This window comes from Lactuca sativa, chromosome 3 (genome assembly GCF_002870075.4).
Source record: "Lactuca sativa cultivar Salinas chromosome 3, Lsat_Salinas_v11, whole genome shotgun sequence".
In the NCBI taxonomy this organism is placed as follows: domain Eukaryota; kingdom Viridiplantae; phylum Streptophyta; class Magnoliopsida; order Asterales; family Asteraceae; genus Lactuca; species Lactuca sativa.
The window spans coordinates 77135862-77280040 of NC_056625.2; the positions used below are offsets into that span (position 1 = coordinate 77135862).

General features: G+C 35.7%; 13 protein-coding genes across 16 annotated transcripts; 6 read left to right on the forward strand and 7 right to left on the reverse strand.

The window, feature by feature from the left end:
- Positions 1-2506: 2506 nt before the first annotated feature.
- On the forward strand, positions 2507-7765 carry LOC111912586 (uncharacterized). 2 transcript variants are annotated; one of them, XM_023908328.3, is made up of 9 exons: positions 2507-2911; positions 4884-5074; positions 5159-5337; positions 5414-5698; positions 5788-5846; positions 5954-5990; positions 6074-6145; positions 6269-6593; positions 7077-7765. In XM_023908328.3, exons 1-9 carry the CDS (start codon positions 2812-2814, stop codon positions 7497-7499), a joined length of 1671 nt encoding a protein of 556 aa, XP_023764096.1. In that variant the 5' UTR covers positions 2507-2811; the 3' UTR covers positions 7500-7765. The 2 variants fall into 2 exon arrangements, with proteins under 2 accessions (XP_023764096.1, XP_023764095.1); XM_023908327.3 differs by lacking the exon at positions 2507-2911 and adding an exon at positions 2940-4156.
- A 40384-nt stretch (positions 7766-48149) lies between these two features.
- On the reverse strand, positions 48150-51559 carry LOC111912587 (sulfhydryl oxidase 2). Of its 2 annotated transcripts, XM_023908330.3 has the most exons (11): positions 51152-51559; positions 50495-50519; positions 50331-50423; positions 50049-50230; positions 49877-49949; positions 49640-49782; positions 49404-49551; positions 49293-49333; positions 49073-49219; positions 48566-49000; positions 48150-48389 (listed from the first exon to the last, which is right to left on the reverse strand). In XM_023908330.3, the coding sequence occupies exons 1-11, from the start codon at positions 51388-51390 to the stop codon at positions 48368-48370; spliced, it is 1548 nt and encodes a 515-aa protein (XP_023764098.1). In that variant the 5' UTR covers positions 51391-51559; the 3' UTR covers positions 48150-48367. The 2 variants fall into 2 exon arrangements, with proteins under 2 accessions (XP_023764098.1, XP_023764097.1); XM_023908329.3 differs by lacking the exon at positions 48150-48389 and having other exon boundaries at positions 48415-49000; positions 51152-51556.
- A 2780-nt stretch (positions 51560-54339) lies between these two features.
- On the reverse strand, positions 54340-57072 carry LOC111912588 (uncharacterized). The gene is made up of 9 exons (XM_023908331.3): positions 56827-57072; positions 56690-56736; positions 55800-56075; positions 55638-55709; positions 55441-55508; positions 55110-55263; positions 54956-55036; positions 54781-54870; positions 54340-54634 (listed from the first exon to the last, which is right to left on the reverse strand). The coding sequence occupies exons 3-9, from the start codon at positions 56037-56039 to the stop codon at positions 54533-54535; spliced, it is 807 nt and encodes a 268-aa protein (XP_023764099.1). The 5' UTR covers positions 56040-56075; positions 56690-56736; positions 56827-57072; the 3' UTR covers positions 54340-54532.
- Positions 57073-59732: 2660 nt separating this feature from the next.
- Positions 59733-60233, reverse strand: LOC111912611 (uncharacterized). Its single transcript, XM_023908356.1, has one exon. It carries the CDS (start codon positions 60231-60233, stop codon positions 59733-59735), a length of 501 nt encoding a protein of 166 aa, XP_023764124.1.
- A 17101-nt stretch (positions 60234-77334) lies between these two features.
- Positions 77335-80591, forward strand: LOC111912589 (uncharacterized). Its single transcript, XM_023908332.2, has 12 exons — positions 77335-77774; positions 78130-78239; positions 78330-78440; positions 78535-78592; positions 78683-78772; positions 78853-78947; positions 79035-79226; positions 79377-79434; positions 79531-79645; positions 79920-79989; positions 80117-80188; positions 80296-80591. Exons 1-12 carry the CDS (start codon positions 77573-77575, stop codon positions 80410-80412), a joined length of 1290 nt encoding a protein of 429 aa, XP_023764100.1. The 5' UTR covers positions 77335-77572; the 3' UTR covers positions 80413-80591.
- Positions 80592-83809: 3218 nt separating this feature from the next.
- On the forward strand, positions 83810-86730 carry LOC111912590 (shikimate kinase, chloroplastic). Of its 2 annotated transcripts, none has more exons than XM_023908334.1 (11): positions 83810-83904; positions 84704-85038; positions 85145-85197; positions 85282-85336; positions 85454-85526; positions 85612-85699; positions 85775-85857; positions 85943-86072; positions 86173-86251; positions 86343-86407; positions 86488-86730. In XM_023908334.1, the coding sequence occupies exons 2-11, from the start codon at positions 84813-84815 to the stop codon at positions 86521-86523; spliced, it is 888 nt and encodes a 295-aa protein (XP_023764102.1). In that variant the 5' UTR covers positions 83810-83904; positions 84704-84812; the 3' UTR covers positions 86524-86730. The 2 variants fall into 2 exon arrangements, with proteins under 2 accessions (XP_023764102.1, XP_023764101.1); XM_023908333.1 differs by having other exon boundaries at positions 83816-83963.
- A 348-nt stretch (positions 86731-87078) lies between these two features.
- Positions 87079-88232, reverse strand: LOC111912591 (transcription termination factor MTEF1, chloroplastic). The gene has a single exon (XM_023908335.3). The coding sequence runs from the start codon at positions 88161-88163 to the stop codon at positions 87225-87227; it is 939 nt and encodes a 312-aa protein (XP_023764103.1). The 5' UTR covers positions 88164-88232; the 3' UTR covers positions 87079-87224.
- A 641-nt stretch (positions 88233-88873) lies between these two features.
- LOC111912592 (uncharacterized) lies at positions 88874-90465 on the reverse strand. The gene is made up of 4 exons (XM_023908336.3): positions 90269-90465; positions 90074-90167; positions 89769-89978; positions 88874-89691 (listed from the first exon to the last, which is right to left on the reverse strand). Exons 1-4 carry the CDS (start codon positions 90341-90343, stop codon positions 88973-88975), a joined length of 1098 nt encoding a protein of 365 aa, XP_023764104.1. The 5' UTR covers positions 90344-90465; the 3' UTR covers positions 88874-88972.
- Positions 90466-91642: 1177 nt separating this feature from the next.
- Positions 91643-92985, forward strand: LOC111912594 (probable histone chaperone ASF1A). The gene is made up of 3 exons (XM_042900196.2): positions 91643-92002; positions 92252-92367; positions 92432-92985. Exons 1-3 carry the CDS (start codon positions 91894-91896, stop codon positions 92873-92875), a joined length of 669 nt encoding a protein of 222 aa, XP_042756130.1. The 5' UTR covers positions 91643-91893; the 3' UTR covers positions 92876-92985.
- Positions 92986-93228: 243 nt separating this feature from the next.
- LOC111912593 (sec-independent protein translocase protein TATC, chloroplastic) lies at positions 93229-95242 on the reverse strand. The gene is made up of 4 exons (XM_023908337.3): positions 94920-95242; positions 94050-94354; positions 93677-93967; positions 93229-93583 (listed from the first exon to the last, which is right to left on the reverse strand). Exons 1-4 carry the CDS (start codon positions 95149-95151, stop codon positions 93374-93376), a joined length of 1038 nt encoding a protein of 345 aa, XP_023764105.1. The 5' UTR covers positions 95152-95242; the 3' UTR covers positions 93229-93373.
- Positions 95243-103052: 7810 nt separating this feature from the next.
- LOC111912595 (calcium-binding allergen Ole e 8) lies at positions 103053-103793 on the reverse strand. The gene has a single exon (XM_023908339.2). It carries the CDS (start codon positions 103715-103717, stop codon positions 103250-103252), a length of 468 nt encoding a protein of 155 aa, XP_023764107.1. The 5' UTR covers positions 103718-103793; the 3' UTR covers positions 103053-103249.
- A 1783-nt stretch (positions 103794-105576) lies between these two features.
- LOC111912612 (uncharacterized) lies at positions 105577-106653 on the forward strand. The gene has a single exon (XM_023908357.1). The coding sequence runs from the start codon at positions 105577-105579 to the stop codon at positions 106651-106653; it is 1077 nt and encodes a 358-aa protein (XP_023764125.1).
- Positions 106654-110312: 3659 nt separating this feature from the next.
- On the forward strand, positions 110313-111200 carry LOC122197122 (uncharacterized). Its single transcript, XM_042900601.1, has one exon. It carries the CDS (start codon positions 110313-110315, stop codon positions 111198-111200), a length of 888 nt encoding a protein of 295 aa, XP_042756535.1.
- The last annotated feature ends 32979 nt before the right edge of the window (positions 111201-144179 follow it).

A 144179-nucleotide genomic window follows, 5' to 3' on the forward strand; every position in this document is an offset into this window, starting at 1 on the left:
CGAATAAATTTAGTATATATAAAAAAATCATTAGAAAAGTCCTTAACCTTTGACATTATTAACGAAAAGTAATCCATGATTTTTTATTATTTATTTATTTATTATTGTTATTATTATTATTATTTTGCAATTTAACCCTTAAAAGTAGCATTAAACCAGTTACAAGGGTTGTTTTTTATTTTTTAATTTAACCCTTAAAACTGATACTAAATCGATTTCAGGGGTTAAATTGTAAAAAAATAACCAAGAATGACTTTTTTGTCAATAGAGCCAAAATATAAAGATTTTTTTTTATATATTTCATTTAAACTAATAAGTAATATATTACATATAAACCATATATTGATGAATTTACAATCGTCAACTATTCCATTTGACATATTTACATGTCCAATATCACCATGTCATAAATAATTCACCAATTCATCATGGTAGACTACTTCTCAAACCATTTTGCTATAGTTACATAAAACTTATAAGTTTCCATAACGCCATCACATTGGTTTCTTACGTTATGATCACGAGTTTTTCAAAGTCATGGAGCAGTTCATACATAGCTTTTGTTCAAGTTTTTTTTTATTTCATATCTGATTGATCAACATTATAGTCTTTTTAGACCACACTTTATAACGTTTAATCTTGTACCACGTATATAATATGGTTGCTACCCACCACCCCATGACGACCAAGGAATGTATGCCATCTCTAACCTTGTTGTGGACTCATCTCCGTAGCTTGATACAATTTGCTTCCGTTTGTTTCTTTAGTTTGTTTTTCAAGGAAATTTCCTTAACGAGGGTTTTCGTGTTAACTTTTGTGCACCGACTAATCCCTTTCTGCGAATATAAGAATATGTCTTATGTGCTAGAGTCAGTGCAGATGAACTGAGTAATGTTAGGATTTGACTACTAGTCAATAAATTATCACTATATCTTCCGTATATTTTACCAAATCACTATAACCCAAAGGTTAGTTTCTTTCACGCTCTCATCAATCTGAGTCTGGGTTTGGATTTTGTTATGATTAGTTTACATTTAATTGTTGAGATTTTCGTTGAAAGTATTATATTTAGAGTTTATTGAGAAGGGAGAAGAAAAATATCATAGAGACAATGACAAACCTGTCACAAACATACTTTTTGCAATTTTATAAGAAAAAACCAATAATAATAATAGTAACAATAATAAGAATAATAAAATAAGGGAACATTTTTACAGATTACTCAATTGAATAATATAGTTATGAGACAAATAAACTATGGGAAAAATGGTCTTTTAGCGGCGAAACAAAAGAGTGATTAGTGGTAAATTAGGCAACATGTGGTGGTCATGTGGGACCTATTAAAGCATTAAAAAGAGGAAAGCACTAAGATCCGGGAAGGCCCACATGTAAAACGAACCCGATATAAATGTTGCACCTAAATGTTGTTTTTCTGTATCATGGTAGTATGATCTATGTATATTTAGTCTTTAAAATTGCGAACTTTAATGTAAAAGTTTTTTATTTAGATCATGAAAATTTCTCATTTTTAATGTACTCATTGGAAAAGAATTATTAAACTTGGGTAATTTATCAAAGAAACATTGAGGACAAGGTGCCTAACTCCTTTTTTCGTTAAAGCAAGTATCCATCCTTACTATGCTTTCGTTTTCCATGTTTGTTATTTGTTCATTTGTTATCTTGCAAGAGAAGAAATGTTACAACTAATGTTATTTTATATTTTATTAATTTTAGGGTTAACATTGCTTTTAAAAAAAAATAGAAACAAACTATTTCGATGGCTTTTGTTGACCAAGTTGTCAACAAACTGATTCCATTAAATATAAACATTTTTTTTTGTTTTTTTTACCTGTTCCTAAAAACTTTAACTAGTTCTAACTTCTATAACTTTAAACAAATTTGGCTCGATAAGAATCAATCTCGGTTTTACTTGTTAACATCCCTGCATGAGTGTATGTGTTGAACATTAATCTACAATCGATTATATAATTATGTATTTTAAAAATATTATACACAATAATAGAAAGTTAACACGGAAATAAAAATACACTCCGGAAATAAAAACACATTATTATATTATGTTTTACCATGTTTAAAAGACAAGAAGTCGGTCTCATAATATAAACAAAACTTACATCACCGAAACAACTAAAATCCCACTTTCGTATTTTCTATATATTTTTTTAGGTTTCTTTTCGGCTTTTTTGACCAAGTTTTACTATGGATTAGACGCATTTTCTTCTGTTTCAAAAAGTAATATTTGTTTATAAATGGTCATTAAAAATCGGGGATAGTTGTTTAATTTTATGATTTATTATAATATACTTTGAATTTAATTTTATTATTTTATTTAATAAAATATATATTTTTATGTATTGAACTATTGATTATTGATCATAAAGATCGCTATTTTTTATTACGCATTTATACATTAAAAGTTGATGATATTATTTTAGAAAAGACAAATAAAACCCATAAATCTTCTTATATACCTTTCTTCTCTGTAATCTGTACACTCCTGCATTCACACAGCCTCCCTTACCCGCCTTTTCGCTTCTTCGCCTCCATCACCCATGTGCGATCACACCCTCATCTCATCCCGATCTCTCACTCTCTCTATATATACACAATTTCTATACGTATACGTCGGCTTAGAAGACTAATGTGAAAGACGAGCTTTCGTCATGTTTCGTGTTTTCTTTCCGTAATTCAATCATACAAATGGATTTCAAGACTATCAAGAATTTGGGGTTCCTTTGATTTCTTCACTGAAATTTTCAACTTCAAACATCATCAGCACCTGAAGGAAGAATGGTGAAGAACCCCTTGTCTTTATTGTTCTTCATCGTCTTCATCACCTCTGTTTCACCTCTCTCCGTACAATCAGAAGATCAATCCAAGTTTATATTAGGTTTGCTCCCTTTATATGATCTTTTTAATGCTTATTGATATGTCGGTTCTGGGTTTTTTTTCGTGTTTGCGGAATTCAACATGTTTCACCAACAAAGAAATCATCTTTAATCGAATTTCTGAATTTTCTAAAAATGGGGTTAAGGATTCAAGGTTCTTGTTGAATTTTTCTTCGAAATTGAGAATGTTTCGTAAACTGATAGGTCACTTTCTGGTCATACTTTACTTCCTGTTCATGTTTTCCATCATTAAAGTTCATTAATATGATTTATGAAGATTATAAATTTTGGTGAGTTTTGGAATTGGGGTTTTTCATTTTTGCTGTTTTGTTGTTTGGAGTTTGGTGATTATGTCTGTTTCTAATTGGATGAATGTAATGTAGACACATTGGGTCAATTTCTGTTAGTGTATATATAGTTAGGCCCTTAAAAGTTAAAACCAGTCTAACTAGTAGCACCACCCTAAATGGCACACCACCCACCCGGCGGCGCTGCTCCTAACTCCCGTCGCAGTCGTAGCCCACTCGGCCTAATTCCGGCTGCTCTATCTGTCGCAGTCACCGGTATTCCTGTTTTGCTCGACGGAGCTACAGATTATCCGATGCATACCATCAACCGTCGTTCTCCAAACTTGTTCATCCCTGACAGCCAGATGATGTTCAATATGCTGAGTGTTTGTGATCATATGATGATATCTACTGAAGAATTCTTAAATTCTAACCCTGGGTGGATACCAATTGTCTCACAGCTCTACGTCTCTGTTTTATGGGTCGTTCATATTCTCAGAGTCTTTGCTAAATATGGATATGGAGGAGCTATCATCCATAACTCAATTCGTGATTACTTTGTCGGATACGAGGAGTGTATGATTCCGGGTCCTCTCGTTCCTTTCTTTCAATCCATCGCCGCCGTCAAGGGCCCTTTTGACTGGATCGGCGATATCCTCCCTTGTTTTCCAAGCTTTCATGAATTCTGGGATAACACCACCAGATCCCCATCTCACAACTACGCAAGACAGATACCTTTTCCTGCTCTCATGCTCGATCAACTCGCCAGATTCGGAGCTTCTGTTCCTGAAACCGATCAAGACTCTAATTACACCACATTTCAATGGTATTCAAACGTCTTCAACATCGATTTTAAAGATGCTGAAAACCTCTACTTTGTCGGACCTCAAACCTGTGGTTCTCTGTATGTAACTCAGTCACAATACGACAATGCTCGCAGATTCTGGGCTTCAAGACTTGGTAATTTTACACGACTCAACTTTAATCCTAACCAACCCAACTTGACAAACTTCGAACAAGTTTTGGGTTTTACCATACAAAATGGAACCAATCAATTTTCATGGTTCCCAGTAGTAGCCATGGTCATGGGAAACTACACCCGCTACTTTAAAGAGTCTGTTCCCCTAAAGTCCATCGACATCGCCGGAATCGGTTCCACAGCCATCCATGGCCACCCAAAACGATCTGCAACCGTGTCACAGTGGCTGTACCCGCCTGATAACCATATCACTCCTTTTACCTCCACTCGATTCGAACCACTGCGACCAATTCCGTATGACTTAGATGTTACTTTCTCCCATGCCCACCATGGGATTGAAAAACTAGCTGAACGATATGCCAACATCGCCTTTACGAATATCAATTGGTCCAAAATTGACAACGACAATGACAAGTTTATCGGCGTTGAAGAGAACGCCCCCTTTTACACCGGAGATTATTGGAAGATGCTTCCTCATCGATCAACCTGCCCTGTTTCAGCCTTTTCAGTCTCTTCTCTTTATACTAATGTCGTTGCTTCCAGATATCACGTTAACTATCTTTAGCTTTAGGTCGTTAGTTTCCAGTCATTTCGTTTCTTGTACTGAAATCAACATTAACAACGAATATGATGCTTTTGTTGAATTTTAACATTTCTGCATTATGTTAATACGCAATTCCTATGCGAAATTAAATCTTTTAATCATAGGGAAAGATAACTTCGGCCATTGGAGAAACGGGATCTTAAGCTCAACGCCTGCAACTGAAGCTCCTTCTCCCTCCAACTATCCATCCAACACACTTGTATTAGCAGGATCAAGAACAAAAAGACCCGACATTCTTAACCATTTCAAACATTATCAAGCTGGATGGGACATTACCAATAAACATTACTGGGCTGTAAGTTTAAAGATTCATAAATTTAGTCTCAATTCATACATTCAAATATCCAAATTTTCAAGCTTTTAGTGAAATTATCAACAGTCTGTTGGATTTACAGGCGTTGCTGCTTTCATTCTTGCAATATTATGGTTCGTGTCCTTTGGATTGGCCATGATCATACACCATTGTTGTGGATGGAGAATAGACATTAAAGGCCAACAATCACACAGCTCTCAAAGGCTTTGCTTGATTCTACTTCTTGTTTTCACATGTGCTTCAGCGTAAGTTTTTTATATTATGTCAACTTTATTATTGATTTTTATTGTGAATTTTGGTAACAATCATGTTGCTACACAGGATTGGTTGCATACTTCTTTCAGTGGGACAAGATCAATTTCATGGGAAAGCCATGGACACGTTGAATTATGTTGTAAACCAATCAGATTACACTGTTCAAACACTTGTAAATGTCACGGGGTATTTGTCATTAGCAAAAACTGTAAATGTTGCCCAAGTTTTTCTTCCTTCAGATGTGAAAGATGATATTGACCACTTGAATGTTGACTTAAACAATGCTGCAAATACATTGAGGCTGAAAACGAATCAAAACTCACATACGATTAAAACCGTTTTTGATACAGTGTATGATTCCATTTCCTCCTATGAGTACAAGATTATTATCCGATTTATGTTAAATTTTGAAAAAGTTTCTGATTCTTTGTGTGTTTCAGGCGATTATCAATGATTGCTGTTGCTGTAGTGATGCTTCTTGTTTCACTTTTAGGCCTTTGTAAGTATGCATTAAAAGCATGAATCTACTTACTTCCATTCATAACATGATTGTTTTTTGGCTTGTGTTTTATGATTTTCATTGTGTTTTCCCTCGTTTTATTGCAGTTTTGTCTATCCTTGGTCACAAGAACACAATCTACATGTAAAGTTACTTTCTTTTTTCGTTTTATGGACTTGTTTTTTAAGGGTATAATTGTAATTAACTCATCGTATCTCTTTATGCAGATTCATTATCAGTGGATGGCTACTTGTTGCAGTTGCCTTCATTCTATGTGGAGCCTTTGTGATTATCAACAAGTAAGACGGATATCAGTTTAAAATTACATAAAGTTCCAAACTTTCTTGTTTCGGCGATGTGTTAAGTTAAAATTACGAAATTGCCCATTACCAAACTAATGCGCTAATGTGTTTTTTTTTCAGTGCAATCACGGACACTTGTATGGCAATGGGTCAATGGGTGGATAATCCACATGCCGAAACTGCCCTTAGCAACATCCTTCCTTGTGTCGATCAAGCAACTACTAATGACACATTGTATAAGAGCAAATTAGTGGTTAATGATATTACAAATATCATCAATGGATTCATAGGTTCTTTTGCCAATTCAAATGCGCCACCTGGAGGGAACTCTAATTACTATAACCAATCTGGACCTTTGATGCCATATCTTTGCTATCCGTATGACTCTCAACTGCACGAACTGGAATGTCCCCCCCAATTGGTTTCAATGGCAAACGCTTCTGTGGTACGTGAATTTGACCTTTTAAGGTCAATTTTGACCAACTTTCATCTTCCGAATTTGTGTGAATTTTGTTATGAATTGAATCCCTAAAAATATCGAGGTGTTTCTTTTGTTATAGTGTTTAATTTGGTTATGGTTACGAACCTTAGTATTATGTAACTTTGTACCTTTGAAAAACACCCAATTTTGTATTTGAAGTTCTAGTACATCCCGCAAGTTTTATTCCTGGAAGTAATTCTATAGGGACTTGTATCTCATGCATTGGGCTTTGTACATTTCTCAAGATTCAACCTTTTTAGCTCCCTATTCAACTTGGATACCTTTGTACATTTATCAAGATTTGAAACACCCATTTTTGCATTTGGGGTTCTAAATAGATAGGCAAAATCTTTTTCCTGGAAGTGTGATCGTGTAGTGACTTGTACCTCGTGCATCGATAGTTGTACATTTTCCAGATTTTGACTAACTTGACTTATGGATTTACAGGTGTGGCAGAACTACATTTGCAGTGTGTCAGAATCAGGTTATTGCAGGAGCACAGGAAGATTGACACCAGAGATGTATCAGGAACTGGTTGGAGCAGTGAACATAAGCTATGCCCTGCAACACTATGCACCACCATTGCTCAGCCTTCAAGACTGCAATTTTGTACGTGAAACATTCAGAATCATCACCTCCGATCATTGTCCTCCATTAGAAGATCGTCTTCGAATGGTGAATGCAGGGTTGGCTCTTGTTTCTGTAGGAGTGATGCTTAGTCTTGCACTTTGGATTATGTATGCAAACCGGCCTCAAAGGGAGGAAGTGTTTGGAAAGATCTCGTGTAAAATGATGGGCAAATGCAATGGTAGTAATATGAGCATTGGTGTAGAATCCAGAAGTATGAAAATGGCAAGAGGTGAAGTTTAAGATGTTAGGAAAGTTGGGTTATGATGGTATTAGGTTTTATATATATACATATATAGAGTAATGTGATACGGGGTTTTTCGTTTTGATCTTCCCCTTTCCCTGCCAGATTCAATATGGAGCGAAGCACCATTTTGGATTTTGAGCTGGCGTATAATGTGTAATCATATATGGTTCTTGTTTGAATTCGTTGTCATAAATCATAAATTTCCATATTTAGAGGTTGTTAACTAAATTTGTTAATGAATTGACATAAATGTTTGTTTTTATTTTGTTATACCTTTTAGCTACTAAGTGAGCCTTATATACTTCTCAATAGTACCATTAGGTCCAAACTTCTTCTAGAATATCCATTAATATCTAACTGGTGTTTGTCTAGGAGGCAAATATATCAATTTCCAAGTGTTTTTCAAAAATATGGAGTCGATTCCACTTTTGATTGCCTCATTCTAATAAAAAGCTTTAAATGAATTCATAAATTCCTTATGTGTTTGGAGTTCGTTATTTATTATGATTGTCATGTAATTTGGATCCAAAAATTTTGGTTGGAGTTCGTTATTTATTATGATTGTCATGTAATTTGGATCCAAAAATTTTGGCTATTTTGTCATGTTTGCTTCTATTCTCTTCTTAAACCTTATAATAGCTTTTTTCTTTATTTGAATGTAAACTTTTATTAAGATTGGTCGGTCATCCTTCTAGAGGTTTTTTTTTCTTTAAATAGGAAATATTTTTCCTTTATCCTTGTAAGGAAAATTATTTTCAAAGAACTTAACTTATGTTGAATCTATGACGATGTTATACACTAATACGTAAAAATTATGGACTAAGTAAAAGTGCTCAACCTAAGACTTAGTCTCACACATGCATACCAATATGCCTTTTTTTTATTTCCTTATTCCATGTATTTTCCGTAACTTATCTTTTGTATAAATTGAGTTGCACACTCCTTGATTGAACAAGCAGAATACAAATTCGTTTTATGGTATCAGAGCATCGGCTCTTCCTTTTCCCTTTTTTTTCCTTTCATTGCTTCACATAAATGGCAGGAATACTGTCACTAACAAACTCCAATTCTCTTCTCAATTTTCAAATACCATCTATCCGTGTGAAACTCGATAGAGATAATTACGTCTTGTGGAAGACAGATATTGTGTCAACCCTAGAAACTTTTGATCTTGAATCACATATCATCAACCCTAAACCTCCACCAGAAACGCAAGTTGTTCCGGCCACAGAAACCACTCCCACTTCAACCGAACCTAATCCTGAGTTCACTACATGGAAGAAACGGGATCGGTATGTGTTGCTTTGGCTGAAGTCTAGGTTATCAGAGCGTTCCTTGGCTCTTGTTTCGAGATCTACCACGTCACAAATGGCGTGGGTTGTCATTGAGAAAACATTCAAATCACAAACTGGAGCCCGCAGAATGGCTATGCAGACCCAATTACAACCCCTCCCAAAGGGCTCCCTTTCGATGATGGAATACATCGAGAAAAAGCGGCCCATCTCCGATTCTTTGGCAAAGGACCTTAACCCAATTTATGATGGACCTTAATTCTTACATTCTCGAAGGTTTAGACTCATCATACGGCCCGTTCACTACAACTTTTATGATAAAGAATGATGATGTTACTGTTGATGACCTCGTGAATTTGCTTCTGCAAGAGGAGGCACGTCTTGAAGAAGAACACTCTCACATCTCCACCACTGTTTCAGAATCCAACAGTTCCACAATCTTGGTTGCCAATCGTTGCTTGCCCCGCTCTTCTCCAGTGAAGACTGCTTTTTCTCCTTCCTCACATAATCGGTATCAAGATTCTAGGCGCAAGCTTCAATGCCAACTATGTTCCAAACCTGGCCATGAAGCAATTGACTGTTGGCATCGTACAAACCAAACTACTTTCTGTCTCGACACCCTCCTCCCAAACGATCGATCAACTATGTTGCATACAACACCCCATCCACTATTGTTGATCCGTCTTGGTATTTCGACTCAGGCACCACCGATCATGCTTCTCCGGATCTAAATCATCTTACTGTTGCAGAAAATTATCAAGGCTCGGATAAACTTCAAGTTGGTAATGGTAATAAAATGTCAATTTCTCATATTGGATCATGTTTTCTAAATCATATCAAGTTGTCTAATGTCCTTATAGACTTACCAATGACAACCAAGTCTATCTTGAGTTTTGGCCTCACTCTTGTCTTGTTAAGAATTTTCAGGGCAAGACACTACTTCATGGGGATGTTAAAGATGGTCTTTATCGGCTACCCTATCTCTCCTATACTCAGCCTAAACTTGCTCTCACCGGTGTACGCACCTCCCTCCATGGGTGGCACAAGAGACTAGCCCATCCACATGAACCGTTATTGCGTCATTTGGTTTCTTCGTTCAAGCTTCTGCTCACCTCAAATAAATATCCAGTTGTGTGTGACTCTTGCCCTCTTGTAAAGAGTCATTGTTTCCATCTATCTAGTTCACATGTTGTTTCACATAAACCATTTGCATTAATGTACTCTGATGTATGGGGTCCTTCCCCCATTTTATCTATGAATGGACATCGTTACTTTTTGCTTTTTATAGATGATTGCACAAAATATGTTTGGATTTATTTTCTCTCTAAAAAATCACAAGTTTTACCTACATTTCTTCACTTTCGCAAAATGATCCATACACAATTTAATTGTGACATCAAATGTCTTCGGACTGATTGGGGTGGAGAATTTCACAATGTCTCCACCTTCCTCCACACACATGGCATTGACCATTGCCTTTCTTGCCCACACACCCCCGCACAAAACGGGGTTGTTGAACGTGGCAATCGTATTATAGTAAAAAAAAAAGGTCTCACTCTTCTAGCACAATTGTAACACCCCAAAATACGAGCCAAAAATTTCATTTTTAAAACATATACTTTGCAAAACATTATAAATAAAACATTCACCGATCATATCATTTCATAAAAGATGTCGTGTGTCTGGAAACCATTTTATAAAACATAATAATGTCAGAGTACAAATCTCCAGGAAGATCTCATAGTGCGGAATACAAAGCATGGATGTGATGTGCCGCTACCACGCCAGCTCCTTCCCTTTCGAAGAAGAGGTACCTGAAATCAAAACTGTAAACTGTAAGCACGAAGCTTAGTGAGTTCCCCCATCGTACCACATACCAAACAATCACATATCATACATACTGCCAGGCAATTTTGGGGTGCCCGACCTACCCGGTATGGCCATTTTGGGGTGCCGACCTACCTGTGTCAAGCCATTCTTGGGTGCTGACTACTCATGTCCAGCCATTCTGGGGTGCTGACTACCCTTCGTTCCTAATGACCGATCCTCAGGGACTATTTCACCCCCTACTGCTACTATCACATATATCATAATATAACAGATTATCAGACATATCTGGGGTGTCCGATCTACCCTTCGGTCCTAACGACCGAACTTGGGGACTATTCCCCTTCTACTACCACTATCACTTATAACATATCATGCCAGCATATAAACATATCATCACATACTGTCAGGCATATCTTGGGTGTCTGACCTACCCTTCGGTCCTGACAACCGAACTCTACTACTATCACATATTCATATCATGCCAGCATATAACATATCAGGTAATAGCAAACCTAGATAATATCACAAAGACAATCATCTAACATACAACTCCTACTAGTAGGCCGACATTGTGGCCGTAGACCCACCGCTACTGGAAGGTAACTCACCTCGTAGTAGCTGCTGATCTGCATGGGAACTATCTGTCTGCTGTCGCTGCTGCTCCGGAAATCCTCCGGCTGAAATTCCCACAAAACTCTCAATCAAATACTGCTAACCGTCCTTAGGGTAAAATGACCTTTTACCCCTAACCAAGCCAAGAGTCAAAGTCAAAGTCAACTTCCAGTTGACCCGACTCACCGAGTTGGCTCGCCAACTCGTCGAGTCCCTATCCGTTCGATTGACCATAATCCCGTCTTTACTCGTCGAGTTAGGCATCGACTCGACGAGTTTTCCTTCTAAACTGATGCCCAGTAGTCCTTCATCCTACTCGCCGAGTTGTATGAACAACTCGTCGAGTTCATCTTCATCCGAAGAACACTCTATGCTGAGACTCGCCGAGTTGTATGAACACTCGTCGAGTCTGTTCTTGAGGCAAGAAGATTGCCTTGGACTCGCCAAGTCAGGGAATTGACTCGCCGAGTTCCTTCGTGGGTGAGTCTGGCTTCCGACTCACTGAGTCACCCCCCCCCCCCCCATGACCCACGACTCCACTCAGCAAACACGAAAAGGGGGAAAACTCGGGGACTCGCGACTAGACTCGCCGAGTCTTTCACATGCAATTACTATATACTCGATTTTGCTTGAATCCAGCTCATGCCATACATAGATCTGGGTTCTTAGGGCTTGATTAACACGTAAAGTTTTCAACTTTACGTGTAAATCAACACCAATGAAGGTTTTAGGGCTCAAAATGCTAAAAGAGTAGATCTAGGGCTTTCATGCAATATGGATCCATAAAGGAAGTAGATTTCGAGCTCCTGGAGCTCAATCATGCCTAGATCTAAAGGTTAATCAACTTATCACAAACCCTAATTCGCAATCAAGCTTGGAAATGGCTCAAGAAGGACTTTAATGGAGCTCTAAGGGACTCTTAGCATGAAAACAGAAGGAAACTGAGTTATACCTCAAGGAATCTTTGAAATAACATCCAGATGTCTGGCCTCCTTCTTCTCCTCTTGATCCACCCTCCTTTTTCTCTCAAAATCTTCAAGAAATCACACCAAAGCACTTCAATCTCACAAGGAACGAGGTTAGGACGATATAGGGAGCTCTGAGGGTGAAGGAGTCGGGCTTGGGGCGCATAAGGTTGGTTTAAATAGGGTGCAAACCCTTGAAATTAGGGTTTCATCAGACAGCGGGGACTCACCGGTCCAAAATATGGACTCGCCGAGTCGCCAACTTAAACGTGCTCAATATCCTGGCTCTACTCGGCGAGTCAGGCCTACAACTCGCCGAGTCCAAGGATAAAATGCAAAATACTTAGATAAATTTTACGTACCAGGAACCAGGTGCCACAACAATCATCCTTACCTCAAAATTTTTGGGAACATGCTTTTCACACTACAACCTTCCTTCACAACCGCACCATTACTCCTACCCTTGCTTACAAATCTCCATATCAACTTCTTTACAAACGCGACCCCGACAATGCTTTTCTTAAAACTTTCGGTTGCCTTTTCTACCCATTCTTACGACCATATACCCAACACAAACTCGATTTTCGTTCACTTCCTTGTCTTTTTCTAGGCTACAGCTCTTCTCACAAGGGGTATATTTGTTACCATAAACCAATCTCTTGCATTTATATTGCTCGACATGTTCTCTTTAATGAAGATGCTTTTCCATACCAACAAAACATTCCCAATACCGTATCATCTCCTCCGATACTTGACCCACCTATTTATCCTCATCTCTTATCTCACGTTGCTTCCATTCCCATCTCAACACCCTCACAAACCCCATGCATCTTCCTCTACTCAGGTTCCTTCATCTCCTTCTACACCACCTTCACCTGATCTTCCCTTACCACCCACACACCCTCCTACCTCATCCTCCCCTCATTACCGAACACCTACAATCAGCTCCACTGCCAAAACAAAACTCACTGCCCCCTCTTATTTTCGACCCGCTGCTACATCCACCCACTCCATGCTTACTCGTGCTCGCACTCACTCTCTTCAACCCAAATAGTTTTTAGTCTCTCTCTCCCCTTCTCCAACCATTGAACCTCGTACCTTCTCCCAAGCTATCAAACAACCCCATGGGCAACTTGCTATGAAAATAGAATACGATGCTCTAATGAGAAATAAGATATGGTTTCTTATTACCCGTCCTACTAATGTTAATTTGGTTGGTTGATGGATTTACAGGATCAAGAGGCATTCTGATGGTTCCGTTGATAGATACAAAGCTCAACTATTGGCTCAAGGATTTAGTTAAGAGGAGGGAATTGACTATTTCGAGACCTTTAGTCCAGTTATCAAACCGACTGCAATTCGTGTAGTTCTCACAATTGCTCTCTCAAAAGGTTGGTGTCGACGCCAAATTGACATCAACAACGCATTCTTAAACGGTGATCTTTTGGAAGAAGTATATATGGCTCAACCCCGTGGTTTTGAAGACCCCTCCAAACCTCATCATGTGTAACATCCCAAAAATCAAGGGTAAAAATTTCACTTTTATTATAATCAAAACACTAATGTAACTTTATCCAAACATTTAAAAGCATCTCAAAATAAAACAATTATCAGAGTTCGTTCCCAAAATCACGTATTGTGGAAAACACAGGTGTATGCATTGTGATCAAGTCGGGCCCTTCCCTTTCGAACCGGAAGTACCTGAAACCATAAACTACAAACTGTAAGCACAAAGCTTAGTGAGTTCCCCAAATACCACATACCATACATATTATATGATCCGTACATGCCATACATGTCCAATCAATCAATAAAAATGATATGTGCCAACCATAATCTTGCCATTATGCCACGAGCCACCTCGTGGTCTTCCTTCTCGGGTCGGGGGCCAAAACCTTGGGTCTTACAGACAAGTGCTAGGAGCCACCTCCTGGTCTTCCATGCAAGCATCAAAAAGACAACTAGCATAAAATCTACAACTACTTAACTATTAAATTCCAGAGTTCAGACTCTGGTCTTGCATACAGATTGCCAGGAGCCGCCTCCTGGTCTTTCATACAAAATGTCAAGGGTTACCCCAGGGTCTTCCTACGATACATAAACCAAATGGGCCAACATTGGTGCCTTCGACCCATAGAACAGTGAGGAGACTCACCTCGAATGCAGAAGCTCACTGAAAGAAATCCTTAGTTGCTGCCCTGACGTCTTCCCGAGCTACCAATCCCAAAATAACACCGAATTAGCAATTGGATTCCAAAGTATGATCCATAATCCATACTTGGGGTCAAATGACCATTTTACCCCTGGCCCAACTTGAACCAAATGGAGGCCCAAAACTAATAACCAAAAAGGTCTGAAACAAAAGATCCACAAAGGCCCACTAATGGCCCAATTTTCCAAATTTGGCCCAACCCCCATATGGGCCTCATCCTAAGCCCAATAATGCAAACCCAATAAATTAATTTAATGAAAAACTCCACTTCACGAAATAAGTCCAAACTCAGCCCAAAGATGCAAGGCCCAAAAACACAAGTTCAAAGCCCACGTCGAACGCGGGGCGTACGCTCAACTTACGTTAGGAGTACCCGATGAATCCAGTTCGCGATTTCAAATTAGTACATTGGGCGTACGGCCAATTATGCGGGGCTTAACCTCGCTTAATCCAAAACTCGACTTTATGGCTTAACCACTTAAGCACTTTGCACCCAAACTTCAGAGGACCTTAAAATAAAGCTCTTGATGCATAAAGTCGACACCTTTATGCATTTGCAAGACTCAATAGGACCCAACAACCATCTTAAACCATTAAGACCCATTCTAATCCAACTAGAACATGCTTGGACCATTCTTAAACATCAAGCAAGCCTTTTTATGAACTAGAAACATCAGAAGAGGCAAGATTTATCACTCCAAGCTCCTAAAGTGGCTCAAACTCAGAAGGAGAACTTAATACACCATAAAAACCCTTAATTTTTCCCAAAACTCAAACTAGCATAAGAAGAATTCAAGATAAGAACTTTTTACCTCCTGAAGCTTCCCAAGTGTGTGAAGATTCTGGATCTATAACCCCAAAGCTACACCAAGCTTGATCACCAAGACCCACTTCCTTGAAATTACACTGAGAACCTTCAAAATCACCTCCAAGCTCAAGAATGCACCACTAAGGGATTAAGGTTCAAAATGAGGCTTAAAGACAATGGAGGCTGAGAAATGAAAGATCCTTGAGCTCATAAAGATGTTTAAATACTGCTCAAACACTAAAAATTAGGGTTTAACACTCTGCTCGCTACGTAGGACGTACCACCAGCTTACGTTGGGCATACTTACCTAGGCACGTGCCATCCTCCATGCACGCATGGGACCAGCTTACCAACTTTTTCCACCAAGAGCCATTTCTGCCATTATTTGAAACTACTCTAACTTCCTAAACTTAGGTCTGTTTCCAACGAACCTTATATCCATGGAAAGGTGGAGAGAAGCCCTGCGCTCCTAACAAAACACCATAGCCTTAAAACTTCTCGAACAAAACCCAAAATCCATAAAAGATCGAGTTATCAAATTACAATTATATTCTTGGCCTCCGAAGACATAATCGAACACCTGGATCACTTAAACCATAACACCCACATCCAAAAAGACCAAAACCTTTCTTCCCCAATGTAACACCTTGTTCCGAATCACTTTCCTAATTCGATATTGTGGTCTGAAGTTGGGTTATCATAAGGCTTAGGGCCTTTGGAAAAGAGAGATCTAGACCTATTTAGGTACGGATAATGTAATTGAGGTGATAAGGGAGTTTGGGATGTGTCTTGGATCCAAGGGGTATATCGGTAAAGTGGCAGTTCGAGCTCTTTATGATATTTGGATTTTTGTTCGGAATGTTTTGAGGTGATTATAAGTTGAAATATGTGTAGAGCTTCTCTCTACCTTTCCGTGGATATAAAGAACGTCAAAAACGGAGTTGAAACGAAGAAGTTATGGCCGTTTGAAGTTGGAGTGGTTCGGGTGAGTAATTGTTGACTTGTTGACCAAGCTCATTTAAGGCTCACGATGTGAGCATGAAGTGCTCACGATGTGAGCATGAAGTGCTCACAATGTGAGAAGCCTATGATGCACCAAAAACCTAATTTTTAGGTATTTAAAGGTATGAGATGATTAGGATTACTTCTCCTCGGCCTCTTTCACTCCCAAGACCTCTGAAAACCCTAATCTCAGCCCCCATTGCAGTCTTTGGTCATTCTTGGTGTTATTCAAGATATTTTGAAGATTTGAAGCCCTTTAAGGAAGAAGAAGATCATTGGTGGTGTGTTTTTTAGCATCTTGGCTTCATCATCAGCTAGTTGAAGAGCTTTTGGACCTTTGTAAGTCCTCAAGCTCATGCCTTTCCTTTCCTTACTTACTAGATCTAAGTTTCCATGCATTTCATGGCTTGTAATGTTGGTTATAATGCATGGGATCCATAAAGTTGGCAACTTTATGGATCATAGTGGTATCTTAAGTCCTATATGTTCTAGATCTGGACTTTGGTCATGGTTTTGGACTCCAAGTTTGAGTCTTGGACCTTTTTCTTTCATTTTGATCTAAGTTGGTGTTTAAGTCATGTATTGGACATATGTGACTGGAAAGCTTCAATTTTTATGGTCCTTGGGGTCAAGGAAGACCCTTTAGATTGTCCCATGTTAAGGCTTAATAGATTAGGAGCTTAATGCTCATTTTTGGTCAAATCCGGACTCACGACGTGAGGAATGAAGCCTCACGACGTGAGAGCGTGTTCGAGGAAGTTTCCGGGCCAAAGTCACGACCTCACGACGTGAGCATCAGTTGTGCAAGTTTTGGGCTCTTTGATTGAGGGCTAGCTTGGTATTGGACTTATCCTTTGGTTTGGGCTCACAATGGACTAAGGATTTTAGAGTAATGGACTTCTGGTTGGGCTTGCCTTACTGGGCTTTCCCTAATGGGCCTTGGATGATGAATTGGCCTTAGTGGGCCCAATATATTTTGGCCTTGATTGGGCACAATGGGCTTGGACCTTTGGGCCATCGGTAAATCATTGGTTCAGAAAAGTAAATGGGCTTTAGGGAAAATCCTATGTAAGGGTTTGGGCCCAATTTGGAAAATTGGGCCATTGATGGGTTTTTATGGATTTTATAGTTTTGGGCCTTGGTTGTGAATCTTGTTGGTCCAGGGTTGAAACGGTCATTTCATCCTAAGTAAGGATTATGGAACATGGTTTGGAACCTAATTGCTAATTGGGTGACATTTTGGTATTGATAGCTCGGGGAGTCGGCAGGGTTGTAGCCAAGGATTTCTTACAGTGAGCTTCATCATTTGAGGTGAGTTTCATCCTGTTTGAACGGGTCAAAGGCACTAAAGCCAGACAATATTTATGTTTATATGTTTATGGATTACGATCCGATGTCGGACGGTGCCCAAGGAATGTTGGTATGCTTGATGTCTTCGTGATTCTTGCATGTGTATGTATTTGTATGTTTCCGAATTACGGTCCGATGTCGGGCGATGCCCGAGGAATGTCTGTATGCTTTCCGGATTACGATCCGATGTTGGGCGGGGCCTGAGAAATGTTTATATGACTTGTTGTCTATGTGATACTTGTATGTGCTTGGTAGGGAGGTGAGTGTGGGTGGGGTCCCGTATCTCATCACTAGCTGAGTGTGGACGAGGTTCCATATCTCATCATTAGCAGAGTAGGGGAGGGGCCCATGATAGGCGAGGCGTTAGGACAAGAACATATAGTACTGTGTATAACTCTTTATGTGCTAGCATAATTATATGATATTGTTTGCATGTGTACAGCGGGCGTGGCCCAATGACAAGCGGGGCCTGGGAGAAACATATATGTATACCGAGCGGGGCTAGATGCCAGGCGGGGCCTGATGTCGAATATTGTATGATGCCAGGTGGGGCCTGATGAAGGGGTGAGGGGCCAGTATATGTGATTATTTGTATGGTATGTGGTAGTATGGGGAACTCACTAAGCTTCTTGCTTATAGTTTTCAATTTTGGTTTCAAGTACATCTAGTAGCAAAGGGAAGAGCTCGGGATGACTGCATTGCACACATCATGATGTTCAGCCTAGGATTTTTACTATGATGTTGTGATTTGGAAAATCTGATAATAATGTTTTGAAATACTTTGACTAATGTTTTAATGGAATGGTTTGATAGCTAAGGTTTTATTTAATAATTAAAAATGAAATTTTGGTCATCAATTTTCGGGATGTTTCACCCAAGGCCCTAAGCCTCAAGAAAGTTGAAGATTGGGCCACAACCCTGAATAATGAAGCAAATCCGAAACCGAGTGTTACATCATGTTTGTCGGTTACACAAAGCTCTATATGGCTTAAAACAAGCCCCACGAGCTTGGTTCACTAAGCTCAAACAGTTCTTGGTTTAAAATGGGTATCATACTTGCCAATCCGATACTTCATTGTTTGTTTACCATTCAGCAACTGTCACCATTTACATTGAAACATCCCAAAAATACAACCCAACAATTTTGTTTTTAAATAATTATTAAAACCATAATATCAGCGCCATAGTATAAAATCATAAACCATGTGTCTCAAAATATCATAATATCTATCAACATATCATAATCTCATGTCAAATATTAGAGTAAATCTCTCAGGCTAAAGACTGTGGTGTGTGTCATGCGATCATCCGGAGCCCTTCCCTTTGATAGTGGAAGTACTTGAAACCACAACTGAAAACCGTAAGCACGAAGCTTAGTGAGCTCCCCCAAACTACCACATACCATACAAATAACATACAACTAGGAGATACGGGCCCCGCCCACTCTCATGGAGATTCGGCCCCCGCCCACACTGCGCTGTCTAGGAGATTCGGGCCCCGCCCACACTCCGCTGTCTAGGATATTCGGGCCCCGCCTACACTTCGCTGTCTAGGAGATTCGGGCCCCGCCCACACGCCGCTACTAACATGCATACAAGTATCACACAGACAACAAGTATATCTATCAAGCAATCACATAACTATACTCAAATAATACTATAAGATTCGAGCCCCGCCCACACTCGACTGCTAGGAGATTCGGGCCCCACCCATACTCAGCCACTAACATATCACATATATGGGTCGGCCATGGTGCCTTTGACCCGTTCCTAATGAAAGGGAACTCACCTCGCAAGACTGACTGTTGAAAACTCGAGTGAGGAATCCTTGCCAGCTGCTCCGGCGACTCTCCGGTTATCAATTCCATACAACACTTAATCAAAATCTGATAATCCGTCTTAGGCGATTCTATGGTTATTTTACCCCTGGTCAAAGTCAACATCCTGGTCAAACTCAACCTTCCAGGTTAACCTACTCGCCGAGTCAGCCTATTGACTCGTCGAGTTCTATAACTCAGAAACCCTAAAATCGCGACTCGGCTCGTCGAGTCACCCTATGACTCGTCGAGTTCCCAGGCTACCCATTTTCGCGACTAGACGAACTAACTCGTCGATTCATCCTCAGACTCGCCGACTCCTAGCATAGTCAGAAAAGAGACAATATGATCCAATTCGTTGAGTTCCTTGACAACTCGTCGATTTTCATGAACATCATCGAGGATCCTTGATCGGACTCGCCGAGTTCCCATATGAACTCGTCAAGTCCCTTGCATATCTAACCTAAACAACTGATTTCACACTTCTAAGGCTCCAAAATACAGATCCAGATCATTTCCATGGTCCATTTCTATAAAGTTGGAGACTTGATGACTTTGCACACCTCAAATGGACCCAAACTCAAGTTATAGCAACCTACTTCCATGAACATGACCATTGCTTGGACAAAAACGGGTTCAAGACCTCTTTTATGGTTCTAGAGGCTAAATTGTTGGGTTTTGGTATACTACAACATCCTATGGTGCACATACAACCCTAAATACCTTGGATCTATGTTTTCACTAATTATACATGCAAATGGTTTCCAAGGTATTAATCTTACAACTAGCATGCATTTAACATAAAAATATAATATACTAGTTAGTAGGACATACCTTTTGATGGAGCTTGAATTCTTGGTGTATTTGGTCTTAAAGAGCTTAGCCCCAATAGTGTGGAAGCCTCAAATGGAATCACAACACACCATAGACAAAGGATGAACTTGAGAGAGAATTCCATGCACACAAAAGACACCATGAACTCTAAAAAGATATAAGTGGCGATTTGGGCAATGAAGTATCTATTTATATGTGAGATTTCTAGGGTCATGGATATAACCCAAATCCATAACCATGGGTTTTATGATCCATGGTTCATGTGGCCCAACTCTTTATGTATCCATACATAAACTTGGTCCAACATGGATCATAAGCCCAACACATATAAATATAACTAATTATCATAATTAGTCTCCATAGATTTAATTAGTCTCTTTCGACCACTAAATTAATTCCAAATTAATTCTTGATCAATACTAATTAAATCATATGATTTCATATTAATAAATTATTACTTATAATATATTAATAAACCATAAATAACCTTATCTCAAAAGTCCATCCTAAATGGACCATGCTACTCTCGGGTCGAATACATACCAATAATAGTTATGAGCTTAGACACCTAATCCAACAGTCTCCCACTTGGATAAGTCTAAAACTATTATTCAAGTATGACTCCAAGATCCCAACTAGCAATCGTAGCTCTTAAAGCCGCTGTCAAACTCTAAACAAATCAAATGACATGTCCATTAGATAAGGGATCATATATTCCTCCATTCTAGATATCATATGGACTGAGATATGGATTATAATCATTCTCTCTGTCCATTTGTTGTTTCCCGATTTCCGATTTATGACGACTGACTAATTGAACAAATCAAATCAGTCCAGGCCCGGCCGAGCACATACGTTTGTCATCACCAAATCATCTAGGGGCCCACATATATCGCTTTTATGTCAAAGGTAAAAGGAATGGATAAACTTTGACTCATATGGCTTGTTCTACTACTTGTTGAATCATACACAAAGGCACGTTTTATAACATCAAGTTACCAATGCGTTTTCGTGCAATCAATGTATAACCAACTCATAGTAACAATTCATATCTCTAGGTTTGAAGAATATAAGATATTATCGTCTCATGATCACTCGTGATAAAATCCATGAAGTGATTCCAATGAGCGTGGGTTGAATCCAATACTCATAACTTATGAGCACTCATGAGTGTTGTAGCACCACCTTGTCCAATATCTTAGACCTCTACAAACCCAACCCATGACAGTCTTGATTCATATCTACTTCCAACATATGACCGACTGTGGATGGTTTGAATAACTTAGTCAATCAGAACAATGACCTAGTTATTCTGGAAGTCAAAACATGCAAAGTGAAACACAATAATAATCAAATCCAATATGGTCTCAGAACTTATGAATATAAATAAAACACCTTTTATTTATCACCATATGATTACACATTATTCATTGTTAACTGTTTTAGCTATCAACTTTATTCTTGAATTAAAACAATAGTTGTCCCATGCTCCAAGCATGTACACTATGTTTTTCTAAACACTAGTCATGCCACACACCAAGTATGCATACTATGTTTGTCTATGATCTTTACTTTGTGAAATAGATCAATTGAACATAACTCCGATGATTCTCATTTCACAGTCCCAAATCTTACTGCAAATGCAAGAATTCCAAATTCATGTCATTTACTGAAATCTGTTAGATTCTAAACTTATATGCATTGATCCTCTTGTAATGATTATGCACAAATTCACAAAGACTTGGCAACAATCATTACAGAGTATTCCAAAGGAGATCAACTCCTTGGAAACATCCTTCTTGCATTAAGTTTCCTAATCATACAGATTGAATACTTTCTAACTTTGAAGCGTTTCCATATTCCATTTTGACTATCACTTCTGAACAAGAGTTGCCTCCTTACAGATTATGTCAATATGGTCCTTCTAGAATTAATATTATACTTCCAACTGTCCTCGAGCAACCAATCTTTGGTAAACCTTAGATTGTCCTCAACAATTGCTTAATCATTTTAGTCATATCAATTTCTAGACCTTTTTCCCTTCTTCATGCCCCAGGCATTTGGAAAAAATTAGAAAGAGTGAATATAGCACATGTAATCGATCCTATATCCGAAGCATATCGGACACGATTCATGATGTCTCACATAAAGACTAAACCAGTCTTTTGCTATAATATTTCCATTTCTATTTGCCGTAATCATAATCGAATTTTAGACGCAAATAATGAACACATATATAGAATTTCCTTATGTTGAGCCATCCCAACATGAAATTCATATATATATTCTTGACTAAATACGATTAAGACCTCAATCTAAGCTTTTAGATTTGAGATGAAGTATAATTTCCTCTCCCTTAATTATAGCAAAACAACTTTTTCAACCCCTGCAACCTCACGAATTGAAACTTTTGTTTTCTATAATTAACATTGCTCACTTGCAATACTTATCATAATTATCATGCTCCCACTAACATGATGATTATTAGCATAACACTTATGCTCCCACTAGCTTTGACATGTACCCAGAAATCAACTGAACTACTAGAAATAAATACTTTATTGACTTTCTTACCAAAGTTCAGATTTCTGATACTAGATTGCCTTGATAAGACTTTATCAATATCATACACCTCTCTTAGATAGCTCACATGTGTGTCTAAAAAATTATGAAGAGGGATGTCGTAATCATAATGTTTAGACCTTTTGTCATTCCCACAATTGCTATCTACTCAAAATCTACTTAGTGAAAGAGTTTCCTTACTATCATTTTCATGAATCGAATAGAAACCTTATGACACTTAGATTTAATGGTGTATGTGTTCTTATCCATGTGAATTGTCAAAACCATAGTCACAAGACAAGGATAATGACAAATCCAAACTCATATGGATTGAACTTGTGCAATCTTAACTTCTTGCCACCTGGCAGCTTAAGGGTCTGCCATTGCTTCGAAGTAGTTATGCAAACAATTGAGAACATGTAGAACTCAAATGTATAGCCAACTTAACTGGAATGGGCACAGAAATGTCAACACGATAGGTTATAAACCTCTACTTGTGTGCTAGCGATGAAATACAGGTTTTATTCTTGATTACTTCTTGAAACCTTTTCCAGGATCTTTTAGACTCCCACTGTCTCCTTGACCTATACGACTTTCTTGCCAAATATTCAAGAGATAGTGTGGATTCTAATCAAGACAGACACTTAACACAATTAGCCTTAGTTGGTCTTTGTTTTATCCAAAACATCACAACTTACCAATTTCAAATGTACAAGAGTAGAAAACTTTTACTCTTACATTTGATAAGTGTTTTAAACCTTCTTTAAGACATGTCACTCAAGTTACAATCTTAGAGTATAACTCTAAGAATTGTTTTTGGAACGAAGTATGAATAATCTTCTTGATTTAACCACTTCAACAATTCATAACTCCTCATCTCAACTATCAGAATGCACTTAGAGGATGAATTTTGATAAGGTCTCAAAATCATTAAGATGGTCTTAAAACATGATACTAAAGTACTCTCCCATCTTTTCAGATTTGAGAAACTTTTATCTTTCTGCCTAAATTTATTCTTCTTATTCGCTCTGCCATACATTGGAACCTTTTCCAATGTCTCAGAATTACACTTAAGCTTGTAAGTATAACCATATTTACTGAGCTATAATAAATTATGACGAATAGTCTTATCGATCTTTTGTGGTGGACTCTGACCAGTGCACAAGAATGTGTACCCGATCCCTTAGTCCTTCACTTGACTCACACATCCATGTGAACAAGTAGTTAGCCTTAATTTTTCCAATGCTCGAAAGTTCTCATTCATCATGCTATACAACTTGCATGATTCCAAGTTCCTATCCAACTGAAACTTGGGTGATGAGAATCTTTCCTTATTTCGTAAATTTAGACACTACCACAAATGAAAGAATCAAATTCATATTTCCACTCTTACTCTTAATGGAATCTTATAAGCAACATAGATTTTCACAAATGCCATTGTAAGGATATTTTAAAATAAAAAACTCAAAAGACTTACCTTTTATTTTAAAACTTTGCGGAAAAACTTATCCTTACAATCCATATGAAAACTTGTTGTTATCTATTCCTAATCAAAATATCATAACTCCTAAGAAGTAGCTCAAGAATCCGATCTTCAAACTATGCGATAGAAATCCATCTATGCGATCTGATTCAACATATTCTTTCTTTAAGTTTCTTCACTTTTCTTTGATTCTTAAAACATCAACATGTGACCCAGTCACATCATGTATCAAGAATCTCAGAATAGAAACTTAGCAGAGTTAGATAGTGGACTTTACCTGAAATAAAGTCAAACCTATTGACTTTACTAGCCTTATGATCTTTCAGGTAAAATTGACAGCTTCACAACCAATGCCCTTTCCGTTTGGCAATAGGACCATATGGACCCTTAGGTAATAGTACATGGGACTATCTCAGACTTAGCCTTTCTCTTTACCATGTGGTCAACCGAGTTGACTATGGCCGATCCCTTTCCATTGGGAAGTGAATGCTTTTCTGGATTTCCTGTGTCACTATTGTCCCTGTCCATAAACTTTTGGGAAGTTGATCTCCTAATCAAATTTGCTTTACTAGTACACTAAATCATTTCTGATTTAGCAGCACAAAGCAAATATATAAGATCATTAAGGGTCTTGTCATAGTCTGTTTCATAGGAGTCCCAAGGAACTCACTATGTGACTTAGAAAGTGATTGAACCGCTAACTTTCTTAAGACTTTGACACCCAACTCTCCCGGCTTGTCATTATGTGACTTCATCTCCAAGATGTGATCACACCTAGACCTTGCCTTGCCAATAGGGCTTGAGTGACCTTGAACTTGTGTGTCAGGGAGAATAATTGGAGGAGGTGGAGGAAGTGAAGTTCCAAGATATTTGGGAAGATCATAGATGCCTGAACTAGACATCTTTTGGGAGATATTCAAGATAGTTGATTTAAAGTCCTTAATATAACACCCAATATGACATATTAAGGCTAGGACCCAACAAACTATTTTATAACTTGGAAGAGGGATGTCGTAATCCAAGCTATATAATATTTGAAGGTAGGTGAATGACGATTCACCAATTTCCACCATGAAAAACGAAATAATTTATTAGGTTTTAATTGGATTTGAAACTCCTAGATCTTTTGAGATTCATTGAACTTTTCAATGGCATGTTTCAATCTCGAGTGTGCCCTTTAGGTTTTGTGACTGGGATGTCGAGGATCACAAAACAAGGTGTGAAGTAACCATGCAAATTACTTGGTACCCTTAAGTGTTTACCCCTCAATCAATGTGCCGGTTAACCACATACGCTCCATCGATACTATGATAAACATTAAGTTACCCTTTGCCTACCTTGTTAAATATGAGTTAGTGTGCCGGTTAACCACACACGCTCCACTAACCGACTTAAACAAAGTGCAAAGTGTAATTTCATGGATTATCACCTTATTCACATTTTCCTAAGTAACTAAGATTGGGTATTTATAAAAGGTTTAGTTACTTAGTATTTATCATTAATACTTTTAATGAAGGGAGAATTATAGTCCTTGTCCTACCCGTTCGGCTAACGACCCTCCACCGGTCAAGGAAGCGGTGGGTGAGAGTGGACACCCATTAAACTGTCATTTTATAGGCAGTAACCTTATACCCCCTTATAGACCGGCTCCGTGAATGAGGCCTACTAACGGTAAGACTGACTTTACTCTTATACATATATATAAATATTATTAACTTATAATATTATAAAGTATAAGGGTTGAATTTTAACTTTTAAAATTCTAAGGTCTAGTTTGGAATTAAAGTATACATGGGGGGTAACTTTACAAATTCCAAAACTTGAGGACAAGTTTTTTGAAACCTTTCCAAACTCTTGGCTTTTTCATAACTTATGAGTTTAATTAAGGTTTAATGAAAAAAAATATTCAAGTTCCATAACTTAAGGACAAGTTATGGAAGACATTAAATCATTTAATGATGACATTAAAAATAGAGACTCTTCTATTTTCATAACCTATGAGACTTAATGACACTTTAAAAAGAAAAACTCTTCACTTTCCATAACTTGAGGACAAGTTATGGAGTTCATAAAAACCATTAAGACCAAATATTCCAATTAACACAATAATCAAATAATTTTTCTATGATCTAGATTAAACTCATAAGTAAAGATAATTCACATCAACAATTTTCAAGAAATTAGATAATCATATAAACTAATACAAATCTTGAAACTTTGACAATTATCCTTTGAAGACTCTTGGACTTCATAACCTAAAGAGTTAATAAATGAGACAGTTCACATCCATAACTTATGGAAGTTTCAAAACTCTTAAGATCATAACTTTAAAAAAACTTTTGAGTTCCAAAATTTTATGACAAAATTTGTAACTCCTTAAAACCACTTAGATCAAACTTTTAAAACAAATAAAATAATCATATCATTCTATCTTTTAATAAATTGACCTAATTCAACTCTTTTAGTAAAGTGACTCAAATTTTACAAATAATTAGTTTTTCATAAAATCAAGTAATTATCATAAAATTTGACAAACTTCATGGTTTTTTTCTTTTTTTTCCATCAACATGAAAAAAATACATTTGCATCAAATATAGTAGAAAACAACCTATGGCTCTAATACCACTGTTGGGTTTTGGTATAGTACAACATCCTATGGTGCACATACAACCCTAAATACCTTGGATCTATGTTTTCACTAATTATACATGCAAATGGTTTCCAAGGTATTAATCTTACAACTAGCATGCATTTAACATAAAAATATAATATACTAGTTAGCATGACATAACTTTTGATGGAGCTTGAATTCTTGGTGTATTTGGCCTTAAAAAGCTTAGCCCCAATAGTGTGGAAGCCTCAAATGGAATCACAACACACCATAGACAAAGGATGAACTTGAGAGAGAATTCCATGCACACAAAAGACACCATGAACTCTAAAAAGATACAAGTGGCGATTTGGGCAATGAAGTATCTATTTATATGTGGGATTTCTAGGGTCATAGATATAACCCAAATCCATAACCATGGGTTTTATGATCCATGGTTCATGTGGCCCAACTCTTTATGTATCCATACATAAACTTGGTCCAACATGGATCATAAGCCCAACACATATAAATATAACTAATTATCATAATTAGTCTCCATAGATTTAATTAGTCTCTTTCGACCACTAAATTAATTCCAAATTAATTCGTGATCAATACTAATTAAATCATATGATTTCATATTAATATATTATTACTTATAATATATTAATAAACCATAAATAACCTTCTCTCAAAAGTCCATCCTAACAAATTTTCCTGATGATATGCAACCCAAATGGACCATGCTACTCTCGGGTCGAATACATACCAATAATAGTTATGGGCTTAGACACCTAATCCAACATAAATATCACAGGAAAAAAGGATTGCTTGGCATACAACCCATGGAGAGTAACTTATCCTTCTCAAAGGGATCAAAAAGACCCATAAATCAACACTAAAAGAGATCTAAGCTATGGGTTATCAAGATAAGAGCTTTTTACCTCAGAAGGTTGCCAAAGATGGATGAAATCCTGGATCTTGATTTTATCCACAAGCTTGATGGCTCCAAGCTCTTCCAACTCTCTTATATATAAAAAAAAACACACTCAAAACCTCAATAATCTCTTAAGGATGAAGCTCACAACAAATTAGGGTTTTGGAGGATAAGTAGGCTGGTAAGGGAGGCCCAAAAGGGGTTAAGTGGCTTAAATAGGGTGCAAAACCTCGACAATAAGGTTTCCTCCTGACAGACCTACTCGTCGAGCCAAGGCTTCGACTCGTCGAGTAGACCATTTAAATCCTCGCAACCAATCTGGCATCTACTCGACGAGTTAGGGCTACCAACTCGTCGAGTAACTTTTACAAAATTAACATTAAATGAACTGATGTGTACTAGGAACGGGGCGTTACATACATGCTCGTATACGTTGATGACGTCATTATCGCCAGCAATGATGCTTCCGTTGTTGCAATTTTTATTCACAAACTTGATGCCACTTTTGCTCTACGTGACCTTGGCACCCTAAATTATTTTTTTTTGGGTCTCCAAATCAAGACCTCTCCCACCGGCCTTACACTCTCTCAAATTAATTACATTCAATACATCCTCAATCGAGCCGATATGTCCTCATCTAAATCTATTTCTACCCCTGTTGATCCGGCAATCAAATTACATTGTCATGGTGACCCTTTTACCGAACCCACAAAATACCGCCAAATAGTTGGATCTCTCCAATATGCCACCATCACTCAACCCAACATCTCCTTTGTAGTTAACCGAGTTTGCCAATACATGCATGCCCTCACAATCCTTGATTGGCAAGCCGTTAAATGCATTCTTCGAAACCTAAATGGGAATTTATCTTACTGCCACCATTTTTCTCCCACCACTTCCTCCTCTTTACTTGCTTATTCGGATGCGGGGTGGATGTCCGACTCGGATGACAGTCGATCATAATATGGTTTTGCTATTTTTCATGGATCGAATCTCATAAGCTAGACATCACGAAAACAAAAAGTTGTTGCTCGTTCAAGAACCGAAGCGGAATATCGGTCTCTTGCATATACAAGTGCAAAATTATTGTGGCTTAAACAACTAATTTCTGACTTGCGTGCTCCCATCACCGATCCTCCTCTTTTATTGTGTAACAATGCAGGTGCTATCTTCTTAACCAAGAACCTGGTCATCAGCACTCGTTCAAAACATATAGCCTTGGAATTTCATTTTGTTCGTGAAAAAGTTGAAGATGGTCTTCTCAAAGTCAGCTCTGTCTCTTCCCCGGGTCAGCTTGCAGCTATCTTTACAAAACCTCTCAGAAAAGCACGTGTTTCTCATCTTCGCTCCAAGCTTCAAGTCAGACCTGCCCTTGAGCTTGTTGGGGGTAATACGTAAAAATTATGGACCAAGTAAAAGAGCTCAACCCAAGACTTAGTCTCACACATGTATACCAACGTTCCTTTTTTTATTTCCTTGTTCCATGTATTTTCCATTCCTTCTCTTTTGTATAAATTGAGCTGTATGCTCCTTGATTGAACAAGCAGAATACAAATTCGTTTTATACACTAAAAATTAGGATCATATAAGTTGCACTATTTATGGCAGGTAATACTTGTATTTCGCAAAATTGTAGTAGCGAAAGTGGAATCTTGGGGTTTGTGATTCAGGTGGAAGTTACGAGTCCTTTAGAGCACTTGGTTGCGTGGGCATACTCGTAGTACACAAGGTAGTTATCTTGGGATCAGATGCACTAAGAGACATTTGCCTATAATAGATGAATTATAGATGAAAGATGAATTTGATGATAATTGATGCTTATATTTTGATAGATGAATGCGTATTAATTAGTTGTTATATAGCATGAGGATGAATATGTATATGATTAACTGATTGTAGGATGTGGATGTTATTATGTAGTATTTGTATATCATCGTATACTTTATCGTAATTTGAATGATTGACCTAGGGAGTTGTAGGTTTCCTTTGACTGTGTGCAATCTATATTGAACACACTCAGTATGGAATGACATTTGTTTCTTTTCTCTTTTATGTCACATGATCGGTGCAAACAACTTATGAGATTATTCATGGTGAGAGGGGTTACTTTATGGGGTAGTTTTGTTGTTTTTGATAATACCATTTTGGACACTTTTTGATGTTTTACTTTTTAGCACATTTACTCCTGTTATGTTCTAAACGATTTGGAATTATGGTTTTGACTTTGACATAACGTGGTGGTTTGAAAATGTTTTAAAATTAAACTTAACATTTATGTTGTATATTATGTTAAAAAGGCGTTAACTTAAATGAAAATTTTTGGGGTAGAAATTACGAAGTTACAATATAGTCGAGACCAATCATTAATATGATATTGTTGTCAGCGATAACGTGTTAAAAAACCTTCATCATTCGTATAACCCGTATCACAAATGTATTATGTTCCTACAATAAATTCTACATGTTGAACAAAACTCCAAATTATTTGACCATATGATGGACTAAACTCCATTAGTTCTAATGACATTATATTGGTAATTATGTCCTAATCAAAACCAAATTATTTGACTAATACAATTTACGAATTACTACATGATAGATACCCAAAGCAAAGACGGGTCAAACAAAAAGCAATAAAATCACAAAAACTATCATCTTCAACAAATCCCGGACTTGTCCCCTATTTAAACGTCTCTTGGCCTCTTAGACAAAACCCTATCAGTCTCTCTAGCCCCATTTCGTCTTCCTACAGCTGAGTTAGTGTGTGAGTGAGAGTTGGAGCCTAAGAAGAAGGTTTTGGTGGCCATTTTCGGGTTCTTTCAAGAAGGAGAGTTGTTAAGCAAGCTTGGATCAGTTTGGTGCTTCAAGAATTTGCATTTGGGTAATCTTGCAAGGCTTCTGGAGGTAAAAAGCTTGCACCTTTCCATTTAAATCTTTAGATCTAGCTAGGTTTTTCTAGTTTGGTCCCTTTGTTGGATTTTAGACCTCTTTTGGCGAGTTAAGCAATTCCATGAGAGGACAATGCCAGATCTGAGGTCCCTTGGTCGTTTTAAAGCATAAAAATGGAGCCTTGGTGGAAGTATTGGTCTCATGCATGGGTTAAGGACCTTGGAAAGGTCTTAATGAAGATTTTGGGTGTATGTGAGGCATGGAAAGGCATAAAGTTGGCAACTTTATGCCTTAGGACGTATTAATCAACTCAAATCTGGCTTTTGGACGTAAAGGAATCGGGTATTAAGCACTTAATGGAGAAAGTGCTTGATCTGGAAGAACGTTGGGCGTACTCAATGTACGTTGCGCCTAGTCCTTAAGACCCCAGTACCCTGCATGTACCAGAATGGTACGCCGAGCGTACGTGCTACAGATTGGGCCGGATTTGTTTTGGGCCATTGAGCTTTTAGGCTTCATTTTGGTTAATGGATTGGTCGCATTCTATGAATTATGGTCTATTTCATCTGTTATGGGCCATGGATACTTTGGTTGGGCCTTATTGGGCCGAGAGGCCCATTAATAAATTTGGACTAGGATTTTGGGGCCCATTAGCAAGGGAAGGATAATTGGGCCTCATGAATGGGTTTGGAGTTTGGGTTTTCCTTTGTCTAATCTAAGGTCCTAACATTGGTTATTGTTATTATTCAGCTCGGGAGGTTCCAGACTGTTAAGAGAGCAGCTTTTGTATTCAGCAGACAGAGGTGAGTCATCTCACCATACCCATGGGTCTAAGGCACCAAGGCCGACCCATTATGTGATTATGATATAAGTGTTAATCATTATGTGATTTGATATGATATGTGATTGTGTGTTTTGCATGAAGACCTCGGGGGAGCCCGTGACATTGGATGTAAGACCATGTGGGGTAGCACATGGCAGTCCTAGGTAAAGACCATGTGGGATAGCCCATGGAATTGGATGTAAGACCATGTGGGGTAGCCCATGGCAGTCTTAGGTAAAGACCATGTGGGGTAGCCCATGGCACTCTTACAGGTTTTATGTATGCATGGCTTATGTGATATGTGTGTAGCTTTAATTAGCTACTAGGATATGTGTATGAGTAGTGTGTGGTATGTTGTGGGGAACTCACTAAGCATTTCGCTTACAAGTTGTTGATTTGTTTCAGGTACATCTGAGCCCAAGGGAAAGGGCAAGGCGTGATAGCACGGCGTACACTCTATCTCTCTTTTTCACTGTTAGGGTTTGGGGACACTCTGATGATTTAAATAAGTTGTAATGAATCGTTGACTTGAAAACAATTATGTTGGGATTTCATGGTTTATGAAATTATGTTTTTTTAATTAAAAGTGAAAAAAATTCTTTAAAAATTTGGGTCGTCACATTACAAAAAAATTATATTATGTATGAAACAAAAATAAAACAAATTTAAGAAAACTTTGACCTTTTCACCCTATAAAAAATATACATAAGCTCAATGTATGATATAATCATATAAAGGTGGACAAAAGGGCATGTAGCTTAGCAGTGTTAGGAGTTAACATATAGGTTCCCTCCGTCAAAGGTTGAGGGTTCAATTCCTACTTATGTCGAAAGTTACATATTTATGAGTAGAGTAGCAGGTGCATGTGTTAACCGGTCACAAAACAATAATATATACGTTAAAAACATAAACAGGTCAACCTATTTCGACTCGTTTAGTAAACAAGTTGGGTTACGTTAAAAAATCTCAACCCATTACTTAAACTTGCGTTGGGTTGAGATTTTCAACATGTTTAGTAGTTAATTAGATAAACTCAAATATGCCCCGTTGACCCTACTTACAAAGAATGGATCTATGCTTTATCATTCAAACCCATCTTTCATTTTTTCATCTAACCTTCATCTTCTTTCATATCTTTAATCAAATCATGTCAAACTTAGGATCTCAAGGATATGGTTCAAATGAATCCAATGTTAAAAAAACTTTAATTTTTTTTCTCTTTTCATCAGATAATCCTAGTTTTATACTTGTATCCATGTATTCGATAGAGCTAGATTTTATAATTGGATAAAATCGATTATACTTGCCTTGTTTGCCAAAAACAATTTCAGATTTGTTGAAGGCGAAATATCCCAGCCAACAATCATGTGTCCGTCATATCATAATTGAAATCAGAGTCAACTTCATGGTTATCAAATGGATTTTGAATTCACTAAGTAAGGACATTGTCACATTGCTAATATGGTTCTTAAACTAGGAACTGCAAGTGAGATATGGGATGAATTAGATATGAACAATCAAAAAATGCCTTGATAATTTCAAATATGGGCTTACAAATTAGAAAACAGGTGGATCAACTGAGAATTCTAATGATGATTTAAATTTAAAAATCATACCGGTAAAGATAAGGACAACTCTTATCATTTCCACAATATAAGCGTCATGTCTTTATTTGGTAGTTTGGAGAGGAATTCATCTCGTTTTTGCATAAATGATCTTATAAGCATAACTTACTTATTTGTATCACTTAAAAAGTATCGGTAAAGATAAGGGTGCCGCATATCATTTCCACAATATAAGGCCATCGGGTATGGAGAATGTTTTGACGCGTAAGGTTGAGGTTGCAGGCTTGTTCACACGTGAACACCTCCCCCTAGCCCCTAAGTGTGATGTGGATTGGTACCTACTACGCGTTCTTATGACCAATAGAAAAACAATTCCACAAATAGTAAAAAATTGACCGGTTAACCATTTTATATAAAAAAATTACTTTCTAACTTTAAATTAAACCATATAAATACTAACACTTTTATAATATTTCACACCTCAAAACCATTCAAATCTCTTTCTATTTTCTCATATTTTTCTCAAAATATGGATCAAAATCACAATATCTCAACCACTCCAAACACCCTGACAACCCCCAATTCCTCAAATGATGAATATCAACATCTTAACTACATGGAAATGTTAACATCCCCAATCCAACAACAACCTCTATTTACCAATATTTCATATCAATCAAATTACTTCCAACAACAAAGACCATAACAATTCAATCAATCCCAATTTCCAGTTTTTCAACAATTTCAACCTCAACAATTCCAAACACAACCATCTCAACAATTCCAAATGCAACCATATCAAGTCCCATTATCTCAATCTCAACCTATAAACCTCGACAATGACAACGACGAACGGGTCCAAGAAACACAACCATCTAGAAGAATGAAAACAAAAGGAAAAGCTAGAAAAAAAAAACAAGGAAGAACGTGGAACGAAGATGAGGAGGAAGTTTTATCTAAAGTTTGGGTTTTTATATCGTGTGACTCGAAGACAGGCAACACGCAAACGAGAAACAATTTTTAGCTTCGTGTTTTAGACCACTTTCACTCGCTTTTGGGAAGGCAAACGCATCTAACGTACGACGCGATCAATGGAAAATGACGTGAACTATGAGCGGCTTGCACCAAGTTTAACGACATATTCGAAACTCTGAAAAATATGCATAAAAGTGGTAGCAACGATTTCAGTATTTTATCAACCGTTTACCAACAATGCAAGGTTACCAACAACAGTAAAGCATTTGGCCATTAAAAATTGTGGGAAATTTGTCATAAGGGTCCAAAATGGGTCCTTAAATCGGAGACTTCACATTCGGAAACGACCACCAGCTCCAACAAAAGGCCAAGAACTTCCGAGCCGAAGAACTTCCGAGCCGGAAGTTGGTTTTGGTGTCGACCTCTATGGGTTTATGTTTTTTGTAGTAATTTAGGTTTGAAATTTTATATTTTTATGTTTTTATGTTTTTTTAGTAATTTAAGTTATGTAATGTGAAATATTTATTTATGTTTATTAATTATGTTTTTTATTTAATCTATACATTTAAAAAAAAAAAAAAAAAAAAAAAAAAAGATAAACAATGTGGAGTGATAACCATTTCCAATGACTAATGTACTTAATGTGATGTGTCGTATAGGTGGCATCATTTTTCTAATGAACATGTAGTGATCATACCTCATGGCCTAAGGGTCATGTCTTTGTTTGGTAATTTGGATAATAATTTATAGGGAAAATGAATTTTAAGGGTAACAATTTTTTGGTTTTGTTTTCATTTGGTTGTTTTTTTTTTGTATTTTATTTACCATTTAACTTGTTGTTGTTATAATATACCATTATGACCGGTTAACATAAATTTAACCGGTCAAAATTAATTTTCCGGTAAACCTATGAATTTTCCGGCCAAACATAAAATTTCCGATGAACGCTATGAATTTTCAGGGCAATTTGAACACACACACATAAACACAAATCTGAAATCTAGATTTTTTTGTGGTGTGCTTCTTAAAATCGATTTCAAAACCAAGGGTTGAAGAACGATTTCAAATTTCAGAAGAAATGAAAATCAAAATCCCTAAAATCTAGGTTTGTTTATTAGAAACGATTTCAAAAGAACGAAGATCTTAATTTCTTGAAGCTCTGACCCAGAAAACAATTCCAAATGTGTTGTGTTAATCAATTTCAAACCCAAAACCTGAAGCTTTTCATCTGTTTTTATTTCTGGAACTCACGACTCAAGAACAAAATGAACCCTTCAATTTCATGGGTTGCATTTCTAGGTTTTCAAGAACAAAAAGAAACCGTTCGATCTATGTAGCTTTTTGGTGGGTATTCTTGAAGCTCGAAGACTTATAAACACACACACACACACACACACGTCGATTTCTGGGTTTGTTCTTGAAAAACACGAACAAGATGCCATATTTTGCTTGATTTCTGATGAACTAGATGTAAGTGTGTGTTTTCTTGAAATCGTTTTATTTTTATCTGAAATCGTTTCTAAAATCATTGGGATCTTTGAAGATTTGTGTGCAAACCAAAGTGTTTCTGAACAGATGAAGATGAAGAACACACAAACATGTCTAGGACAAATCAATTTATTTAATTTGAGAATTTTGTTTTTTGGGTTTTGTTGGACACGATGAATATGAGCACCTCTCAGATCCGACACACACTTTCAACCCTTCGCTTTCTAGACCTTCAAACTCACTGATGAACACACTCAAGAAATTTTTGTGTGTTCTTAAACATGAACGAAGAACACGAAAACTAAAATCGTTTATAGAAACAAACGAATAGATGAAAGTGAGTGTTCTTTAAATCGTTTTTGGATCGGAAATTATTCCTAAAATCATTTGGCCGGAAACTCGTCGGAGAAGACGAACGGAGTAACATACTCTTCGGAAACCTTCAATACCCAGTAATAATGGTATCTTTTGACCATCTACAATAAGATCAATGGTAAATAGAGTACAAAAAAGGGATTAAATGGAAACAAAACCCAAATTTTGTTACCCTTAAAAGTCATTTTCCCTAATTCATATCGTGTATGCAAAAATGATTTGTAACCATAGCTTACTTATTTGTACGACTAAAAAAATTAAGTAAAATTTGTCTTTAAAGTCTAAATACTTTATACGATGTCAGTGGCGTAGCCAAGATTTTCTTTTGGGGTTGGCCAAATAATATACAAAATATGAACAAGTGGCATAATTCTTCAAACAATAACAAAATGTAATTGTCTATGCATTATTAAATAAATTGTTAATTTTAAGTCGCACACGATGTTATCTTACATCATTAAAATAATCTAAAATGAAGTTTAGTCTACATAAACAACAATGTATTCCCTTCTACTAATTTCAAGTTTTGAATGGAATAGGCCATATTACAACCCTAATTCGTTTTACTTAACAAAAATATATATTGTACATACCGTTTGTGTGTGTGTGTGTGTGTATATATATATATATATATATATATATATATATATATATATACTAATTTATAACCCGTGAGAAAGAGGTGTTAGTGACCATTAATGAGGTGTTAGTGACCATTAATAATGAAAATGTAAGATATAATTAAATAATATCATATAAAGTATAAATTTTAGATTTGTGATATTTATTTCTGTGAAAAATATGGTGTTTGATTGCTAGGTTACATATCTGGGTTTTTTTTTATAATTTCGTTTTGACAAGTTTTATCTAAATTTAAAAGTTGAAGCAGGGAGGAAAGATATGTGCTAACGATTTTGAATTTGTATTGCCCTCCAGAAACCAACCATAGCCTCACAGACCGTTCCCTCATATCTCAGTAGATCTCAGCATTTCCCCAAAATCAACTACAAAAAGTCATGGATGCACTTCTTGAATCAATCATCTAAACTGAATTTCATTTGTTAGTTGGATTCATGACCAAAATGCAAGATTTGTGAAAGTTCATTATTATTTATTAGTGTTACCCTTTGACAAATTATGAAACTAATATTATATTTTTGTTCATAACATGTTTTTTTTTTGTAATAATTTCTTCAATCGGAAGATATGTATATGTGATTGGGTGTAGTCTAAAAATCATATTTTAATACTTACAAAGAAAAAATACTTTAGAAATTGACCAAATTACAATTTCTGAATTTGATGTTTATAGTTATGGCAATGCACTTTAATTGTAATGTTTATCGAATTTCTTTGTGGAATTTAGCATTGCTAGTACATATAACAACTTATTGTTGTTTTTGGTTTTACAGGGCCAATATGAGAAGAACCATATAAGCCTCCATGGGGGTTGATACACCGAAAAAAGTCAACTGATAGAGCTACTACACAATATGTTTTAAGCAAAGAGTTGCATCATGCTGTGATAAAAGAAAGATCACGTTGATCATTTATGTTAAAAAAATATTGTATTAAAAAACCAAATTACTCTAATATAGATATTAAATATTTTTATTTAATAATTTTAGTTCAAAAACTCTAAAAATGAATCTACCTAACATATTTTATTAAAATTTCACCAAAGACAATGCTACCTGTTAATGTGATATGTATTTCATTTATGTTCCACGCGTTTAACGGTGGTGATAATCTAGTTTTATAAGATAGTAAAGATAACATCCATGTTCGGTGTTACCCAAAGTATTAGTGGTCGTGAAGGCTAATAGTTCCTTAGAAATCATCTCATCTTACACTTAACAAATAAAGGTCCTAATTAACAATCTCTCAAAATCTTGCAACAAAAATCTTAAATTAAATGTCAAAACAAAATTTACTACATGAATTAATAAACACTCACTCCTTCCCTTTCAAGCCTTATGCCAATGTATTTCTAAGATAATCTATGAGTGATCTTCCTTTATCCAAATCCCATCATAGTACAAATCTACAATCCCTATTTCAATTTTCAAAACTCCAGACAATCACTACATATACCATAAAGGTAAATGAAAATTCATTTAAGTGATTTCCAAGATAATCTATGAGTGATCTTCCTTTGAAGTAATACCTTCCTATTCCTTATAAGCCCATCTAATCATGAATGAGTATCATCCACTTGTTTATCAGGAAATTCATCCACCCATTGCAATCATTAGAAGTAATGGCCTTGTTATTGATGGGTTTTAGCCAAAAGACATCCTATGTGCTCTTGCAAACCCTAAAGCTTGGATCTAGGTTTCTCTATTGTACATGCAAGTTATCCCAGACTTAAAACCCTAGATCTAATCAATATAACATATGAATAAGGGTTTAGATCATACCTTGATAGTTATATAGCAATAACAATCACAATTCCTTCTTGTAATGACTTTAGAAAGCTTAGAGTCACAAATGTCACTCCTCTAATGGTTCACAAACACCAAGAACAAGAGGATGAAGAGGAGAAGAGAAGGAGGTTGCCCAAAACGTGTGGAAACCCTAGAAGAAGTCTTGTCCATGTTTTTGGGGCATAAGGGTTCCTTAAATAGTGAGGCTATTAGGGTTATCTAACAAGGAAACCCTAATTTGGATGCTTAAGCCCTAAGCAACCCATGGGCTCCTCCCTTAAAGACCTTTAGCTCAATATTCAACTATCATACAATTGACAGTTCTAGTCCCTTAAGTTTAATTAATCTCTTTTAGTCACAAAACTAATTACTAATTAATTCTTGACTAATATTAATTAAACAATATGATTTCTCCTTTAATATATTATTCTCATAATATATTAATAAATCATATTTAATCCTTTCTCTCTATAATTCATCCTATCAAGTTGCTTTGGTGAAGGCAACCCAAAAGGACCATGCACCATCGGGTCAAGTAAATACCAAAATAGTTATGGACTTAGACACTAATCCAACAGTCTCCCACTTGGATAAGTCTAATAACTATTCTGCGTATGACTTCAGATCCTGATCTGCAATCGTAGCTTTCCAAAGTCGCTGTCAACTCTAATCCTATCAGATACACGTGTCCTTTAGATAAGGGATCATATATTCCTCCATTCTAGATATCATATAGACTGAGACATGGATCTAAATCATTCTCTCTGTCTATGTGCTGTTTCCCGAATTCAGATTTATGATGACTGACAACAGACTACAATTTGAACACATCAAATTAGTCCCGGCTTGGCCAAGCGCTTAGGTGCCATCACTAAATCATCGAGGGGCCCACAGATATCGCTTTTATCCTACTTTGGATAAAAGGAACGGATAAACTTTGACTCAATGCTCGCTTGCACTCACTCACCAAATCACACACAACAATATGTTTTATAACACCAAGTTACTGGTGTGTTTACATATTTTCAATGTGTAACCGACTCGCATACAACTCACACATCTCGGTTTCAAGAATATAAGATGTTATCGTCCCACTAATCACTTATGATAATAATCCATGAAGTGATCCAAGTGAGCATGGGTTTAATCCAATGCTCAAATCATATTCATAAGCACTCATGAACGTTGCAGCAAACATTTGCTTATGTCTAATGCTCTTTAGACAATCCACACACCAATTCATGATAGTCTTCATTCATATCTACTTCCAACATATGAACGACTGTGGCCCCTTCGAATAATTTGACTGTTCTCAACCAATTAAATTATTCAGGAAGTCAAAACATGCAAAGTGAAACACAAGAATAATACTAATCCCATATGGCCTCAAACCTTTGAGTATAAATAAAACATCTTTTATTTATCACCATATCGATTACTCATTATTTGTTGTTTCGGGTGATCAACTTCTTTCTTGAATTACAACACTTGTCTCATGCTCTTAGCATGCACACAATGTTTACCTACGGTTCTTACTTTGTGAAATAGATCAAATGAACACATTTTCAATCATATTCATTTCACAACTCCTAATCCTTTTTCATAAGTGAAAGAATATCAAATTCTTGCCACTTATGGAATATGCTAGATTCTAACATTTTATGCAATGATCCTTTCGTAATGTCATAGCATAAAAGTCACAATGACTATTGCCAATGAAATTACGAAGTCCTCTATTGTTACAATACAATTCCATAGATGTGATGTATCTCACTCAAGGTACATTCCTTTGAACATCCTTTTGCATAAAAGTTTCTAATCTAGACATTGATTCTCAATATCCAACTCCCAATATGGAAACCTTTCCATACTTACCATATGACAACTCATTCTCAATAGAATCTTTTCATAATAACGTCGATATGGTCCATCCAATATCATACTTCCAACTACTCACAAGCGACCAATCCTCAACGAGCTTTGGATCATCCTTTGATAGTTGTTTAATTATCTTAGTCAAAACCGATTCTTGTCCTTTTTCCCTCTAAATGCACTAGACATTTGGAAAATTTTAGAATGATCAAATATTATAGCATTTGCAATCGATCCTAAACCCAAAGCGTATGGGACACGATGCATAATGTCTTACATAAAGATTCGATACTTTATCAATCTTATGCCATAATATTTTATGTGCAACGTTCTCTCAATTCGAAATATCAAGAGGAATGTCGTAATCATAATCGAAATTTAAGAACACACTATGTATCCTTGACTATATTTATTAACATTCCACAACCTAAGCCTTTAGATTTGAAATGAAGCATAATATTCTCTCCTTTAATTATAGCAAAACAACTATTCAACCCTTACAACTTTGCAAAGTATGACTCTTGTTTTCTATAATTAATATTGCTAACTTGCAATACTTGCCTTAATAATCATACAAGCATAACATTTATGCTCCCACTGTCACGATGATTATTATAAACATAACACTTATGCTCCCACTAGCTTTGACATATATTCAGAAACAGCTTAACTTTCAAAAAAACAACGCCTATTGAATTTCTTTAAGTTCATATTTCTAATACTCAATGCTTTGATAATCTTTTATCAAGGCTTCTTAAACTTATACACCTTTTCCTTAGATAGTTTATATGTGTGTCTTAAACAATTTAGACTAATTTCCAACTCTCATAATTCGAATCATGGAAAGGGATACCGTAACCATAATCGAATTCGAGAATCTAATTTTCACAATTACTATCTTCTTAAAATCTCTCTTAGTGAAAGCATTTCCTCATAGTCATTTCCATGAAGGAGGGAATCTGATGACACTTAGATTTTAATGGTGTATGTGTTCCTATCCATGTGAATTTGTCAAAACCAAAGTTTACGACAAATTCAAACTCATATGGACCGAACTTTCTTGTTCTTGATTTCTTGCCTTATGGTAACACAGCTGCCCACCACGTCTTCCAAGTAGTTAAGCAGTGCACCCTTTCCTATCAATGTACTTTTCATTGATCAAGGTCCTTGCCTTTTATGCATTTAAATGAGGACTCATAGTACTCACATGCATAATTAACTCAATTGGAACGGCACGGAAACAAGATAATGTCAACACGATAGGTTGTAAACCTTAACTCGTGTGCTAGTGATGATCGATAAGGTTTATTCTCGATTTGTTCTTGAAACCTTTCAAGACCATTAAGACTCCTACTGTCTCCTTGACATATAAGATTCTTTTGTCAATAAACATTTCTTGACAACCAAATATTCAAGAGTTAGTGCAGCTTTTATCAAGACTAAACACTTCATAAAATTGGTTGTAGTTGGTCTTTGTCTTATCCAAGACATCACAACTTTCCAATTTCAAATGTGCAAGAATAAGAAAATCCTTTTCCAAATTCTACATTTGATGAATGTTATAAACCTTCTTAAGACTTGTCACTCAATATAACAATCTTAACTTTAAGATTTGTTTTGGAACGAAGTATGATTGACTTTCTGATTTAACCATTTCTTCAATTCTCGATTCCTCTTCTTAGACATACAGTTGTACTAAGATTTAGAGGATTAATTGAAATATGGTTCTTAATCATTAAGTTATATCATAAAAGGTACTCTCCCTTCTTCTTAGAATAGAGAAACTTTTATCTTTCTGCCTGCTTGATTCTTCTTATTCGTTCTGCTATTGATTTAAACCTTTTTTCAATCAATTCAGAATTACACTTAATCTTATAAGCATAATCATAATTACTAATCCTTTAGTAAATCATGACGAATATCTTTGTTACTCTTGCGGTGGACTTGATCAACACACAACTTTGTGTATTCGATCTCCTAGTCCTTCATTTGACACTTTGTCAACGAATTAGTCTAATTTCCAAATATGAAATTTCTCATTCATCGTGCAACCAAGTTGCATGATTCCAAGGTTCTGTCCAATTGAAACTTGGCTGATGAGAAACTCTTCCTATTTGGTAAATTCTCGACATTTCCACAAACGACATAATTAAGAATCACATCCACTTGTTGTAGAAATATACGAACATCAATTTTTTCATAACGATTTCATTGCAAGGAAATAAATAAATAAATAAGTCAAAACAAAATTTATTTTATTCATAAAAGCAGCGGAAAACATTTGTCCTTACAATGCAAAATCAACTGAAAAACTATGTAATCAAAGATTCCTAACAATTCTATCATAACTTTCTAAGCTCAAAATCTAATCTTCAAGTCCATGCGATCGAGATCCATTTCTTTGTGATTAGACTCGTCTTGCTTTTCCATTAAGCTTCCTCTCTTTTTCACTAATCCTGCAAAACATTCAAATGCAATCTTATCACATCATGTATTAAGAATCAACGAATAGGAACTTAATGGAGTTAGATAGTGGATTTTACCTGAAGCACAGCCATACTTTTTGACTCTCCCATCTTCTGGACTCTTCAGGCTCTTAGGTCAGACTTGTATCCAACGCCCTTTCTCTTGGCAGCAAACGCAGGTCAGTTCTCCTAGAACGTCCTCGGAAGCATGGTTGGTTGTCTTTCCCAACAAATATGCTCCATTGCTTTGCCAAATCATTTCTGATTCAGCAGCAATGAGCATGTAAGTTAGGTCAATGAGGTTTGCATCATGATCCATCATATAATACTTTCTTTTGAACTCATTATATGATTCAGGGAGTGACTGTAGAACCCAGCCTATAGCCAACTCATCAGGGAATGACGCACCGAACATTATCAACCTATCGATGTGTGATTTCATTCCTTAAACGTGGGCACACACGGGTTTACCATCTTCATGTTTCATTTCCAATAGGGCTTTAGTGACATTGAACCTTTCAATTCTTCGATCTTGTGGGTTAGGGAGAATAATTTGAGGAGGAGGAGGAAGTGAAGCATGATCTCTTGTTCCTCGATCGAATCGTGGAATATCATCTTCATGTGGAATGCTTGTTCCATGGGAATTGGGAAGACCATAGTTGTCGAACTTTGACATCTACAAAACGGGAGAAAAACAAATTCAAGTTAGTTGATAGATTGAGTCCTTAATAAATCACCCAAATGAGATATTAAGGCTAGGACCCAACACAATATGCTACAACCTAGAAAAGGGATGCCGTAATCTAGTTGCAGAATATTTGAAGGTAAGTGAATGACGATTCACTAATTTCCACCATGAAAAACGAAAAGGAAATTTAAGTTTTAAATCTATGAAAACTCCTAGATCCTATGAGATTCATTGAACATTTCAATGGCATGTTTAAATCTCGATATGCCCCTTTAGTTTGTGACTGGGATGTCGAGGATCACAAAGCGGGTGTGAATAACCATGCAAATCTACATGGTGCCCCCACATGTTACAGTCACCTATTCGATGTACCGGTAAACCACACACGCTCCACCGAACTATGACAAACATTGAGTCACCCTTTGTTACCTTTGCTTAGAACCATTTAGTGTGTCGGTTAACCACACGCGCTCCACTAACGTCTTCACAAGGGCACAAAGTGTAATTTCATGGAATTGCATCAATTCACTTTTGCCTAAAGTAACTAAGATTGGGAATTTTTATGAAAACATTTAGTTACTTTTATACTTCATTATACTTATAATGGAAGGTTTTGTCCTATCCTACCCGTTCGGTTAACGACCTTCCACTAGTCAAGAGTGCGGTGGGTAAGAGTGGATACCCATTCAATCGCCATTTTATAGGCAATTTCCTTAAACACCCCTTATAGACCAGCTTCGTGAATGAGGCCTACTAACGGTAAGACTGACTTTTACTTATACATATATATAATATTAGACTTTTAATGATATATATAGTATAAGGTGTATTTTACACTTTTAAAATACTAGGTGGTTAAATTTAATAATTATACTTTTAATTCAATTAAATTGTAAACCAAAACTTTATGGATTTATTAAATCTCTTTTAATTATACACTTTAATTAATTAATAAAATCATAAGGGTGTGATTTGAACCTTTCAAAACAATACTAGGGTTTTAGAATTTAACATTCCTAAATTAAACTTTTAATCAACTTTTAAATTCCAAAACTTGAGGGCAAGTTTTAAAACATTTCAAAACATTAGGGTTTAGAATTTAAATATACATCAAAATTAAACTTTTAATCAAAATTTAAATTCCAAAACTTGAGGGCAAGTTTTGAAACCTTTTCAAAACATTAGGGTTTCAATTATTTAAATTTCAAAACAAAACTTTTAAGTCAAATTTAAACTATAAAACCTAAAGGGTAAAATTGAAACTTTTCATACAAGATAATTCAAATCTAAATTACAAATAATCAAATTTTATCTAATAAAACAAAAGATTATCTAAATTTTGATAATTATCTTCTATTTAGGTAAGGATAATCACCAGATATTGATAAAATTCGGATTTTATAACAAAAACATGTTTATGGTAATTATCCAAACCCAAAACAGGAAGAAAATCGCGAAAATTAGTTGTCAGACGTTTCGACTCGTCGAGTTTGGACTTGGACTCGTCGAGTACACCTGACTCGGCGAGTGCACCAAGTGACTCGGTACACCAATCAAGGCTTTGATACCACTGATGGGTTTTAGCCAAAAGACATCCTATGTGCTCATGCAAACCCTAAAGCTTGGATCTAGATTTCTCTATTGTACATGCAAGTTATCCAAGACTTAAAACCCTAGATCTAATCAATATAACATATGAATAAGGGTTTAGATCATACTTTGATTGTTATATAGCAATAACAATCACAATTCCTTCTTATAATGACTTTAGAAAGCTTAGAGTCACAAATGTCACTCCTCTAATGGTTCACAAACACCAAGAGCAAGAGGATGAAGAGGAGAATAGAAGGAGGCTGCCCAAAACGTGTGGAAACCCTAGAAGAAGTCTTGTCCACGTTTTTGGGGCATAAGGGTTCCTTAAATAGTGAGACTATTAGGGTTATCTAACAAGGAAACCCTAATTTGGATGCGTAAGCCCTAAGCAACCCATGGGCTCCTTCCTTAAAGGCCTTTGGACGATTTCTAATGGGTTTCCTCATAGAATTCGTCCACTCCTTTAATATGGAGTCCATTAGCTCAATATTCAACTATCATACAATTGACAGTTCTAGTCCCTTAAGTTTAATTAATCTCTTTTAGTCACAAAACTAATTACTAATTAATTCTTGACTAATATTAATTAAACAATATGATTTCTCCTTTAATATATTATTCTCATAATATATTAATAAATCATATTTAATCCTTTCTCTCCATAATTCATCCTATCAAGTTTCTTTGGTGAAGGCAACCCAAAAGGACCATGCACCATCGGGTCAAGTAAATACCAAAATAGTTATGGACTTAGACACTAATCCAACAGTTATATGATGAATGCTTATTTTAGTTAAGTGATTTCTTCTGTCATAGTAAAAGCATAAGGCTGAAGGGTGTGGGTGCGGTCCCAGACCGCAGTTTGTGCCACGTCAACCAAGAACATCGCCTCCAGACCGCGGTCTGGTGTGGTCTTGGCCGCACTGCAGTCCTTAAGGGCCGCGTTTTCTAATTGGTGGAGGGGAAAATGGGAGGATTGACCGGTTGTTGGGTATTTAATTTTTTTCTTTTTATTTGCTTTTTCTTTCTTATATATACATATCTAACTTCATTTTTTTTTCACAACACAATTTCTTCTCTCTCTCAAAAAACTTTTTAAAAAAAAATCAACACTCTCTCAAAAATGTCATCTTCTGAAGAATTTCAGACTATTTTTGATACCGCTATTGTGTGTGTTCAAATGGCGGAACAAACATACAACGTTGTATGTAACAACGCAGCTGCAAGTTCTCAACGGAGAACACAAAGATATATTTGCAAAAATCGTGAAAAAGCCAACCAACGTTTGGTGCAAGACTATTTTGCAGAGAATGCCACTTATCAAGGATATTATTTTCGTAGACGCTTTAGAATGCTCAAAGGTTTATTCGAACGTATAGTTGAAGAAGTAACTTGGGAGTGCATTTTTTTTCCAACAACGCTACGATGCTAGAGGTACACCCGGTTTCACTCCCTTACAAAAATGCACGGCCGCACTTCGTCAGTTAGCATATGGTATTCCGCCTGATGCGTTAGACGAAAGTTTTAGGATGTCTGCTAGGATCACACGAGATAGTCTCCATTTTTTCTGCAAAACTGTGATTCAGTTTTATGGTCCAAAATATTTACGTAAGCCTACACGTAATGACATCCTGCAATTGCAAGCTTATCATGCTAGTGTGCATGGGTTTCCTGGAATGCTAGGAAGCTTAGATTGTCTCTATTGGGCATGGGAAAATTGCCCTACAGCATATCATGGGCAATTTACCCGAGGTGATCATGGTCACCCAACGGTCATACTTAAAGCAGTTGCATCACAAGATATGTGGATTTGGCATACTTTTTTGGTTCTCCTGGTTCGATTAACGACATCAACGTTCTTAATCGTTCACCAATATTTAACAACATATACGATGGATCCGCACCAGATTCTTCTTTTCAAGTGTGTGGAACGCCATATAAGTATGGTTATTATCTGGTCGATGGAATCTATCATGAGTATGCTGTGTTTGTTAAATCGTTTACAGCTCCACATGGTTCTAGACGAAAGAAATTCAAGAGAGCTCAAGAAAGAGCTAGGAAGGATGTTGAGCGTGCTTTTGGAGCTCTGAAGAAATGGTGGTTCATATTGAAAAAACCAACAGCTTATTTAGGCGAGGAAAAACTTCAAGAAATCATGTATACATGTCTTATATTGCATAACATGATTATTGAAGACGAAGGAAGAGCGATATGTGTGTTTGACGAGGAAGAAACCATACTAGAGACACAGCCAATAAAAATTGGTGGCGAAGAGTATATAAACAAAAGAGTAGATATACGTCTAACATTTCACAATCTTCGCAATGACTTGGTGGAACACATTTACGGGGTTCAAAACATTAACCGTAATTTGGATCCACCAGATGACCCCGAAGACGAGTTCTTGGAGAACGACTTTATGTAGTTTGCTTTAGTTATTTTATTTGTGTTTTTTAAGTTTCTAGGATTATTTAAATGTCATGTGTGGTTTTTGTGTTTTTTTTATTTTATTATTTTTGGTAATGCAACGTAATGTTTTTTTTTTATTTTCAAGTAATGAAAAATTATGTTTTTTTATTAAAATAGAAGTTTTATTAAATTAAAATAGTTAAAAAAAAAGTTTTATTAAATTAAAATAGTTTAAAAAAAATGTGTGGCACCACTCCCTTGGTGTGGCAAGAAACCACACTTGAGTGGTAAAAAATGACATGGCGCTTATGTGGCAGAGAGGGAGTGCGGTTTCGGTGGCACCACTAAGCTACTGTATTTCCTGCAAGAGTAGGCGTGTTGTCACAAGCTGTAATATTTTCTTTGTCTCATGTGTTGCATAAATCAATACTATGCTCTCGGCTCTTTCTCAAATTTGACATGCTTGTTGAAGGCGTTTCATCATAGAACATAGCTAATTTTAGACTAGTGGTTCATTAATATTTCGTTTTGGACCAAAATCACATAAATTTGCCAACCACGGGGACCATTTTTGCAATTTTGTCAAGTTAAAAATATAATGTGTTTGTTTATTAACACGAGATGCTTACAATAAAATGTTAATTGATATATTTAATTTAAAATATATACTATTACTAACTATACCATTGAAGATTTGAAGAGAATTCGACGTTTATAGGATTTCATATATCCTTCCAACCTACCTAGCACATATTTTAATGAAATTGTAGTCGCAACTCAAATACGTTAAGACTAATGTCATTCATCATGTTACAAAAACCAGACCAAATCTGTACATTCATTCCCATATGTATAAAAAAATTTATAGATAATAGAATAGATGTATGTATGTCAAAAAGAAGTAAGAATGGGACCTCATGCATACACCATAATTTTGATCAATTCTTGTAATTCATTTGCATTTTGCTTCCATCACTCACTCAATCAATCAATGAATGAATCAGCTCCAGTTCCTTCTTGGCCTGAAATTGTTGCGCAACAAAATCATTATAATATAATATTTCCTTTCCTCTTCTTCTCTTAAAATGCAAGTATTATCATACAATCTATTTCTTCTTTCATTTTTTTTCCCCATAAATAAATATAAAGTTATAAACTACACTACACAATCTTTAAAAGTTGAGGTTTATGAAAATACTTCCGGTTCTTCTGCTGTGACCTCCAAAAGCACGCAAGCGCCCCAAACAAACAGCTGGCAACCGCAATCCCCACAGCGGCCCCCACAGGCACCACAAGCGCATTTGTTGATTGTATCAAATCATCCGAAACTGCCCGGATTTTCATCTGGGCCTGCCCGAATAGACTCTTCTCTTTCTCCATGTAAAGTGACACTAGCATCTGCCCGTAGTACCTGCCCAAGAACTTGTACACCTCTTCCCGATCCCAATCCCCATCCCGGGCAGTTGTGTAGCATTCCGGGCAGAGGTGTCTTGAGGGCCAGATTGATTTCGGGAACTTCGGGTCACCCGTGCTGTAAAGTGCTTCCGTTGACTTTAGTCTCTCGTTGACTTCATTGTGTGCTGTCCATAACCACAGGACAAAATCACGTGTTGTGGTGAACGGAGTACTTACCCTGCAACCACATTCATATGAGAGACTAAAAATTAAAATTAAAAGTCAATGTAACAAACTTTGACTTTCTTACCTTGAGCACATATTGTAGAAGTGTTGACTACACTCTTCACAAGCAAAAAACTTATGTATAAAATCGCAAATTGACGTGAATGCCATTTGACTTTCTTCGTTTTCAACTCTCACAGATAATGAATGTAGCAAAACCCATAAACCACAACTGTAATAAAAAAATATATATATGTTATATATAGAATTATAAGATTAATATTTAATAATAATATATTATATACCTGAATCCTCTTGTACCATTTTTGCTACCACGACAAAACATCTGTACATATAATACCCAAAATCAAGATTTTCAAAAGTATTAATTTTTTTTTGAAAAATATAAAATTTACCCAATATCCACGTGGGACTTCTTTTCCACATATCTCAAATTTAGTAAGACCACCATGTTGAGTGTTGTTTTTTTCAGATGGTGACAAGATATTTGAAGGGTATAAATCGTCAAAATTCACAAGTATATCAGCACTTCCTCTTCGACACCTACAATATTTAAAATTATAAACCAAGTAAATAGAAGAAAAAAAAAAATGAAACAAAGAAAAATGGGTTTGTTATTTAAAATATGAACCTCCTTGAAGGGTGATGAGCTGTCATTAACTGCATGAATTTTATAAGAGTAGCTCGAGTTTCTTGTTTAATCATCTTGTTTTCAAGAATAATGTCAAAAGCAAGGGAAGTAGCCTCTTCAACATCATAAACAGCACGTGCAATCTATAAAAAATAAGTAATTCTAAGCTTTAATATTACAAATAAAATAAAAAATAAAAATCTTACTTTTGTAGAAAAATGAAGAATTGATTCAAACCTGTCCAGGGTCTGAGAAGTTTGATTGAAAAAGCTCATCATTTTCATACTTTTCATCTTCCAATTTATATGAACTATGTAAAAAAGTAAAACATATAGTTAAAATTAAAAACTCATTAACATTGTAAACACAAAAAAACAATATAGATACTTAACGATTATATATTATATACCTTCCTAATTGTGTATTAATCCATTTGAGTAAACGATCAGAAGTTCTTCCATCTTCAATAGAAACAATTTTACTTTTTTCATCTTTCCCATTCCAGCTACCACCCACAAATTTAGAAGGTGGGCCCCAGAATAGTGTAGGGTAGTGACTAATAGAGAATTTATCGCATAGATTAGTGTTTATCTGTGCTGCCAAACATGGGTAAAAAAGGAATTTGTTGCTAAACCATATAACAATTAAGTGACTTAATGAAAATATTAAGAATGAAGAAGTGTAACCTTACCTTATTGGCACAATCTACTCGTGTCATTAATATAATCCCTGGATGAACAGCATTGGCTCCATTGAAAAGCCTAGCAACCTTTTCATATTGAGGCTGTGAAATTAAAGATAAAAGATTAAGCAATGCATCAGAAATATTAACATTGTGAAGAAACATATAGGTACCTTATAATTTCTGCAAGCTGGACACCTGCAAAGAGTAATAACAGAACCAAATTAGGGCTATAAATGGAAAGACTCCAGGGGAAAATTGTTCTCATGAAAGGTACAAATTCAAGAAATTTCTAGGTGTAAATAGACCAACTGTACTATAGGTATGGAAGAGAAGAAGTGAATGAGAATCCTTTTGTAACTAAAAAAATAGAATCTTTATAGCCATGAAACTTTAGATATTTCCTTTTAAGGTTCAGACATCCTACAATTTTCTGCAATGGTATGACTGTTCATCTCTGTACTTGATTTCTTTTCCTGCGGCAACATCCGAGTAGGATCTGATTGCTCCATCCTTTCCAAATCGAGGTAATTTGTGGATTTTAGGTAAAAACGCTCTACTTTACTCCAGATTGATATGAATTCCAGATTGTGTTTAGAGAAAAATCACTGGATGAAACAATTGTCCCATAAATTTGTAACGGTATCCATTTGGAATAACAGAGGTTCTGATGTATGTTTCCAAATATGGAAATTGCGAAAAGAAGAAACAGAGTAGAGCATAACTTAACGTAAAGGAAATGAAAAAACTGACAGCAGAAAATTCCTCAATAAAGTAAGATCTAACTTAATAAACCCTAGAAATAAAGAAAAGGGGTGTCATAGACCAACCAGTGAGCGAAGAACTCCACAATGGCAAAAGTAGCGGGTGTATCCTTGAGAACTGCATCGAAGTTGGTGGCGTTCAAATCAAGAGCGAAATCAGGTTGATCTCCACCGCTGTTGACGGCACGTAGGAGCAATCGAGATCCCGCCGCATGATTGATTATCGAAGCCGATGAGAACAAGGATAATGATAAGAAGCTCCAGAGAAGCAGGGGCGTCGTCAAAAGCCTAAACCCCGAAGACATGGATATAGAGAAAGAGAGAGGGGAGGTTCTGAGAGATCGGAGTGCTGTTCGGAAAATTTGGTTGACCGGCGGAGAAAGGTGCGTACGGCGCTACTTCCGATTGAAAACGGGAAGTCTGTCCAAGACTCCAAAGTAACCGGTGTTTTGAAGAGATAAATTGTGCAAAATACATTACCATTAAAACACTTTAACCTTTTTATGATTAAACGTTATTGTATTAAAAAAAAATGCAATTTGATTCTATTTATGAGAAAGTCGTTTCTTTATTTATTTTTATTTTTTTATATTTTTGAGCTAAATTTGTTGAAAATCTTTAAAGAATTTTAATTTTTAACTTTATTTAATAAAAATCTATCATTATAACCATTTTTTATTTACCAACTAATCTTAAAATATGTTTTTAGTTAACTAATTTGTTAATTTTTTTAAACACTTATCATATTTTCAATAAAAGCTATTACTTGGCAATAATCTTTAATAAAATAAATATATTATAGTACAAAGAAATTTGCAGTCATGCTTTGAGAATTGGACCGACCGGCTGGTTCAATCGGGAATTAGCCATAGATCCATTTTTTAGAAAAAAAAAATTGTTAATTATGTGAACCGGTCAAAACCGGTTGGTCGAATCGGAATTTTAAAACAAAATTATTCTTTTTTATTTTTTGTATTTTTATTTTATTAAAATTAATAATAATGTAACAATGACATCATCCGGTTTTTATGACGAGTCTAACCAATTAAACTATCGAATCAATAAGACGGCTGATTCGGTTTTCGGTTCGGTTTTCAAAACCTTGGTTTAGAGTAATTTAGTAAACTCTCTCTTGTTACTTATAGATTATATTTTAACAATGCATACACGTTCTTAGAATTTAATTTGGATTATTTTAGCATGTTTGATGTATCTTTTTTTGTACCATTCAATCTGAGTCTTATTTTGGTCTTATGTTTCCACAAAAGAAAAAACATCACCAAGATTTCTAAGAAGTTTTGAAGACCTAATAATCTTATTTCTAGGTTTCCATCTATAGAAAATGTACATTATATTCTAAAAGCTTGATTGTATAAAATATCTAATATTTTATGGTTTTTTTTATGTTCAAACCTTTTTTATTATAGAAAAATCCTAACAAATTTTTTATTTGACTCTTTTAACAGGTTTAATGATAATCTTTCAATTTATACCGTTTTTTCGTTTTGGATCACCTTGATTTTCTTATTGTGGCTGGTATGTTGTTCTTTATTGTTTTCAACATTAGAATTTAAAGGAAACATTTAATTTTTTAAACAAAAAGAAATATTATTGTAGTCAATTCTTGTTGAAAAAATACATAGTAAAATCTATTTAAAGAATACACATTGATAATAGCAGTTAAAAACCAATCGTCTAGGTTGACCTAAAATCTCATATTGTTTTTAGCATCAAATAGAAAATATTTTTCAAACTCCTATCTAATTTTAGATTTTATGTTTTTCCTATTAAAAACTTTTTCAATCTCAATAGTAATTTGATTCCTTTTTGACCCATTTTTCCCCGTATATAACATAGTCAACAAATTCCTTCAATATTCATTATTATTCAATTTCAAATTAGCTAAAACTGAAACCTTTATAGTTAGCATAAGCAAAACCTTTGGTCTCCAGAATATTTCGTTTGCTAGCCGAAGGGTATGCATCTCCTAATTTGAAATTTGATAATAATAAAATGTTTAAATAATGAGTTGAGTTAAATGAGATTCCGATATAGATTAAAGTTTGAAAGTTGTTTTTTGTTTGATTTTGAAAAGAGTTTAAGATGTCAAGCAGCATAAATCGTTGTTTTAATTTCCATATGATACTACTTGTAAGCATCAATTAAATCACTATTATTAAATAAATGAATTTAAATAGCGACCATCAACCATCAATTGTTATTAGTTTCATTTCATATAATTCAATTGAGTTGGTCTATTTTCGTTTTCATGGTGTACGTGTATTCTCCCTAACTTAGAGTAATAAACAATGCCCATATTATGACTTTCGAAACAACTAAGATAACGACTTGAGATTGTTAATAGCGTACAATAAATACTCATGATTTATAGCATAACCAATATAAAATAAAATTTCACAAGATATAAGGACTATTTGTATTTAGTTATTTCGATTAAGATCCTATATAGATGATGAGACTGATTTAACCATAAAAGTATAAACATGTGTTTTATAATTTTTATTTAACATGTAATTGAAAAGTATAAAATTTATTTCATTATACCATTACTTTAAATTAAAATAGCAATACTTAAAACATTAATTTTGAAATATTCTTTTGCCAAGAATAATCATATACAAATATAAACCGCTATTTCCCCCACCCTAACGACTACAAACCTAACACCTACCCCATAGACGAAACAACTACCAAAAAATGTACGAGTTTTACACTACTAAAATACCAAAGTATGATTTTTGTAACTTGTTTCATCTACTTTTAGATCATAAATCAGAAACTTGTTTCGTATAGTTTTACTTAAACCATAATGATAGTGACAATTAAAACAAAAGAAAAAAAAATGTTTACCACATGTGAATAAAGCGTAGCATTTTCCTAATGATTGTTATTCCATTTCCATGATTCGACATATACTTTTATGCAACTTCTTTAGTAGTACATATTATTTTATTTTATTTTTAAGTATTATCTTTTAATTTATCAATTTAATTCCATTTTGTCAACCTCTAAATGATTCAGAAGAGGCCAGTGAATATGTCTCTAGATAAAAAAAACAAATTGTTTGGTCAAGTCTCTGAATAATTGTGTTAGAATTAGAATCAATAAAAATGACAATTTTACCCTTTAATTTATAATTGCACAACAGCAAATTTACATCTTTACCAAATTACCAACATCACTTAATGGAAAAAAAAAAAAAAAAAAAAAAGAGGGGGGGGCATTTTGCTTCATTTGCTTTGTAAGTGGAAAATTTTAAAAATACGATAACAAGATACATAAATTGTACATGATACAGATTATAACGCAAGGCTACTTCATTTTCCAATAATCCCCTTAGAATACACATTTAAGACACTAAACATTGAACACGTGTCAACACATCAACATTTGGTCCTGATTGCTCAAACCTCATGCCAACACAGATCAATGAACACGTGTGACAGGTGGCTGTTGCTGAGGTGGCGTTAGACTACCTTCTCCCTCATCATCATCAGAAGAAAGAGACGACATTGATGCACTTAAAGCCTAAAAAAATCAACGCCAAAACAAAGTAAATGGTTGACTGGTGTCAACATGACAAAAAAAAAATTAAAGCTTTTTGTCAACACAAAAGACATAAATGCCCTTGTAGCAACACCAATTGGAAAAACAGGAGAATGTAAAATACTCACCAATCTTCGTCGCCAATGTATCAAAGCCACCATCGCTCTCATCATGATATATATTGGTACAACAATCGCTGAAGTTCTTAAGAACCATAACTAAAAAATAAAAAATAAAAAAAAAAAGGTTGATTATCAAACTAGAAAATAAAAGAAAGAAAAATAAATAAAATCTTTATCTTACCACAAACATAGGAAACGAGTAATTCCATGTTCCATTTACAATTGCAGGAAGTGAGTGACGCAAGAAGAGAAGAACCACAAACTACAAACAAAACATAAGAAAAAAATAAATTAATTGGAGTGGTGGGTGGGTGGGGTGGGGGTAGATTGCATACAATGGCGGCAACTGAGCGGAAGCATGTGAAGCTTCTAGAAGTGGGGTCCACGTATTCATCATAATCTTGATCGAGGAAATTACGATCGGGTGAAACAACTGTAATTAATCGAGGATTATTGTTTATATCCCTTCTAGCTACATGCCAATGTCCCCTGAAAACCTCACAAATGAAAGAATTTAGCAATCAAATAAAAAAGGTTTGACTTTTGAGGTCAAATGAACCCATTCTTAACTTCAAATTGTCAAGACTCTTAAAATATATATTTGACCTCAAAAGTCAAACTATTCCACTTTTTTTTTACATATAGTAACGGAATGTGAATATGTACCTCAAGTTCAATGGAATTCCCCCTAACCGAAAAACACGTGATGGTGCTGTGTAACCCGGTTTGAATTGCTGCAATTAAATTATAAAACTATTTCAGAACCTTATATGAATAAATAAATATAAGATTTTGAGAACAATAAATGATATTTCCAAAAAAAAAAGAGAGATTAAGAAATAATAATGATAATGATAAGACACCTGGTGACAAATTTCACACATGGTGTCACCCTTCTCATTACACCATCTTTGAACACATCTGCGATGAGCATACTACAAAAAGTAAAAACGAGCCACTTTGTGAAACTTGCATTTTTATTTTATAAGAAAAAGTAGACAAATAGAAAGGTAAAAAAAAACAACCTTTAAGCTGCCACAACAAGAGCATGGGGTCTCCATATTTGAATCGAAATCCTCATCTTGACATATTCTGCATTCAACCAATTTCTTTGGAGTGAAATCAACATGAGAAGAAGAAGAAGAACAATCGATAACTGTGTCATCTTTTCCCAAATTCTTTGAAGGGTTTCTACTTTCGATTGCAGCTTCTAATGTTGATTCTGTGAGCAATCGATCAACCAAAAAGACGAAATGATCCCCCATCACAACACCACTTGGATTGGAATATATTTTATTATCCTGAACAAAGAAACCCCTCGACATTAATAATTTAATTATGCATCAAAATAAATTCTAAAGAAGATAAAAGCATATAAAAAAGGGCGCCCAGATGAATAAAAGCATCAAAATAATCCGATAGGGATTTACCTTGTAACCATTATATTTGCCAGTTTATATTAGAACAATCATAATATTTAGAGAAAAAAAAAAAAAACCCAGAAAAATACTTCCTTGCAAAATAAAATGAATTCCAATCGAAATAAAGTTGTGTAAAAAGATTCAAATAGCAAAACCCAATTCAAGAAAAGTGAAAATTAGTGGAAAAAGGAGCCCATACCTTCCAGAAAGATGAACTTTCGATCAAAACAAAGCTAAGGCCATATATAAAGCTTCAATTTTTTTTTATATAAACAATAACAGTTTCATAAGAGCTGGAAAAGGAGTCAAGATGAAGAACAAGCTAAAGTCGATAAAAAAAACAAATTCAAAAAAGGTGAAGCATTAAGACAGAAAAGGAACCCTTATGAAATCAAAAAGGTGAAATTTCGATCGAAACAAACATGATGTCGTTTATAAAGATTCAAAACCCTAATTTGAAAAAGCGAAAAAAGTAAGGGCAAAAGGATGAATACCTCCAGATGGGTAAAAAGCGAGTTATCTTTCTTGGAAGGAATAACACCTAAAGGCATGGAAATACAGATTATAAACGAGAATCTTAGATATATAGTAATGGAAGAAAGGTGAAAAAAAGAGGAAAGATGAAACTTACAAGATGGGGATCGGATGAGTTGAAAGCCAAGAAAGTTATGAATATTTGAGGCTCTTATGAGGGTTTTGCTTTCAGCTTTGGAAATCCCTCTTGTAAGGAGCACTCAATTTGCATAGCGGAATCCATTCATTCATGTACACTATAATAAATTTCTTTCGTGTTCATGGTTTCTCTTCTCTCTATACACACACAGAAAGTGTAACTGTGTGAGAAGACAAGATTGATTTTTTTATGTTAAAGAAAATTATTGGACATTGTTGGCTTAAACTTTAAAGATATGACATATGTTGGTTTGTAATTTAATAAGCATATTTAATTAATAATTGGATATTTAGAGCCATATTAAATGACAGAATTCAACTTATGATGTCAATTTCAACATCTTCAGCATTGTTTAGTTTTGACTTGTAATTTATATGCATTATTGAATATTAAAAATCAAATAACGTCCGAACTCCAAACAAATATTGTATGAGTTAATCAAGTATAACTTGTCAGAATATCTCAATATCGTATATATGATTAGTAAATCTTACTCAATTGGATCTCATGACAGAAGGCTAGAATCGTATGTGGCTTTTAGTTAAAATCGTATAAAAAATAGCATATGTTGGATTGTTGGTTTTTAGTTTGTTAAAACTGTACCATTTGATTTTTTTTTTTGTTTCGTGGGATTTGCGATTTGCAATTTTAGGTGCAATTTTATTTTTATGTGGTTTGATTTGTTTTATAATACAATGTAGTTTTTATATTTAAACGGTTTTAAGAACCGCAAAACCGATCAACTATAGTTATTTTCTTTTAAGCTTTACATTATAATAGGGATGAGATTTAGAACCGAAAAACCGTATCAGAACCGGAATATATAGAACCGGTTCTGGTTCTGGGTTTAAAAATTGGCTTTATCCGGGTTCCGGATAATCCGGGTTTGGGTCCATCGGGTCCGGGTAAACTGGGTCTAAAAACCGGAACCGGTGTTAGGAACCGGAACCACTTTTAGGGCCGGAACCGGTTTTTGTGAAACGTTTAAAAGATACATATCTCATTCGTTTCAACTCCGATTGACTTGAGGTTTTTTCCAACGTATAGTTTAGAGTTTGTACATGATTTTAGACTATAAATTTGCTATTTTTAGTTTATATTCATTGACTTATAGTCCCTCAAAGTCGAGATATCAAAGCTAAAAGTTTTTAGTTTTTCAGTTTTTTTGTATTTTGTGAAAGTTTTAAAACATTTATAGCTATTTGTTTTTATACTTTGTATTATGTGAAAATGTTAACACATGTATATCTCATTTGTTTAAAGTCGAATTGACATGCGGTTTTTTCCAGAATGTAGTTTAGAGTTTGTCCATGATTTTAGACTATAATTTTGTCAATTTTGGTTTCATATTCAATGAATTACAGTCTTCCAAAGTCGGGATATCAATATGAAAATTTTCAAAGTTCAACCCACTAAGTAGTAAGTAATTACCAAAACATTTCGGTTTTTTCAGGTTTTTCGGTTCTAAACTCACATTATCCGATTCCAACCTACCCACTTTGATGTTTCCGGGTTTTCCGGTTCTAGACCCACTTTACCCGGTACCGTACCCGAAACCGGTTCCTATATACCGGTCCGGTTTCTGATTCTATAAAATCTCGTTAACCGGTTCCGGGTTTTCCGGGTCCGGGTCCACCCGGTCCGGGTTTGGACTCACTTTCATCCCTACATTACACGAGTGTAAATGTAAGTTCTATACATGTCATAATTTGGGAAAAATACCGGCAATAGTCAAAAAATGTGGGTATTTTCAAAATTTAGACATGAAAATTGACATTTTCGGGTATAGACATGTATTCCGCGGAGGTAGCTCCGCGGAGCTCTGCGGAATCTACTGTAGCTCCGCAAAATGGAAAAACTGTCAATCCATCATAATGTCTACCTTGTAAGTGTTTTACCTTGAGCATAAAAAGGTTATAGTTGACATTAAGATCGTGTATTTAGTTTAGTATAAAAAATTTAGTAAAACATATCATCTCAGCATCTCACGTCAATCCGTCATAATGTCTACATTAAGATTAATCACGGAACACTAGCAATATTTTGGATATATCAAAGTTTAGTTTTAGTTTGAACCATGAACCTTTTGTGTGGAATTTCACTTATCAACCACTAGACTCTATCAGGATGACAAGTTTCGTATGTATGTTTAGTACCCCAAAATGATTAAGAACTTCCTATAAATATGTCTATGGGACGTGAAATCAAATGTCTAGGATTTTGTTCTCGTCTTGGATCACTTTAACACGGTCAACCAAGGTTGTCATTAGTGTTTTCTTAGGTTATTTAAATTATCATCCAGCTTTATTTTGGATCTTTAATACTAAATGTATGCTTATGTATTTAGTTTCAGTTTCTTTCGATAGGCTGCCTAGTTTGTTTGTTTTTTTTTTAAATAATGTTAATCATTGTTCACTTTTGTTGTTTTAAAATTGATCTGCGTTCTTTGAAAATTGGTTTAAAGTTGGTAGACACAGTTTCATTTAGTTTCATTTTGAATGCGTCAAACGTAATAGTTTTTGCCTTCCTAGTTGTAATTACAATGAATCAATTAGATCCAAGTCAATTCAAGTTGATTTCATTAATAAAAAAAATTAATTCCTTGGGTTAAAAATCTTATATTATACTTACATAAGAATTGGTCAGTGACTTGTAGAACAACATGAAAATCTTTAAAATATGTGAGAGTAGAAGATGTCAATTGCTCTAAGTGTCGTTTCTTTAGTACGAAAAAAATTATCCAAGTCATTTTAACATATTTTAACATTAATTCTTTTTTTTTTTTGACAAATAATTTTAATATTTAAACAAAATTATATTTACAATAATTAAAACATTCACCCTCAACGAAATATAAACATCTGTCATTTACAACAACTAGGCTCCTCCGTAATTGTGTCGAGTGACGGTTTTCTTGACCTACAAAACGTCAGCCTATAACTAAACTCCGGCACCTCCGCCACCACACTCCGGTGCTCCGTCTCCACCATGTTCACATCGCCATTTTTCTCCAACTCCGACGATATCCTCCCCGAAATCCGCTTAGCGGCACTGTTAGCTGCCATCCAGAAAACCGCCATATCCGCAGGTGTAACCATCGAATTCAACCTCCTCATCGGAAACATGATGTAAATGTTATTAGACTCCAATTCTTCATCCGATGACAGAGGTGAAAATCTTCTGTTGATGTTTAACGACTGGGAGTTGACGAGGAAGAAGTTGGGACACTCGAGCATGATATCTGCCGCCTCGACGGACTCCTGAAACTGTCGGATTTCACCGGCCGGAAATATAACTCTGGCTGCTTTGTTGCTCTTGATTCTAGGGGAGATCATGACATTGCATGCTGAAGCATAATTTCCCATTTTTGGAAGAAATTCTTGAGTTCTGAAATCTGAAAGAGAAAATTAGGGAAGATATAAAGGATTTGAAATGCATGTGAAAATATGTGTTGTGGATTTGTGGGTGTTGAGAAAAGGGGAAAAAGGTGAGTAAGAGGAATTGTCACGCAGATAATTACGGCCGACTTAATTTAATAGTAAAAGATGTAACGGAAGAGGAAATACTTTGATAGAATGATTTTGTTTAATAATATTAAAATTTTAAAACAAAACTATGTTTCTAAACTAAAATTAGATTTATTAATTATATATACATACTAATTCTAAAGTGTCATTTGAATAGTACTCTTCAGTGATTTGCTGATTTTTTTTTTCCTTTTTCTTTTACCAGATTAGTGTCCTCGACACCGATTCTATTAACCAATAAAAATTGGATTGGTGGTCATCGGTTCTTAACCCGATATCCCACCGCCTATTGATTGATATCACCCCTGATTCATTGTTTTCTTCTCCATTTGTTCACTGTTTTCTCTATCTCTATCTCTACCGCATATGTCTTCAATCAACATCCGTCCTCCTTTATCTTCCCGAATTCCATCTTTGCCTATTTCACTTCCCTTCTCTCTATACTGAAGCACCGCTATTGGTAGCATCCCACCACCTCACGATGTCAGTCCACTTCTTCATCTTCACCGTCATTGCTTTATTTTAATCGGTGATGTGCTGTTGCCGGCGACAATATATTCGCTCCACTGAATCAACATGTGAGCTTTGAATAATTTTTTCTTTTACAGTTTTACATCAATATTCCTTTCCAAGCCAAATGCAGAGAAGAATAGTGAATAGTTTATGGAGATCAACCTAGAACTAGGTAATGTAAATTTGTGATTGAGATGCCAACACAATTTATCTTTCTTCTGTTTACCCTAATCATATATTCTTTAAAATAAAATTTCAGACTCAATATATACTTGCCCAAAAACATAGATAACCCAAGGCCAGTTATTGGATTTGTGACTGGTGGAGCATGGATCATAGGCAAGGAAGAAATATATAATCTTTTTAGTGTTTATTCTTTGCGAGTCAAATTGTTGACCAGGAAATTCTTGAACGACAGCTCTTTGTCTCCAATACAAGTATTACCAGAGCGTCTAGAGGTATCGGGAAAGCGGTTGCCCTAGCTTTAGGCAAAGCTGGTTGTAAGGTTTTGGTTAATTATGCAAGATCGTCTAATGAAGCAGAACAAGTTTGTAAACTGGTGAATCAATAGCTTAATTTATCTTGTAATAAATTGTAAATTGTGATGGCAATCGCATATAATATAATGGAAGTGACTATTTCCTTTCTGATCCAGATTGAGGAAGCAAGTGGTCAGGCACTTACATTTGAAGGAGATGTTTCAAAAGAACCAGATGTTGCATCTATGATCAAAACCGTGACCCATAATTCATTATTCACCACTTATTAATTCTTAGTCTAGAAAAAAGATTTAGAATTTTGTTGACATTATAATTATTACACACAGTTGATGCGTGGGGGACTATTGATGTATTGGTCAACAATGCAGGTTACAAAATTCTATCACCAATCTCTCCCTAAACCTTAAACCCTTTTAATTCAACCTCAATCAGTGCAATGATACATACAGGGATTATAAGGGGTGGTTTGTTGATGAGGATGAAGACATCTCAATGGCAGGACATTATTAATTTGAATCTCACTGGTGTATTCCTATGTACACATGTATATGATTATTGATTAATGATTATTCTCAAAAATGAATACTCCAAATGGGGCGTAAATGTCAGTTTATAATTTGGATATTTTTACCACTCAAATCTCTACCTATGGTATGATTGTCGGTTGTTTATATTCATCTTTGATTACTATGTGGTTTATAAAAAAAATTATATAATTCTAAGATTAAAAGTTTGTCAATATGGTTATATATTGCAAACACATGTTTTTTCTTACACAACTTCATTTTTTTGTTCAAATATATGAACCTAATCTTTATAACTTTTGTGTTTCTGTTTATATTTGGATGTGCACTTTCTATTGACAGAATCTCCTGTTGCAAAGGTTGTAGATGTAAGTACTCCTGTTAAACTGCTCATATAATGTAATTCAAATGAGTATGAACTTATACTATGGAATTATACTCCCTCTAAGTGTGTTGTCTGCAAATCCACAAGATATCATGGTATAAAGACTTCAAAATCTGAGTAATTTGAATAGTTTTTGTATGATTATTAAAGTTTGTTGTTATTTTAAAGTTTAAAGTAAGGCCCAAAACTAGAAATAGACATGTAAAAATGAAAATATTTTTCAATCTATACCATTCCTGTATTCTAAGATTAAAAGTTTGTCAATATGGTTGTATATTGCAAACACATGTTTTTTCTTACACAACTTCATTTTTTTGTTCAAATATATGAACCTAATCTTTATAACTTTTGTGTTTCTGTTTATATTTGGATGTGCACTTTCTATTGACATAATCTCCTGTTGCAAAGGTTGTAGATGTAAGTACTCCTGTTAAACTCCTCATATAATGTAATTAAAATGAGTATGAACTTATACTGCGAAATTATACTCCTTCTAAGTGTGTTGTCTGCAAATCCACAAGATATCATGGTATAAAGACTTCAAAATCTGAGTAATTTGAATAGTTTTTGTATGATTATTAAATTTTGTTGTTATTTTAAAGTTTAAAGTAAGGCCCAAAACTAGAAATAGACATGTAAAAATGAAAATATTTTTCAATCTATACCATTCCTGTATTCAACAAGATTTAGGTAGGTCTATTTGTTTCTTTCTTGTAATTTCATTTTTTTAAATCACTTCTACCCTTTTATGCTCTTACATTTTTTGATAGGTTTTGTTCATCACTCTGCCAAATACCCCAGTAGGTATGTATTGGTACTATTTGAACCCCCAACCGAGTTGCAGTTCTGATATGCCTGTTCGAAGAATGGGACGATATCAATGTCATTCTAACTCAACGATCATCGAAACTGTCATCTTACTCTGGTAGAGCCGACGAAGAGGATACATATGATATTCAAATCGCATTGAGGGATGCTGAAGAAGTAGAATCAATATTCTATGCTCCTTTGGAAATGTTTCTCAAGGTTTGTATTCATACTCTTTTTTCTCTCTTTAATATTTATTTATGTATTAAGGTGAAAAAGAAACATGGGGTTATTTAAAAAAATGGGATTTTGATGGATGATGATTCAAAATGAAAGTAGAGGAGAAAAGGAGTGGGAATTAAGAGGAGACAAATACTTGCTTCACTATTTCTATCACAAAACAAACGACATCAGGGTGTATGAGATATGGGCTCTAATTGCTGGAATCTTGATAGCAGCCGCCTCCATAGTTTTTTGGTGACCACCGGAATTTCAACAAAGGATGCTAAATTTTGGAATAGAAACCACATCAAATTCTGATGTTACTGGAATCACAGTCCAATAATGAATAAACATGTCATTAGTTGAATGTAAGTATACATTGATCACAAGACTAGAATCATTGTATCCAATGTATTGAAACATACAATGTCGTGAAGATTAACTTCCAACTTTGTGTAGTTACCAAAGATTAAATTGTAACTTTAATTGTATCTAATTAAATTTTTATGTTCTGTATATTTATTATCAATCTGCAATCATTGTATCCAATGGATTGAACTTTTGGTCATTAACTATGATAATAAAATCTGCTTATAGAAAAAAAATCCAATCCCGCAACGCAGGTTTCTTCACTAGTTTCTTCTAAAGATTGTTAAAGTTTTAATTTGCCATCTCGTGTCATTTATTAATTTCTTCTAAAGACTGTTAAAAAATGGTTTTAATTTGCTATCTCGTGTCATAAAAGTTTTAACTATAATTAAGGATAAAAGGTAATATAGTTTATGTTGTGTTCACGTATAGTTCTTGAAGTTATTATTATTTTTTTTAACGGTTAAATTTTAATAAAAAACAAAAAAGTCTTAGCAAGAAGCTAAAGACGAAACAGAACTATTACATCATAAAGTTCAAAATGGGGTTTTAAAACCATAAATTCTACGGAATATAGAATTTATGATTCCGATGCACCACCCAATTAAAAAAAACAACAATATCTTCAAATAATTTATTTTGTCTAAGTCTCGAATAGTCAAACACACACTTATTTATGAAGTTTCATATGGGCCACCATTTCGTGTAGATAATATATTCCAAAATATCATTCATATCCATACTTAAATATTATTAAACTTGATTGGATTGTTCACATTACATTCTTATGACCGGTTAGTGTAGGATTTAGTCGATTAGAAGGATGTAACGTGAACAATACAAACAAGTTCAATGACAATATATGGACAAAAAACATGAAGGACCAAATGTGAACAAAACCTAAACTATGTTACTCTTATAAGTCATTAACCCTTTCTACAATAGTTTAGTCGCATCATTAGAAAAATGGTTTGATATTTTAGGACCGAACTTGTTGTTTGATGAGCCTACATGGTATTATGTAATTGGTCAGATAAAAGCTGACTAAGCCAAAGGTGCTTAGTTGGAACTAGTAACTAATAATGATAACAGGTTGAGTGTTCCTCCCACTCAACAAAAGACCATTACCAGAAAACATTCGGGGGGAGGGGGGGGATGCGACCCGACTCGTCGAGTCCTTCTTTGTCTAAAACTATTCAGTCGATTATAATGGGTCTTAATGCATCAAAACCATAGATCTGACCTCCTAAGGTCCATTTTATACGTAAAGTTCCAATCTTGACGTCCATGCATGTAGTTTTTGGCTCAAAAAGCCATAAAAAGAGGTATATAAGAAGCATGGGTCTCCTATGGCCATAAAGTTGGCACCTTTATGCCATGGGAACCCTCAATGGTTCCAGATTTGAAGTGTAACTCCAAACACACTCACAAAATCCGATTATAACTTCACAAACTCATAAAAATGGTAGAAAATAGCCCCGAAACAAGATCTAAGAGATAGATGGTCAAGGTTCACACTTTTTACCTTGAATGGATTGAGAATGAAGCAAAACCTCTGGATCTACTAGCTTCCACTTGAACTCCCAAGCTTCCTTATTCTCTTCCAACTTCAAATGCACACAAAAGTCACCAAGAATCTCAAGAACACTCAAAAGAGGCTTAGGGTTCGAGTTAGGGTTTTCTCTTGGTTGGGAGGAACAACGGAGGCTGGGTTGGGGTGTTATAATTTGTTTAAATAGGGTGCAAACCCCAAATATTAGGGTTTCATTCAGACAATCCTACTCGTCGAGTCAGTCTCCCGACTCATCGAGTAGGTCACTTATCCTACCGATCCAAAGTTGAGTCTACTCGACGAGTTGGGCCTCAAACTCGCCGAGTCCCAGAGAAAAACATGAGTTTACTTTAATTAAAATGTGTACCAGGAACCAGGTGTTACAGAGTTTTAACAATGCCATAAAAGATGTAAGGAAAAAATCAATCATCACAATGCTATAAGAGATTAGATTGTATGTTATGGAAAGACAGTTTAATTTGATCATGAAAGGCGATTCATGGCCTGAATTTAAACCTTGTCTAGAAATTATAACATTACTTAATCAACTGAAAAAAGCTCAAAGGTAAAAAAAATGTGTTTGACTAACATCAACACTACTAAACATAGACTATGTAACAGCCCGGATCCCCAAGTATTATTCATTTATTTATTTTTGTTAATTGTAAAGAGACTCGGCGAGTTGGAGCCTAGACTCGCCGAGTATGATTGTGGATTTGGACGCGGGTTCGCGCCTGGACTCGGCGAGTCCGAGCTGTTTAATGAAACCCTAATTTCTCGGGTTTGGGGCCTATTTAAAGGGCCTTATGGCCGTCATTTGTGCTCACCAATCCCCAGAGTGAAACCCTAGTGAGCTTGAGCGTTTGGAGTAATTTAAGGAGCCATTATTGACCTTGGAGGTGTTATCTAGCAAGGGAAATGAAGCAATAGCCAAGGAGAAACAAGAGGATCAACTTCCTGAAGATCTGAGGTTCAGAACATCACGTTTGAGGTACTATTTTCGAACCATTCTCTGTTATGGTGATGTTCATGTTGATTTAGGGCTTATTGAGCCCTTTTGTGGCTAGGTCTAGTGCTTCCTTGGTCCCTTAAGCGAGTTAGGTTCTGGATCTGGACCCTTGGAGGTCCAGAGTGTCCCTTTGTCCAAGCTTTTTATGAATCCATGGAGGTTTTGGATTGGGGTCTTTGTGCTTGAGGTCAAAACACCATTTATGAGTCATTAGGTGTGTTATAAGCGCCAAGACATGAACTTTACGTGATGAATAAGCTTGGAAGGACCGGATCTATGAGTTAGTGAAGCAGATCTGACCTCAGAAGGTCGTTTGGGGTTGTGCATGGAACGCACTCGCCGAGTCCATTTCCAGACTCGACGAGTTGGTGCAGGTTGTTCAGTGATTTCGAACCAGGGTTTGAGTAACCGAGTCAGGTGAGTGACTCGGTGAGTCGGAAGGGACTCAGAGGAATCGGGTCCCCGTAGAGACTCGGCGAGTCCACGCCAGACTCGGCGAGTTGAGTTGACTGTTGACCATTGACCAGAGTTGACCGGTGTTGACTTGAGAGGGTTAGTCAACCTTAGTTGGGAAAGTGTTAATTAGAGATGTATTGTGTTATAGGAGGACTTTAGCTCGGAGATCGAGCACTAGTGATTTCAGGGATTTGCGAGTTATCGAGATACGCAAGGTGAGTCTTCTCACTATACTTTACCTTGAGTAGGTAATCAGAGTCATGTGACAGAGTATTTGTATGCTATATGTATGTTATGTGTTGTACTGCATTATTTCTATGTGATTTATGTTGTACTTGTTTATAGAGTTGGAACCGGAAGGTTCCTAGAGTTAGAACCAGTGGGTTCACAGAGTAGGGTCTACGGACCCACAGAGTTATAGCCTCGAGTGGCTAATATGTGTTATGTGTGGTATTTTGGGGAACTCACTAAGCTTTGTGCTTACAGTGTTAGTGTTGTTTGTTTCAGGTACCAGTGATGACCGTGGGAAGGCGCCGGCTTGATCTGTACACATGCATGGGATTTTTTTAATGATATGTGATCTTGGGATTTTTGTATGATATGGATTGGAGTCTTAAAACATTGATGTTTTTATGAAAATTAAATGAAAATGTTCTTATTTTATGCGAAAAATTATTTTGAAATTCACGGTGTTACAAGTTGGTATCAGAGCCTTGGTTTGAGGGATTCGAGTACACCTTCGGGCGTATTTGAACTCAAACTGAGGATTTGAGAAATATTTTCAAAAAGAGTAAAAGATTTTTGGAAAAACACAGAGCAGAGTTGTGTGTACGATCAGTCTGCGCCCGAACGGTGATTTCCCAAAATACCCTCATGTTATGTGATATTGATATTGATATGATGTATTCGCATGCTAGAGTAGGCTAGGTATTCCTATTAGGACTAGAGTGGCCTGATTTGTGATGCCTTAGCCTAGAAAGAGGTGAGCTGCTATGAGATGCTTGAGAGTGAGTAGGTAGCAGCGAGGGGCTTATGAGAGATCTATTAGAGAGTGGCCTATGCATGATAGAGTACTTGGAATTTGGGATCCGAAGAGGAGGACTTGGGGTGTATTCTGATATGGTGCGAACAGTAGTATTGGGCCCGTACTACTGAAAGCACCGGAGCAGTGTACAACCCAAGTAAGAATCTTTGGAATACCAAGGATCAATGAGGAATGAGTTGTCGAGTGTGAGTATGCTCGAATGGGTTCTAATTTTTCGTATGTTGTATTTCAGAGGTAGATCATGGTGAGGACACGTTTGATGCCTGAGAGCAGTGATACCAGTGATGAGGAGATCCGTCGGATCATCCATGAGGAGGTGGTTGTGGCCATCAAGGCAGAGATACCAGAGATGTTCGGGTCTATTAAGACCACGCTGATTGAGACCTTTGACGAGCGTTATGCCGCTCTTTCTGAGGCTGCTGTTGCAGCGGCCACCGCAGCTATTGTTGCCGCGAGGCCGCAAGGTGGTGATGCGTTGCTGTTCCGGGAGTTCAGTAACACAAAACCGCCAGAGTTTGATGGGACCCAGGACCCGGTGGCAGCTATGAGGTGGATTTCTGACATAGAGGGGTGTTTCTTCACTTGCTCATCTCCTGAGCATTTGAAGGTTCGGTTCGCGCTAAACTAGCTTCGCTTGGGAGCGAAGGACTGGTGGAAGTTTGTGACGGCACACTTTACACCTGCTGAGCTTGCGGTAGTGACCTGGGAGAGGTTCACTGCCATGTTCCGAGATGAGTACGTTCCCCAGGTGGAGAGGGAGCGTTTGGCCCAGGAGTTTCTGACCCTCAAGCAGGGTACTGAGTCTGTTACGACGATTACCAGGATGGTCCACGAGAGGGCGATGTTCTGCCCTGAGCACGTGTCCACTGAGCAGGCACGGATGAGTCGATATTTGAGTATCTTGAGGCGAGACATTCGGGAGTTCACGGCGAACTCCTTATACCGTACATTTGCTGAGCTTTAGGCAAATGCCCGGAAGAGGGAGATTGAGCTAGAGACTCAGGCCAGGGAGGAGGCGGAGTCTCAGGGGAGGGATCGGCAACCGACACAGTCTCAGCCGGCAGCCAAGCGGGCCAAGCCCGCTGATCCCAAACCAGGGAGCCAGAAGGGCCGCACTTGTGGGAAGTGTGGCAAGGGTCATGATGGAGTCTGTAGAGCGGGATCTTGCTACAAGTGTGGCAAGGAGGGGCACATGGCCAATGACTGCCCCAAGGGGTTTGCGGTGTGTTTTCACTGCAATCAGACCGGACACCGGAAGGCAGAGTGTCCGCAGTTGCGAGGATCATCTCAGGGAGCACCTCAGGGATCTTCCCCTGCCGCCATTAGAGCTACCGAGAGTCGGCCAGTGAAGGCCGAGGCGCCGAGGGCGCGAGGGAGAGCTTTTCAGCTGACCGCGGAGGAGGTCCGCGCAGCGCCCGATGTCGTGGCTGGTATGTATTCTTTCGTGTATTTATTTTGTTGTTGAGATATTATGCTTATGTTATGTTATGCGTAGGTACTTTTCTTGTGAATTTTGTACCTGCCTTGGTGTTATTTGACTCGGGTGCAAGTCGGTCTTTTGTATCTTTGGCTTTTAGTCAGCATATCAGTGTTAGTCGTGAGGCGTTGAGTCGGCCTCTGAGAGTTTTCATAGCTGATGAGAGGGTGATATATGCCACGGAGGTTCTCCGAGGGTGCGTAGTCGAGATTTTCGGTGTTGAGTTCCCGATTGATCTGGTTCCTATTGCGATGGGTGATGTCTATGTCATTGTGGGCATGGATTGGTTGAGCAGATTCGGTGCGGTTATCGACTGTGAGCGAAAGCTGGTGACCATACGAGACCCTAGTGGGGGAGTTCTTTCGGTGTATGGCGAGGGTACACGTTCAGGATCAGCGTTTTGTTCGGCCGCTAGGGCGAGGCAGTGTCTACAACAGGGCTGTAAGGGTTTTGTGGCGTATGTGATGGATACGCGGGTGGATTCCGAGAGACCGAGGTCAGTTGAGGAGGTCCCGGTAGTGCGTGAGTTTCCGGATGTATTTCCCGAGGAGTTGCCGGGTGTGCCTCCTGTGAGGCAAGTGGAGTTCAGTATCGATTTGGTTTCGGGGGCCGCGCCTATCGCTAAGGTGCCTTATCGCCTTGCACCTCCAGAGATGCAAGAGTTATCCTCGCAGCTCCAGGAGCTGCTGGGGAAGGGGTTTATTCGGCCGAGCAGCTCGCCGTGGGGAGCGCCTATCCTGTTCATCAAGAAGAAGGATGGTTCACACCGGATGTGCATTGACTACCGGGAGTTGAACAAGCTAACGGTCAAGAACCGTTACCCGTTGCCGAGGATCGACGATTTATTCGATCAGTTGCAAGGAGCATCTTGGTTCTCCAAGATCGATTTGAGGTCTGGATATCATCAGGTGAGGGTGCGGGATGAGGACGTCCAAAAGACAGCGTTCAGGACGTGTTATGGGCATTATGAGTTTGTGGTGATGCCTTTTGGGCTCACCAATGCCCTGACAGTGTTCATGGATCTCATGAACCGAGTGTGTAGGCCGATGTTGGATCGGTCAGTGATTGTGTTTATCGATGACATTCTGGTATATTCGAGGTCTAGAGAGCAGCATGAGGAGCATTTGAGAGAGGTTCTCGGAGTTATGAGATTGGAGAGGCTTTATGCCAAATTCTTCAAGTGTGATTTCTGGTTGCGGGAGGTCCAGTTCTTAGGACATCTTGTTAACCAGGAAGGGATATTGGTCGATCCGGTCAAGGTTGAGGCGGTGATGAGTTGGGAGGTGCCGAAGTCACTCTCCGAGATCAGGAGTTTCCTAGGGTTGGCAGGGTATTATCGGAGATTTATCAAGGATTTCTCTAAGATCGCAGTGCCACTCACCAGTTTGACCCGGAAGGGTGTTGCTTTTTCATGGGGCCCCGAGCAGCAGGCCTCCTTTGAGACACTTCACCAAAGGTTGTGCGAAGCCCCGATGTTAGCCCTCCCGGAAGGGATGGAGGACTTTGTGGTATACTGTGATGCATCGATTTTGGGGTTGGGAGCGGTGCTGATGCAGAGAGGGCATGTGATAGCATATGCATCGAGGCAGCTGAAGCCTCATGAGACGAGATACCCAACCCATGTTCTAAAGTTGGGGGCAGTGGTGTTCGCCCTCAAGATTTGGCGTCACTACCTGTATGGGGTTCGGTGTACGATATACACGGACCATAAGAGTTTGAAGTATTTGATGGATCAGCCCAACCTTAATATGCGTCAGAGAAGGTGGTTGGACGTGGTCAAGGATTATGATTGTGAGATCCTGTACCACCCAGGCAAGGCTAATGTGGTAGCCGATGCATTGAGCCGCAGGGCAGAGAGCACCCCACTGCGGGATGTATGTTTGAGATTGACCGTGATAGCTCCAGTACTGGACGCCATTCGTGGGGCACATGTCGAGGCTGTGCAACCTGAGATGCAGAAGAGGTAACGGGTTGTTGGTTTGGTTTCAGAGTTCGTTACCGATGGTCGGGGGCTTATGACATTTCAGGGGCGTATCTGGGTGCCGTTTGTGGGAGGAACGCGTACCATTTTGATGGAAGAGGCTCATCGGTCGAAATTTTCGATCCATCCGGGGGCCACTAAGATGTATTTGGATCTGAGAAAGGAGTATTGGTGGCCCTGTATGAAGAGGGATGTCGCGTGGTTTGTTGAGAGGTGCTTGACCTGCCGTAGGGTTAAGGCCGAGAACCAGAGGCCGCATGGTAAGTTGCAGCCATTGGAGGTTCCCGAATGGAAGTAGTAACAGATCACTATGGATTTCATCACCAAATTGCCAAGGACTGCCAGAGGAGTTGATGCAATTTGGGTGATTGTGGACAGATTGACGAAGAGCGCTCACTTCCTTGCTATCAGCGAGAGTTCTTCAGTAGAGAAATTGGCGGAGGTGTATGTGAGGGAAGTGGTATCTCGGCATGGGGTGCCGATCTCGATTGTTTCAGACCGTGATGTGCGTTTCACTTCCAGATTCTGGAAGAAGTTTCATGAGGACTTGGGTACTAGACTGCATTTTAGTACCGCATATCATCCCCAGACAGACGGTCAGAGTGAGTGGACGATTCAGACGCTCGAGGACATGCTCCGGGCATATGTGTTGGATTTCGGGGGTAGTTGGGATGCATATTTGCCCTTGGCAGAGTTTTCCTACAACAACAACCATCATTCGAGCATTAGTATGCCACCCTTTGAGCTGTTGTATGGGAGGAGGTGTCGGACCCCCATTTGTTGGGGAGAGGTTGGACAGAGGGTGATGGGCAGTACAGAGATCGTGCTTCAGACGACAGAGCAGATTCAGCAGGTCAGACAGAGGTTGTTGACCGCTCAGAGCCGAAAGAAGAGTTATGCAGACAGACGCCGGTCCGAGCTTGAGTTTCAGGTCGGCGACCTTCTACTCCTGAAGGTCTCTCCTTGGAAATGAGTGATTTGATTCAGGAAGAGGGGCAAGTTGGGGCCCCGATATATTGGTCCTTTTCGAGTGATCGTGAGGGTAGGCCGGGTAGCCTATCGTTTGGATTTGCCAGCAGAGTTGGGGCAGATTCACGACACTTTTCATGTGTCGCGGCTGAGGAAGTGTATAGCCGATGAGTCGGCAGTGGTTCCATTGGAGGATATTCAGGTGGATGCGAGCCTGAATTATGCTGAGAGACCAGTGGCCATCAGAGATCAGAAAATCAAGGTTCTGAGGAACAAGGAGGTACCCTTGGTTCTGGTTCAGTGGCAGCATCAGAAAGGTTCCGAGATGACTTGGGAACCGGAGCGTGAGATGCGTGAGCAGCATCCAGAGTTATTTGCAGAGCGAGACTTCGAGGGCGAAGTCTAGTTCTAGTGGGGGAGAATTGTAACAGCCCGGATCCCCAGGTATTATTCATTTATTTATTTTTTGTTAATTGTAAAGAGACTCGGCGAGTTGGAGCCTAGACTCGCCGAGTATGATCGCGGATTTGGACGCGGGTTCGCGCCTGGACTCGGCGAGTCCGAGCTGTTTAATGAAACCCTAATTTCTCGGGTTTGGGGCCTATTTAAAGGGCCTTATGGCCGTCATTTGTGCTCACCAGTCCCCAGAGTGAAACCCTAGTGAGCTTAAGCGTTTGGAGTAAGTTAAGGAGCCATTATTGACCTTGGAGGTGTTATCTAGCAAGGGAAAGGAAGCAATAGCCAAGGGGAAACAAGAGGATCAACTTCCTGAAGATCTGAGTTTCAGAACATCACGTTTGAGGTACTATTTTCGAACCATTCTCTGTTATAGTGATGTTCATGTTGATTTAGGGCTTATTGAGCCCTTTTGTGGCTAGGTCTAGTGCTTTCTTGGTCCCTTAAGCGAGTCAGGTTCTGGATCTGGACCCTTGGAGGTCCAGAGTGTCCCTTTGTCCAAGCTTTTTATGAATCCATGGAGGTTTTGGATTGGGGTCTTTGTGCTTGAGGTCAAAACACCATTTATGAGTCATTAGGTGTGTTATGAGCGCCAAGACATGAACTTTACGTGATGAATAAGCTTGGAAGGACCGGATCTATGAGTTAGTGAAGCAGATTTGACCTCAGAAGGTCGTTTGGGGTTGTGCATGGAATGCACTCGCCTAGTCCATTTCCAGACTCGACGAGTTGGTGCGGGTTGTTCAGTGATTTCGAACCAGGGTTTGAGTAACCGAGTCGGGTGAGTGACTCGGTGAGTCGGAAGGGACTCAGAGGAATCGGGTCCCCGTAGAGACTCGGCGAGTCCACGCCAGACTCGGCGAGTTGAGTTGACTATTAACCATTGACCAGAGTTGACCAGTGTTGACTTGAGAGGGTTAGTCAACCTTAGTTGGGAAAGTGTTAATTAGAGATGTATTGTGTTATAGGAGGACTTTAGCTCGGAGATCGAGCACTAGTGATTTCAGGGATTTGCGAGTTATCGAGATACGCGAGGTGAGTCTTCTCACTATACTTTACCTTGAGTAGGTAATCAGAGTCATGTGACAGAGTATTTGTATGCTATATGTATGTTATGTGTTGTACTGCATTATTTCTATGTGATTTATGCTGTGCATGTTTATAGAGTTGGAACCGGAAGGTTCCCAGAGTTAGAACCAGTGGGTTCACAGAGTAGGGTCTACGGACCCACAAAGTTATAGCCTCGAGTGGCTAATATGTGTTACGTGTGGTATTTTGGGGAAGTCACTAAGCTTTGTGCTTACAGTGTTAGTGTTGTTTGTTTTAGGTACTAGTGATGACCGTGGGAAGGCGCCGGCTTGATCTGTACACACGCATGGGATTTTTTTATGATATGTGATCTTGGGATTTTTGTATGATATGGATTGGAGTCTTAAAACATTGATGTTTTTATGAAAATTAAATGAAAATGTTCTTATTTTATGCGAAAAATTATTTTGAAATTCACGGTGTTACAGACTAACTTCTATACAATGTTATTAGATATTGGCAGGTTTTACCAACTGGTTTAAACCAGTCTGAGACAAGAAACCTGGCAGAGTCTTTTGTGGTGGATTTGGACAAAAAGACATGTTCTTGTATAGTATGTCAATTAAATGGGTATGGGTGTGTGCACTCGGTTTCAACCATCTCCTACATAAATAGAGATGTTGGAAGTTATGTGGATCCCATGTTCTTTGAAGATGTTTACAGGAACACATACAAGTATCCAATGCATGGGATGAATGGTAGCAATATGTGGCCATGCACTGAATTCATACCAACACTGCCACCTTTGAGGAGAAAATGTCAGGCAGGCCAAAAGTTAATAAAAAGAAGGACCCAAGTGAAAAGAGTACTAGACACACCGTGCCAAAGGTTGGGAAGAAAATTCTATGCAGTGTGTAAACAAGTTGGTCACAACAAGGTTACATGTCCTCAAGTTGAGAAACCCAAAAAAGTTGATAAGCCCAAAAAACTCAAGTTGAAGAGAAAGAAATCAACTAGTAAAGATGTTAAGGGGGGGGGGGGGAGTAGTGGTGTAAAATCAAATGAAGTTGCAGTAGATGAAGAGAAAGCAAAAACAATGGGTACACAGAAAAGGACGCTTTCTGAGAGGACTATAAATAAAAAATTGGCTAAGAGGGTTAAAGGGAAAAATGGAGAAGGCAATACAGGTGAAAATCCATTGGATATTGATTAGGGAGAACTGGTTGTATGAAGTTTTATTTAAGTTTGCTTCCAGATTACTCTGTTGGTTAGGTTTAACTTTGATGAATGTTATGCACGAAAGTTGGTTGTTAGACTAATATGTTTTTTGTCATTTGCATGTATGAATGTAATGGACGTGCATGTTTATATGAAGCATATTATATCTTATTGTATTTTAATGTGGTCCCATTACTAGTATAATTGTTGTACGTTGTATATTATTGTATTTGTATGTGGGTGCAATTGTTTTATATTGTAAGTTAAATGTTGGATCTTATTGTATGCACACTTATATCACAAAGATAAACAATTGTATGTGTAATGTGCACAGAACACAATGACATTTTCATTAAATAGAATAAACGATTACAAATCCATTACACATATATTGTTAAACATTACAGGAAACATGATAGTAGATTGTTAAACATAACAAGGAAAATCTATTACACATCCATTACAACTTATAGACTAAAATGACAAAGAAAACAACCCAACTTAGAAATAACCAAAATTTCAGCTTCCTGATATCCGATTGAAGCTTCTTATTTGACCTAACCAAACTTGTAAACACTTGTTCTTCACCACTTGTGTTCGTAGTCTCCACTTCGCCTGCCCAACATATAAACCCATCACGAGGACCCTAACATGAAAGTTTTAGGAGTATGTTACCAAAACCTAGAAAATGATTATGTAAATCTAGGTCAATAGTGGAATGAAAATGAAATTGACATGTACCTTTTTGGGGCAAGCATAGAAGATTTGAACAGGGTTGGACGGAGTAGTTGATGTTCTTATCATCACATTAAATCCACATGAGAATTCCATCGTTTTCATCGACGTTCTTATTATTGACATGTACCATTTTAGTAAGGTCAGTTGAAAGGAAACAAGAAGAAGGGAGCAAATAAAGGTAAATATGCCCACATTTGTGTCTCAAATGTGTATATGCCCGAGGGTAAAATGTGAAAGGACAAAATTACCCCTATTTGGCACTAACTAACAATATTGATGAGGGTTACTGTCTTGATAAAACATAATTTAATTTTTAAACCCTTATAAACAACCCAAACAAATATATTAAACAAGATACTCAGATTATAATAATGACATAATTGCTCGTGTATACACAAGTCTTCATCCACGTTCACAAAATTAATATCAACATATGAACTAAACTGAACAACAACACATCTGAAACACATAAACCCTAATACAAACAGATAAAACCTAATACAAACACAATACTACCTGATCAACACAAACACCACGAATACTAACACATCACTTCTTCAATACATCAAAAACCTTAGCTACCAGAAAATCAAATATCACAATCACCAGTCTGACCACCAGCATAGTCACGGAGTGCAACTTCTTTTTTGTCTGCTCTAACTGACGACGCAATGCAGTAGGTCCACCCTGCTTAGGACCAAATTTCGACCCATTTCTTCTTTCATACGCTCCATTTCAAGTTTTTGTTCTGCAATCTGAGCTCCACATTCACAGAAAATAGTATGCAAATCGTCAAAGTTGAGACGGTCCCTTGAATTTATCGATAGTGATTTGGGTGACTGTGGTGGTGGGGTAGCCATCGTGATTCACGTGAAAGGGATGTTTGTCGGAATGCCAGTATCGTTTAGTGTAAAAAGGGAATGAATATTTAGGGTTTCAACCAATTTGTCCCTCCTTTTATGTCACAATAGAGGGTCCACAATAAGTAGTACCTCTTAGGGCCCAAGTATTCCACGAAGACCCAACTCGGTGACATGGCCATCGATCTGACTAAGAGTTGACTCACATGCTTATGTGTATTGTAACTTGTATGGGTAACATTTTAAAACAGGTAAATGGACAAATTCAGCCGGTAAATTAACAATTTTTCCCCTAAAATGCAGAAAAAAACCAATAGTGGTCTTTTAAACCGTAACATATAACATGATTGAGCTACAATGACATTTACCTTTTTTTAATCCTTTCTAATAAATAAAAGTTTTTTTTTTGTCACTTGTCACACTCTCATTCAATTTGTCAAATATCATTTTATGGTTATTTTGAATTAATTTTTTTCAACATGTTATTTTATGAGCTTTTATATTTTATTAAATTCCACATAATATTTTAATATAATAATTGCAATAAATGTAGTAATAAATGGATATTAATTTCACTAATAAACTTACCTTTTAATTTCAAAATTCCTAAAATTAAAACTCATTAGTTTTTTTTCTTTATTTAAATTTAAAAGATAAAAAAAATTATTATAATAAATTATTATTATTTTTTATTTTTTTATAAATTCAAAATTATCAAATACTTTGATTTTTATATTTAATTTTTATTTTATTTTATTTTTAGACATGACAACTATTAATAAATAGAAAAATAACTGGATCGCATAGTTAAATCACAAATCTAGTAAAATAACAATTTTTTTTTTTGGAATATTACATTTTCCTACTCTCGAGTGTTGAGTCTTGAGGAGCGTTTTTGCAGTTGGACTGTAGGAGTCTTGAGTCTGGATTGCAGACTTCGGACTGAATTTGGACTGCGCGGAGGAACACAGAGCCCTCCAAACTCCAGGCAAAAGGGGAAGATCCAAATTCAGACAAGAATATAAGATCCATCTAAGTTCAAATCTTCGGTGTAATTCAGTAAACAGATGACTGGTATGATGAGCGGAGAAAATCGATTCAGCGAAGAAGGAAAAGATGCATCAGATTTAATGGAGAAGGCAACACAAGCAGCAAATGATCTGTACACGATACGAGACACTTACTTCCCTTCAGACCCTAATGAAAAATTTTCCAAATTGCAAACGCAATCTCAAATCGCTCTCAATCTCCTCGATTCCGTTCCTCCTGGTACGCTTCCCTCGAAACCCTACGATTTTCAGCTTTCACCATTGTAATCGTCTCTCTCTCTCTCTCTCTCTCTCTCTCTCTCTCTCTCTCTCCCTCTCTCTCTTTATATGTGTGTGCTTTTAGTGTATGGTCGCTTATTTTGTTTGAATGGCATGATATGATTTCTCGTAGCAGAAGGTTAATCGAATACAAGCTAGGTTAAGTGTTAATTGTCGATTAGAGTGGTAGAAAAAACGCATTAGAATGCCGGTTTAGATTAATCTGGATGAATAGAATCATATGATGCAACTTTAATGGTGCTAATCGGGATTGATGATGAAACTATGTGAGATTTTATTATGATCGTGATATGCAGAACAAAGGAAATTGCCTACACAACGTGCAACATATGAATACTTGAGAGGGAAAATATTGGATGTGCTCCCTGAATACTCAAAAAAAGCAGAAGATCATCTTTCTAAAGCTGTAAGTCAACTGATCATATCTTTTAATCATATTAAAATACATAAGTTCAATAAAATCTCTCATTCTTTAATCAACTATTTGACTTTACAGGTTAAACTGAATCCATCTCTTGGAGATGCTTGGTTGTGTTTAGGAAATTGCATTTGGAAAAAAGGAGATTTACCTGCAACAAGAAACTGTTTTACCCTTGCTCTAAGCAAGGTTGATTATCACTTCCCTTGTATATATTTTTATAAATTCTTACTAATATTCACTTAATTAACTTCCAACATTTTTCATTTTAATGGTAATACAGGGTCCAAACAAAAGGATACTTAGCCAATTATCAATGCTTGAAAGACGAATGGCTCAAGGCAAGAAACATTTCTTGTTTTTTTAATGTGGTTGTTGCTTATGTTATATATATATTTTTAATCTTACCTTTTTTTTTAATAAATCTTTAGGTGCTGATAATCAAGAGGAAATTGTTGCTGAAAGCATAAAACACGCAAAGGAAGCTATTGCTTTAGATGTGAAGGACGGGAATTCATGGTGTAAGTGTATTGTATAATTTATGATCAAGACATAAGAATATAAGTGTATTGACGATTTTACCCTTCTGTTCTTCCGACAGACAACCTCGGGAATGCTTGTTTGACATGTTTCTTTGTGACGGGGGCATGGGATCACAGCAAATTACATCAGTCTTTAAAAGCATACCAAAACGCTGTATGTTCGAAATTTATATTGTATATTGTAGATTTGACTTGAAAAAGTCAACTTTTATCTAATATTCTTCCTTTCATGGTGTAACAGGAGAAAGATGAGAGCATGAAGTCAAACCCAGACTTATATTTCAATTCTGCTACTGTGAATACATATCTGGAAAATTACGAAAGAGCCCTCAGTGGATTTGAAGCAGCTGCATCTAAAGATCCTTGTCTTAATGCCACTGAGGAAGTTCAGAAAATGGTCAATCTTTTTGACAAGATAGACACTTTGTTGAAGGCAAGTTTCTTTCTTTTGTTATTACCCTTTTCTTTTTAAAATCCAAGAGGATTGTATCTTAAATATTCAGATAAATAAAAGTAGAAATCAAGATTGTGTTTTCTTGGATAAAAAAGCTCGAGTCTTTGATGTGAAGTAATTGTTTTCCAGGGACAAATTAAGGCCAAAAGACTTGCTTCTTTGACATCATCTCTTGCTGAAGTTAAATGTAAGAGACCCAATTTTGTCATTTCCCATAAAAACTTATCTTTTATGTAATATTTGTGTTTTAACTTGGAATTTTTTTTTTCTTTGTGGTGTTCAGTGAACCCATCTCACAAGAGGGCCACAATTGATAATCTGTTGGAGGGTCTTAACAAGACAATTGCAATTGTGGGAAAAGTGATTTTCTTCATTAAGCATGATAATATTACTCCCTTGTAAGTCAAATCTTGTTTCTTTTTCACTTAATCTTGAACTTAATTGGTTAAGCCCAAAAAAAAACTTGGCTTAATGGGTTAAGACATTGACCCTTTAAGATCGTGAAATTTGTCTTTTGGAATGTAAGGGTAAAACGGTCATTTACGTGTATATATGGGTGTTTCTTTCTAACTTGATATTATAACGAATGACTTTACAAGAAAAGAAAAGGTGTTTTTTCCCATTAAGTCCTTACATTTTTACAAATTTGCCCTCATTTATGAATTCTTGCAGGTATTATCTAGTGTGTGATTCAAACCAACTATGTTTTGTGCTTACAGTATATGGGATAAAGAAAGATGCTGTAAGTGTCATAAAAATCTTTTTTTTTATACATCTTTAAGCCAAAAGTTATGATTTTTCAGGAGAATCTTGATCCATATGACCAAAAAGTTGTGTGTGTGTGTGTGTGTTTTTTTTTTCTTGAACAGATTAAAGAAGGGGACCAGGTAACTCTATTGGATCCTTATTTCCACAACAATGGTTTTTCATGGAATGAAAAGGTTTGTTAAGCATATATTATCATGACATTTTGAAGCATTACACTCATTTTTATGATCATAATTTATTAATTCTTTTGAAAAAATCTTGCAAAAAAAATAAATTACAGAGATATGAGTTTAGATCAGTACGTGTGGACTTTTTGGAGCAAGTGCATGTGAATGGAAAACCTGTGCCATCTCAATATTCTGTTCGCTCATCAATTTATGCACAACATAAACATTGAAGACTGCATAGATTTATTTTTATTTTTTTCAAAGTTTTTGGAGTAAAGACTCGTTTGATTTGATGATTATTGTGTATAGACGATTGTTATGGTGGTGTTTTTATCTTTTATGGCTTGAGATGAAATGATCTATGTTTTGGCTTTTTTAAAGAAATGATAAAAAATGATGGTTAATTCTCCTTCATGATGTTACTTTGATGATTGGTAAAGAGTTGTAAATTTACTATTGCAATTGTTAAAGTACGAAGGCTGTTGGTGATTTTAATGTCATTGGATATTTACTCGGTATAATTGGAACACGAATCCAATAACATGGGTGCTAATGAGGGCTTAAACTATGATCTAATACAAGTTAGGATGTATGGAGTGCATATTTGTATATCAGGCGAGTTGAATTGATTGTGCACGCATTGCACAGATTAAAAATATGTTGCTAAAGTATTGAAAAATGTATGTTGTTTAAAACGGTTATGTTATTTACATTAACTATGACATAATAACTTTTACATAAGGTTATTTATAAAATTTCAACTATGAAATTAAATCAATTTTTGCTTATTTGACAATTTTTTAGTTCCAGCAGTCACTTTAATCCAACTTTAACGATGATTTTGACTACAATAATGACATGATCGACGAAAACATAAAACATGAAAGTTGTAGATAAATTTGTTTTTTTCCTCAGCAATTAGAATAACACCAATATGAGAATCGAGTAGTCAGATATGATCAAAACATGGATGCGAAGTAATTATGTCTAACATCATTGTTTTTGTAGTCCAACTTTAATTCTAATTTTGACTACAATAATGACGTAATTGACAAAAAAAAATAAAACACGAAAGTTGTAGATACATTTGTCTTCTTTCCATGACAACTTGAATTACGTTAAATATGAGCATCGAGTAGTGATATGATCGAAATATTGAAGTGAAGTAATTTTGTCAAACAACATCGTTTTTTGTGTAGTTGAACTTCAACTCCCATTTTGATTATAATAATTAGAGATTTGACAAAAACCTGAAACATTAAAATTGTAAATAAATCTATCTTCTTTCTGCAAAAACTTAAATTAAGTCAATCAGAATATCAAGTAGTCATATATGATTAAAACACTAAAGTGTTGAACAACATCATTTTTGCTCATTCTCTAAGCTAGATCTAATATACACATGTGTATTATATTTAACTCTTATAATATAAAATTAGTGTCATGATTATTAAAAGTAATGTATGTAAAAAATTATTAAATTGTTACTAATGACTAATTACTTGAAAGTTGAATCTTGCAAGCTTGAATATGATATAAGATATATATTAAATCATATTTATTTGGATGAACTCAATTATAATATAATATAAATAAATATAGATATAAATATAGATTAATCATGAAAAAGTGAACTCATACCATTCATCAATAAACGCGAATCATTTGCAATGCTTTACAGCCCTAATTTACCACATTTGAAACATTCGATGATTAAATAAGATTTTAATCTGGTTTACTTTGCCAAGTAATTCCATGTAATATCCACATTTATCTATTCATGTCCAACTCATTTATATTATTGGTGCAATGGGCTATTGTTGGTGAAAAAGTGTTGTTTCTAACAGGTTTAATAATTTTTGTATATAAATAACAATTAGTTATCTTTAGAAGACATAGACATATTTATTGGCAACTTGGAGATGTTATTGATTTAACGGACTATTATCAGTGAAAATAGTGTTTAAGATATACGCCAACCTAAATGGTAAATTGTGTATTAAAAAAAGTTAAAGTCGCCAATAGTATACGTAAAGAGGAGTTATTACTTTTATAAGTCATTAACTAAATCATTAAATCAAATGCAAATATAATGTAAAGTAAATAAAAATAAACAATTTAAATCATCATACATATCGCTTTTTGTAAAGTATTTATTAAAATTGTCTATAAAATCCTTTTGTCCAAAAATCCAAAATTTCCGTATTAGGTTATATATATATATATATATATATATATATATATATATATATATATATATATATATATATATATATATATATATATATATATATATATATATATATATATATATATATATATATATATATATATATATAAAAGTACAATTTCTGTCGAGACTTCTTTCCAGCCTTTTGCTTTATAAGCATCATTTCAAGATATTCATAAATTGATTGATGTGTAAAAAACAAAATTGATTGAAGAGGAATTTGATTAAATATACATAAAACATTATGTGTCAAATTGAATATTTTGACTTTTATTTTATTGCTTATTTCTTTAGCTTAGTAAATAATTTATGTGACCCAAAACCTAAGGTTTGAATATTTTACTAATAATCAATCAAATACCTAAATACTATTTAATAAAAGAACCGACCGAATTTTTTTTTTATTTTATTTTTATTTTTTATTTTTAAATCTCAATGAGTTTCACAAATAATATTTAGTTATATTTAATTATGAATTAAATAAAACTTGTAATAGTTTATTTTTAAGTATTTCAAAACAATACATCTAAAAACTAAAATATAAATTAATTAGCTATAAATAAATGTATAATAATATCATTATCATAGTATATTATAAAATAAACAATTTTTCTATATTATCATATATATTTAAAACCTTCAGTTTTAATTTCCAGTTTAATATAACTAATACATTAATTCAAAATATGTTATTGAATACAAAATATTATCTTATTATTGATAGACTTTTAAAATAATTATTATAATACATTTATTTGTTAGTTTAAATATTATATTAAATCCAAAGCTTAAATCAAAATATAAAATAAACTTAAAAAATATATTAACATACTATTTTTCAAAATAGTTAAAAATGTATAAATGTTATAAATATAGAATAACAAATCAAATTAAATACAAAATTTCAAAAAACTATTTTTGATTATAATTCAATTTCTCAAAATAAGTCGGTTTTAATTAATTATTAGGAAAAAATCACATTGCAATAACTTACAAACAATATTTTATAATCAATTAACCATCATGATCGAAATTAAAAAAATCAATAAATAAGTAATTTCTAAATTAACTAATCATAACGTTAAGTTGTAATACTAATTTGAAACTTGTGTTAAGTTTTATTTAAATGCAAAGTATGAGTAGATGTTATTGAATAATATTGTTCTGGTGAATATATATTTTATAATATGGTGCAAAATAATTATAAAATTTCATAATGTAATTATTATTTTATATTTAATGTATTTTTTTTTAATGTATATAAAAAATTTTAATTTATAGCTTTTATGATATTTACCCAGTTATAATTTACATCTGGATCCCTGTGAAATTATAGATTTGCATTTGTGTCCTAGTATAATAATACATTTGCATCTGAATCGTTTTAAAAGTAATGCCTCTTACTTACCACGCATTTCTCGTAAAATAGAGTTTGGTGGTGGGGGTTGGTGGGAGAAGCTCACATAAATCCAGTCAAGTTGAAGCTAGTTAGGTACAATTCGTCATCCCACATTCAAATTCGCTTCAATTAATTCTCCGTTTTCGATCCAGGTATTCATCAGCACCTCTTTCTGTAAACTCGTGTACGTAATTCGTTGTATGCTGATTCTAATTCCCCAAATCCATTACAAATGAGGAACTTTGTCAGCTTTTTTTTTTTTTTGAAGTTCGGTAAGCCTAACAAATGGATTAGAATTAGACCATATAGATTTATTGAAAATTTGAAGTATATTTGTCGTGTCGATCTCTTTAGGATGCATGTTCGCCGATAACATTCATAACAATGTTAAATGGTAAATCCTTATCGATACTTGATAGGAAGGGTTTCTGATAGGTGATGATAATGCCAGATGTGTTTATGGAACATTGAAGGAGAAGTATTTGATAATTCACGCCTACTCCTTTCAGCACTTTTGACTTTCGATGCCAATAGTTTTAATTTTTCACTAAACTTTTCAAAATTGATTGGGATTTTAAATTTGTGAGAAAGAATTGCCAACTACATAACTTTCTTTGCGACAAGTGCTTGAAATAGAGTAATAATGGTGTTAAATCTACAACATGATCCACATCAATTGTGAATTCGGAAGCTTGAAAGGTATTAGGTCTGCTAACAAACTAAAAATGCAGCCTTTTATAAAGATGTGTTAGTAAATCATAACTGTAGCTGATATTCGATATGGTTTTAGGGGAAATTTCATAGGGGTGCTATAACTATAACTTATGATTTAGTTTGAAACTGAAAGCAGAAATAGGGAAATGGATACCAATTCAATAATTTTCTTTTGCAGCCAAGCTGATTGGAAGGGGTAATTCCGTAATTGTGTCCAGTGAATCATATAAGGCTGCTGTTCATATTAAAGAAGATCTCAACTTTCTGGATTTTGGATCACAGAAAGAATGGAGGCCACAGTTTCAAAGAGCTTACAATTAACAACATGGACTAGTTCAGATTATACAGTTCCAAAACTGAACAATTCCACGAGGTTATATACAAGATTTGAGAAAAATAAAAGTAAAAGAGTTAATTATCTGCTAAATTGCAATCATTTGGCAACTATAAAACCAGCAATTGGGCATAGAACAGCAGGGTTAAAGGCTTCATGTACTTCTAAAAATTTTCCAGGTAATGTTTGAGGGTATATTGGGAATTCCATAGTCAAAGAAAGAAATGCAACGCACATTATTTATTTATATTAACATTCTTTTCTATATTTAATTTCTTCTTGTAGCTTCACTACTTAAATCAGAAACTTTTATTGCTGAGGAGGATCTGTTATTAAAGGTATTATATTATGTTACACAATGTGCATATTATAGACTTTATAGTTAACGAAAATTCATTTATTTATTAATTTTTGAATTGCAGAAAAAGTCTGAGGAGATCAAACCATGTCTGAGTGGAAGGTGTATTTATCTTGTTGGTCAGTTCTAATGACATTTTCCATCTTTAAATATTTCATTTTTCTTTTATTAATTATTACCATCTTATTCTTATTCATATATATATTATTATTAATATTATTATTGTATGTATGTAGGAATGATGGGATCTGGAAAAACAACAATTGGGCAGATATTATCTGAAGTTCTTGATTATTCTTTTTTTGACAGGTCTGTGACATATTTTAATCCATTTTCTTTTTAATTAAATAACCAAATTGGATAAAAAAAAATTCATGTGTTTAGATGCCTGCAGTGACAAATTAATCGAGCAAGCTGCTGGTGGAACTGCAGTTGCAGACATCTTTAAGTTACATGGCGAAGGGTATTTTAGAGATAACGAGGTTCGTTTTATCGTTTACACATGAAATTACATTTTTACCCCTTCTTTCCTTCAATTGTATTGTACTTTTTTTTAGACTGAGGTATTGCATAAGCTGTCATTGATGCATCGGCTTGTTATTTCAACTGGTGGAGGTGCTGTTGTTCGGCCTATTAATTGGTATGATTTAATGTTTTATTTTTTTATTTTTTATATATTTTATATTTTATGGGGTTAATTTGACTAAAAAAAAAAATAATAACAGGAAATACATGCACAAGGGTATAAGTGTCTTTATAGATGTACCCTTGGATGCATTAGCACAAAGATTAACTGCTATAGGCACTGCTTCTCGCCCGCTTTTGCATCATGGATCTGGTGATGCTTACACACAAGTAAACATCTTTTATTATTATTATTATTATTTTTTAAATTATACAATAATTTTGCATCTTAAATTGACAATTTATTATGTCATTTTCTTGATATGTGTAGACTATCATGCGACTATCGAAACTTTGGGAAGAAAGAAGTGATGCTTACACTAATGCCAGTGTGAGGGTATCTTTGGAACGTATGTATACAAATTTTCTTTTTCTAAATTTATAAAAATTATAAATTATTGATTATTTTTTTTTTTAATGTATTTTTATAATGGTGTTCAGGTATTGCGGACAAGTTAGGAGTTGGAGATGTATGCAGTGTTAATCCAACTCAAATTGCAATTGAGGTGTTTATATATATAAAATTTTAATTTTATGTTTTGAATTTTTTTTTTTTAGATATTTAATTTGTTATGGATTATGACAGGCATTGGTGCAAATTGAGGACTACTTGAAGGAATAGAAAGATGATTTTGGGTTTGTAAGTTGTGCAATTAGCCTACAAAATGTGGTGGGAAATAGAGTTTAGGGTTCACTTAGGATTTGGGGGATGTGTTGTGTTTTATACTGTTTGTGGGTAAAGTTGGAATTTTTTTAATAAATTATTTTCGTTGTTGTATCATCTTGTTTTGGTCTTCAAGAAATAAAGTCAAGATTTCTTTGTGTTTTACTTCATCTCACATTGGTTCATTTGAGTTGCTTATTTTCGTCACATTAAATTTTGTCTGAAGAAAGTGATTTCAAGATAAATAATGTTTAAAAAACTAAGATGATGACACTACGCTTGAGGAAATGGAGAAAAAATTACGAGTTAATGGGAAAAGTCTCCATAAGTTACGTTAGCAAGAATGCATTGGATTTTTTTCATCGACTTCTATGTAACTAGGGCTCTAAACAAACCAAATTATCAATAAACCATCGTTCTTTAGCACCTTAACAACATACTTATACTTCTTTAAGTTGATACTTTAGCACCAAGAACCACAAAATAACCCTCTTGTAGTTACAAACCAAGAACTTTATGGAAATATGTTGTATTAACAATGCATGATTACTTCACCATATGCTATAATAGCAAATACAATGAACTTTATTTGCCATAGATTCATTCAACAATATAAGAGCTATAAAACAGTTAAAATTGTGTGAAACTACAAAGATCTATCATCTCTTATCACCTAACCGAAGCCTAGCTTCAATCAACCTAGCAGTGAATTCTCCATCACTAATCTTGAGCATATCCGACAATGGTACACAAAGCCCTTCCTCAACCAACAATCGATGCCTACGCATAATCTTACCCTCCAAACTATATGAAAAATACTGTGGAAACCTCTTCAAATCGCTTAAATCCCCTTTCATTTCATTCAGAAAGTAGCTGACTTTGGGCTTAAAGTTGTTTTCGATGCTGAACGTTAATAACCCAGGTGATCTCAACACCATGTTAACCACTTCTTCATACGAAAACCCTAATCCAATCAAGAAATCCAATTTGGGCATCAGTGTGCCTTTTACGCTTGAAACCAACAGTAATGTCGTTTGGGAGGTGATTTTATCAGGACCCACGAACCCTAATTCTCTTAGAAATAACAATGCGGGTTTCAATTGATCTTCTACACTGGATATCAGAAGTCTAGGGCACCGAAGTATCGATTTGTGAATCTCAAAGTAAGGGAGACCCACGTCGTTTAACAGGAAATCGAATACGGGGTAAAGATCGGAGTGGGGATCACAGGAGAGAAGCTGAGGGTACATATCGAAGATACGCCCGAATTCCGAACGTTGGATCCCCATTGAAGAGAGACAATTCTCCACGGATTTTAGGGATTGGAGTGAAGTTGATCGGAAATTTGGGTTTTTTTGTAGGGCTTTTGTGGGGTTTACTTTTAGGGCTTTGAGATAGAGAATCTTTTCTCGGAAGAGCAGGCCGGAGTCGGTGGTGACCAACGGTGGTGGTGGTGGTGGTGCGGTGGTACTAAGAACTCCATTTTTAGGGTTTATTGAAGCTCTTCTTAGGACTTTGTGGTGGGTTTTGGCAAGGTTTTGAGGCGATTGAGGAGGTATTGAAGCTTGAGGAGGGACATGAATGAATCTAATTATCATCTGATAGTTGTTTGTGTGTGTGCGTTTTCAAAGGATGTGTTTCAACGAAAATAGAGAGGGTCGAGTCATATAAAATATCATTTTGGTGAAGCATTGTGAAGTTATTTGAAGTTAAAGGGTCTTTCTGTAAATTCATACATCATTTTTTTGCTGCAATATTGTGAAGTGGTATGAAGTTGAAGGGTCTTTTTGTAACTTTCATAAACGAAAACATAATAATCGGTTTTCTTTACGAAGCCATTCAATAAATTAACTTATCCTTATATCCTTTTAACGCATATTTTGTAATACAGCAGTTTGTTGCAGTTTGATCCATGTATTATTTGAGTTTATTTTAAAAAAATTAAATATAAAATTTTAACAATTTGAGAAGTTTAAATTATAAAAAAAATAAGAAAAAAACTTAAATTATTAAAATTAATAAGGCTTTAATACATTGAATACATTACATATATAAATCATTTCTAATAAATACCTTATATATTAAATGTGGAATTTTAATGTAATAAAATGAAAAATAGAAAATTAAAAATTTTTAAAAAATACCATTGTCCAAATGAAAGAGAAAATGACATATGACAAAAAAAACAATTATTTATTAAGAAGGATTAATGATTACATTTTATTTTTATGATAAAAAGCTATCAAAAAATAGAAAAATGCTGAAACATCTTCATTTTTTTTTTGTAAAATAACACAAAAAACACGTATAAAGATACAAATCAACATTATCATATTATCCCAAAACGTCTTAAAACTCATAACAATTCATTGAAAATACTCTATCAAATTGCAACAAGAATCAATCTCTAATCATCGACAACAAGATTTTCCATTTCACCCACAAGTTCATCATCTGAAGAACATCCTAACCCTAACTCCAACTCCCTCAAACAACTCATCAAACCATTACTCGCATGAACAAAAGCATCTGAATTCCCCTTAATCTTCTCCACTTCCACCTGCATTTCACCAACAAAGCTCATCATTTTCTCAGAAGCACCTCTAATGGCAGAAACTTCTTGAGGGGGATAAAGACACGCTCCAATCTCATCCACCTGCAATCCCATACTTTTACAAATCACCAACAACTTCTCTAAAGAATCCACTGTTTGAACACTTTCATTTTCAGTTTGTGGGTTCTTGAGTAGACCCGTGATTGACCGAATAATTTCTTTGATTGTTGAAAGGGTTTCAGACACAACATTGATGGCTAATTCTGCAACCTTCATCTCTTCTGGTGACAAATCACTCCCTAAATCTCCCTCAGATGAGTTGTCACTTTCGTGTGCATCATCATTCTGGGGTTTTGAAACCTCATTGGAAGTGGGTTTTGAGACCTCATTGATAGTGGGTTTAAGCTCCTTCATCTCACGAAGAACATCTTTTACGGAAACTGCAATTTGAGTCATGGATCGGCCTATGGCAGTAATGTTTGTTCCGGGAGTCTTTTTAAGAGCAGAACACGCATCCCAAACAGTGCCTACAATCTGAGGAATCGAAAGTTTATGTGCTTTACTGTTGTTTCCTGCATATTTGACACATATATTATCAATAGAGATGTATTGAATATGTGTGTTTGTAGAAGAAGGAATGGGAGATTACCATACGAGGCAACGGATTCTTTTAGCAGCATAAAGCTGCAATCGATAACCTGTTTAACAGATGCATGGATGCAAGCTGAAAGGGTAGTTCCTGCACCGATCTTACTTCCATGTGAAAGCAAAAGGAATCCTTGTAGCAAATTGGAATAAGACGCCATGGTTTCCTCGAGTGCTTTTGCATCAGGCCCTTCTCCAGTCCAAAGCATTCCAACTTCACAATCGTTAAACAATTTATGTTCAATAAATGAAACCAAAAGTCGAAATCTCAAATCCAATTTTGAAAATTTGAGAGAAGAATGGAATCACCAGTAGTGGCCTGTTTATAGAGATGTTCGCCCAATTTGACGACGTCATCCCAGCTTCCTTTATCGAGCGAAGACGGCGGAGTTTGATTCAAAACCTAGAATCAGTTTCTGATGGTGATCAATATAAAAAGGATTTCTGAATCGAAGAGCTCCGATTTATTTGAAATTGTTGGTGATGGTAGAAAGTAAATCATACCTGGAAAGTTTCGTGGATGGTGTTGAGATGGTGGACTAATAACTGGTTCAGCCGTTCTTTGTCTTCTTTGCTCATCTTCTCTTCTCTTCTCTTCTCTTCGGCTCTCTCTCGGCGTTCTTACGGGGGTTTTGGGATCAGGAAGTCAACATACACCAAGAACCCTCACACAGAGACTAGGTTATGGCTATCAATTTGTTTTGAAAATAGTTGATTACTAAATTATAAATGTTACAAAAATTCGTCTCCAAACACTTTTTTTAATTAAAAAAAATTGATTTTTATATATAAAACAACCAAACATTTCTAAAATATTAAATTGAACTTGGTTTGGGCGATTTGGTCAAGTAAAAGGGGAATCTATATATTTTACGTCGGATCTGTTGTAATGTTATTATGTGGAAAATAGGTATATTTTTTTATTCGGTTTTATGGTTTTGCAAGATTGGTCACATAATTTTACAAGATATACCATTAGAACATTCTAAAAAATAAAAATAAAAATCAGCTATAATTATTAAATGATATGCAAAATGATGTTCTTTGTTTGGATCCCAGTTCCATTAGGTTGTTTTTCAAGTTTGATTACAACAAAAATCAAACAAAACATAAATCAACCCAAGCCAAACCGTGTATTTTATTTCCTTCAAAAACATGGTGTTGAGTTTCTCAGTTTTTATTTATATATATCTTTTTTCTCAGTAATATATAGGGCCGACAATCTTAATCCAAACCCAAGCTGGTAATTAGTAGGTTGTGTTGATATTTTCAATTCATTTGATTGAATAAATCAACCCATCTAACCTATGTAATTAAATGCACTGGTTGAGAATTAAAATTTTCAACATGTTTACAAATCAATATGTCTAAATTTTTTAAATGGGTGTTTAGGAGTGTTTCCCACCACAAAACCAACTCAAACACACTTTAAAAACTTCTTCTTAAAAAGATCATGAACCAATAAATACTTTTTACCAAAAGCACTTTTAAGATGAAAAAACATTTTCAAGCACACACTAAACATATTTTAAGTTTAGTTATTTAGTATTATTATTTAATTGATTACTATATCTTTTGATCATTTTTTATTTATCAGAAAACAAAAAAATTGGGTTAGTAACCGTTATTGAGAGTCGAGTTGATAAAATTGAAAGTTGAATTGCGTATAATTTATGAATTAAACATTTATAATGTTTTATGGTTATAAATACTTGATTTGTGTTTGTATGATGAAATTTATGATTGTATTATTTTCAAACTTTAACAACTGTTATATAGTTTTAAGTTTTATATAATTTTATTTTGATTTTAGGGAATGAATCCGGGTTCAACCTCAAAACGGATCAGCCGATTGAATAGAAATTTTCAATAACCCAAAAGGCATACGAGCCCGATCCACAACCCCAAGCTCTTGTATACGCGGGATGCCAAAATTTTGTCCCGCCAAAATTCTAATTCTCTTTATAGTTACTCATCAATTCTTCTTCCCGTGAATCTGTTTCATTTTCTGTGTGAGTAATCCTGATTTGTTATTTATTTCGCCTTACAGTTTTCTATAATTTTGTAAAATTAGGTCACAATAAACACAGAGATCTGGGTTTTTTATCCTTCATCTTCAAGAGATAATCATGAGCGCCGTGAATCTAACAAATGTTAGTGTATTAAACAATCCAGCGCCCTTCCTTAGTCCTTTCCAGTTCGAAATCTCCTATGAGTGCTTGCTTTCTCTCAAAGACGGTAACTTCATATCCATCTAAGCTACTTCTGTTTACATATTCCTTTGTTACCGTTCTTTTATCTCGAATCGAATCGAGGAATTGTATGTGTTTCGATGAGTTTCATGTAGTTTTTGGATTCCTTTTCATGAATTTCTGTTATTTGAACTTATTGATTTGAGTAGAGATCAATAGAACAATTATTAGCTCGAGTCTCAAATCATGATTTCTGTTTCAATACCTGATTTTTGGTTTAATTTTGTTTTCACAGATTTGGAATGGAAACTTACTTATGTGGGATCTGCTGAAGACGAAACCTATGATCAAGTTCTCGAAAGCGTCCTGGTTGGGCCAATTAATGTTGGGAACTATCGCTTTGTCTTTGAGGTAACCCTAAAATTTCGTACTTTTTTGTTCTGAAATCATCGAACTAAATCAAATCCATTTTTAGGCAGACCCTCCAGATGCATTAAAAATCCGTGAAGAGGATATAATCGGTGTTACAGTTCTGCTATTGACATGTTCATATCTAGGACAAGAATTTGTTCGAGTAGGATACTATGTAAACAATGATTATGAAGATGAACATTTGAAAGAAGAACCTCCACAAAAAGTATTGATAGATAAAGTTCAAAGAAATATTTTGGCTGATAAGCCTAGAGTCACAAAGTTTCCCATCAATTTTCACCCTGAAAATGAAAGCATTGAGCAATCTGAACAGCAGCCTAATCATTCACCTGAAATCGAGAATGAACAGGAAGAACATCAACAGACTGTTGCTTCACCTCAATTTGAAGAATTGAATCCTGTTAATTCTGAAATGAAAAGTATTGATGGAGAAGAAACAGGAACAGATTTGTTGCAGGATCATCAGCCTGCTGTGGTGTCTGCTTGAAAAGTTTTCTCATTTTCTTTAATTGAAATTTTTAAAGTTTATGTTTTTCAAGAACAAAAGATGTGATGCTTATTATGGTGATATTATATTTAGATATCTTATATTTTATATCTTTCTTTGTCATTTGATAGTTTGGTGCTTTGTGGTGTTTGTGAAGTTCTCATAGGTGTATTTTCTTTATCAGTTGCATAGAGAAAGTTGATTAGCAAATAAAATGTCGAGCAACATGAAACAACTTAGAAATCTAACCAAATCATACAATTAGAAAGATTTGTTGATAAATGTTCGCATTATATGATGTACATTGTATTTATATAATTGCAATACTCAATATAGAAGTGTGCAAATGTGAGTAACAAAGTAGAGTATCATTTGTTCTTATAATCAACATGTTATGTACCATTAACAAATAACAAATAATACATTCTACAAAAAAACACATAACAAAACAATATCATCATACATCTAAATACATTCTTTCATCTTTCTCATTCCCAATCACTTCCCAATCAACTTAACAGTCCATGCACCACCAAAGTAAAGCCCCAAAAGGGGTCCCGCCAAAAGCATTTGAGTCAAAGGATCCGTTGATGGAGTCACAATGGCAGCTGCAATCACAGCTCCAACTACAACATATCTCCATACTGATAACATCTGATTACCAGTCACTAATCCAACTTGCCCTAACAGAAGTTGTATAACTGGAACCTATAATTCATAAAAGTCAAAACCACCATGTTTGACTTTATAAGTCAAAGTAATTGTAAAACAGAGAAAAAGGTGGGTTTCGTTTCGTTTTACCTGGAAAGATAACCCTGTGCTGAACATGAGTACTAATATGAACTCGAAGTATTGGTCAATTGACCATAATGATTCAACGACTCCTTCTGCATAATTAACGAAGAAGTTTAAAGCTGCTGGAGTGAGAACGATGTAGGAGAAGACGATCCCTGTGTAGAAAAGAATCGAGGATCCAAGAACAATTGGGGCGAGAAATTTTCTTTCGGATCTTGTTAATCCAGGTAGAACAAAAGCTATGATTTCGTAAAGAATCACTGGGCTTCCAAGAAGAAGACCACAATACCCTGATACCTGTATACAAAAAGACAAAATTAGCCTCGAAAGATGGAGCTTCAAAATGGTAATGAAATACCCAATGGTTATATGATATGACCTTTATGGTTGTAAAGAAGAATTCTCCAGGAGCTAATTGAAGGAATCGAACACCTTGTGTTCTAACTGGAGCTTCAAGAATCATGATGAGATCTTTTGAGTATACAAAGCATCCTAAAATAGCAGCCCCCACTGCTAAAACTGACACAAAGATTCTCTCTCGAAGCTCTTCAAGATGATCAAAAATGGTCATTTCTTTGTCTTCAGGGAGGAGTTCTTTATCTGGGTATAGAAAATTGTAAAGGGCACTTTCGGTATTTGGATCATTGTTTGCGAGTTCATCTTCTTTGATGTCATCGGCCACCTCTATGAATATAACAACAGAAGAACTATTAATCAAACATTAAACTTGCTGAATAGCTTACTAATTAACAAAACAGATTCATAATTCACGCAAAAAAGAATGCAATCTACTAATTCAGTAGTTTCAATAGATTAGGTCAATTGACCAATACTTTGAGTTCATAAATCCACATAACTTAGAATCTTAGATGGTAAAAATGGACCCGTTTACAATAATTATTAATTAACTGTAATATTGCAATTGCATCCGTAATGCAATCCTTAAAACTATGTTTGGAATATATTAAATCTCATAAATAACAAAATTCAAGAAAACATCATTCGAGTAACAAATGAGTCTGTCATCAAATCATGATAAGATAAGATTGTTCCATACCTTACAAATCAACTAAAACTAAATAACGAAGTTATTAGTAGTCCACCTCAAGATTCATGTACGAAAAGTCACCAAAGGGATTTCGCAAATATGTTTGAATATGAAGAAAAAAAACGCATAAACTTGATTGGGTAGATGTTCAAATTAATCAATCAAGAAATCCGAGGATTCAAGTTTCGTTATCGAACTTACCTACTGTTCCAGTACCCCCGATTCCAAGCCTTTTCTGCATCTCCCGCACATCTTCAATGGCAAAGCAAACAACTTTGCTGTTCTTTCTATGTCTTTTACTTGAGATACTCAAAGGGGTTTTTCTTTGGCTGATTTGCAAAGAAGTTGAAGGATTTGTTCTTGAGTTCACACAGCTGAAGCAGTTGTTTGTGTTGAGATGAAGATTGAAGATGAGGGCATTTGTGCTTCCCATTTTTCTTGATGTTTTTGGGTGGAATTTCGATTTTTTATTTTTCTGGGGTTTTACTGAATTTTGGGTTCGTATAATTTGTTGGGAACGATTCTGATGTGATGACTGGTCCTAAATTATACACCTTTGGACTTTGGTGACCGTCTAACCGATATTTTTAACCGGTGCATGTTAGCAAAACAGGTCTGGCGTTCTAATCGTGCGCTTGATCAAAAAGTGTTGATAAACCATTTTTCTTTGTTCCCCTTGTATTTTGAAAGTATGGACCACTCACTACCTCCAAGTTTCAGTTATTTCTCAAATTAAGGGTCAGTTTGATTTTTTTTAACGGCGAGCAAATATTATTAGCACAAAGAGAAAAAAAAAAGATTTAAGCGAGCAACTCAAGCCTTATTACAAGAGAAACACAACATAGGAGACATACACCACATATACCTATCAAGATTACATGACTTAACCTTATTTTTTATCCAATTAAACTTGCTCACACTAATATCATCTGCCATAAATATTACTGATCGTCTTTCATTTCTATAGACTAACACATTTCGAGCTTTCCAAATCACCCAAAATGTGGAGTAAATGAGAGACATTTTCAGCTTTTTGATTCTTTATCACTTGTCTTTTGATAAGACAGAAAAATGTTGCGTCTAGTTTTATTTTATTTTATTTATTTATTTTTTTTGAACGACAATCAAGACATTAACATTAAAACAAGAAAACACAAGGACATAGGCAAGGAGCTTAAGTCGATACGAAAAGTGTTTAAATTAGGCGACAAAAACCAAACGGACCAATCAATCGAACAGAGTTTAGATCTATTTTTAATCCAATTAAAAATAGAAATGTTAATATCGTCTGCAAGGATTATGTGGTTTGTGTTTATATTTTAGAAATTTTTTGAATTTAGAAAAATATGGAAAACAATAATTATCGGTTTTTAAAAATTTCTCTTGTGACCATGGATGTTCGCCTGCAGTTACTCTAAGACATGAAACATAGTCTCGTGTTTGCAGCGAGGGGTTATTTGGTGCGCGAAAGTTGGTCCAGAACCGTAGTTAGGGAGGTTCCATTTCCAAAAAAAATATCGTATTTATCCAACTTAAAATCTAAATCTCATATTTACTCTTGTTAACACTTCAAATATCATATTTGCCCAAAATTAGTTTTTAAAGTCTTTTAATCACTTTTTATATTTTATAATCATCTTAATTTTATATATATATATATATATATATATATATATATATATATATATATATATATATATATATATATATATATATATATATATATATATATATATATATAATATTGACAAAAATACCCTTCAATATTAAAACCCTTTTTGCCATAAACTAAATGTACCAAACTACCCCCCAACTATCCTAACCCTTCTTTTGTCACTTACATAGAGAAATTTCTCCGACTCATTAGACACATTACTAGGAAGAGGTAAAAGTTCTTCTCAAAGGGTACCAAGTTGCCAAAATCTTGTTTTGGTAAAGCTATATTATCTAAATCCCATTTAGAGCCACTACGTCATCCTTTTCTACCGCCACCACGACCACCATCATGAATCAGCATACAATAATCAAACAGTTGAATTGTAATCCAACAAGTATAATAGAAATTAGATAGTTTTAAGTTTCTATGACCAATGTTTCCCTTCTTTTTGATATATATATATATATATATATATATATATATATATATATATATATATATATATATATATATATATATATATATATATATATATATATATATATATATATATATATATATATATATACTCCAATGTTGCATATGCTAAAAAATATGCTTATCTTTTACTTTCTTCCACAAGTACCCTTCTTTTACTTTCTCAAGTAAAAAAGATAAATTTTGAAACGACGGGAAGAAACTAAAAAAAATATTTCAAAGAGATTATTTATCGAAGTAAACTACTAGAACAATGTGTAAAATTTAACCTGAAGACTACATCACTGAAAGGCTTACATATGAAGCTTCGTTTCATATTGCAGTTGTAATTATTTACATAAAAGCCCTTGTTTAACCAACACATTGAGAAAGAAGACAATTAGAACAACTCAAACTTTTTGACATAAACTAGGAGTTCATTGAAATCAAGAGCATTAAATGATATGATTTGTATATTCTTAACACCAAATTGTAGACATGTGTTGTTTAAATTTTATATACTATTATCTTGCAACCACTAACTGTTGCCTCAAATGTGAGGTGGTAGCCACAACATGTTTTTTTGCCTTTACCAATCTACGAAACACGATTATGCAATTCCTTGTTAGAACCTTTCCCTCTATCGCCCCCACTACCATGAATTCATGTATCGAAACCATTTTATGCAATCCTACTTAAGTCTATCCCTTTTTAACCCACATATTGCCCTTGAGAATCGGAGTTCAATAAATCTCACTCTGGAAATGACATCCAGATGGAAACCAACTTAGAATCAAAAGAAGCTACTTGAATCAAGATATTAAACAAAACCGAAGATATCGACTGATGTCTTGAGGCTTAGAGAAGATGAAGTTGACGAATATCGACGACTTTGGTTGTTGTTCCAGTTTCAGAAGACATTGATGTATGTAAATCTTTCAAGAAGCTTTAGTCCGGTTAGGGGTAATTTGGTATATTTAATTTATGACACAAAGGTTATTGAAGGATAATTTAGTCATTTATTTATCTATTTATTTTTATAAATTAAAATGATTATAAAATATAAAAAATATTAAGAGACTTTAAAATATGATATTTTAAATGCTAAGAAAAATAAATATGATATTTAAACTTTAAGTTCGACAAATATAATATTTTGAAGCTTTATATATATATATGAGGTTCAATAGAAAAGCATAATTAACTAAAGAACTAAGGTTACGGTCTTTTTTTCAACATTTAGAGCTTATTTTTTTATATATAAAAACAAAAAATATAGAAATTCATAACTTCTTATTGTTTTTTTCCAATGATATCAAATTCGATAAAAAAATCATCAAATTCATAGTGTGAATCTGTGCAGATTCACAGTGTGAATCTGTGCAGATTCACAATGTGAATCTGAATTCACACGGTAAACTCGAAAAATATATAATTTATTTTTTAACATTCATAATGTGAAGTTATTAATTTAGAAATTTTTTGTTTTTTTGGATAAATAATAATCTTTAAAACTTGAAAAAAAATTGTTTCCTTAGAGAACAAATAATTATGGTTCTCTATTGAACTTATATATATATATATATATATATATATATATATATATATATATATATATATATATATATATATATATATATATATATATATATATATATATATATATATATATATATATATATATATATATATATATATTGCAACACCCCGATTCTCAGGTATCGCTTAAATAAGATTTATTTGGTTAAACTCTACTGGACGAGTTGGTTGACCTACTCGTCGAGTAGCAGCTGGATGAGATCGCGTTTTAAATGACCTACTTGGTGAATCCATGTTGGAACTCGGCGAGTAGGAGCTGGCAGTGGAAACCCTAAATCTCGGGGTTTGCACCTCTATTTAAAGGAGACTTAGCCTCCTTTGGCCTCTTTGCAGTCTTTGAGAGCCTCTTAAAAACCTAATTCGTGTGTGTGTGCCTTGGTGTGGTGTTGAAGCTTGGAAAAGAGAATCTTGGAGGAAGAAAGCTAAGCGTGCAAAGGAAATTGAAGCAAGGAAGGAGTGGGAAGCAGGATTTACCTCAGCTAGCATCCTTTGGAGGTATTCCCTTTTTCCCTTTTTGTTGAGTTTCTAGGGCTTTTATGGATTTTCAAGTTAGTATGATGAGCTATGGGCTAGATCTGAAGTTGTAACTTCAGATCTGGACCCTCCTTGGATTCTAGAAGCATAAAGTCACAATCTTGGTTGTGGTTAAGGTCCCTCTTGAGCATGAAGTTCCATTAAGAATTTAAAATAGACATTTAGAGCCTTTATAGCCATGCATGCACGTAAAGTTTGCAACTTTACGTGATAAACATGCCCTAGAAGCTTGGATCTATGAGTTGGAGCCGTTGTATGGCTCAAAATATGTCTGTATAGGAAAAAAGGACTGAATGGACTCAATGAGTCACATGAAGATGGCCGTGAACTCGACGAGTTGGATGAATAACTCGGCGAGTCCGATGAAGATTGCCATAAACTCGACGAGTTGAAGAACAACTCGGTGAGTCGGATGAGTTTTCTCTTGGATATGTATGAGTGTGCATCCGTCGAGTTGCAAGGAGGGAACTTGATGGGTGGCCTTAAAGTTTGATCGAGAATCAAAGGAACTCGACGAGTCACTCCAATGACTCAGTGAGCTGGAATGTACTTCAGGGAACTCAGCGAGTAGCCAAGGGTACTCGGCGAGTTAAGGTCAACATGGACTGTTGACCTTGACTGAGGACTTTGACTTTGACGAGGGATTGACTAGTGGGTTATGGAGTACCTTATAAGGTTAAGGACTTATGAGTATGTTGTACTATCATGATAGGTGGTGGAGCCTATGCCAAGTGATCCGAGAGTTGGAGTTTACCTTTCGTGTCGACATCTGCGAGGTGAGTTATCCTCACTATATCGATAGGGTCTACGGCACCAAGGTCGGCCCTTTAGTTGTTATTGTTATAGTATGTTACATGTGGTTATGATATGTAAGATCGGAATTGGGGTAGACAATATGTTATGCTCTTATGATCCGTAGGGGTTGGTATGTTAGTGACCTGCTAGGTCGGTACTCTAGTTACAGGAGTATTCTTTGATTGATGATCAGTGTGACATATATGTTTGATGTTTGTATATGCCTGTATATGATAGTATGCGCACATGGTTATTTGCTTATGGTTGGGTTGAGGCGGTCCTGCTTTGTGCTGAAGGCCAATATACCCTATGAGCGGTCCGGGGAGACTGTAGGCCCATGTGGCGGACCAGTCATGCCGAAGGCTCGGGATAGATTCAGACAGATTGTAGGCCCGGTAGGGTGGTCCAGTCAGGCCGATGGCCCAGTATGCATGTTGATTGATTGATTATTATTGATATGGTATTGTCAGTGTGGTATTCGTATTTTGGGGGTAGCTCACTAAGCCCTCGGGCTTACAGTTTTCAGTTTACTGTTTCAGGTACTTCAGGAGATCATGGAAAGACGAAGGCGTGACCGTACCGCTCCTCCTCCTTATGTTATGATTTTTGGGACACTCTGATGGAAAATGAATTGAAAACATTTTGTAAACAATGTTATTTGGTTTTTATTTATGATTGAAAAAGTTTAAATTTGGTGTAAAATTTATGGATCGATAATATACATTACAGCCCCACCTAAATTTAGGTACTAAACCTATAAAATATGTTGTTTTAACTTAGTAAATATACCCAATTTGGTTTTCACTTGTTAAATATACAATCCCCGATTACATTTCTTTCATCCATCATCGTTTTACCATCCCTATTTTCTTTCCTCCATTAACGTTTATTACTTCACCCAAGTAAACATTATTTTTTCCCACTGTCACGAAGATCTAAGATAGTCAAATATTATTGCTTCCTTATCAAAACTATTGCGTCGATCTTGAATCTACATCTTCAATTGTTAATCGTGAATCCCCTAACCGCAATCTTTATATAGTAAAACAAAGTATTTTCATAATGTTTAGTACTAAGCTTAGGTGGGGCTGTTATGTATATTCACTTTTCTCATATATATATATATATATATATATATATATATATATATATATATATATATATATATATATATATATATTCAATGACATTCAAAAAAATAAAATAAAATGACTACTATACTTTTTAATTTAGCTTTAATATTTAAAATAATTAATTAAAGATCAAAGGCCCAATAAATTAAAACTAGTGGTGTGAATTCAGATTATTTTTAGTCTTTGGCACAACAAATACCTAGCCCATATCCAAAATTACATTACTTGGCCCACGTGGTTTTCCTCAATTTATTTCACTTGTATAAACATCAAACCTACACATTGCTTAGTGAAATTGATTCCCAATGAATATTGCTATTGATCAATCTTTTTTATCTGAAAAAATTTGGAACCCAATTCCTTCTTTTTACTAAGCCTTCATTAAGCTTGTTGAATGTCATGGGCTTCATGCTGGATTATTTATTTATTTATTTTTAAGAATAGAAAAAAAAATATAACAACATCCAATATTTGTTTCTCCTATTAGTCTCCTATTAGATTGTGACTTGTTGCTTATGAATTTTGAAACTACTTAAGAATTATGTGTTTAAATATCCTAGAGCATCTTTAATGAGATCTTTTTTGACATGTCAAATATTAATAATCAACCTCAAATAGTGTTTTTTTTAATTCTTAATTTTTATTTTAAATAATTAGAGTGAATTGATTGTTCTACCAATAATACAAAAATGGTTTGATTCTATTTTTCTTTTTCTTTTTTTGTTTTATGTTCACAGTTTACCACAATTCAACATCAACAAACCTCGAAAATCATATTATAGGGGAGTTAATATGTTGACGATCGTGCCTCCATCATGGATGGAATGATTACATCATAAAGATGACCTCAAACATGTGTGAAAATGTTAGTCTAAAAAGAAGGTAAACAAAGAGAGTGAAAGTCGTAGTGTGCAAAACAAAACACACACACACACATAGAGAACATGCAAAAGAGGCAACACAAGGGAAGAGTAAAGGGTTGTTTGATATGTCTCTTACTGACGAGACAGGGTTTAACCTGATTATATTCAGATTGTTTGTTACCACAATTAGAAGTCTTTTATTCAATCCTAGACCACACTGACTTAATCAAATTGATTTGTTCTTAGACTATCAAACACCCCTTACGTGAATATGGGTAGTAAAACATATACATGATACAAGCATACGAGCAAAAAACATATATCAACACTAATAGAGGTGCTAGGCTACTCATCAACCCTAATAGTTAGCCTCTACACCCTCCTATATAAGGTCACATCCTATTTCCTTCTAGGATTCCTTCTCATCTACTTTCCATCAAACATTATTGAATCTACCATCCTTATCAAGGATGATGGTATCTTCCTTTGACATGCCAGGACCATCTCAATCATCATTCTCTTACTTTTCCTATGATTTGTACCACTCCTAGTGAAATTTCTTATAACCTCATTTGGTATCCTATCCAACAAGGTTCTACTGTATGTCCACTTCAACATCCCTATTTATGTTACTTTCATCTTCTTCTCACCCTATAATATTATGGACCAAATCAAAATTTAACATGTTTCCCCAACAATAGGGCTTGAGCTCATTGTCGATGATTGTTAAATTTAGAGGTGATTTTGGACCACTCATAAGACATTTTGGAGTGTAACTTTGGTGTGAATCTTGTTTTGGTTTTAACATGTTTGTAGTTATAGAGATTTGAATTTGGTGTGAGTTGGATAGATCTATTAACAAAATTGTTACGTGGGAGTTTGTGTACTCATCCATTGTAGTGTTAGGTGAGAATTTACGGATTTTCAAATTGACGTTATTTTTTATTGAATTATTTTAGACTTATCAAAGATAAAATGCTTGTCCTAATAGGAAATGCACTTTGTTCGAAGCGAGCTCCGAAACACACATTTTCGGATACAATGCTCATTTTGGTAACTGCATGAAAAAGAGGTTAAAAAAGACATAAAAAGAGATTTCTAATGGTCAATCTTATCTTGTGAATACTTTTAAAATAATTTTTTATTTTTGATTTATATAATAATGTGTCAGATTGCTATTATTTTTTTTATCAAGTTGTCAAACAAACTGAATATTTTACCACCGAATATACAAAATATAAATAAAAAAAACTCAACATGGACAACATACAGTCAAAGGAAAGATGAGTCTATCATGTAGCCAAACCAAAATCAAGATTCCATTACTTGAACTTAACAAAGCTACGACTGCATTCAATTACAAGGGCAATTCCACATTTTAATTTATATGAACTGTGGATTAATCAATTCCCCTAATTCATATTTCATCTTCATCTTACTAATCCTACACCATTTATCAGAAATCAAACACTTATTTAAAGGAAGATTCAAGCATCAATTTTTCGACATCATCTCTTTGAACTCCTCGAAATTGACATATCCATCGCCGTCGGAATCCACCGACTTGATCATTGTCACGCAATCATCAACCGTACATCTCTCCCCCAACCGAGTCAAGATCTGATGCAACTCAGTCGAAGAGATCAACCCGTTCTTGTTCAAATCGTAAAGCTCAAACGCTTCGTGGAGCTCGTTGATTCCTCCCTCTTGGTCTCCGGCGCTTTCTTTGCAGAATCCGGCGAACTCCTCGAGGTTGATGAAGCCGTCGCAGTCTGCGTCGAGTTTAGTCAGCACTTGCTTCGCCTCTTCAGCAGAGATGTCGGATCCCAGTGCCTTCATGGCGTGGACGAGCTCTTCAGCAGAGATCTTTCCGTCGCCATTGGTATCGAAACGGCTGAAGATTTTCTTCACGTCGTCGATGTTGGTCAAGAAGAGCGATAGGTTGTTGGTTTCTGTCGCCATTTCTGAAGATCGTTGAGTGAGAAAGAGGGAATGGGGAGAGAGCAAATATAGAAAGAGGAAGACGCGTGAACCAACGCGTATGGTTCGTGTGATAATGGAGAATATTCGTTATTTAAAAAGATAGTACAAGATAATATGTGATTTTAATACCATAAATCGTTTTTAGTGTTGTTCTCTTTTTTTTTTTGGGAAAACAAATATTCGTATGGTCAATATAAAGTAAAATAACAAGAGGTACGCATGTTTTGTGTACTAAAAATGTTTTTTTAGAAATATTCTTTAAAAAAAATTATATTCCATCTTTTGAAAACAATAATGGGATATTTTGGAAAGACAACAAATTATATTCTTGAGTAAATTACATAAGTTGTTTATATGGTTTGGTGTAATTGTTTTTTGCAAGGATTTTCAAGGATCATGTGGATTTGATTTTGATAATATTCTCCTCATGAGCTAGGAACGAAAATACATTTTAGAATCATTTGAAAATACTATTAAAACTAGGGATGCCCTAAAGCTTTCGAGGTTGATGAAATCAATATGTAAAAGACAGGGACGACTCAACCAGTTTGTAGGTTTTAAGCTAACAAAAATTTTGAGGCCATTTGACATTTATTCGGGCTTCGGATGACAATAATAAATTAAAAAGTTTATAAATAGCTTAGTTGAAGCCCTTGATATATATTTTCTTTTACACATGATTATTGAATATTTGATTAAATTCTTAATCACCACAACAAGTAGATAAATACAAATAAACAAAAAATAAACAGAAAGCCCCAATTTACCTTCGTTCCAAGTTAGCAAAGGACAACCTTGAAAATAGTTAAATAGAAGATAATGCAAAACACAAATTCGTTTTTCCAGAATTCGGACTCGTTCAAACCCTTCTATAAACAATGAACAATGGTTAACAGTTGATTTAGGGTTAATCAATGGAAAACTAAATTACTGAAAACTAAAAAATAAAGACACTAGACTGGACTTACCGTTTTAGTTATTTTGATCTATTGATATTGTCCTTGTCATTTTGAATGAACTATGGAAACCTTGAAGTTTTGAGTCTTTTGAACAATCAAGTGCAAATCAACAATGGAGAATCGGAGGATATAGAAAGAAATATACAAAGAAGCCGAATGTATTTATTTTTCAAAGAATGGAGAATCAATCAAAGAACATAGAAGTAAGAGAAGAAGAAGTAGAAGTGAAGATTGAAGAATAGAAGGTATTTTTCAGACTCAGTTTCAAGAATCGAGAATGAGAATAGAAGGAAGAAGAACAGGCGTTTTCAAGAATAGAAGGTATTTTTTTTGTGGCATGCGTAGCTTAACCTAGAAAATATAAGGAATCCAGATTTCTATTTTGCTGAAATATCTTGAGTCGAGTGGGGGCCCTAAGCTAGGACTTGATAACTAAGGTAGAGTCAGCCTTGGTAAAGGCAGGAAGATGATAAATTATTTGCAATGGTTTGGAAGTTTCTTGCAAAAGATAAACGATTAGGGAGTAAAATTGGCATATTTGGAACCTCGAGAAGTCTTCACATATTCCCCACTCTCATCCAAGGGCACCCTACCCTCACACTTTTCAAGGCTCCACCAAAGTTTATTTTTAAGAGGATTCTTTAAGAGGATTCTTTTATTGGACTCCAAGAAACCCAAATATTAGATTACTCTCGAATTGACGTAAATGGGTGCTGGGACTCAAACGAATTCGATTTTGACGGTGTTGGCTCTAACGGTAGATCAGGGGGGCTACTATCTATTTGGGACACCAGGGTTTTTCAGAAAACTGAAGTAATTAAAAACCATAATTACCTTATAATTATTGGTAAATGCAAGTCTATAGAGGGAAACTTGAATATGGTTAATGTATACGGGCCGCAATCTCCGTCCGAGAAAAAGAAGCTGTGGGAGGATCTAACAAGGATAAGGTATGAAAAGCCAGGTTATTGGATTGTGTTTGGTGACTTTAATGTTGTTCGATATCCCAGCGAAAGGTGTCATTCAAGGTTTTGCCCCTCCAGTGCTTATGCCTTCAACAAGTTCATTCAAGATGCTGACCTAAAGGAGTTTAATATGGGCGGGGAAAAATTTACTTTCATGATTCGTAGTGATGCCAAATTAAGTAAGTTGGACCGATTCTTGGTCTGCTCGGGTTACCTCAACTCCTTTCCCCTTAGTGCGGTGACTGCCCATCCCCGTGAACTATCTGATCACAGCCCCATTACCCTACAATCGGCTGTTGCAGACTTTGGGCCTATTCCGTTCAAGTTGTTTAACTCCTGGATTCTAAAAGAGGGCTTTGATCAGCTGGTAATTGATACATGGAGTCGATTCGTGGGTTACGGTACCCCGGATGCTTATTTGGCTGCTAAACTGAAATTCCTAAAGAATGCGATTAGGAAGTGGAGGAAGGAAGTGAGCAAAAAAGAATCAAAAGAGTTAGATGACTCGATAAGTATGATAAAGAACCTTGAGAAACAGGCGGAAATCAGACCCCTTACAGCTTTGGAGATTTGTAATTGGAATGATGACATTAAAAAGATATCGGAGTTGGAACGATTAAAAACCATGGATCTAAAACAGAAGGCGCGTATTAAATGGACGATTGACGGTGACGAGAACTCTAAGTTCTTCCATGGGTTCATCAATAGAAAAAATCGGAGGAATCACATACATGGCCTAACAATTAATGGCCGTTGGACAACAGAGGTAAACCTGATCAAAGAGGAAGTTCTGAATTTTTTTAAATCAAAGTTCTCTGAAAACACTACTGTTCGCCCCAAGTTCATTAACCCAGCATTCAAAACTTTATCAACGATGGAGGCCATTAAGATTGAAGCTCCCTTCAGTTTGGAGGAGGTAAAGGATGCAGTCTGGCAATGTGGCAGCGATAAGGCCCCAGGGCCAGATGGCTTTACATTTACATTTTTTTAAAAATTCTGGGACACTGTCAAATCTGATATCATGAACTTTGTGAGGCACTTTGAGAATTATGGTACCCTGTTTGGTGGGTGTAACTCTTCCTTCATTACATTGGTTCCTAAGGTCAAAGACCCTCTCTCTCTGCACGACTACCGTCCTATTAGCCTAATTGGGTGTCTTAATAAGATCATAAGCAAGCTTCTCTCCACTCGTATAAAGTCTGTCATTGGTGGTATTATCGATGAGGTTCAATCAGCTTATGTAGATGGTCGTTGTATTCTTGATGGCCCTCTCATAATTAACGAGATATGTTCTTGGGCGAAGCGGTCCAAAAAAAGAGTCCTGCTCTTCAAAGTAGACTTTGACAAAGCATTTGACTCGGTGAACTGGGAATATCTTGATTCAATTCTTGGCCAAATGGGATTCAGGAACAAATGGAGAATGTGGATTCGGGGAAGCTTGAGATCATCCAGGGCATCAGTTATCATTAATGGTTCCCCAACTAAAGAATTCCCCATAACTAAAGGAGTGAGACAAGGAGATCCTCTCTCTCCATACTTGTTCATTATTGCCATGGAGGGCTTAAATGTGGCTCTTAAATCTGCCCGGGATAAGGGGGTCTTTAAAGGGATTCAAGTACCGAGAAATGGACCAACTATAACTCATCTATTTTACGCAGACGATGCGCTGTTTATTGGCGAATGGTCCAGATCTAACCTCAAGAATTTGGCACGTATTCTCAGGTGTTTCCATATCGCATCAGGTCTCAGGGTGAACTTCCACAAATCAAGAGTCTTTGGCATTGGATCCTCTACACATGAAACATCGTCTTGGGCAAGTTTATTGGGCTGTGAGGCTGGTGCGCTACCGTTTGATTATCTAGGTGTTCCTGTGGGTGCCAATATGAATCTTAAAAAGCATTGGCAGCCAATCCTAAAGAAATTTCGTGCAAAACTATCATTATGGAAGGCCAAAACCCTCTCCTTCGGGGGCAGGCTAACTCTCGTAAAATCTGTCCTCGGTAATCTCCCCACATACTATCTGTCATTATTTAAAGCACCGAGTGGAATACTTGAGGAGATGGAGAAAATTTGTAACGCCCGTGTTTCTGGGCTTGCCATTTTTAGCAATGTAATAGTCTAGGTTAACCTTTGTAACCCCAATTTGAAATAATAAAATGTATTATTTGTGAATTATGTGAATTATGTGATTTATGTGTGTGTTCTTATAATTTAATGAATTAAGAATAAAATAAGCGTCAAAATTAAAGTGTGAGATAAGCCCGATATCTTTGCATAAAGTTGTAGTGGTTGAAACAAGGATTCCGGAGATATAAGGAATGCCAAAATCCGAGTTATAACGAAGAAGTTATGACCTGTCGAAGTTTCGCGACAGAACCGGCACGACGCCGAGTGACGTAAAATATGAATTTAAGATAGAGCGATATTTAGCCTTAGCGATCTAAACGAAAGTCGTAGATTTCGTTAAACCGGGAACGTGCATAAAAGGAACGCCCAAATCTGACTTCGTATGAGGAAGTTATGATTTTTCTAAGTTTCGACGTGGCAGTATGCAGCCCGAATACTCGATTTGAGATCGAGCAGCTTTTAGCCGAAACAATCTAAATGAGAATCGAAGATCTCGTTGTTAGTAGCGAAACGACGGAAAGATAGGCGAGAACGGACATCGGACGAAGGAGTTATGATTTTATAACGAAGTTTTCCTGTCCGGGCCTTCTAAAAATAATTAATAAAAATAAAAGTCAAAATTAGCCGACGGAGTCTAAACGAAAGTTGTAGAGCGTAGTCTCACATTCGCGTGGATATAAAGAACGTCGAAACGGAGTTCGTATGAAGGAGATATGAATTTTTGAAGTTTAATAAATATTTAATATTTATTTTTAATTTAACTCCGATATTATCCGAAGAAGGGTGAGGCGGTCTATCCGAAGTACGCACCGCGTACAGCGAAGGATGACGAAGTCAGCACTCGAGTACCTCCGATGACGCAAGCGCTTACGAACCTAGGCGTACGCCCCGCGTAGCCTTGTACGCTCCGCGTACGTGCGAGGGTCAGCAAGTATAAAAGGGGATCCGAAGGCAGCTCATTTCTCACTCACAATTTCTTCTTTCTCTCTAGTCCTTGCCTCGTTTTGCGTGCCGATTGTACCCCGAAGCCCCGATATTATTCCCGAGCCCCGGAGCGAGATCCGAAGCCCCGAGAATCCCGAAGAGCGTTATTCCCGAGCCGAAGCTCTGCCCGCGAGGAGTTCGATTTTGGTGAAGATCTTCCAAATCTATCGAAGTATACTACTTCTATAAGCCGTAGTGTTGTCGGATCATCTTCTGATCAAGTGAGTGTGTAGTTATTTTCTTTCCAACACAATATTATGAAGTATTTAATATAAAATACGTGCTACGTGTATATATTTTGTGGTTATATGTGTGAATGTATATTCACTCTCTTCTATCTCATAGATCTGATATATTCTCTATGAAATACGTGTTATGTGTGTATGCCTCATCTGTTATGTGGAATATGTATTGATTAAAGCATGCTATACAGGTTTTTAAACAGTGTATAAAAATGTATATTTTTATCTACTAATATGTTGGGTAGAACATGGGTAGATAATTGGTGTGTAATAAACAGATGAGAGGCCTCGGTGTTATTGGTGTTATTCTAGTCATTCAGCAGAGTATGGATGACGACCACAGACTATTCTAGACTGTCTTGTGGAACACTAGCAGGCTCATTACCTGTAGGTGTTGTGAACGACGTGTTCACCGGTGTACTCTATCCCCCACATGGTTGCCTTTAGGACACTTATTGTTGAGGAAGCCCCTCTGCAGTAATGTCCGTCCCGATGAGAATCCTGAAATAAGTTCCTTATAATAGACGTTATTTTTAGGAACGTAAGGTGAGGATAACGGGAATGGGTAATCGGGTTTATTGTTGATTGTTGTAATTAAATATAATTATTGTGGGTTTGAAAACCCTATATGCTCACCAGGCTCCCAAGCCTGACCCACTCAGTTGATTTGTATTACAGGAAGTGGCGCAAGAGCTTAAGATGGGCGAATCATCAAGTTGTTTTGTTTACAAGTCTGTATATGTATATATTTGTTGAACGACTTGTAATGTTATCGTTTATGCTTTATGATCTGTATCGGAACATGACATCCCGACTTTTGATTATGAAATGAAATCATATTTCTTTACGAAATGTTTTGATAAATATCTATTTTATCATGTTTTGTTTTTGGGAACAAATTCCGCATCTCTTTTAAAATCAAATGGATTTACTCTAAAAATGTTTAAAAAGCATAAATGAAATCGGTCTTTTCTGACCGAGATTTTGGGGATGTCACAAAATTAGAAGAACCTTCCTATGGGGTGGTTGTGAGGATAAGAGGAAAATACATTGGGTTGCTTGGGATAAAGTCCTAGCTGCCAAAAGTGAAGGTGGCCTCGGGGTGGGATCGATTCGAGCACTAAACATTGGGCTGCTTATAAAGTGGTGGTGGCGCCTAAAAAATGAAGAGCAAGGTCTTTGGTCAAAAGTAATTCATGGGATCCATAATTTAGGTAATAAGCCTTTTGGTTACCTTTCTAGTCAGAATTGTAGTGGAGTATGGAGCAGTATAGGAAGGACCATAAATCAATTGGCGATGAATGGAGTTGCCGGGAACGATATCTTTAAGCTGGAGGTTAAGTCTGGGAACAATACCTTATTCTGGTATGATCCCTGGTTAAGTTCAGGGATTCTAAAAGACAAATACCCCGCTCTATTTGAATTGGATGCTCGAAAAAAATGCACAATTGCTGACAGAATATCTGGATCAACCTTCACTTGGAATTGGAAGTCTCATCCCTCAGACCTAGGCCTTGGACCTGCTGTCCAAGCTCTCATTATCGACCTATCTAGGATTCAGCTAGCCCATGGAACAGACCAATACAAATGCAAACTGACTGGGGATGGAAAGTACACAGTTAGTTCGGTTCGGAAGGTCCTTGATAGTAACCTCAGCCCGGTTAGTAGTCACTCGACTATTAACTGGTACAAAGTTGTGCCCATTAAAGTTTTAGGTTTTATATGGAAGGCTGTGCAGGGTAGAATTCCGGTTGCTGTTGAGTTGGGGTCGAGGGGTATTTTGGTCAATTCTCTCCTATGTAGCTTGTGTATTGGACAACAGGAGAGTGTTGACCATGTTCTTATTGGCTGTCCGTTTGCATATGGAATCCGAGAGAATATTATGAGCTGGTGCGGTGTCACACTTAATCATTGCTCATTACAAACTACGGTGGATTTACTTCAGTCGATTTCGGCGTGGGGCGGCTGCCCCAAGAAAAGGAAACGGCTTACAATTATAAGCTATGGAATGCTATGGTGCATATGGAGATACAGGAACAAACGTTTGTTTAGCAATGAAGGAGTTTCTTTGATCCAGGGGACTAGTTACATTAAAACTATGGTTTTTTATTGGTGTAAGCATAAGGGTAGGAAAACAATGTGTAGTTGGGATGAATGTTTAGTGTCCCCATTCTCTGGATTGTAAACTCTGTACTATTGTATGTTTGTTTCCGGAATCCTCATCTAGTTACTTGCTAGGTGTGGGTCTCCCTTTTTAATACATTTGCCGTTTCAAAAAAAAAAGATAAATTTTATAAAAATTAATGTTTTTTTTTTTTCAAAATAAAAGTGTGAACTTAAATTTTTTTTTTTTGAAAAACTCTTTTTTAGAAACTTATTAATATTACGAGTAGAAAATTTCGCTTAATTTTTTCTCTTTCATTTTTCTCATTCCGAAACAGGTAACTCATCTTTCTTATCCCTCTTAATTTACTTATTTTTTTATTTTAAATAAATACAAACTAGTTAAAATCATACATAACTAATTTATAAATTGATTAAAAACATGCATACATTTTGATACAACCTTTTATGTATGAGCTATAAATAAGCAAAACATATAAAAAATAAAGAAAGGGAGAGAGACAACCATAGTTAAGTAACCCCTTCATCACCTTTTCGTGGTACCCCATCGTCGACGCAGCTAGTGCACCGGCGGTACCGCTACAAATCCACTTCATTTTTCCCTTGATATTGTTCGCTCTTATTATAACACCCATATATTTTTCTTTTTAAAATTTACAATGATTGTACAACTATTGTGAAAGTCGATCGCAATAAAAATATGGTTTTGCAAAAACCTATCCTTTTTTTTATCATAGTTTATAACTAGAAAAGATTCAGCGGCGTTGCCGGGGTCGGAAGGTATTGCTTTGTAAAGTAAAATAGCATGTTGAATTGCATTGGGATAATCTAGTAAATGAAGATAAACAATGTCATCTAATTACATAAGTAAAGAAATCTAAATCATTATTTCTTACAATAAATGAGGAAAATAAAGAAATGGTCTCACAAATTGAATTTTATAGCCATGTATGGCAGCGGCCGGAAAACCAATCCGAAAAATATAGACCGTTGTTTTTTGTCCATTAATGTGAAGGTAATTTGGTCTTTTAAGGTAGTTGGGACTGAATTTGTGACGACGGGTAAACCATATGAACCATTTATGTAATTTTGGCGGTGGTGGTGATGACAGCTGGTGGGTGGCTTTATGATATTGGGTGAGTATTTTCTAATAAATAAAACATTAATTTAAAACCAAAACGAGAAATATAAATTAATAAAAAAAATCAGATTAGGAGTAAAAGAGTGATTTCAGTTTCCATCGTTGTCCTCAATGTGTTAAATCTGGTAAACTACAGGGACCAATCGTGTAATTTTGTCTAATAATAATAATAATAATAATAATGAGGGACTATTTATGTCAAAAGACTAAATACTAATAATATGTAATAAAATGCGACGTTTATGAAAAATTCAAACGAAAGTGAAAGGGTTGTTTGTGAACAAAAACATAAAGGTGAAGGGTCAATGTTGTAAGTAGTTTTTTAAAACCAACATAAGTTGGAGGACCAAAAGTGACAAAAAAAAAATTGAAAAAAAAGAGGAGCAAACATACATAACCTTAGAGACCAATCTTGTCAAACACTTAGGAAGTTTACTATTCCTAACTTCATATCTTTAATATATATATATATATATATATATATATATATATATATATATATATATATATATATATATATATATATATATATAAATTAATTATTTGGTGTTACAAAAGTAATATTAACAATCATAGTAAAAGAGAAGTGATCAAACCACCTGAAGACTTCGCTAAGTCTTTTATGAGCCTTCACTGTCAACATCTCTTTAACTTTACTCTTATAATCGAGTACATATCACATTTAAAAATAACACATAAGTCGAAATACTTGTGAGCTATATTGGTTTTAACCCAACAAAACAATCCAAACATGCTTTCATTATTATAATTAAAACATACTAGCAACCTTTTTAACATTCAAACATGTTATAAGAAGCAAAGATAGGGAATTCTTCAACCCCAAGTATAATCTTACAGATAAAATTGCATTAAAAAATATAATCATGCAGATAAGATTGCACTCACGGACATAATATCCCAAAACATAAACATAGACATATGGGAATCAATACCTCTAATTAGTCTATAATCAAACCTTCAATATCCTTAGGAATACAAATTTTCCCAAAGTCAATGAGGAATCATTATCTCATGTCATTATGTCCTACTACAAGGACCTATAAACTGGATTTCCCTATAAGACATTATAATCATAATCTATCATTAGGTAACTTGTGGTTGTAACCTGTCACTAGGTTCTATAACATAAATACATTCACTAACAATTATTAATTATGAGAAAAAATTTATATAATTGCCATGTATCCCAAACTATGATCTCCAATAATCACTTTGGAGTATATCATGCCACTAGCATATATAATGTATTCTAATGTCCATTCACTAATAGTTAATAAGCTTGATTATAATTATATACGTAATAGCATCAACTGTCCCTTGGTATCAACCATATAGCATGCTAAAACTTTCACAATAGAACTAGTAGCCATAACAACTAAATTTCAAACATGGGAACATAATCATTTAAGTGATAAAACACTTAAAATTAAACACTTCACATAAAAAAATTGTTTTAACATGAACTCATAAACATCCACATGCTCTCACCTAACTAGTTAGTGAAAACTTACTTTTGCTTTGGCCACTAGTTGGTAATGTCTAGCGACTTAACCGCTTGCCCAAACCTATTTGGACAATATACCTATAACACCTGTTTTACAAAATGGATTGATTGGTGACTTGAAGGGGTCAAAAGTATGGTTTTTGAGGAAAACCATTTGCCACGACGTGGTGTATGGAATGTCATGATGTAGCATGGCTTGTTTTGTGTGTGTGTTCTGATGGACACTGCGACATGGGAAGTAGTGTGTTAAAAAAACGATGTGGTGGCTGTAGTAGCCCAAGCCCATCGTATTTTGGGTTTCTCCCATATTTAAGCATCTTATTTCATGGATTGGATCTTCTCCATCAACCTTCATCTTCTCATTTCAAAACCCTAGCCTCCATGCATGATTGAGAGTTTGTTTACTTGATTGAAGAGCTTGTTCTTGGATTTTGGTGAAAGTTGAGGAAGGACAAATATCATATTGGTGCAATGAAAAAAGAAACTAGTTTGGATCTATCACTCTTTTCTAATTTCTGAGTTATTGAAAGTATAAAGTTCGTACCTTGACCTTCGATTTTCTTGTTTCAATTTTGAGTTCATTTTGGTCCCTTCCATGGATGCTATTTGAGTTTGAGGAACTCCAGAGCTTGTTGAGGTTCTTAAATGGTCATTAGGTTTCTAAAAATAAGAAAAGAGCCATGTTTGGGACTATCTTATGTTCTTGAGCAAGTGTTGGACATATTAAGGACTCAAGGGACTTATGGTTGTAGATCTTGCTTTGGAGTGAGGTCCTAATAGATAAAGTTGGAAACTTTATCATTAAGTTAATGAGATGTAACATCCAGTTTCCTGTCATTTTTGGTTCGTGGTCCGGAAGTTGATTGTGTAAGGCTTTGGGCCTTAAGAAGGCAAAGTTTAGCTCTTGTGGAAGGAGGTAATGTTAGTTAAGAGATTTTACCCTTGAATTGTGTTTTGGGTCGAAGGTTAGAAAGGGAAATTTCATAGGCCGTGTTCTTGCATGAAATATGGATTTTTATTCAAGAAGTTTTTAGTCCAAGATATTTAGATAATATTATAGAGCTCTTCAAAACATTTCTGTGGATATAAAGAACGTCGAAAATGGAGTTGGAATAAAGAAGTTACGACCGTTTGAAGTTAGGGTGATTTTTGGATTAGTCGCGTACGCTGGGCATACGGGGAGTACGTTGGGTGTGCTAGGGCATCCCTAGTACGTTGGGCGTATGCGATTATTGCCCAAACACTATTTTCCTGGTTTGAGCCCTATTTAAGCTCCTTAATTCCCCAAACCCATTCCATTCTCAACCTCTACCTCTCCAACTCCCTATCTTGAAACCCTAATCCTAGATTAATCCTTGTGAGCAAAAAGAATGTGTTTTATGTGCTTTGGAGTGTTCGCGGTGCACTTTGGAGACATAGGAACTCATTGAAGAAGTATTAATTGCTTTGGAGCTTGTAGATCCAGACCTTGTTCACCTTGATCTTTCTTCTAGAGGTATAAAGTTTGAATCTTGATGATAAAATTGTTATATCTAACTAGTTTTGGGTGTTATGAGCTTTTGGTAACTTTAAGTGCATATAGTTTAGATCTTGAGAGTTTGTGACCTTGTTATGGATAAAGTTGGAAAGTTTATCCATCTAAACATCATAATAATTCAGATCTAAAAACTTGAGACTAATAAATTAAGTTGGAAAAGATGCCCTTTTGGTCCCTTTGAGACTTGAAGACTAGATCTTGGTTGGTTGGACCATTCTAATGGACAAAGTTGGAAACTTAATCCATTATGGAATTATTATGAAACATAAAAATATCATCTTGATGGGTTTTGATGAATCATGCTTAAGTTGATGCTCATATTATGGGTTTAGATGGATAAAATTGGGTTTTGGGTCCCATTAAGACATGCAAAAGCATAAAGTTTGCAACTTTATGACGTCTACATTTTAAGGATCCTGGATCTTAAGTTATACTTTATGTCTTAACCGATTAAGACCTCAAAATGGAAGTTGGTCATCTAGGGGGTACGCAGGACGTGCACATATGTACGATGTGCGTACGTACCAAAGGTCCCGATGCTGCGAGGGTTTTGAGTACGTCGGGCGTATTCCGAGGGTATGCTAAGCGTACTCACTAGAGGGAAGACTTGGGATTATTTCAGGTTATTTTGGGAATTAGAGACTTTGGGCCCTTATTGGGCCGTGAGTTTTCTGTGATGAGCTTTTAGACTTGGACCTATTTTTGACATGGCATATCTTTTGGGTTTTGAGCCATCTTTGGAATTTGGGTATGCTTTAGGAATTGAGCCACTATTGGGCTTTTAGTGCCTTTGAGTTGGGCCTCGGTTATTGGGCTAAGTGAGGGAAGGGTAAAATGGTCTTTTACCCTGGGTATTGGACAAATGAACTAGATTCCTGGTTATGGTTTATGGTCCAATTATTAATTTGGGTTTTATTTGATTGGTTAGCGTGTGGATTCTCCGGTTCAGCAGCCCGAGCATCTGTTTGATTGCCAACTAACTGAGTTGAGTTTCCTCACTGTGTTTGGCGGGTCAAAGGCACCAATGTTGTACCATGGTTTATTATGATTATGATGCTAGTTGTTTGCGTGACTCTGCTTGTATGTTTTCAGATATGTTTTACCGGGCGGAGCTTGAAGATTATATTATATACTATTTATCTTTGCAATTTCTGCATGTGTTTATGTGTTTGTATGTATACCAGAGGGGGGGGGGGGATACCAGGCGGGGACTGATAAATGAGAGATATGTTTCAAGAGGGGATCGATGTCAGACGGGCCGAGCCCATTATGTGTTTGATATGTATGGTATGTGGTATTTTAGGGAACTCACTAAGCTTCGTGCTTACAGTTTTCGGTTTATGTTTCAGGTACTTACGGAACGAAGGGGAAGAGCTCGGGATGATCGCATCGCATGCACCATATTGTTCCTCATTGTAATTAACTCTGTTGTATCTGGATGATTTTGACATACTATGATTTCACTATGGTTTTATGATAACATTCGGATGATACTTTTATTATTATAGAATCGAAATTTTTAGTCTTAAATTTTGGGGCGTTACAAGAAAGATTAGATATGAAGTTTTGAGCCTTGATATATAAGCATTAAGCTCTTAATGAAGATGTAACATCTCAAAAACCAGAATAAAATTTTCATTTTCAAAACCATTCCAATAATACTTTTAATTACAAAAAAAGGTTTTCCAAAAGTTATAATCCATAGTCAGAGTGTCCCAAAATATGAATTCTACGAGATGTGCACGATCATGCCTTCGTCTATTCCGAACATCTGAATTACATGAAACATAACATTGAAACCATAATCCAAAGCTTAGTGAGTTCCCCCAAAGTACCACGTAACAACTAGATAACAACAATTACTAGGCCCACAACTAAAAGAACTGGATTACCCCTGAGCCCATAACATGAGTCTGGCATGTTACTCCCGACCCCTCAACTCATGTCTGACTTGCTCTCAAGCCCACAACATAAGTCCGGATTGCCCTTTTGGCCCACATCTTATGACTAGATTGTTCCCGAGCCCACAAAATAAGTCTGGATTGCCCTTTAGGCCCACATCTTATGATTGGATTGCTCCCGGGTTTGTTGGCTCACAACACAAACTAGTGACACCTCAACCCAACCACCATATGTCAACATATAACATATAACAAAAAATAACATATTATCATACCAATCTAACATATCACTATGTCACACCAATATCCTGTGACCAGGAAGCATATCTAACAGCTCAAATGTAACACCCGTAGATCCGGACTAGTCAATTTAGAGACGATAGGCGTCAAAAATGAATTTTTGATGAAAGATTATTTAGAATGAATAATCTTAACTAAGTTATAGTATATTTTACAAGGTTTCCGTGCATATAAAAAACGCCAAAATCCGAGTTATAACGAAGAAGTTATGACCTGTTGAAGTTTCGCGATAGAACCAGCACAACGCAAAATGATGTAAAAAGTGAATTTACGCTAGAGTGATATTTAGCCTTAGCAATCTAAACGAAAGTCGTAGAGTTCGTTAAACCATGAGCGTGCATAAAAAGAACGTCCAAATCTGACTTCGTATGAGGAAGTTATGATTTTTCTAAGTTTCGACTTAGCGGTGTGCAGTCCGAATACTTGATTTGAGATCGAGCGGTTTTTAGCCGAAACAATCTAAATGAGAATCGAAGATCTTGTTAATTGTAGTGAAACGATGAAAAGATAGGCGAAAACGGACGTCGGATAAAGAAGTTATGATTTTATAACGAAGTTTTTCTGTCCCGGCCTACTAAAAATAAATAATAAAAATAAAGTCGAAATTAGCCGACGGAGTCTAAATGAAAGTTGTAGAGCGTAGTCTCACCTACGCGTGGATATAAAGAATGTCGAAAATGAAGTTCGTATGAGGGAGATATGAATTTTCAAAGTTTATTAAATAATTAATATTTAAATTTAATTATTAAACCCGGTATTATCCGAAGGGGAGTCACCGGACTCATCCGGAGTACGCCCAGCGTACAGGGAAGCATGACATGCATCGCACTCGAGTTCTTCGGATGACGCATGCATTGACGATTTCGGAGGCGTACGCCCCGCGTACGGCTGTACGCCAGCGTACTACGAGGCCTCAGCCTCCTATAAATAGGATACGAGGGTTCCGGGCTTATTTGCTCATTTCTTCTCCTTTTTGTGCCAAAGCTCTGCGTGTAAACCCCCGAAGTCATGTCGACGCCCCGGATCTCATATCCAAGTTAATAAGGAAGTTTTACGCTCCCGAGATCCCGAGAAGTGCGATTCCCGAGCCGAAGCTCTGCCCGCGAGAAGTTCGATTTTTGTGGAGATCTTCCAGATCTACCGAAGAATACTACTACTGCAAGTCATAGTGCTGTCCGATCATCTTCTAATCAAGTGAGTGTGTGGTTACTTTCTTCTAACGCATAATTATGAAGTATTTTATACGAAGTATGTGTTATGTGTATAATTTTGTTGTTATGTGTGTGAATGAATATTCACTTTATTCTATCTCATAGATCTGATTTATTCTCTATGAAATACGTGTTATGTGGGTGTGCCTCATCTGTTATGTGGAATAGGTATTGAATGAGAACGCTATACAAGTTTTAAACTATGTATAAAAATATATATTTTTATCTACAAATATGTTGGGTAGGACATGGGTAGATGAGATCCGTGAGTAGGGATCAGATCAAGAGGTTAGTTTTAGATCCGTGAGTAGGGATCAGATCAAGAGGTTAGTTTTAGATCCGTGAGTATGGATCAGATCAAGAGGTTAGTTTTAGATCCATGAGTAGGGATCAGATCAAGAGGTTAGTTTTAGATCTGTGAGTATGGATCAGATCAAGAGGTTAGTTTTAGATCCGTGAGTAGGGATCAGATCAAGAGGTTAGTTTTAGATCCATGAGTAGGGATCAGATCAAGAGGTTAGTTTTAGATCCGTGAGTATGGATCAGATCAAGAGGTTAGTTTTAGATCCGTGAGTATGGATCAGATCAAGAGGTTAGTTTTAGATCCGTGAGTAGGGATCAGATCAAGAGGTTAGTTTTAGATCCAGGAGTATGGATCAGGTAAAGAGATAAAACTTGTTATTAGTCCGGGAGTATGGATTAAGACTAAGTTAATTGTCCCTAGTCCGGGAGTATGGATTAGGCACAGTTATTGATCCGAGAGTATGGATCAGATCAGGATTAAGGTATAGTTAATTTTCCCTAGTCCGGGAGTATGGATTGGGCACAATTACTGATCCGGGAGTATGGACCAGATCAGGATTAAGGTATAGTTAATTGTCCCTATTCCGGGAGTATGGATTGGGTACAATTATTGATCCGGGAGTATGGATCAGATCAGGAGGTTAGTTTTAGATCCATGAGTATGGATCAGGGGAAAAAGGCTAGTTTTAGATCCGTGAGTATGGATCGGTGAAGAGGATATTTTTAGATCCGTGAGTAGGGATCGGGTAAAGAGGAAAATTTTAGATACGAGAGTTTAGATCGTATCGTTGTGAGGATCGATAGGGGTGAGATAAGAGTTGCCTTTATATAGTGAAATTGTACAAGTTTGAATGTTCTATATTTATAAATATATGATATAACATTGTGGGATGAAAACCCTATATGCTCACCAGGATCCCAAGCCTGACCCACTCAGTTTTCTTTGTATCACAGGTATTAATACGAAGACATATTTCACAGAGAGATTTAAAGGAGATATAAATCAATTGTGTAATTAAATGTAAGTTCTGTTTATGCTTATATGTCTGTATCGGAACATGACATCCCGATGTTTTATTATTAAATAAAAATACATTCTCTTCGAGAAATGTTTTGATAAGTTATTATCATATCTTGTTTTGGGAACAAATTCCACAACTGTTTTCTTTAAAAGGGTACTCTGATTTTATAAAACAAAGCATAAACAAATCGGTCTTTTCTGGCCGTGAAAATGGGGATGTCACACCAAAGGATGCATAACTATATGTACTTAAAGGTGAGATAGACACTCGGACTGGTGACTCTACTCTAGAGCCAGAACTAAATAAGGAACATGCAAAAAAGCCTAGATCAAGAGTCATCAATCTATCCTACATGACTACACACAATCTTGCCAATCTAACACATATACAGTACACACAAGTAATCCTACAAATCTACCAATCTATCATATACTCAACATAACATCAATCCAATAGACCAGGATCCATGATCCAGTAGGCCGACATTGGTGCCTTCGACCCATTCATAAGTACAGTGAGAAGTAACTCACCTCATAGTCTGGCGAATAACTGAATAGTACATTGCTCCGAATACCAATGTGTGGCTAGACATGCTAGTTCACTATAAACCTGGCTCTGATACCAACCTGTTACACCCCCGAACCAGACGGCGGAAACGTCCGGGGGCTGTCGTGACTCAATTGAATACCATAACATTGAATATATATGAAACATAACAACATTCGTCACCATTCATTAATATAGTACAACCAGTAACGTTTACATGAAATACATTGTTTAAACATTACATTCCCAAAAATAAATTATTCGATTCGTACATAAATAAACTGCAAGCCATCGCTGAATATGATTTCCTTTGATTCACTGATTCCCTGAGAATACAAGTATTTTGAAAAACGTCAACATATGAAATGTTGGTGAGTTCATAAGTAGTTTTTGAAATCCAATGTTTTGTATTGTTTGAAAACCACCAGAAAATCCGATATTTTCTGAAAATAGTATAGTAAAAAAAAAGGTGTGAAGATCCATAGGTATGCTTGTTTGTTTCTATACTTGTAAAAATTGTTCATTAAAATTGTATGCATTTCGAATCCGTATGTATTGAAAACCCTAGGAAAACCCGATGTTTTCCTAATTTCTTAAATTACATGAAGTTACATTGAAACCATTGCATAGCGTATAGTGTCAGTCCCAGGCGACGTTGGATTATTTTTAAGCATGATTAATTACTACAAACCCGCATTACACAAACGCCCAGTTTATAGCTATACTAACGACCCCGAAGGCGTCGTCCGTACTAATCACGTTATCCAATCGCCCTGACTAGGTGTAGTCCCACATCCGAAGAGAAAGAGGACACGAAGGCCTCGATGACTCCATTAACCGGTTGGGGATAAAAATATACGAGGGGTCCCAGACCCGCCTCGCATGAAATGTAGACTTTACTAGCAATACCAAAGGACCCTTGGGGACCAGTAGTATACAAGCCATTGAAAGTCCCTCTACGTTGTGCCAAGTCGGTGAAACCCAACACTTCGTAGAAAAAAAAATGTCTTCGGGCCTTAAGATCAGGTCATTGGGCTAGCTAGACTCAACGAACAAGATTTTACACTTTTGGGGCCCAAAGATGGTGCGTAGACGTCTGTGCACACTCGCATGTAAATTGAGTTCCCAAACGTTATTTGTATGTATCGTAGTGTCGCCATGTCAGTAGTTTCGGATTTTCATTGGTTCGAGACCGAACCAATTCGTTTTACAACGATTTTGGTATTGTAGTGTATTGTATTTCGTCGATAGTCGCGGTACCATTGTTTGATCAAATTGTATGTATTGAATTAGCCTTGAAAGTTTTCTGTTTCAGCCCCTCATTGTTTGTAAAATTTACTTTTTCGCCCCTTTAATTGAATACTTTCCGGTTTGGTCCTTAAATCAGTTTTCTTGACATTTTAACACCAAAAATTATTGAAATTAATATTTTTCAGCATATTTTTCATAGAAAACAGTTTAAGTCCCTGAAAATGCAATTTTCTCGGTTATAACCCTTCTTTTTCGCAACTTTGGCAATTTTGGCCCAAATTGTAAATTTTTTTTGCAACTTTGGTCCTTTTTAAATTTAAAAAGCATTTTAAACCTTTGAAAAGGACTTGGAACACTTATAGTCCACGTTTTACAGAAAAATACAGTTTTGGCCCTCCAAAACAGAAAATCTCGCATAATGGGCCTCATTGGGCCGAAAATGTCATTTTTAGCCCATTAAGCTTGAAATTTATGTTTTTAATCCTCTAAATGAGTAAATTTCCAGAAATTGTTTTATTGAAACTGTTTTGGCACACCTCATCCATCAGAATTCGTGATATGTCAATTTGGGCCCTTAATTTTGTATTTTTCACATTTTAGGCCCAAAATTTGTGTTTTTAGCCCAAAGAAAATTGTTACTAAACACTTAGCTATTTTTCTTGAAACACTTTGTATGTAGAAATATATTTGATGCTAAAATCATTTAACATAAGATATATCTCGGTTTTGAGGGGTTTTATGGCTAGATCCAACATTATAGCACACAAAAGCATACATGTAAGCATGGAAATCATACAAGGCATACCAAACACATATAGATCTACACTTTCACTTGTATTCCCCCCCCCCCCCCCCCCACAAAACTCATAAAAACAGAAAATAGGGGGTATGAAGCTCACCTTGGGTGTGGGGGCTCGGTTTTGCAAAGAAAATGGAAGGAAAATGAAGTGATTTTTGGCCTAAGCACCCTTTGGTGAAGATTTCGACCTCTAGGATGCAAGATCACAAAAATGAATGAATTTAGAAGAGATTTTAATGAAGTAGAGGGAGTTAGATCATAAGTTAAACATTAACTTACCTTAGATGGTGAATTTCTCTAGAATGATTCTTATGCTTCAAGCCAAATTTTCGAGACTTTTGAATGGAGTGGAAGGATGATTTCTTGAGTAATTTGGAGAGAGTTTGTGAAGTGTGTGTGTGTGGGTTACTCTCGGCCGAATCAAGAAGGAAGAGGGAGGGAGAGAAGAAAAGACCTTGAGGTGATGTTTGCATGGAAGAATGAGAATGCATGGATGTTTGAAGGGTAATGCTTAGATATCCTCCATACAAAGATGATGTGTCATGCAAGAAGTCAACTCCTCCCTTTTATTTGGGCTTGGGCCGAGAATGGTGGGGGAAAAGAGGATGTTTGGGCCATAAATGCTTAAGCCCAATTTTCATGGTTAAATTGAGTGATTTTTGGTCCAAATAAATATAAAGGTGATTTTTATGACTTGTTAGGGTCAAATTAGGTTAATTATGGTTCATAGTCATTAATTTATTTCATTCTAGGCCCCATATGGCCCAAAATGTTGAAATAATTTAGTGTGGGTCCAATTAGAGCCCAATTAGGGTTCTAAGCCCATGATAGTCTATTTGGAAGCTTATTGGCCCATTTGGATCCAATAAGGAAGTTCTAGTCCAAGGTGTACCTAAACAAGAACTTCTAGGGCTTCCAATTGTTTGATGACTATTTGTAGTATTTGCATGATGTATCTGATTGAAGTTTTTGATTCACATTAGCTTGAATGTATAGATTACATGACACAAAATTTCCAGTTGTGACACACAACAACACTCTAAAATGTCTAAAAGGACAGCTCAAATGAATTAGAGTAACCCATACTCAAGATGCCAAGCTAATGGGACCAAAATGTTCACAATTTCAAAGCTAACAAGATCTTAAACAAATCATCATCAAGTTCAGAGCTTTTTACCTCAAAATGATGCTAAATGGTGTTGAGATTCTGGATCTAAGGTTCTTTACTCTTCCAAGGTGATCTTCTTTTCTTCTACTTCCTTCTTAATCACCAAAAGTACCCATACAAACTCAAGAACACTCTCAAGGTGGATTAGGGTTCTAGATGGACGGAATGGCAAGTGGAGGCTGAGGAGGGGAAGGTGTCTTGTGCCATAAAGATGAATATATAGTGCACAAACCCTAAATAATTAGAGTTTAATCTATCCGGAGTACGCCCAACATACCATAAGAGTACGCCCAACGTACTCATGCAGGCACAACCTTTTCCTAATTTGCCACATGGGGACCATTTTTACAAATAAATCTCACTCCAAGGGTTAAAATGTAATATTTGAAAATCGAGGTATTACAGAAGAATTGTAGAATCTACCAATAACCATGATGTGGACGAAAAATGACCACGACATGGTGGAGTCCAGCTTTATGATTGTTTTGACCGAACATGCCCACAACGTGGCGATGTCCTACATGTCATCTATTTTGTCCTGTTATGGCCATGATGTGGCCAAGAGGTCTCCACGTCGTGATGACTGCTGAATTTTTTTGACCGTTGACTTTTAACCAGTTCGACCTTGGGTAAAACTTGGAGAATTTGGGTTGTTGTCTGAGGATTTTGTTCAGTGTTTGGTGATAGTCGGTCCGCGATTCTGATTAGTGCAATGGGCGGGAGTGTTGGTGTGCTTCTCCGGTTCTTCGATTCAGGTGAGTTTCTCATTATTCCACATATCCCATTATATATCCTTTGCTTGGTAGGATAGAGGTACTGCTAAAGTACAAGTATGATAGTTGGCTAGGATAACATCTTACTATGCATATGAAGTTTAGGACACTTGGTATCTTGGTATGTTAGACCGGTAGGGTCTTGCATGTTAATCATATGATACTGTTAGGAGTTATGTTTTGTTAGGGTAACCGAGGAAGGCCAGTTACCTGGATTATATATGATTGGCCAAAGAAGGACCTTATTGAGAAACGGTCAATGACACGATAACTGGGAAGGCCATTTATCAGGATTGTGTATGATTGAACAATGAAGAACTTATTTGAAAAGCGATCAATAGCAGGGTAACTAGGAAGGCTAGTAGCCAAGGATATGTAATATGCTTGGATATGTTATGTGTTTATGTTATATAATTATTTGGTAATGATAATATTGGTTCTATGTAGTCAAGTTGGATAGCCTGAGAACTCTTGGTCTAATGCCTTATTGCGATGTTCTTGTCTATTGTTCGCTTTAAGGTGAATCATATGTTCAACTGTCTATCTGATCCTTGACTCCATATGATTTAATGTAATGTATGAAAGACCATGATTTGGTCCTTGACAATTGCATGAAAGACCATGGGAGGACCATGGCAACTATATGTAAGACTGTGGGAGGACCACAACATTCACACGTTCTGTACCAATATGTATGTTGATAGGTTGACGCTAGAGCTGAGGACTTTATGTGTATGCACTGTATGTACGATGGAATATGTGGTATACTGGGGAAATCACTAATATTTATGCTTACAGTTGTGGATTAAACATTTTGCAAGTTGTTCATGAGAAGAGCTCGATGAGACTGAACACACACATCAAAGATATTCGTTTCCACAATTTTGTAAATTTAACTCTAATAATGTATGATTTCAATAAATCAAATGTTACTCAATGATTTTTGAAATAGAGTTTTAATTGGTTAATCTATTTTAAAAATGAAAAAAATATCTTTGTAATTTTTGGAACATTACAATACCATGTTCATCAGGACTTGTCGTTATTCACAAGGAGTTAACCTTAGTAACTATTTGTCAACAGACTAATTAAACTCCATATCACAACTACTAAACGAGTTAACCCCATAAGCTGTTAGCTTAATCTCATAGATCTAAAGAGTAGGGCTCGCAACCCTCATCATCCAAATCGAGAATCATATAACAAAATTAATTTGTCAACATTATCACTGAGTTCATAATAGCACCATATCATTAATCTAGTAATCACACCGGTCAACCCTACACAATTAACACTATGTAATCATAATTATGTACTATCGGTTCAAGAGGATACCTTATCGTGTTCAACAATCGCATCCTCACAAACTGGCCTCAAAAGCTCTGTTTATAAGCCGTAATCATCCCTTACCAACTCTGGTTTCAATTCCCAAAAAGAACCCATTAGAGAAGTCCTTGAACTATTTATGATAGGATGATAAGCCGATTTCGTGTCGCGACCCACATATCAAGCTCCAAACACGCTTCGTGTCAACACGTGTCAAAACGAAGTCGCCCCATATCACTAGGCGCGCCACATCTTTATAAAGTGTGTCGTGCTTTTTGTTACATGTCATGCCCTTATGCCACATGTCATGTCATTCTGTCATGTATCTCGTGACTCATATTTACACTTGTGTCACGACAATACTCATGCTCACGCAGCGAGTCACGACTCTGTCTTAGTGGTTCACTCTTTGACTTGGACCACTCGTGTTGCGTCGTTACACAGTTACACGATCGCGCCGCTTCCCTTTTCCAAAATAGCAACTTACTTTACATTTACGTACCAAAATATAATATAGTCAAATTTTATGTTGTTACACTTATGATACATTGACGTGTTGAAAATTTAATTTTAACATCGAGCCCCTATTTTCGATATGGACATGTGCCATATGTGATCCTGTCATATTCAATTAGTGCTTTATATTTGTATCCTTAACAAGATAAATGATCAAAATTTGTCCTTATGATTTTTACGATATTTCAGGTTATCATGTAATCCAAACCTTATATGTAATGGTTGACTCATTTAAGGCTAGAGGGTGTGGCCGCGGTTTGGGACCGCGGTTTGTGCCACCCGGACCGCGCACACCGCCCCCAGACTGCGGTCTTGTGCGGTTTAGCCGCACTGCGGCTGGAGAGTACCACATCACGTGATTGGGTGGTTTAATATTTGACCATTGAATGCTTTTGCGCTTTATTTTTTTTTATTTTTTTTCTTTTTGCCTTTCTTTCCTATATATACATATACACTTCATTTGTTTTTAACCACAATACAACCTCTTCTCTCTCAATCTTTTTATAAAAAATCACCAATATCTCTCAAAAATGTCATCTTCTTCATCTTCTGAAGAATTTTAGATTATTTTTGATGTCGCTGTTGCGTGTGCTCAAATGGCGGAACAAACATACAATGATTTATGCAATAATGCAACTACAAGTTCTCAACGGAGAGCACGAAAATATATTTACAGAAACCATGAAGAAGCCAACCAACGTTTGGTGCAAGAATATTTTCAAGAGAATGCCACTTATTAAGGGTATTATTTTCGTAGGCGCTTCAGAATGTTCAAAAGGTTTATATGAACGTATAGTTGAAGATGTAACGAGGGAGTGCAATTTTTTTCAACAACGCTACGATGCTAGAGGTACGTCAGTTAGCATATGACATTCCGCCTGATGCGTTAGACGAAAGTTTTAGGATGTTTGCTAGGATCGCACGAGACAGTCTCCACTTTTTCTGCCAAACTGTGATTCAGTTTTATGGTCTAAAATATTTACGTAAGCCTACACGTAATGACATCTTGTAATTGCAAGCTCATCATGCTAGTGTGCATGGGTTTCCTGGAATGATAAGAAGCTTATATTGTCTCCATTGGGCATGGGAAAATTGCCCTACGTCATATCATGGGCAATTTACCCGAGGTGATCATGGTCACCCAACGGTCATACTTGAAGCATTTACATCACAAGATCTATGGATTTGGCATGCTTTTTCTGGTTCTTGTGGTTCGATTAACGACATCAACGTTCTTAATCGTTCACCTATATTTAACAACATATACGATGGATCCGCACCTGATTCTTCTTTTGAAGTGCGTGTGTCACACCCCGAAAACCAAAGGCGGAAACGTTTCCGGGGTTGACTCCATGTTGTATATCAAATCCAATGTACATAGTAATCACAGTAAACAACCATTACATTACATATATCTAAAAGTTTACATTTGGTTCAAAAGTAAATTATGCAAAAGTTATACATATATCATATAATCAAAAGTAGAGACGAGTCTTCTGAGCACTCCATCTTCACCAAAAGATAACGCCGGGTGCCTGTCTAACGAGGACCTGAGAATACAAGCAGTTTGAAAATCAGCATAAAGCTGGTGAGTTCATAAGCGGTTTTGTTTTATGAAAATGTATTGGTTTCCTTTAGTTTTCCAAAAAGATTTGATATCCAAGAAAATCCCATATTTTCTTATATTAGATAGTTAGTTTAGTTATCTTTCGTTACAGTTCAATTATGCGTTATAAGTTAACCCTAGGAAAATCCCATATTTTCCTAATTACAAGACCGATTTAATAACACAGAGTATAGTTTAATACCCAAAACTATATATTGAAGATCATGGGATTATTATCCCGAAATAAATATGAAATACTTAAATTGTAAATAGAAAATAGTTTGAAAACCTTGGGACTAACACCCCGAACCAGTTACAAGATAGTTTGATATACTAGAAAATATAGATTAAAAACCATGGGACTACTAACCCGAATAAGATTGTTTGATAAAACCATGGGATCACTATCCCGAATTTGATATAAGATAGTTAGATAAAGTCATGGGATTAACATCCCGTACAAGATATAGATTCAAAACCATGGGATTACTATCCCGAACAAGATATAGATACAAAACCATGGGATTATCATCCCGAACAAGATATAGATTCTAAACAAAATCCTAGCTGTGAATAAATTTATATTAATACGTATTGTGAGTCGGGTAACCATGCTGATACGACAACGAGACCTCCTTGACGTTAGTCAGACGTCGGACGATATACAGAATTTGTCACCCCAGGCGTGCCCGCCTAACTGTAGCTAACAGTTAAGGTGTGGGATTGTCAGTCCCGAATAGATCTATTCACAAACTCCTCGCTCTCCCTCCAGGAGACTCTGGTTACACTTCCGGGGAGGATTTACTAATCATCCATAAAGGGTAGTGACTATCTCACAAACTAGTATTAAACTATTCACAAAATTTTCATACGATATCAAACATACAAAGATTATGATACATGATACAGTGAAAATAGATACATATAATGAGATTATCTGGCAATACATTCAAATAATACAGAGATAAACTGAATCAGACATAGTTTATCTAATAACTTTTATATAGATATAAAACAAACGTTAAAGAACCCCAAATTATTCCCATAATAATTTGATTAGTTTGGTTATTTTCTTAACTAAAATCCATTTAGTTGTAATTGATAAATCATTCCTTATGCTCAGCATAATACATAAAGAGTAAAAGAGTTTATAAGTTTGCCAGATATTATTTGAAACACATCAATGTTATAATTCGAAAACAGTTATAGTTTGCTTGTATTCCCCCCTGAAAACATTGAAAAATACGGAAAAAGGCGTAGGGGTATGAACTCACCGGACGAGAAATGTGACGATTAGGATGCTAATTGTTGATTCGGGGCTTGTAAACGCACGAGGTTCCTAAGTATAATGCAAAGATACAAATTTGTATCTAATTAGGACTTAGTTTATTTATATGTTAGGGACACTTGCTTCAAGTCGTGAAAACACTCCGATACAAGTGTTTGGAGGGACCCGGGTGGCGTTTAAGGACGTGAAGTGACACTAGGGACTTGGAACTTGAGTTTACTCCCCATGAGTAAACTAATATAAGAGTTTTTGGTCTAAAACACCCATTCCCCATGAGTTTACGGCCGTAAACTCATGGTGGGGTGGTTTATGGTGCAAAATGACTTGAAACATTTTAAGGGAATTTTTCTAGGTTGCTTTAAAGGCTTGGAATGGATTTTAAACATCAAATGGACTTACTTATGGGAGTTTACGGCCTAGCATGGCTTCATGGCCGTAAAATCCTATATTCTCATGAAAATTGTGTTAAATGGTGCTAGAACAAATCACATGTGATTGGTAAATTTATCATAAGTCCTTACATGCAATTCCTTAATAGTTTGGAGGGGTTTTTGGAGTTTACGGCCTATGAGACCCCCCTCATGGCCGTAAACTCTCCTATAGAGGGATTTCTTGTGTTTCAAGGCCAAAAACTTGTTTGAAAGGACTTCTAAAATTCATCTAAAGGCTTTAGGGGTGTTTAGTTGGCATTCTAACACCATGAATCAAGGAGTTTACGGCCCAAGCACAAGCCTTGGCCATAAACTCACATAAATCCCTCAAATAATGTGTTTAAGGTCCTTAAACTATTTTTGGTTGGTCCTATGATTTATTCCAAGGCTTTTGGTGGTGTTGGATGGCTTTCTAACACCTTGAAATTGAATTTATACCATGATTTAAGGAGTTTACGGCCCAAGCACTTGCCTTGGCCTTAAACTCACAATAATGCCTCAAAAATTATGTTTCAAGTGTCCAAATGCTAAAACCAATATTCTATAATTCATATCTAAGCCATATTAGTGATTTGGAAGGGTTTAAGGTCAAGAAAACCCCATAAATATGAGTTTACGGCCCAAGCTTGTGCCTTGGCCGTAAAATCCTTCAAATCCATCAAAATCCATGTTTTAAATGTTGTAAGTTCAATTCATGAAGCCATTAAGCCATATCTAAAGTCCAAAATTGTCTAGGAAGGGGTTTAAGGGCTCAAAACCCTTCAAACTTAGTGTTTACGGCCTAGGTAGCTTTCTGGGCCGTAAACTCATATATTGTGTCCAATTTCATGTTTAAATCTCAAATTTGGAAGCCAAACATGCTATACAATGAAGTTAGGAAGGTACCTTAGGGATTTGAGGCCTTAAAATTGAGTTTTGGACCCTTAAACTTGGATTTTAGGAGAGAGGTTAGAGAGAGAGTAGAGAGAGAGAGGGAAAAAGCTTCAAATGAAAGGTTTAACATGTTTATATAGTTCCCAAAACTTGGACACGGTGGAATTCTACCCGATACCGGCCTTAAACGAGGCTTTAGGTCGCACCCGATTAAGCTTCCGTCACCCGGCGGGGACATTTCTAAAACTTATGAAATAAATAATTTTGGGCTAGATTCATGAGTTCCTAAATGGTTTGGACACTCATTGAATTAAAATAAACATATAAATTTAACTAACTAAACCCAAAAACGAAATCGGAACGTTTCGACATACGACGAGTTATACGGGTATAATGAGTTTTCGACGATGAACAACTTCGGGTTGTTACAGCGTGGAACGCCATATAAGTATGGTTATTATCTGGTCGATGGAATCTATCATGAATATGCTGTGTTTGTTAAATCGTTTACGTGTCCACATGGTTCTAGACGAAAAAAATTCAAGAGAGCTCAAGAAAGAGCTAGGAAGGATGTTGAGCGTGCTTTTGGAGCTCTGAAGAAACGATGGTTCATATTGAAAAAACCAATAGTTCATTTAGGCGAGGAAAAACTTCAAGAAATCATGTATACATGTCTCATATTGCATAACATGATTATTGAAGACGAAGGAAGAGCAATATGTGCGTTTGACGAGGAAGAAACCATACCAGAGACACAACCAAAAAAATTGGTGGCGAAGAGTATATGAACAGGAGAGCAGAGATACGTTGCACTGAAACATTTCACAATCTTCGCAATGACTTGGTGGAACACATTTACGGTGTTCAAAACATTAACATTAATTTGGATCCACCGGATGACTCCGAAGACGAGTTCTTAGATAACGACTTTATGTAGTTTGTTTTAGTTATTTTACTTGTGTTTTTTAAGTTTTTAGGATTATTTTAATGTCATGTTTTTTTTAATTATGTGTAATGCGATGTAATGTTTTTTGAATTTTTGATGTAATGTTTTTTTTTTTTTTTTTTTAATAAATTTTCAAGTCATGAAAAATTATGTTTTTTATTAAAAAAGAAGTTTTAATTAAAATAGCTAAAAAAAATAAAAATAAAAATAAAAGTGTGGCAAGAAACCACACTTGTGTGGTAAAAAATGACGTGACGTTTATGTGGCAGTTGAGGGAGTGCTGTTTCGGTGACACCACTTCCTTCGGCGTAATTTCTACGATCTGTTTGGGGTTTGTGGAGAAGTTGTTTTTTTTTTTTTTTTTTTTTTTTTAAATCTCTACGAATTCCTAATCCCCAAGATTACTAGGCCCATGTTTAACTTCGGTAATTAAATATACTTATTCTAAACGCATTAAGCCTTTTCACGGATCGATTCATATCTTTCCATATATAGCTCATTCCCCTGTATATATGTTTTAATTGTCTTGATTTTTCCACTAGCAATTTAACCCTATTATCAAAAAAACATATCACTCCAAAGGAATAGAAACACTTTGTTTGAGTTTATGAGGATAAACTTTGGATACATCAAAATCCCCAAGAAAAACAGATCCCGTCGTCTTGGACCAATACCGAGAAAATTTACACCTATGTAGTAAGCATGTCATGCCAAACATGCATTTCCAAATTATTAATTCACCCCTGTTAACCACTTTTAAAAATAATAAAAAACAATAAATATAATAAGTCAAATGAAAAAAAATAAATCCGAAACATATCACAAACATTATGAAAAAGGGTGACCAAATACACGTATGGACGTATTATGAGATTCAAGAGTTTATTATGAGATTCAGGTTTTATATTGTAAAATTTGATAATTACTCCATTTCTCAAGATTTGAGTCGTCTTTACTGAAATTACATGCTTTTGTATCTTGTAATCGAAAAATCACAAGATTCTAACTGCTGTTTGCTTTTTCATTGTTCAAGTTAAAAGTTAAAATATCAAATATGTGTCTTCACTTTGTTTGTTTGGTTTTGTTTTTTTAATAAGCAACACATTATAATATATTAATAGTACTTTGGCATACAAAAATGAATATTTTCAGATTTCACAATTGATACATTTTAAGAATTAAGGACTATGTTTTACAGAAATAAACTTGTAGTCGTTCTTGGACATTTCTTATTATTATTAGAGTAAATTAATGAAATCGTCCCTATGGTTTGGTCAAAAATGTACGTTTGGTTTTTTTTTTTTTTTTTTTTTTTTTTTTTTTTTTGCACTCGAATCGTCCCTATGGTTTTCTTTTGTTGCAATTTTCGTCCCTTACATACATAAAGTTAGGACCAAACACGTAATTTTGACCAAACCATAGGGACGAAAAACGCAACAAAATCAAACCACAGGGACGATCCGAGTGCAAAAAAAAGTTAGGAACAAACATGTAATTTTGACCAAACCATAGGGACGATTTCAGTAATTTACTCTTATTATTATTGATCTTGCTCGGATCACAGCTTTTAATGAGAATCAAGATCAATGGATGATTTGTTATATAAATTTCTATGTTTTCTACTTAATACCTCTTAGATTCTTATGAGAGCACGACATGAAGCTAGGCAGTTAATCCTTCTTAGTTATGAGGGTAAACTCCTCCATTGATGATGCCATTTTTTCCTATGTTTGAATGAGGTGCTACATCTTGAATACCCAATACAATTGTGAGAAAACACCTCATGGTGGACCACAAGTGTGCATTGTTGGAATATCTCCACTTATATGTGGCTTTAAGACCATTTCTATAAAATTATTTTTGTTGTTATTATATTTATTTTGTGATCGTAACTATGCTAATATGAAATAATTGGTATCCCATCTTTCCAAAAAGTTACTTGATGGAAGTAATTGTTAAATAAATGATGGGTAAATCAAATTTCCCATTAGATGTTCCAAATTCACAGAATAACCAATGGGATTTCTCTCATGCCTCACCAAAACAGAAACCCAAAAACACCACTGAATTTTTCGTGAAATATTTCATCAACTGAGACATCATAATGAAAATCAGATGGCTCATTCATCAACATCAAACAACATTTTGAAGATTGATTATCCATTAAATAAGTATTTTAATCTCTTATATGTTAGATGACTTTGTGTTTGAATTGATTAGGAGATGTTTGAGAATGCCTTTTGAACTTCAAAAGTGGGTTTTGGCAAAAAAATGTTTATTAATTTATGACGGTGACAAAATATGTTTTTTCTTTTAAAAAAATGTTTAAATTATTTTTTGTGGCGACGAAATCCAATTTTTGAAAAATGTTTTGAAGTTTTGTCCTTATATTATGTTAAAATGACAAAAAAGCTAAAAAAAACTAACAATATTTCAAAAAATAGGTAGGTAGCTTGTATGTATTTTGAAAAGCAATCCAAAGAAAAGAATAGAACATTTCGTTTTTGGCGTCCCTGTATAACGATCCCATGAACGACGGCGTTGAATATTTTGTGATTCTTCAATCGGGATGTACTGCAGAAAATCCTGTCGCTTTTGCGCTAGGCTGAAAATGAAACGCCTTAACATGGACTTTTTTTGGGCCCAATTCTGCTTAATGTTTGTTGGCCAAATTTCATCAAATTAATTGATATGTTAAATTGTTAATTATGAAATTGAAAAAGGCCCGTTAATAACAAATATTTAAAAATAAATTAAGATATATATATATATATATATATATATATATATATATATATATATATATATATATATATATATATATATATTTGGAATGAAAACTATCTTACTTCTAATCTAATTCTAAACATGTCTCCCACTAAGACTTAAACACATGATCTCTCATTTGAAAAAGTCACTTATTACCGTTAGACCAAAAATCCTTTGGTTAGTTAGCAGTATCAGGTTGTGTCCTCTCTTCTTGTGGTCGAGAGTTTAAGTCCCGTCATGGACTTAGATAGAAGTAGTTGTTGGTTTAGGTGTAGATTATATATTTATATTCGCCGGTTCAAAAAAAAGGTTAAGGAGCAAAGTTATTTCATTTTATTATTATTATTATTATTCTTATATCTTGCTAACCTAATAGAATATTATTATGTGTTCAGAAATATTTATTTATTTATTTATTTTATATTAGGTGTAAGACTCATGTATTATATGGTTTGATTAAAAAAATTAAATATCAAAATGTAAACAATAATTAGTTTTTAAAATAAAATTTCCAAATAAGTAATGAAAAAATGTATTAATGTAAACAATAAGTATTTTTAAAGAAAAATTACGAAATATAAAGAATGATAAAACGTATTAATTACAATTTCCTATCATATTCGTTATATTTTGATACTTTAAATATATAAGTATAAGTATTATGTGACTTTTTAATTTTAAAAATTGAAAAAACAAACAGAAATTGACATGCGAATATTACTTATTTTAAAAAAATATCACAAATGACGAGTGTCAAAAACTCATGAAAGATTGATATGTTCATTAGCATACTAAGATTTTAATAAACTTTAAACCTTCAATTAAATTGCTAGAGGCAAAAATAAAACATGATAAGATAGGGAAAAGAGGAAAATGACAGCGCTTCACTCATGCATTTTGCCTATTTGCAGGGCAACACAAATTTACGGTGTTTATGTCGGGTTCGCTAGTCCGCCTCACCACCCCACACCATGGGGTGACCATAATAGATGGTATAATACCGAATGAAACATGTTCCATATTAAAATAGTAAAATTTACCACAACTATTCATAAATTTCCATAAATAACGACTCATTTTGTCTATATCGATTTATTTCTCTTGAACTTTCCAAGGCTTATTATTAATGATTCAAAAAAAGATTGGATCTATTGAGGAACCATTTGTTGTTTGATATGAAAATTAACTGTGGACATATCGAACACTCCAAGTAAAAAGATCCGACAAACGTAAAAACATGTCTTAAGCATGTCATGCCAATCATGTGTCTACAAATGCTTCACCTCTACTAAGTAATATTTAGATTCAAAAACAATGCGTATAGTTAAGTAGTTATTCATTCTTTTTATAAAACATTCCCAAGATTCATATACATATACATGTATTTGTAATAAACTGCATGTAAAATTTATATAGTTGTTGGGTGAACAAATATATAGGTGGATCGTATTATGAGATATAAAAGTTATTGATATTCAAACTTTGCACGTTCAAAATATTATCGGTGTCCTGCGATTTACATCCCACGTGATGGGTTGGGTATTGAGACAAGTTTTGTGAGAGCCGTCCCTGGGGCGCGGTAAACCGGTTTAGCCTCCTTAAAAGTTGTCTCGGTTATCTCCACATGTTGGAAGAAGTTCATATCTATTGTATGATATTCATAGATAAAATAACTATTTAAATTGTAGATATCAAAATGAATAAACCGATTGTATTGTAGGATTTGAAGGTTGCCATGTTTCCTATGGTTTGTTTGATGGATATAATTAATACGATTTTATAAATTAAGACAACGTTACTTACTCGGTTCTACAACAAACGAAATGTAAAATTTGAATTAGTTTGGTGAAAAGTAATGGTGGGCTCAGTGCTAAAACGAGATCAAACCTAACCAAAACTAAGAAACTGAGAACCGAATTTATTGATATGGAGGAACTGAGAAACAAACATAATTACATATTCGGTTCCCATTTGGTTTCAGTTTCAGTTTCGGTTCAGTTCGGTTCTAACAAGTATTTTGCTCACTTCTAGTTGGTAGGTTCTGTATTAAATAATTTTTTTTACTAAAAATAGTTCAAATTGTAAGAAATAGTTTCAATATTACAAAATAGGATTGTTTGAAAATTTTAACTGGATATGAATTTTAAACTACTTAATCATTTTCCCTTAGTACCACGAGTAAACAAACATATTAGGCTCTATTTGGCACTAGGTGAAAAGACTAGTTTTAAGCTTATAAGCTAGCATATTAATAAACTATTTCAAATAGCTTAACAAAAAGTGTAACACCTATTTCTCTCAGCTAATATGTAACAATCATAAAAATTCAAGTCAATTTAAAACTTTTTAAAACATTTAGAAACCAATAGTTATTACAAATCTGTTTTAAAAATAGTTCCATATCAGAGTATCTCAGAAACAAAGTCATAAAATGTGAGGAGCTGTACGATCACGCCTTTGCCTTCCTGCAATCATCTGAAATACCTGAAACCAAAACTGAAACTGTAAGCCCAAAGCTTAGTGAATTCCCCCAAAATACCCATACACACAACAATATACATATAATCACGAACAACATACTGTGGGTCCAGTCAGCCATTGGGTTGGAATACTCCAGACCCTCAACCATCCGGTTGGAATGCCAACATACTATGGGTCCAACCATCCTCGGGATGGAATACCTCGGGCCCACAACCAACGGGTTGGAATGACCACATACTATGAGTCCAATCATTAGCGGGATGAAATACTCACGACCCACAACCATCGGGTTGGAATGCCCAGTTCTATTGGTTTTCGCACAAAGCAGACAAGCCTTAACAACCAATCAAACATGTGTACATATATCAACTAATCACATAATAGTTTATAGACAGACAAACCGATCTAACATATCATAGCAACATATAACATCCTATCTATCAGGATACTGATCTAACAGATCATAACAACATATAACATCCTATCTACCAGGATACTGATCTAACAGATCATACAATACTCGAGCATATGACATATCATGATAGCAATCCAAAAGGGCCGGCCTTGTGCCTTAGACCCTTAAGTATAGTGAGGAAAACTCACCTCTCAACTGTAGAATCGAAGTGATAATCTCAAACTCTCGAACCACGGCCACGAACTCCATCACCTATATTTACCATAGGACCATTTCCATAAATTTCGAATTTACTAAAATACCCCAGAAGTTAACTAGTTAACCCTAGGTCAAAGTCCAAGTCAATGGTCAAGGTCAATAGTCCATGTTAACCCGACTCGTCGAGTGCAGTTCTGTGACATCCCCAATTTTACGGCCAGAAAAGACTGATTTGTTTATGCTTTGTTTTATAAATCAGAGTATTCGTTTAAAGAAAACGATTGCGGAATTTGTTCCCAAACAAAATATGATAAGAATTTATCAAAGCATTTCTTTAAAGAAATGTATTTTCATTAAATAACAAAATCTCGGGATGTCATGTTCTGATACAGACCAAAAGCATAAACAATATAAAATAGACCTTACAACAGTTATTTATAACTACTGATCTATATTCCAAAATCTCTTGTCAAGTCCACCAACTTATACTCTTGCGTCATTACCTGTAATGCAAAGAAAACTGAGTGGGTCAGACTTGGGATCCTGGTGAACATATAGAGTTTTCAACCCACAATATTATGTATATATATATATATATATATATATATATATATATATATATATATATTCAATCATCAAACGATCATTCCAATTACCCATCCCCATTATCTTCCTTACTCTTAACGGTCTACCCTAAGAGTCATCTATTCGTTCACTCCGTAATAGGCACTAAGACAATAGCTGTCAGGATTCTTTATTAGGCACTAAGACAATAGCTGCCAAGGTTCTTTCGTAAAGCACTAATTCCATAGCTGCTATGGTTCATTCATCGGGTACTAAATCCATAGCTACCAGTGTAGGTACTAAGTCCATAGCTACCAATGTTTATCTAACAGATACTAAGTCCATAGCTATCATCGTCTATCTAACAGTACTACATCCATAGCTACCAACGTTCGTCTATACGGTACTAAATCCATAGCTACCAAGGTTCACTATATACAGTACTAAATCTATAGCTACCGAGGTTCATCTATATATAGTACTAAATCCATTCTCGTTTAGATTGTTTCGGCTAAATATCGCTCGATCTCATATTCGAACTTCGAGTTGTACACTGCTAAGCCGAAATTTCGAAAAATCATAACTTCCTCATACGAAGTCAGATTTGGACGTTCTTTTTATGTATGCTCTCGGTTTAACGTATTCTACGACTTTCATTTATATCGCTAAGGCCAAATATTGCTCTAACGTAAATTCACTATTTATGTCGCGCTGTGTCATGCTGGTTCTGTCGCGAAACTTCGACAGGTCCTAACTTCTTCGTTATAACTCGGATTTCGGCGTTCTTTATATGCACGGAAACCTTGCGAAATATACTACAACTTAGTTAAGATTAATCCTTCTAAATAATCTTCCATAAAAAAGTCATTTTTGATGCTTATCGTCTCTAATTGACTAGCCCTGATCTACAGGCGTTAAAATTATCCCCCCTTAGAATGATTATGTCCCGGAATCATCAACGAAATAGGACTTGTATAATGATTCCATACGTTATCTCTTCATCCTAGGTAATAACTGTAAGTTCTATGTTTCCTCGAAAGAGTATCTAACTCTTGGACTTCTCGATATCAGGTAGTACTCAATCCTGCATCTGCTCTTTGTACTATGTTGTACTTTCAATTGTAACCTTTGAGTTACAAAATAAATCCTTATTGAGGACTCTTTATTCTTGTTAGGATAAGTACTTTCCTTTATCTAATGTAACAGACCGATGGGTTGTGTTCTAATGACCTCTTATCGCATGATGCAATGCCCAAACTTAGGTCTTTTAGAGTTAAATTCCAGAATGGAATATACCTTCCTTCATATTCTAATGTGATATAATCACATTTCAGCATGTAGCATTTCTAGCTACAAACTTCATTAACAACGAGCGTGATACAATCTATCGTATTAATTTCAACCTTCTGACTTACGTCAGATGTTACCTTGAACTTGGTTCTCTGAACCACGTAACATACTCACCGTAGTCGGACTCAATTGATATGATCACTAGGGTCGGAATAACAACCATCTTACTAGTCACTACCGAAACAAGGGTAATGACACACTTGAACAAAACGAAATCAATTACTAGCTTCTTGGTAACCTTGTGACTTTCCCTGATCCAAGTGCGAGTCCTGTGCTTCCGGTAGTATATGCATCTACTACCTTTCACACCTACTCATACTCGTCCCAAGTATTGTCCCGCAGTCGACCAAGTCACCATACAAGAAAATCACAAAACAAGTTAACACATACGAATGTGTCCAAATAATCATAAAATTTCCCTAGACTCTACTAGGACTTCTTCATTGCGCATCTTCAATCATCAATTCTACTTCAAATCGGTTGGTGATGGAAATTCCAGACGATGGGACAACTTCAAGAATTATACCAATCGTTCCATCATCCTGCCCATCGAAGGTGTACTTCAAACGTATCGTACTCCTCTAAACGTACTATTATAAGACATCATCTAAAGGCAAGATACCATCCTTACGATATCTTCCGATAGGTGTCATTCACTATCATAAGCCTTTTCATTTCCTCCATTTACTCAATTCTCTACGAGTCTTCACCATGACCTTTCGTGCACCCAAGCAGACATTCGGTGTACCAGGAAAGAATATAGATAGAGAAAGGTTTAGACGTGTAATCCTCCTTATTACTCTGAAAAATTACATGTCAGTTCTAATATCGTAATTAAACGTTTAGAATCCTGAGCACATAAAATTTCTACATCCGGTCGGCAACATACCATAGATCCAAACAAATAATAGCATATAAGGCAAACATATAGCATTTAGCACATAAAAGCATTTTAGGCCTCTTTCCTAAAATATACTAGTGCTCGTGTCTAAAATATGGTAGACACTCATCTCACAATCATTTCTTAAGTTTAAGTCTAGAAATCCTACAAATTCCTAGTTCGCTTAAACTAATGCTCTGATACTAACTGTGACATCCCCAATTTCACGGCCAGAAAAGACCGATTTGTTTATGCTTTGTTTTATAAATCAGAGTATTCGTTTAAAGAAAACGGTTGCGGAATTTGTTCCCAAACAAAATATGATAAGAATTTATCAAAGCATTTCTTTAAAGAAATGTATTTTCATTAAATAACAAAATCTCGGGATGTCATGTTCCAATACAGACCAAAAGCATAAACAATATAAAATAGACCTTACAAAAGTTATTTATAACTATTGATGTATATTCCAAAATCTCTCGTCAAGTCCACCAACTTATACTCTTGTGTCATTACCTGTAATGCAAAGAAAACTGAGTGGGTCAGGCTTGGGAGCCTGGTGAGCATATAGGGTTTTCAACCCACAATATTATATCTTATATATATATATATATATATATATATATATATATATATATATATATATATATATATATATATATATATATATTCAATCATCAAACGATCATTCCATTAACCATCCCCATTATCTTCTTTACTCTTAACGGTCTACCCTAAGAGTCATCTATTCCTTCACTCCGTAATAGGCACTAAGACAATAGCTGCCAGGATTCTTTATTAGGCACTAAGACAATAGCTGCCAAGGTTCTTTCGTAAAGCACTAATTCTATAGCTGCTATGGTTCATTCATCGGGTACTAAATCCATAGCTACTAGGGTAGGTACTAAGTCCATAGCTACCAATGTTTATCTAACAGGTACTAAGTCCATAGCTATCATCATCTATCTAACAATACTAAATCCATAGCTACCAACGTTCGTCTATACGGTACTAAATCCATAGCTACCAAGGTTCATCTCTATACAATACTAAATCCATAGCTACTGAGGCTTATCTTTACAGTACTAAATCCATAGCTACCGAGGTTTATCTTTCGTCTTATCCTCAAACTCATCCTTCATCACACACCAACTATTTCGTCTACCCATGTTCTACCCAACATATTTGTAGAGATAAAATACATATACAGTTTAACTCATTTAAAACCTATATAAAACTTCAATTCCATGCCCATCTCAAATAGACAAATAATATATAAACACATAGCACATATTTCATAGCAAATACTTCGTCTTTATGTGTTAGAAGAAAGTAACTACACACTCACCCAAACATATACTTAATACATTCAAACAATACTTGTATTATACTTGTGTTTATGAAAGGGACTATACACCCACATATATAACCAACTTTATATTATACACATAGCACGTATTTTATAAAATACTTCAGATCTATGTGTAAGATGAAAGTGACCACACACACCCTTGATCAGAAGATGATTGGACAACACTACGGCTTGCAGAAGTAGTATTCTTCGGTAGATCTGGAAGATCTTCACACACCAGGCTTCTCGCAAGCAGAGCTTCGGCTCGAAAACTCTTTTCTTCTCGGGATCTTCGGTGCTTCGGGATTCGCTTCGGGTCTCGGGATGATACCGGGGCTTCGGGGGGTCAAAATAGGGCTTAGAGAGAGTATCGAGAGTGGGAGATTAAGAGATGAGCAACCAAACTCGGCTGCCCCTTGAATTCTATTTATAGGGTGAATTTTCTGGGTTCACCTCGTGAATTTCTAATATTCACCTCGTCAGCTTGCTCACCTCGTGAGTTTCTAATATTCACCTCATGAGCTCGATACTTCATTGAGTTCGTCATGGCCACTTGCCCTGGAAGACGTCCATCATCTTTTCACCTCGTGAGTCATTAATGCTCACCTCGTGAGTTCTGATAGTTTTGGGGTTTCGCGCCCCGAACTTCATAAATTCATAACTTTCGCATACAAACTCCGTTTTCGACATTCTTTATATCCACGCTTAGGTAAAAACAAGATCTACAACTTTCATTTAGACTTCGTCGGCTAATTTTGACTTTAATATTAATATATTATTAATATATTATTTTTAGTAGGCCGGGACAAGAAATCTCTGTTATAAATTCATAACTTCTTCATCCGAATTCCGTTTTCGTCTGTCTTTTTACCGTTGGACTACTATCGACGAGATCTTAAATTCTCGTTTAGATTGTTTTGGCTAAATATCGTTCGATCTCATATTCGAACTTCGAGCTATACACCGCTAAGCCGAAACTTCGAAAAATCATAACTTCCTCATATGAAGTTAGATTAGGACGTTCTTTTTATGTATGCTCTCAGTTTAACGTATTCTACGACTTTCATTTAGATCGCTAAGGCCAAATATCGATCTAACATAAATTCACTATTTACGTCGCGTTGTGTCGTGCCGGTTCTGTCGCGAAACTTCGGCAAGTCATAACTTCTTCGTTATAACTCGGATTTCGGTGTTCTTTATATGTACGGAAACCTTGTGACATATACTAAAACTTAGTTAAGATTAATCCTTCTAAATAATATTCCATAGAAAAGTCATTTTTGATGCTTATCGTCTCTAATTGACTAGCCCTGATCCACAGGCGTTACAAGTTCACCGACTGGTCGAGTCCTTCCTGAACTCGAGAAGTCGTGAAATCCCCCGTTGACTCGTTGAGTTTCCCTGCAACTCGCCGAGTTAATGCATGTCCAAATTTCGGGAAAACCCTAGCTAACTCGCCGAGTTATCCTACTGATTCGTCGAGTCCATGTAGAAATCCTTGCACGGAAATCTTCATCGGACTCGCCGAGTTGGCCATGCAACTCGTCGAGTCCCTTCAGTCCTTTCTCCATCCAGACGATTTTTAAGCCACTTTAAAGCTCCATAATGCAGAACCAAGCTCCCAAGACATACTTGTTATGTAAAGTTGCAAACTTTATGTACATGCATGGTGATAATGGCCCAAATCAAGCTAAAGAAAGGTTCTAAGGGATGAAGAAGGTATTAACTCACTAAAGGCTGAAACTTTATGATCTTGCAGACCAAGATAAGCCTAGATCTGAAGTTGAAACTTCAAATCACGCCTAATATCCAAAATAACATATAAACATGGCCAAAGTGGCCCTAATCTCATACATGCATAGATCTAGATAGAAGAAGGTCAAGGTAACAACTTGTTACCTCAAAAATGATGCTAAGATGAAGAGGAACTCGGATCTACAACCTTGCTCTTGTTCCAAGCTTGAGTACTTCAAGATCTTCCTTCCACAATCCACCACAAGGCTTAATATCACACAACAAGAGAGAAAAAGCATTTTAGGGTTTCTGGACTCAAAGGAGGCTGTAAGGGAGGCCAATGACCCTTTAAATAGGGTGCGAAACCCCGAAAATTAGGGTTTCATCCTCCAGCTCCAACTCATCGAGTCATGCCTCCGACTCGGCGAGTTGATCACTTAAACACGTGGCCAAAATGTTCATACTCGACGAGTCAGGGCATCTAACTCGTCGAGTAGACCTTTCAATATGAAGATAAAGCTGTAAAATTAATACCTGAGAGTCGGGGGTGTTACATAATAGTAACATGAGAGGTGTAGCATGTTTATAAAGTTAAATAAGGGGTTACGAAATGTATTTTCCTATATTATATTAAAGAATTGTGAAAACTATGTGTTGATGTGTAATTACGAAGAAAAGTTATATATACCCCTTCATTTATGACTTTATAAGTAACAATATAATCCTTTTTAGCTAAAGTAATCTAAAAGAAAGTTTTAGTGGACTCGAATATGAATTTGTGGATATAAAGATCATATGAAATCTAAGTACGCATGAAGAAGTTATGGTTATTTGA

What these genes read in the sequence shown, in the direction of transcription:
- LOC111912590 (XM_023908334.1), top strand. Translation starts at nt 84,813, where the DNA reads ATGGAGGCCACAGTTTCAAAGAGCTTACAATTAACAACATGGACTAGT. An exon ending in AGGAGGATCTGTTATTAAAG is followed by an intron (nt 85,198 to 85,281) that starts GTATTATATTAT and finishes TTTGAATTGCAG; the next exon opens with AAAAAGTCTGAGGAGATCAA. An exon ending in TGTGAGGGTATCTTTGGAAC is followed by an intron (nt 86,252 to 86,342) that starts GTATGTATACAA and finishes AATGGTGTTCAG; the next exon opens with GTATTGCGGACAAGTTAGGA.
- LOC111912595 (XM_023908339.2), bottom strand. Translation starts at nt 103,717, where the DNA reads ATGGCGACAGAAACCAACAACCTATCGCTCTTCTTGACCAACATCGAC.
- LOC111912611 (XM_023908356.1), bottom strand. Translation starts at nt 60,233, where the DNA reads ATGGGAAATTATGCTTCAGCATGCAATGTCATGATCTCCCCTAGAATC.
- LOC111912591 (XM_023908335.3), bottom strand. Translation starts at nt 88,163, where the DNA reads ATGATAATTAGATTCATTCATGTCCCTCCTCAAGCTTCAATACCTCCT.
- LOC111912593 (XM_023908337.3), bottom strand. Translation starts at nt 95,151, where the DNA reads ATGGGAAGCACAAATGCCCTCATCTTCAATCTTCATCTCAACACAAAC. An exon ending in TCTTCTTTACAACCATAAAG is followed by an intron (nt 93,968 to 94,049) that starts GTCATATCATAT and finishes TTTTGTATACAG; the next exon opens with GTATCAGGGTATTGTGGTCT. An exon ending in GCACAGGGTTATCTTTCCAG is followed by an intron (nt 93,584 to 93,676) that starts GTAAAACGAAAC and finishes TATGAATTATAG; the next exon opens with GTTCCAGTTATACAACTTCT.
- LOC111912589 (XM_023908332.2), top strand. Translation starts at nt 77,573, where the DNA reads ATGACTGGTATGATGAGCGGAGAAAATCGATTCAGCGAAGAAGGAAAA. An exon ending in AAGATCATCTTTCTAAAGCT is followed by an intron (nt 78,240 to 78,329) that starts GTAAGTCAACTG and finishes TTGACTTTACAG; the next exon opens with GTTAAACTGAATCCATCTCT. An exon ending in TGAAAGACGAATGGCTCAAG is followed by an intron (nt 78,593 to 78,682) that starts GCAAGAAACATT and finishes ATAAATCTTTAG; the next exon opens with GTGCTGATAATCAAGAGGAA.
- LOC111912588 (XM_023908331.3), bottom strand. Translation starts at nt 56,039, where the DNA reads ATGGGGGATCATTTCGTCTTTTTGGTTGATCGATTGCTCACAGAATCA. An exon ending in CTTGTTGTGGCAGCTTAAAG is followed by an intron (nt 55,710 to 55,799) that starts GTTGTTTTTTTT and finishes TACTTTTTGTAG; the next exon opens with TATGCTCATCGCAGATGTGT. An exon ending in TACATTGGCGACGAAGATTG is followed by an intron (nt 54,635 to 54,780) that starts GTGAGTATTTTA and finishes TGATTTTTTTAG; the next exon opens with GCTTTAAGTGCATCAATGTC.
- LOC111912594 (XM_042900196.2), top strand. Translation starts at nt 91,894, where the DNA reads ATGAGCGCCGTGAATCTAACAAATGTTAGTGTATTAAACAATCCAGCG. An exon ending in CTTGCTTTCTCTCAAAGACG is followed by an intron (nt 92,003 to 92,251) that starts GTAACTTCATAT and finishes TTGTTTTCACAG; the next exon opens with ATTTGGAATGGAAACTTACT. An exon ending in ACTATCGCTTTGTCTTTGAG is followed by an intron (nt 92,368 to 92,431) that starts GTAACCCTAAAA and finishes ATCCATTTTTAG; the next exon opens with GCAGACCCTCCAGATGCATT.
- LOC111912612 (XM_023908357.1), top strand. Translation starts at nt 105,577, where the DNA reads ATGGTTAATGTATACGGGCCGCAATCTCCGTCCGAGAAAAAGAAGCTG.
- LOC111912587 (XM_023908329.3), bottom strand. Translation starts at nt 51,390, where the DNA reads ATGTCTTCGGGGTTTAGGCTTTTGACGACGCCCCTGCTTCTCTGGAGC. An exon ending in GTGGAGTTCTTCGCTCACTG is followed by an intron (nt 50,520 to 51,151) that starts GTTGGTCTATGA and finishes TACTCTTTGCAG; the next exon opens with GTGTCCAGCTTGCAGAAATT. An exon ending in TTCTACAATATGTGCTCAAG is followed by an intron (nt 49,001 to 49,072) that starts GTAAGAAAGTCA and finishes ATGTGGTTGCAG; the next exon opens with GGTAAGTACTCCGTTCACCA.
- LOC111912592 (XM_023908336.3), bottom strand. Translation starts at nt 90,343, where the DNA reads ATGAGCAAAGAAGACAAAGAACGGCTGAACCAGTTATTAGTCCACCAT. An exon ending in CCATCCACGAAACTTTCCAG is followed by an intron (nt 90,168 to 90,268) that starts GTATGATTTACT and finishes AACTGATTCTAG; the next exon opens with GTTTTGAATCAAACTCCGCC. An exon ending in AGAATCCGTTGCCTCGTATG is followed by an intron (nt 89,692 to 89,768) that starts GTAATCTCCCAT and finishes TCAAATATGCAG; the next exon opens with GAAACAACAGTAAAGCACAT.
- LOC111912586 (XM_023908327.3), top strand. Translation starts at nt 3,376, where the DNA reads ATGGCACACCACCCACCCGGCGGCGCTGCTCCTAACTCCCGTCGCAGT. An exon ending in GTTTTCACATGTGCTTCAGC is followed by an intron (nt 5,338 to 5,413) that starts GTAAGTTTTTTA and finishes GTTGCTACACAG; the next exon opens with GATTGGTTGCATACTTCTTT. An exon ending in AAAACCGTTTTTGATACAGT is followed by an intron (nt 5,699 to 5,787) that starts GTATGATTCCAT and finishes TGTGTGTTTCAG; the next exon opens with GCGATTATCAATGATTGCTG.
- LOC122197122 (XM_042900601.1), top strand. Translation starts at nt 110,313, where the DNA reads ATGAATGGAGTTGCCGGGAACGATATCTTTAAGCTGGAGGTTAAGTCT.